The sequence below is a fragment of the Micropterus salmoides genome, unplaced genomic scaffold (assembly GCF_014851395.1).
Source record: "Micropterus salmoides isolate LMB-PRFRI ecotype aquatic unplaced genomic scaffold, ASM1485139v1 Ms_hic_scaffold_15, whole genome shotgun sequence".
In the NCBI taxonomy this organism is placed as follows: domain Eukaryota; kingdom Metazoa; phylum Chordata; class Actinopteri; order Centrarchiformes; family Centrarchidae; genus Micropterus; species Micropterus salmoides.
This window is the reverse complement of record NW_024040596.1, coordinates 18,399,664-18,533,459: the sequence shown is the minus strand read 5'-3', so window position 1 is coordinate 18,533,459 and position 133,796 is coordinate 18,399,664. Positions and strand designations below refer to the sequence as shown.

The 133,796-nt window shown below is 39.0% G+C and overlaps 11 protein-coding genes and 1 long non-coding RNA gene across 35 annotated transcripts; 7 read left to right on the top strand and 5 right to left on the bottom strand.

The window, feature by feature from the left end:
• Positions 1-284: 284 nt before the first annotated feature.
• si:ch211-160b11.4 (cytadherence high molecular weight protein 1) lies at positions 285-4,369 on the top strand. Its single transcript, XM_038719832.1, has 6 exons — positions 285-392; positions 1,195-2,559; positions 2,680-2,768; positions 2,895-3,035; positions 3,130-3,235; positions 3,368-4,369. Exons 1-6 carry the CDS (start codon positions 356-358, stop codon positions 3,433-3,435), a joined length of 1,806 nt encoding a protein of 601 aa, XP_038575760.1. The 5' UTR covers positions 285-355; the 3' UTR covers positions 3,436-4,369.
• A 4,911-nt stretch (positions 4,370-9,280) lies between these two features.
• zgc:172067 (S-adenosylmethionine-dependent methyltransferase domain-containing protein) lies at positions 9,281-14,396 on the top strand. Its single transcript, XM_038719908.1, has 4 exons — positions 9,281-9,389; positions 9,552-9,715; positions 9,792-9,909; positions 13,882-14,396. Exons 1-4 carry the CDS (start codon positions 9,281-9,283, stop codon positions 14,277-14,279), a joined length of 789 nt encoding a protein of 262 aa, XP_038575836.1. The 3' UTR covers positions 14,280-14,396.
• An 86-nt stretch (positions 14,397-14,482) lies between these two features.
• LOC119904271 (rhodopsin kinase GRK1-like) lies at positions 14,483-19,574 on the bottom strand. Its single transcript, XM_038720809.1, has 7 exons — positions 18,629-19,574; positions 17,717-17,844; positions 16,766-16,923; positions 16,592-16,675; positions 16,043-16,167; positions 15,734-15,935; positions 14,483-15,595 (listed from the first exon to the last, which is right to left on the bottom strand). The coding sequence occupies exons 1-7, from the start codon at positions 19,325-19,327 to the stop codon at positions 15,306-15,308; spliced, it is 1,686 nt and encodes a 561-aa protein (XP_038576737.1). The 5' UTR covers positions 19,328-19,574; the 3' UTR covers positions 14,483-15,305.
• Positions 19,575-21,090: 1,516 nt separating this feature from the next.
• Positions 21,091-31,397, bottom strand: tfdp1a (transcription factor Dp-1, a). Of its 2 annotated transcripts, none has more exons than XM_038720810.1 (12): positions 30,027-30,102; positions 29,144-29,230; positions 28,888-28,954; positions 28,549-28,670; positions 27,047-27,168; positions 26,715-26,880; positions 26,457-26,603; positions 26,276-26,344; positions 25,113-25,264; positions 23,922-24,088; positions 22,449-22,527; positions 21,091-22,355 (listed from the first exon to the last, which is right to left on the bottom strand). In XM_038720810.1, exons 2-12 carry the CDS (start codon positions 29,153-29,155, stop codon positions 22,217-22,219), a joined length of 1,242 nt encoding a protein of 413 aa, XP_038576738.1. In that variant the 5' UTR covers positions 29,156-29,230; positions 30,027-30,102; the 3' UTR covers positions 21,091-22,216. The 2 variants fall into 2 exon arrangements, with proteins under 2 accessions (XP_038576738.1, XP_038576739.1); XM_038720811.1 differs by lacking the exon at positions 30,027-30,102 and adding an exon at positions 31,266-31,397 and having other exon boundaries at positions 21,130-22,355.
• Positions 31,398-31,515: 118 nt separating this feature from the next.
• dcun1d2a (DCN1, defective in cullin neddylation 1, domain containing 2a) lies at positions 31,516-46,313 on the top strand. 3 transcript variants are annotated; one of them, XM_038720813.1, is made up of 8 exons: positions 31,516-31,593; positions 40,944-41,096; positions 42,935-43,151; positions 43,297-43,465; positions 43,819-43,949; positions 44,033-44,115; positions 44,701-44,797; positions 44,896-46,313. In XM_038720813.1, the coding sequence occupies exons 2-8, from the start codon at positions 41,094-41,096 to the stop codon at positions 44,973-44,975; spliced, it is 780 nt and encodes a 259-aa protein (XP_038576741.1). In that variant the 5' UTR covers positions 31,516-31,593; positions 40,944-41,093; the 3' UTR covers positions 44,976-46,313. The 3 variants fall into 3 exon arrangements, with proteins under 3 accessions (XP_038576741.1, XP_038576742.1, XP_038576740.1); XM_038720814.1 differs by lacking the exon at positions 31,516-31,593 and having other exon boundaries at positions 40,922-41,096; XM_038720812.1 differs by lacking the exons at positions 31,516-31,593; positions 40,944-41,096 and having other exon boundaries at positions 42,373-43,151.
• A 1,885-nt stretch (positions 46,314-48,198) lies between these two features.
• On the top strand, positions 48,199-53,693 carry LOC119903548 (growth hormone-regulated TBC protein 1-A-like). Of its 2 annotated transcripts, none has more exons than XM_038719802.1 (8): positions 48,199-48,440; positions 48,958-49,112; positions 49,195-49,353; positions 49,684-49,808; positions 50,229-50,325; positions 51,410-51,582; positions 51,682-51,867; positions 52,375-53,693. In XM_038719802.1, exons 1-8 carry the CDS (start codon positions 48,379-48,381, stop codon positions 52,483-52,485), a joined length of 1,068 nt encoding a protein of 355 aa, XP_038575730.1. In that variant the 5' UTR covers positions 48,199-48,378; the 3' UTR covers positions 52,486-53,693. The 2 variants fall into 2 exon arrangements, with proteins under 2 accessions (XP_038575730.1, XP_038575731.1); XM_038719803.1 differs by having other exon boundaries at positions 48,201-48,440; positions 48,961-49,112.
• A 679-nt stretch (positions 53,694-54,372) lies between these two features.
• On the bottom strand, positions 54,373-61,340 carry lamp1b (lysosomal associated membrane protein 1b). Its single transcript, XM_038720808.1, has 6 exons — positions 60,951-61,340; positions 58,068-58,261; positions 57,838-57,966; positions 57,572-57,638; positions 56,334-56,501; positions 54,373-56,252 (listed from the first exon to the last, which is right to left on the bottom strand). Exons 1-6 carry the CDS (start codon positions 61,009-61,011, stop codon positions 56,113-56,115), a joined length of 759 nt encoding a protein of 252 aa, XP_038576736.1. The 5' UTR covers positions 61,012-61,340; the 3' UTR covers positions 54,373-56,112.
• Positions 61,341-63,423: 2,083 nt separating this feature from the next.
• Positions 63,424-72,183, top strand: LOC119904269 (T-cell surface glycoprotein CD3 zeta chain-like). 2 transcript variants are annotated; one of them, XM_038720807.1, is made up of 7 exons: positions 63,424-63,695; positions 68,334-68,428; positions 69,144-69,179; positions 69,609-69,632; positions 69,730-69,789; positions 69,877-69,906; positions 70,931-72,183. In XM_038720807.1, the coding sequence occupies exons 1-7, from the start codon at positions 63,632-63,634 to the stop codon at positions 71,012-71,014; spliced, it is 393 nt and encodes a 130-aa protein (XP_038576735.1). In that variant the 5' UTR covers positions 63,424-63,631; the 3' UTR covers positions 71,015-72,183. The 2 variants fall into 2 exon arrangements, with proteins under 2 accessions (XP_038576735.1, XP_038576734.1); XM_038720806.1 differs by having other exon boundaries at positions 63,426-63,695; positions 69,606-69,632.
• On the bottom strand, positions 72,180-93,035 carry pou2f1b (POU class 2 homeobox 1b). Of its 15 annotated transcripts, none has more exons than XM_038720790.1 (16): positions 92,965-93,035; positions 86,434-86,499; positions 85,610-85,701; positions 84,801-84,896; positions 83,558-83,737; positions 82,936-82,968; positions 82,320-82,443; positions 81,784-81,875; positions 81,412-81,585; positions 81,044-81,185; positions 80,727-80,881; positions 80,399-80,587; positions 80,055-80,169; positions 79,643-79,967; positions 79,448-79,536; positions 72,180-78,765 (listed from the first exon to the last, which is right to left on the bottom strand). In XM_038720790.1, exons 1-16 carry the CDS (start codon positions 93,008-93,010, stop codon positions 78,491-78,493), a joined length of 2,193 nt encoding a protein of 730 aa, XP_038576718.1. In that variant the 5' UTR covers positions 93,011-93,035; the 3' UTR covers positions 72,180-78,490. The 15 variants fall into 15 exon arrangements, with proteins under 15 accessions (XP_038576718.1, XP_038576720.1, XP_038576721.1 ...); XM_038720792.1 differs by having other exon boundaries at positions 80,399-80,584; XM_038720793.1 differs by having other exon boundaries at positions 80,727-80,872.
• A 5,767-nt stretch (positions 93,036-98,802) lies between these two features.
• Positions 98,803-107,370, top strand: gpa33b (glycoprotein A33 (transmembrane), paralog b). Its single transcript, XM_038720945.1, has 7 exons — positions 98,803-99,237; positions 99,614-99,780; positions 101,906-102,119; positions 102,277-102,441; positions 102,593-102,709; positions 104,318-104,441; positions 104,621-107,370. Exons 1-7 carry the CDS (start codon positions 99,186-99,188, stop codon positions 105,381-105,383), a joined length of 1,602 nt encoding a protein of 533 aa, XP_038576873.1. The 5' UTR covers positions 98,803-99,185; the 3' UTR covers positions 105,384-107,370.
• A 114-nt stretch (positions 107,371-107,484) lies between these two features.
• Positions 107,485-124,972, top strand: ildr2 (immunoglobulin-like domain containing receptor 2). 5 transcript variants are annotated; one of them, XM_038720784.1, is made up of 10 exons: positions 107,485-107,817; positions 110,849-111,172; positions 112,061-112,180; positions 116,230-116,286; positions 117,278-117,424; positions 117,548-117,709; positions 118,031-118,144; positions 119,695-119,896; positions 121,264-121,930; positions 122,677-124,972. In XM_038720784.1, exons 1-10 carry the CDS (start codon positions 107,778-107,780, stop codon positions 122,740-122,742), a joined length of 1,899 nt encoding a protein of 632 aa, XP_038576712.1. In that variant the 5' UTR covers positions 107,485-107,777; the 3' UTR covers positions 122,743-124,972. The 5 variants fall into 5 exon arrangements, with proteins under 5 accessions (XP_038576712.1, XP_038576714.1, XP_038576713.1 ...); XM_038720785.1 differs by having other exon boundaries at positions 107,487-107,817; positions 123,539-124,972; XM_038720786.1 differs by lacking the exon at positions 116,230-116,286.
• Positions 124,973-129,413: 4,441 nt separating this feature from the next.
• LOC119904265 lies at positions 129,414-131,606 on the bottom strand. The gene is made up of 2 exons (XR_005444676.1): positions 131,469-131,606; positions 129,414-130,285 (listed from the first exon to the last, which is right to left on the bottom strand). It is a non-coding gene; the product is annotated as an uncharacterized LOC119904265 (long non-coding RNA).
• Between the last annotated feature and the right edge of the window lie 2,190 nt (positions 131,607-133,796).

Genomic DNA, 133,796 nt, shown 5'->3' with positions numbered 1-133,796 from the left:
TAATTCTTTGAATTTTTCCCAGTTGTTTACTTCTTTGGAAGAGCCTTGATAATGTGAACTTTCTCCCCTCTTCATTATATTTCAGGGAAGGCCAAGAGGAAACAAAAGAGAAAAAAATATGGGCTTTTGACAAGATAAGGTATCAGGAAGGCTCTGTTTTATAACTTACAGAAAGAAAGCAGGAATAAAAGGGGTAGGACCTATGCTGTTCATAAAGATTAGGTGTACCCTAACAAAACACAGATAAATAGCAGTCGCAAAGGTGGTAAGGTGGTAATAACTCACTGGTACAAGGTGCATTTGACAGTCTGCAATCCTAAATACTGATCATACAGATTTTGTCATACACGTGACGATGAAGACACTGGCATTGCTCTCACTGAGCTTAGCAGGTAAGAGATTTCCTTAACATTTTTCTGGTGTGTGTTTCTACTTCTCTTGCTCTGTTAGATTTCACACATAGGTTCTGTTTTCCTGAACGCTCATCTCATCACTCTCATCATATACTGATCATTCATTATCATATTTGCAATTATTGTTCAAGATTTACAGCGGAAATGCTACACATGGCAAATAAATAGATAATTAAATCTTATTACATACTAATATTAATTAAATTGTCTTATTTCTTATTCATGTTGTCATTCCTGCTTTATGAAATGATGGGTGCTGGCATGAATAGATTACTGAACTGGCCCACCTGGCAGGGGCCAGAGGGTTTAGGGGGGGCAGATCTTCTGTTTGAAGTGACTCCAGACATTTTTTGTTGGAAAGTCAATCAAATTACTATAAAGAGACACAAAGTGACTATAAAAACTCAAATTGACTGCAAAAAGTCACAAAAACAACCTCAAAAAGATGCAAAACTACCACAAAGACAACAAACACAAAACAATCACAAAAAGAAGCAAAATGACCACAGAGAGATGCAGAACCACCACAAAGAAACTTAAAACAAATAGTTCCAAACCCAATACAAAGAGTTGCAAAAAGACCACAAAATGATCACAAAACTACAAACTTCACAGCCATTTCGTGCCTCTTTCAGTGTGTCCTGTTCTAATGTAGGAAGGGTAGGGGGCCTTCACATGTCTTTTGCTCAGAGTCCCACTGTCTCATAATCCATTCATGGGTACAGGCAAGAGAATCTTCCTTATTTTACCAGCTAATGTATTTTTTATCTTCTCTTTGCAGTGGCTCTGGGAATGCCACCATTTGCTCCAGGGGTAGAACAAAAACCTGTTTTGAATAAAGAAGAGCAGAGCCCTCTGCTGGGGGACTTGGTGCCTGAGCAGGGCCATGTGGTGGTGGAAGATCCTCTGCCACAAGTCAGGCTAGGCTCCAAGGAGCAGCAGGAAAAATTGGCCCCGGTGCCAGCTGACATGGAGCAGAGCCTGAATATGGTGGAACTAGAGGTTAAAGTAAAGCCAGATTTCAAAGCAGAGCCAGAGGTTAAGGTGGAGCAAGAGGGTAAAGAACACACAGAGGATAAGGTGGAGGAAGAGCTAGAAGCAGAGACCGAAGTTAAGGAGGAGCCAGATGTTAAGATGGAGCACGATGTTAAAGGGGATTTAGAGGTTAACCCAGAAATAAATCTGAATCCAGAAGTTATGGCTAAACTAGAGGTTAAGGTGGAGTCGGACAGTAAAGAAAACACAGATGTTAAGGTTGAGCAGGAGCTAAAAGCAGAGCCAGAAGTTCAGGAGGAGTCAGATGTTAAGGTGGATTTAGAGGCTAATGTGGACCCAGAAATAAATCTGAATCCAGAAGTTATGGCTGAATTAGAGGTCAAGGTTGAGCCAGAGGTTGAGGTGGAGCCAGAGCTCAAAGATGACCCAGACTTTAAGGTGGAATCAGAGGTTAAGGTGGACCCAGATGAGGCAACAGAGCCTGAAGAAAGGCCCCTGTTTAATGAGGAAGAGGTTCAAGAGGAGTTTCAGGTGCAAATGAGCCTTGAGCCAGAGTCTGAAACAGGCCGGGAGTTTGAAGAGAGGCACATTGACACAGAGGGAAAATATGAAATGGTGGGCGAGCCGATCATGGAGTTGGAGCCACTGGATGACAACAACATGTTTGAAGAGGAACTGGGCAATACGGAGCTGTCAGAGGTGGAAATGTCTATGAGGGCAGCAGTTCAGAATCAGTATCAACCCCTGCCAGAGGAGGAGGTTATGGGTGAGCAGGAGTATATTTTAAATGGAGAACCAATCATGGAACTGGAGCCTGAGGCGGGGGAAGACTCCTTTTTACATCAACAGGTCATGCAAGATGCCACTGTAATGGAAGAAGGGCCAGCACTGGACATTATGGGGCGGCGGATGCGATCTGTAGAGGAGTATTTTCCAAATGAAGAGGCTAGGATGGGGATGGAGCCTGGCAAACTGCAAGACTATTTGATGATGGAGGAACCAGAAACTTTCAGGGAGGAGCGGTTCTCTCCAGTCCTGGACGACAACCATGTGCTTGATGGAGATGCACAAATTGATGTAGCGCCTGTAAGAGAAAAAATGGATTTGACAAGGCAGGGAGTTAAAAACCCTGAAGAAGAAACATTATCAGGTAAAATGTAAATAAAATATTATACACAATATGGAGCAGAGGAATGGTTACATTGATTAAAAACTGTTTTCAGTGTTTACATGTTCATGTGACTGAAAATGTTGTAATTTCACCTTTCAGCCACAGGGCCGAGCTGTTATCCTGGTGTGGTACTTGAGAGGAAGTGTTACCAGTTCTTCCAGGGGCCAAAGAGGGCTGCAGATGCCCAGGTATTAACATGTTCTCCACTATCTCAAGTATTCACCATGAAATCTTTATAAAGTTAGACTTTTTTATCAACACTCAGCCGATAGTACATAATCCTCACTGTCAGTGTCTTCTCCATTTCATTGCAGTTATTCTGCCAGGAACATTTCCCTGGTGGCCACCTGGCTTCCATCACAAGCCCACACATCCACAGAGAGGTGATGAAGATGATGCTGCGGCAAAACGGGGAATATATACGCACCTGGATTGGAGGATTACGATACTTGGATGTACGTATGTTCAGTCAGCGAGTAGGGGGACGTAATTAAATATGCTGTGTTTGTATCTGGAGAATCACCTCATTAATACCCTGTTATCTGTCAGACGGGTCGCTTTGTCTGGTTGGATGGATCCCACTGGAGCTATGCTGATTGGCTGTCAGGGGAGCCCAACAACACAGCAGCTGTGGAGAACTGTGTGGAAGTGCTGGGTAGGAGTCAGATTGTTGTTTAAAGCTGAACTGAAAGCACACAGACACTTTTTTGTTTTACCTTTATGTTATGTTAACAGTGAAAATTGACCAGTGGGCCACTGGGTTTCTGATCTGCTGTTTGTCTTTCAGGGAATGGAAAGTTTAACGACTTCACATGCTGGGAACCTCAGGCTTTCATCTGCTCCCATCCTTATTAGTGAATGTACAGTGAGCTCTTTTCCCATATGCTTCTTTGTCTGATTTGATGTTGGATGAAGAGTTTGTTGCTTTTTTCTTCAGCTGTACAGTAAATCATATCTTGCAAAGCAAATGGATCAGCGGCACACAATGACTTAAAGCTTCTGAAAACTTATTTCCTCACTCAGCAATTATTGACTAATTGGATCCTACATTAACACAATGTTTTCTACCTAAATTAGGACTGCTATAGTTATTTCACATTGCGATTTCTGTAGAATTTTTCTCTGTGCTCATCTCACTGGTATCCCCCATCTTGACAACCCGCACAGTTGTGAATATTTCATAACATACAAGTTTAAATGAGATTAAGGCTTAAAGTTATACATAATTAAAGACATGGCTGCTTTGAGTGACAGATGGGTGCCCTCTCAAGTGGCTAGCTGCTAGGTGGTTCAGCAACAAGGCTTCAGTGGCCCGTCTCAGCTCTACCATTTGCCAATTTTTGGATTAGCCAGAGTCAGGCACTGTCAAGATGGCCTACATTGAGCTTCACAATGGCTTTTCAGAAACCAGTGGGTGACGTCACAGACACTAAGTCTGTGTTTTTTACAGTCTATGGTCAGAATCTGATTGACAGTTAGTGGTTTTGTTTCCAAATCTGAACAAACCACATCCACACAGCTGGGTTTATGAGTGTTAAAATCTTTATAAATAACACAGAGAGATATTTTTTTACTTTTATGTTGCTTATTTAGTCATGAATATTAACGTTATGGAGAAATACTTGAGATTTGAAGCTGAGTGTTCAGGGGCCTTAAAAGAGAAGAACACAATTCATGTAGTACTGGGACTCCTAAGCATCTTTTATATTATATTCTAATGTGGTTGTATTTGTTTCTGATAACAAGGTAATGTCCTGTAAATAAAAAAAACATGACATTTTGGACTTTAGCTTGTTGTGATTATTATCCATGTAAAATATATACTTAACTGCACTTAATTTAAGTGTACTTAGTATACTTTTATGTGCATTCAGGATTGATGTACTTGAAGTGCTTTGGTGCTATGGTACTTTTACATTTTTCCTTTAATAAAAAATATGCACTTTAACATTTTTATATGTATATTACATACATTTATACTTTTTAATCATTTAAATGTTATTCCTTATATTTATTTATTTTTAATCTTAAATCTCTTAGTCTAATTATTTTTATTGCACATTAGCCTTTAGCACATCAAATAGATTCTATATATTTTCTCCATATACTTACAATACATATTCTAGTCTACACTAAGTACCAACATGTGTATACATTTATTTTATATGGCATATTGTTAATAAATAAAGTACTTACATAACTTAACTTACATTTCATTGTGTTGTAAAATGACAATAAATGAACTTGAATACAATTTTTGGGTGTCACAAATAGCAAGTGCAGAATTCAAAGGACACTATTGAGTATAATTGAAATTTTTTTATTTAATTGAAACACCTGAAAAGGTGACTTTAGTAGATTCAAGCTTTACCCTCGGTTGCCAGTTTATAACACATACCTGGCTGAAACAAATGCAGTCTAATAAAACAGTCCTGCAACACATCCTACCTTCATGAAGTTAGTAAAGTTGTGGTGCTGTTTAATTGTAATGCATTATATAGATAGGTAGGCTATTATTTACACTACCTAGGCCTACTGAGTAGGTTCAACATATTAAAAACATCTTTCTGTATAATGCAATACAGCACCACAAACTACATCCTCCACAGTGATTAAATAGTTTAATCAACACTTCTCTAAAACTGTTTCAACAAAAGCTGAACATTATAACCTTCATGAAGGGAGGTTTTATTGCAGAACTGTTGTATTAGACTGCACTGGATTTAGCTAGATGTACCTCATCTCATTATACAACCTTGTTGTAAAATGCCAAATAGATTTACCTTGTACCTTGTTATAAACTATCCACTGTGTGTATAGTATATTCTCTCTCAGTTAGATTAGCACTGTTGGCCTGCGGCATGGGGCATTTTTTGAAGTTTAGGTGATGAGTGTTTACCAGGAAACAGTGACACAACCATCTGTCTGTCGGGTTTATCTAAACCGAGAAAGAGCAACCTGTTCTGTTGCCAAAAATCTTACATGGCGATAAAAGCTGTTCACACCCAGATTTCAGATTTCATGTTCACTGTCTGTAACATAGCTGGCTGGAAATGGACATGGTCAATACGGCATCTAGACTCATTAAATTCCAATCCTCACCTACCCTTTAAAATTACAGGAGCTTAGCGCCCATTAACTAAAATATTCACACACACATGCAGCTACTGTAAAGCCTGCCAGGACTCACATGTTGTTGTGTGTGACTGTGACTCATTTTCCACTAGCCCACAACCTTAGCCTGACCTTTGGATGTGGAGGTGAGGATTACCAACTGACTGGCAGCTCTTTATCCTTCTGTTTGAATTGCTTACCCATCCACATATACATACATCCACCACCACCACCACACACACACTCATTCACTAAAATGAATATTCAAATTATACAATAAGACATTGTTTGATAAATACAGTCTTTGGCACATGTGAGCCTTGCAGATTCTCCATTGTTCACCTACCCGGAAAAGTGACTTTTGCTGGATTTAAGAGATCACAGTTGAAGGTACATTTCAATTCTATTACTGGAGAGATATCTCCAGTAGCTTTGCTGTACTTTGCGTGGGTACAAAATCATATTTTTAGACTCGGTACATAATCATATCTGGTTTGTTGTCCTCAGTTGAATAATAAAATAAACAGGGGAGTATTTTGGCAAAACAAGAAAGTATGCACAATATGTAATTCATCAGCAGTGATTGATTAATGAAAAAGAGACTGGTGGATTCATGGTGTGGAGATCCTGGTGCTCTGGAAATCCCCTAATACCTTGACTGCTTATTAGGGTTGCTGTTTAGATGAGAGTGACTCAGTGTTGCTGCTTGCCATCTGTCAGTTCAAGTCATTTCCTAGCTTCATGCAGCACAACCAGTTGTTTGCTGGCTTGTGTGTGTGTGTGTGTGTGTGTGTGTGTGTGTGTGTGTGTGTGTGTGTGTGTGTGTGTATTCACGCACAGAGGCTGTGCCATACAGCTCTGCTCGAATACCACTATATCCATGCTCAGTTGTTTGCATCACAGGCCGGACTCTGACAGTGGAATAAAAACAGATGGTAGACCATGTTTAAATCACTGCCTTTAATAGTGCAGATACATACCAGCACTAATCTGTGTCCTTTTGTGAATGTTACTGTTCATGGCAGCTCCATAAAAGACAAACACAACTTTTGAAACACTCTCAAATAATTCCTTAACAGTCTGTGGTCAGGTTAAGACCCACTTTTAGGAGATGTGTTCCAGTCAGGTGCAAAATAGCACCAGCCACCAGCCAAATGCTGGTTAAATATGCAAATAGATGCTAGATTTACTTCACTCACCAGCCAAAAAACAATGATAATCTTTTGAGTGGCTGATATACTTTCACCAGCATTCACTAGCCAAAACCATCAAGTCTGCATTGATTTATTGTCAAAGTGACATAGTGTGCTATGGCAATTTAAATGGTTGATTGATTGATTGAAAAATTATGATCTGTGTTACCACATAACAATAATGTATCTTGAAGCAGACTTGGTGTCCACTGTAAAAGATAACACAACTCGAAAGTCCCTGGATGAGACTTCAAAGTTTCAAAAGTCTGCTTATTGAATTTTATTTCATGAGAAAATAGATGCAAACAAGTGGTTGATTAGATTGGAAGGAAAAGTTAAACCACTGAAACACTAGTCCAATCACGGACACTTGGCATATGTTGTTTTTCTCTTGTCACACTAGGGGATTGAATGAATGTTATTATAATTTTTCTTTTGGCTGAAGGAATGGTAGTTTTTGGGAAAGCAGGGGAGAGCTTTTAATATTATACTTACTTTATTCTTATATGTATACTGTCTCTGTATCAGCATTTTATTGTATGTGTCATTGGTGGCACATATTAGGAGTTTGCAACGTCCATGGCTCAAATCTGGTTGCATCTCTCCACTATCGCTATTTAATAAAGGTATAACATGCCCAGAAATATACATTTTAAATCTGGGTACACAACAGAAAACATTAATGACCCTGGGAGAGCCTTGCTTTTTTTTGTTTTTATAAAGTGAATTGTAAGGTTCAGCTCCCCTTACCACCCCAGTAATTTTGATACGGCCCCTAAAATAGTTTTCCAGTTCACACACACAATCCCCTCTGTGTTGCTTCTATGGTTGGTTGACCATTATGGTTGAAGTCCAGTGTGTTTATGTGAATCACAGTAGGACCTGGAGGGGAGGACGAAGACAGCAGGTTAAGAGATAGCGCATGTTAGGCAGATGAGGAGGGTATGGATAAATGCTTGATAAAGGTATTAAAGGTGGAAGTGTCAATTTAGGGTTAGGTATAGATCTTCCTCACTCTCCTGATTGCATTATACATTACCACTATTTTGCTTGGAGCATGACAGGCGGCACATCCATCTCCTACACCCACAGACAGATCTGTTCATAACCCTCCAATGGATAAACATAAATATGTACATTTAATTTAATACATGTTCTAAAATGTTTGCATGCCCCTGCTGTCCTACATCCGTCCGCTTAAAGCCAGATGTCTGGTTCATTAAGGATAAGAGGAGAGAATAATAAGAAAGCTTTGCAGATGTTGAGAAACATCCTGTGTGGAAACAAAATGCTGGACCGGATTTTAAAGCTACAAAAGTATACAGTGATATGCACCCTCACAACAAGGGTTGATGTTAAAGCACTGGGAGGGGTGAGGTCGTGAGGATAGTTCATCTCTGTCAGACATTATAAATCTGTCTCTCAAATCTGGCCGTCAGAGACCCCAAACACCCCTGCCTCGCTCAGGGGTGTGTCACTATAAACACAGGAACACAGCAGAGAGACGTGCAGACACAAAGAGAAAAGGGGAACAACAGACAGCTGCATCAAACAGGTATGTTTCACACATTCCGAAGAGCAACATATTTAAATGTTTTGGCTTTTTCAAAACTTTTTCATTGAATGAGATGAACCTTCACATACTTCAGATGGCATAATAATGATAATTATTTTTAAATCATATCAACTAGTGCTCATATTTGCATGGAGGTCCAGTTGAATGTGATGTGAATCTGAGGTAAAGAGCAACCCGATGTGTCCACCGTATCCCTGTTTGAAGCCTGTTGACCTGGGGGTTTAGCTAGCTGTGGGCTCCAGACCGGAGTCCAATAACAGCCAAAGGGACTAGTGGACAAAATCTAGTCCATCCTGAATCCATTCCAACTTTAACTAAGCTTAAAATAACTCACAAACACATAAATCATTTAAGAAGCACACTAAAAATAAAACAAAATTCCTAGCCAGAGAATCTGCAACAATACAAATTTGTTTGTCATCATCCAAATAATTGCAAAATAAAGATTTGCAGCTCATCAACACAGCTGATAGGCCTAATAAAACACTAAGCAGAAATTGCAGTGAATGCATTTTTAATTATGTGAGACACTGATAACTTTAATGCATACTCATACTACAAAATATAATATGCACATAGAGAAAGACACTATTGAATTGCATTATGAGAAATGTAGAATCCAGTGTTTTTTTTAGCTTGATATCCTGGCCTCTGTGTCATCAATTTTGACCATTCTTTATCTAATCTGTCTCTTGTGAGTCTTTGTTGGGGTACCCCTTTAAGATGTATTAATAATAACTAAAATCTACACTGTAATGACACTCATGTCACACAAAAACATATTAAACTACTTTCCCTTAAACAGTATTTCGTGGTCATGGAGAAATCGTCCACAGTCAGCCAACCTGTCCCACAGAAGCAAAAGGAGGTGGATGATGACAAACAGGATGGGAGACTGCAGGTGGAGCAGGGGACCACAGATGAGGGTAACTTTGGATTGAACACTCAAGAGTATGTTTATTTTATTCTGCCCTACCATCTCTAGTTTCTGTATTACAGTTTTCCGCAAAGTAGATTTGTTACGCTGATCAGTACCGTAAGTCTGCAGAACTGTAACCTGACTCTTCATGTAACACTCTCCTCTACAGCGTTAACAGACCAAAAAGCGATGGCAGGAGAGGCTTTGAACAGGAGGAGCATCTGGGAGCCAAGTGTGTACTACGCGCTGGGAAAGGAGTCTTTCTATTTTGCTGGTCATGACATCAGCATCCGCGAGTCTATGGATTCTTATGGTGCTCTGATCTGGCCTGGGGTATGCTCTGCCATGACTGTGTGTACATTTTCTGACCTGGTTGTTGTAAATGTGATAATGACAATTTATTTTGTAGGCGATAGCTTTGTGCCAGTTCTTGGAGAATAACCAGCAACAAGTGAAGCTGATGGACAAAGCAGTGCTGGAGATTGGGGCTGGGACTGGTTTGCTTTCAATAGTGGCCAGTCTGCTTGGTGAGTCACTTTGCACTTTACACAATATGTATTGTATGTATGAAACAATAACATTGTCCACAAGCATGTCTTATCACTGAAGTCCTAAGTAATAACATAACTCATAAACAGGCTTTTTGCCAACTTTAAAGCCTTTACATACAAGTTGACAGTTATAATTAATAAAGAAATTAGCATTAATGATGACAGTTTCATAAAAGTTGCTATTTTGAATTTCTTACTTGAGACATACTTAGAACAGACATGGTACTCTTTTCTTGTGCTAGCAGAAAGGCCATGAAGGGTTCATTGCTGTGGGTGCATAAATATGCACTGAATATTTTATTGGTATCTGCTCATCTTCTGTGCAAAAAGTACATTTTGGCTGGCAGAACTCAGGAAAGCGTCACTAAAACATTGGGAGTCATTGTCTGAGGACTATCCACCCACATCAAATTTTTTGCATCTCAAACAGGCAGCTAGCTGCAAAGATATCCTGACAGACAGAGTTATGATGGGACTGATATCGCTGTCCTTTGGTGCTTCCAACAATCATGTAGTGGAAATATGAGTGTAATTTTATTCCCTATTAAATAAAATGTCTATTCTCACAAAGGCAATTATTGAAACTCTCTTATTGAACTGTTTTCGCCTCATTCCCCTGCCTCTATCAATAGACATATCCATGAAGTTACACTTATTCTTTCCAAAGCACGTCAACACATTACTGACCTTCCAAACTAACCTAGTTTAAAGACTGTCTTCACTTTAAAAACGCAGCTGGTCTGGCCAAGATAATTTTGTTTTGGGCTTTGTGAGAGGATCAAGATCCAAGTGAAGTCATATACTATTGGTAATAACTTCAAAGTGGAAGTGTTATCATCAAATTTATGATTTGAGTTAACACCTCTAGTCAGCATTTTTTAAACTATAAAGACAAACCTTTTATTTATTGGCACTTCATTGGCACATTGGCAGTTGTTCTGTTATATATTATATATTCTGTTTTTTATATTCTATTTTTATATTCTGTTGATTATATTATTTATTCATTCATTCAGTATTTGTATAAAGTTAACTCGTTGCTGCTGTCTGTTTTAATTGATATTTGTATGCTAACAGTCTGAGCTACTGGAAGGGAATTAATGAAGTACCTATCTACAGTGGGGGAAATAAGTATTTGACCCCTTGCTGATTTTGCAGGTTTGCCCACTTACAAAGAATGCAACGATCTATAATTTTAATCATATGTACATTCTAACAGTGAAAGACAGAATCCCAAAGAAAATTCCAGAAAATCACATCATATGAATTTATTAAAATTGATAACCATCTGATGAGGAAAAACAAGTATTTGACCCCCTGGACAAACAGCATGTTAATATTTTGTAGAAAAGCCATTATTGGCCAGCACAGATGTCAAACGGTTTTTATAGTTGGTGACAAGGTTTGTGCACATTTTGGCAGGGATGTTGGCCCACTCCTCCCTGCAGACAGCCTCCAAATCATTCAGGTTCCGAGGTTGTCGCCTGGCAACTCGAATTTTAAGCTCCCTCCAAAGATTTTCAATTGGATTCAGGTCTGGAGACTGGCTAGGCCACTCCAGAACCTTGATGTGCTTCTTCTTCAGCCACTCTTTTGTTGCTTTGGCGGCGTGCTTAGGGTCGTTGTCGTGCTGAAACACCCATCCTCGACCCATCTTCAGCTCTCTCACTGAGGGAAGGAGATGTTGGTCCAGAATTCCACGATACATGGCCCTGTCCATCCTCCCCTCAATACGATGGAGTTGTCCCGTCCCCTTGGCTGAAAAGCACCCCCAAAGCATGATGTTGCCACCACCATGCTTGACGGTGGGGATGGTGTTCTTTGGGTTGTACTCTGTTCTTTGCCCTCCAAACACGACGAGTTGAGGCCAAAAAGTTCTATTTTGGTCTCATCTGACCACATCACCTTCTTCCATGCCTCTTCTGAGTCGTCCAGGTGGTGAATGGCGAACTTCATGCGGGCCTGTACATGTTTCTTCTTGAGCAGGGGGACATTGCGTGCGCTGCAGGATTTCAATCCATGACGGCGTAGTGTGTTACCAACCGTTTCTTTTGTAACTGTGGTCCCAGCTGCCTTCAGTTGATTCATCAGTTCCCCCCTTGTGGTTTTGGGATGATTCCTCACCGTTCGCATGATCAGGGACACCCCACGAGGCGAGATCTTGTGTGGAGGCCCAGACCGAGGGAGGTTGGCGGTGGTGTGGTGCTTCTCCATTTCCTGATAACTGCACCGACAGTTGATCTTTTCTCTCCAAGTTGCTTTCCGATTCTCTTGTAGCCCATCCCAGCCTTGTGCAGATCAACAATCTTGTCCCTGATGTCCGTAGAAAGCTCTTTGGTCTTGCCCATGGTGGTGATGTTGGATGCTGGTTGTTTGGGTGTTGACAGGTGTCTTTTATACAGGTAACGAGGTGAGGCAGGTGTATTTGATGTAGATAATTGGTTGGGATTGGGGCTGTGTCTTAAAGAAAGACTAACTGGCTTGTAGGAGCCAGAATACTTGCTGTTTGGTAGGGGGTCATATACTTGTTTTGCCTCATCAGATGGTTATCAATTTTTATAAATTCATATGATGTGATTTTCTGGAATTTTCTTTGGGATTCTGTCTTTCACTGTTAGAATGTACATATGATTAAAATTGTAGATTGTTGCATTCTTTGTAAGTGGGCAAACCTGCAAAATCAGCAAGGGGTCAAATACTTTTTTCCCCCACTGTATCTGTGTATTAAAAGGATAAGGCTGGAGTTATTGTATCATTTCAACAAGTCCCATGAAAAGACCAAAACCAACAATGTGTTAATCTGTCTCCTTCTGACTTACTTACTCTGCCTGTGGCTCTCAGACCCAAGCCCAGTGGCTACTACTGAAGACGAGATTATTTTAGTGCCTGTTTTCTCATCATGTAACCCACAGCACATGGTGGCTGGCTATAGTTTCAAGGTTAAAGAGTTTGTTCAGTGGTGTAAGGACCATCATCATTTAAATACTAATACAAGAGAAGAAATTATTTTGGACTGTCCATGTGAATTCTGTAGGCACTTGGATTCAACAGTGATTCAACATCTTGAGAAGACTCAGGGTGTTTTGGGGATCATTTCTCCCTCCAAATGTTTTTGAAAAGACATTAGTACAAACTGCTCTCATCAGGTAGGTACTATTGGGGTCCATTAAATAGAGGAAAATATTCCTGAATAGGCATAAAAACTCTTTCATCCCTCCATCAGTGAATCTTCTAAACTCGGGACATAAGGAGGATGCGAAATGAGAGGCTGTGTTGCTGTGTTGTATGTACTGAATGCACTTGTGTGTTACTGCACAATAATTGCATGCATTTTTTATGTGGTAGCGTTTATGTCCACAACAAGTTTCCATGGGGACAATTCAAGTCATTTTGAATCTTGATCTATCTTCTCAAAATGGTGAGACAAAGATTTTACATTTTTATTTTTTTGTTCACCGTTGTTTAGCGCGTTGCAAGCTAACATTTGCCAGTTAGCACTAAACACTAACTACAGCTAAGGCTATTGGGAATGTCATAAATTGTTATTAAAAGTGTTTTTGTTAAATGAAAATGCTGAAAAGTTAAAGGGTCACCAAAGTTTTTATGATTCACCCTGAAGTGAACAGAACCAAATTTCAGAGCAATCCATCCAGTAGTTATGGAGACATTTTAACTTAAAACCAGAAATGTCAACATCATGGTGACGCTACACAGAAAGTCAGGATCACCAAAGTCATTAGGTTTCATCTTCTGACAGCACATTCTCTTTTCAATATTTCATGGCAAATAATTGTTGAGATATTTCAGTATGGACCAAAGTGGTGGACAACTGACAGACCGTGACTGCATTCCTACCGTTAGCGGTTAGCATGGGCTAAAATGGGGTGTATAGCCTAGATTTTCCTATCTGTATTTCAACTACCTTGTTGTTTCTTTACTCTTTTCCAGGTGCTTGGGTGACAGCTACTGACCTGCCAGACATCCTGTCAAATCTGACCTTTAACCTAATGCGGAACACCAAGGGCCGGTCCCGCTACACTCCTCAGGTGTCGGCCCTTACCTGGGGTCAGGACCTGGAGCGACACTTTCCCTACCCGTCCTACCACTACGACTACGTGCTTGCAGCTGATGTAGTCTATCCCCACGACTACCTGGAAGAACTGCTGAAAACCATGCGACACTTTTGCCGACCAGGAAGTCAAACAATGCTGCTGTGGGCCAACAAGATCCGCTTCCAGTCAGACTTGAGGTTCACAGAGTGCTTTAAGAGCAGTTTCAACACCACCTTGCTCATTGAGCTCCCACAGCAGGAGGTGAGGATATACAAGGCCACAGCAAAGGAGTGATGGAGGAGCTTCAAGGGTGGAAGACGACGCAAAAGGATTTGTGTTTGGTTTTGTTTTTTGAGGGAAAAAAGGAAATTCCATTTTCCACTTGCTGATTTAAGTCAATGTAGAGAAAAGTCTGGTTTTGTGTCTTTACACAACATTCCTGGAAAGTGCTGTAACTGTTCTGAAGCAGAAGGCAAAAATGAAGCTCCTGACTCAAATTTCTATTTCAATAAGCTATTTTATTTGCCAGTAACTTTTATTTGCCAGTAACTTTTCATACATTTGATGTCTGACTTTATTCCACTTTTGCTAAACAATTTGTTTTGAAAATTAAATTGATTTGCTGTTAAAATTATCTATATTCAAATTTGTCTCAACGACACTACATAAACCTTTATGAAAGGTTGGCTATTTGTGCAGGGAGTCAATGATGAATCATGAAATAAACATAAGAAAATATTTTCCAAAATCATGAAACTTTGCGTTTCTGTTGTCTTAGCTTTTAGTATTTCAACAGCAGCAATTCAATTAGCTGTGTATAGTCAAAACTAAGGACAGTAAACTCATAAATGAACAGAATCACTTTTCATTAAATGGCATACACTCTAAAGGAGCACATTTACCATATAAACATTTTTACATGTTCAACATGTCACTTAGCACCAAACATACCACAAAACTAAACTTCTGCTTAAAAAAGTGACTTCAAATGCATTTTAAATCTAAAAGCATTACAATGATTTAACACATGCACACACAAAGAGAAGAAATTAAACAGAGAGAGAGAGGGGACAAAGACGATGAATACTTTCTTTTTTTCCAAACTAAATTTATGCTTAAGCCCATTCCAGGTTGAAAATCCACCTCCATTCTGTTGTTTCCTGCACTCACCAATAAAGGTTTAGAGTCTCAGTCTGACACTTTAATCAGAAAAGAGACTTGTGTCTGTCCTGAGTATTTGAGTCCTCATGCCACATGTTCTAGAAAACTACAAGTCTGTACACTGTATGGTTGATGTATTTTTAAGGTGTTTCAATGACTCTACGATATGCAGCAGGTTGATGACTTTGGCTGCTCTAGTATGGACTCCCTGCGGAGGTCGTTGGGGATGCTGCCTTCAGGACCCCAAACGTTGAGCTCTCCATAAATGCCCATGTCGATCATCTCCTCTTGCCAGGGGATGGGGATGTTGCCTGAGGAGAACTCGTCAAAAAAGGTCTTGTCAGGATCATCCAAGGTCACTCCCTTCACTGAGGAGAAAGCCCCAACGTCATCCAGACTTTTAGCGTACACCACTTTAGGGTCAGGGACAAAAGGAGGAGGTAGAATACCTGGAATGATGTGTGAAATAGAAATTAAAATCTCATCAATATGCTTTTTTATTTTGAAAAAAGTGCTTATTCATACCAATGTTTATTTAAACTTCTTGAAGTGAGACACAACCCTGAACAAGATCAGAAAGGTGGTACCTGCATTCAGTTTCCTCCAGTTGATGCCACTGAAAAATGGGTGCGCTCTGATCTCATCGCAGCATTCATTCTTAAAACCCATCCTCTGATTTACTTCTTTGGCTAGAAGGCCATCACAGAGGGACTTTGTATTCGCACTGAAATTCTCTGGATATTCCACCACCCGGGTCAGCATGCGCTCTTTCATCTCCTCACGTTCAACCTAAACAGGAGACAAGTATTCTTAACTGTCATCCCCTCATTTAGTTCTCAAAGTTAGCCATTTTGTTTAAAGGATAAAGCCTCAAGGTTTGATAAATGGCCACTAACCTTTTCCCCCCTGTTTCTGAATGGGTTCTTAGCAGCCATGAACTCAAACAGTGTCACTCCCAGAGTGAAGTAGTCGACAGAATAGTCATACTTCTCTCCTTTCAGCATCTCTGGAGACATGTAGCCTGCAAGTACCAAAAGAAAAATCTGATCATAAAGAGTATGGTCTAGACCTGCTCTATATGAAAACTTAAGGAACTATATAAATACAATTTAAGTGAAATAAAGGTACAGTGTAGTGATTGTAATCCAATACACTTTTCGTTAAATTTAGCAAATATTCCTTCGCGGTTTGTTAGCTCACTGTTTTGTGTGTTATGAAAAAAACTCTGATTGTCTTACACAGCCTGGGGTCTGCAAATGGAAAACAAAGAAAGTGGTGTGGACCTTGCCACGCAACATTGTTCCAGCAAATCAGGAACAGGGGACATTAGTGCTAGTACACACGAAGGATGGGGGGAGGGGGGTATTGGGAGAGAGGGGTCTATATTTGTTTGACAGTTGAGTTCAAATATTAGTAACTGCTTAATAGATACAAATGAGACCCACCTGGTGTCCCAGCATATCCTTTGGTCATTGTTTTTCCTTCTTTTAGCTCCACAGCAAGACCCAGGTCAGATATGCGCACGTTCCCTGGTGGACAATGTACATACATCTATTTAGCTATTAATTGCACATGGACAATGGCATTTTTACCCCTAGTGTTTGGCTCAAAATGATTACCATCATTATCTAGCAGCACATTTTCTGGTTTGAGATCTCTGTAGATGATTCTTTTCTGGTGGAGGTGCTCCAAGCCTTGGATGATCTGAGCAATGTAAAAACAGGCTCTGGGCTCATCAAACCCTGGGTTGTTCTCATCCACCAGGTAGATATGGTACCTTCAGGGAACACAAAACAGGTGAGGTTTTGCTCCATTGTGTATGAAAAGGTACATTATCTGTATATATTTGCAGTATTACATATATACAGGTTGCCAATATGTTATTGGTACAAGGGTTTTACAAATGTCAATTACGCATACTACCATTCTGCTGTTGTAATTATGCTGCACTTTTGTTTTTAATCTACAAATCTCCCTTACAACGGTGCTTTTTAAAAGGAACCACCCAGGGATATTCTTGTGATCAAAATGAAGTCCTGGCCCTGTGTCTCTTGAGAATAACTTCTATAATTTGCATAAAGCCTGCAGTCAAGTGTCTCTTCAATAACATGCGCCTTCTCTCATGAACGTTACTGAGATACTGTAACTGATTGACATGCTGTTTCCACATGCGTATGTCTACTAACATACAACACTTAAGCTGTTAAAAGCAACCAAATGCGCATTCCATTACATATAATCCATCCCACTGTAAAGACGATATAGTTAGGAACTGTCAGTCAGGGATGAATTGTGGCCCATTTGGGCAATCGCAAAATTTATTCCTATCTAGTGTCATAGCTGACTTATTACATCGCTGTCAAATCAGCCTTTTGGTCAACTGCACTCCTTCTGTTGGCAATCTAGTTATTGAAAAGGTGTTGTGGAGGAATATTGTTCTATCTAACCAAATTACATAGAATGTAATTAAAACAGCAACACTGTAGTGAAGGGATGAGGAATGTCTGTTTCTTCCGTGAGTCTGTACATGTTTGTACTTTGAAATAGAGAGAGTCAGAATGTGAAGTTACTTGAGGTCTCCTCCATTCATGATGGTCATGACCAGACAAAGTTCTTCCTTTGTCTGGAAGGCGTACGCCAATGACACAATGAAGCGACTGTGAACCCTCGCAAGAATCCTCTTCTCAACCATCGCCCCCTACAGGAGAAAGTTAGGATAGACAATTTTGAAAAACAATAGGTGCATTGACATTTTTTAAAAGAGAAAAACAAAACTACAGGGGCTTTTCTTCCATCTGGGTGAAGTGAAATGTGCTGAAAGGCATTAAAGTGAATTTCAAAGAATGACCTCAGACAAATCAAGGGCAAGATATAACTGTGCCAAGAAGTTCCATTCAGAAGGGCTTTCCACAAAAGCTCCCAGTAATCACTCTATCCCTGTCTCAGTTGTTTAATACTGCAGGCTAAAGCCAAATGAGACAGAGGCAGGGACAAAGATGATTAGCACCATCGCAGTCTGCTCAGCGCAGGGCACTTTCTCTGGAGCATAAAGCCAGCCAAAATACCTTTTTTAATCAAATCACTACATGCATCAAGGTCTTTGTTTCCCTGAAATCTCATGCAAGGAAATGTGATAATACTGTACTCATGCATTCTGACCATCAAAATCATTCCCACATTAGAAACCTACTTTACTTTGAATATATTACTATTTCACTGATTCAGAGAACTTCTATTTGCTGCAGGGTTATTAACAAAAATGTAAACACTGAAAATATTTGGCATTTCAAACTGTGAAGTGCCCAAACCCTGGAGCATGGGTTTCAGTTTGTCCTCCATCTTATGTATGGGCACAGCTGATGAACAGAATCAATGTGCAGTGCGTTTTAAAACTATGTCTAATAAAAAGACTGACAGACAGGAAACTATGCTGCAAAAGAATAAAGGGAGCATATTATTAAGAGTGACAACTGTTCTCTCACCTCATAGCCTTTCCTCTTCTTCAGTCTCTTCTTGTTGAGTTTCTTACAGGCATACAGTTTTCCTGTGGCTTTCGTCTGACAGGCAGACACTTCCCCAAACCCACCTTTCCCCAGCACACGGAAATCTAGGAACCAGTCTGCATCCATGGGCTGCATCTCCAGCCACTTCCACTGCAGGAACCTCTTCAGATACATGCTCTCCAGGAAGAAAGTGTAGGGGGCGGCCCGCAGATAGTCCAACGTCGTGGTCAATGCTGCAGCAAACAAATCATCTGCTACAGCCTCCTGGCCTTCCTTCACCTTCACTATGATGTCCTCAGGCAGGAACGGGCAGTAGTGTTTGGCAGAGGGGTCCATGTAACGCTGGACAATCTTTGAGGCCTTCTTCACCCTTTCAGAATCCTCCGCCATGTCATAGTCCTCGATGTCTTTCCACAAACGGCAAGCCCCATGATACTCTTGATTAGCATTCAAGAATTCCCTAAAGAGGCGTTTGCCAATAGGCTGCTCCACGCAGACTGAGTCAAAGGCCAAATCCAGGGTGTCCCTCAGGCCCTCACACACAGTGATGTGGGGCAGTTTGAGGCGAGAATGGTACTTCTTATCCCGGGCTGCTGCTGGGTTAGAGCCATCGATGCTCCCACGAGCATTGATGTAAGCAGAATTTGCTACCACTGTGGTCAGTCCTCCGATATCCATGTTGAGGGTAGATGACTGTTAAGCAATGCAGAGAGGGGACATTGCAAAGAGAAACCAGAGGCAGAGGATAAATGGCGCCCGCTAATGTGCAAGGGTGAGGTAGTAACAGGATGAAGCAAAGGTAAGAAAACAGGAGACAGATCACAGAGTAGTGGCAGAGGGAGCATGAGAGAGGAATGGGACCTTGAGGCTGGTGTCTCAACTAGATCCCAATACACTGTGCGCGCTGTGCTACCCTCAGACACACACACCTGAGTCAACACCTTTCAGTAATCCATTAACACCCTTATGCCCCAGACCAAGTGTGCAAGCACATGCGAGAGAACACAGGCAGCATATGCAGCTGGACTGTCACCACTCAATCAACTGGCAAGCACCAATTAGCAGTGGGACTGTAATCAAGCAAGTTGCTAAGAATTAAAAGGAATCCTGTTTATGGTTAACTCGGAGGCCTAGCGATAATTTCAATATATTGGTGTATGTCCCCCCCCATACATCTTATGTTAAAATAAATAACGCTGTAAAGTGTAAAATATTAAAGAATGGGTTCAAATGTTTCAATTATCTCTCAGTGACATGCCAGTAAGGATGATTGGTTGCTGTAATTCTTCCTCCTATCCATATTGGCCACAAAGAGACCTTCATCTTGTGATGTGGAACATAATCCAGCATTAGTTCAGTGTAAAGTTACATTTTTCAGCTTAAGTGAATGAGGCATTGGCAGTCTGAGTTATACAAATCAAGGGTTTATCTTCCAGAACTACTCTTTATAATACCAACTCACTGCTTTGTGTCACTATCCCTCTGCCACAGCTCTGCAAAGAAACACAGTGGAAGCATGATTTTGCTGTAAAAAGACTAACTTTGGAAGATACACACTTGATTTGACTGACTCTGGCAAAGCCTTATATTCATTTTAATTAAACTGATTTTACACAGAACCAGGACTGTGGATTTTGTCCCACATTGCAGACAGTGAAATCTAGAAATTTGTGGCCAATATGGAAAGGAAGAATCATTCCAGCGACCAATATCCCTTTCAATGTACAAATAGGCACATCAGTTTTGTTTTAATGAAAATATCAGAACCTTCCCATTAACGTGCAAATGATTGAGAAGAAAAGGAGTTTAAATATCAGACTTTAAATTAATTAAACAGACATCGACACTGAAAAGAACCAGTTCAGTGCCTGCAGCATGTGCTTCATTTAGGTCCTTCTAGGTTCTCCATGTCAAAAACATTTGCACCTCATTCAAATAGAGGGCCCAGTCTTAATATCAGCACCTGCCCTTGTTAATCTGCCACAATGTACAGAAATTAAAAGCCGACAGACAACGGTAGCATAATATAAAAGACCAATGACATGGTGAGCAAAGGAGCATATAATCAATTGTTCTCACCTCATAGATATCCTCCTCCCAAGTATCTAACATGTAGTTTTTCCTCTGGCTTTCCTCTGACAAGCAGACACCTCCCTTTAATCCAAACCCACCTTTCTCCAGCACATGCAAAGTTAGGAGCCAGTCTCAACCCTCACGAGTCTGAAATCAGTTGAGGGTCTTAAAAACAGATTCTTTTTTTTTGTTATCAGGTTCGTTGGTGGGTTAACTGTTTAAGGAATACAGTTGTTGACTTGAATTTGTAAAAAGCCTTTGAGTTGGGCATGCAAAAATAAATAAAATGTGATATTCTCTGAAGTATTATTTCTGCCAATAAATTAGAATGATCACTCATTGTGCCAGGCATGACGCAAACAAGTGGCCGTGTTTCTGCATAATCCCCACAATTTATAGATACAAAGTTATTAAAACAATCTATATTTAATTTGCAAACTTATATTAGATTACAGAAAATGTATTTGGAAGAGTCAGTACATGTGTTGCTAAGTTTTAAAAGGGAGATCTTTGAAGGGAATACATAAAGACCTATGCAACCACACATTTTGTTACATCAATAATTTTTGAAGGTCTATCTTTAATCACTGGCCTCTAAAGGATTCTATAAGCTACAATCGTTGTAGGATTCATATACGTAATTCACAAACAAAGCTTATTTACCTATCAGGAGCCCGGGTTATAAAGTCTTTACCTTGCTGGTGCCATTATTTTGTAAACACTACCAAGGCGTTAACAGGGCGGTGATCAAGAATTCCTCAACTCCAGAATACAAAAAAAAAAAAAAAAAAAAAAAAACACGCACACACACAAAAAAAACAAACAACTAGCAAACAAGATCAATAAAGCAGCTGCCTACAGAACAGAAGGAAGCCAGCCCAACACAATGGGGGATAAGAACCTATTTCAAATGACTGCCCAGAACACAAAACAAAAAGTATCAACACATCTGATGGAGCCCCATCCTGGGATGACATGGCTATTGTATTTGGCCATTCAGAATCCATGGGGTTGCACTAACACAGCATGTTGACGCAGACACTTTGGCCATCTTGGAACATTTTGATCATCATCATGTTTGCCACATGTAATTGCAAAGTAATAGGATTAACTATTTAAACAAGTACAATATACATTCTCCAACAGCAGTAAGTTTTACAGGGTGTTTTTATGGGATGGCTTATTGAGAAGTGGAAGAGACATACAGAGACTTCAGCGTGGTGGCCAGGCCAGACTACAGTTCCCTTGGATGACACCTCCCCCAGAGCTGTGGTGCATGTGCATGTGATTCAGGAGCAGAAAAAGATGGGTGCAACATACACCTTCTGTTCTTTTCAATATTCATCTACACCCCTGAGAAAGCCAGACAGAAATACAGGCATGGGAAACAGGGGGGAAAGGTTGAAGAAGCACACACAAAAAAGGGGGACTAAATTCCCAAGGTGAAGGAGGTTTGAAGGACTGTGCTTGTTGGAGTGGTGAGGCGTAGACAGGTTAGTCTTCATCATCATTTTCATCATACTCGTCCTCGTCATCTTCATCCCCCATATAAGACACTGGAGTCTCCACACGAGACCCACTGTAGTGAGAGTCATTTGAGCTGGAGGCCATAGTGCCATCAGCGCAGCCATCACTACAAGGAGGAGGAAGATAAGAGTGGGCAGGGGGTGAGAAGAACATCATCTGCATACTGTCACACTAGGTTTTTACGGGTAAGACCTCTCACCTGCTTGCAGGGTAACGGGCTCCATTGGCAGAGGACCCTCCAGTGATGTAGACGTTACTGATGGGACCTTTTGCCATCTCTGGAAAAAAGGAAATACTTATGAAATATAAAGAAATATGACAGATGATCACTAAAGTAGTCACCTCTGCAGTCATACCACTGTTAAGGCCAATTTATACTTCTGCATTGGTGTCTGCATCGTTCTGCAATTACACCACCAAAATGCAAGTTGGTGGTAGCGTTATGGCGTTCACTGTGTTGACTTTTACTGGCCGAGCCCGCTAACTTCCAGTTAGACCTACGCTAATTTGAATGGGGATAAAATGATAATCGTCTGGCTCTCCTAGACTTTTCAAATGTTATCGACCGAATGAATCAAATTCTGATAGTGAAACTAGTCATTTCGCGGGGGTTGTGACGCCAAAAATAAATTGAGCCACCATGTTACAGGCACTGGATTGGCCGCTAGTAAAACTGACTTCAATGCACGGTGCATTTCCTGTGGTTTTGGAGGAAATGCAATGCTACCAAGCCGACCACAGTGCAGTCCGTGTTATGTTGTGTAGTTACATTTTTGGGGAGGTGCAAATCAGGCTACGGCGTAGATCGACACAGAAGTATAAATCAGGATTTACAATGAAGACCCACCGGAAGCGTGTAGGCAGGCACTCGCAAGGTAGCACACTTTGTATAAATAAACTGGCTACGACTTTCACCCAACAATTTATGTAACTTTGCGTCAAACAGAACTTTGTATCTGTAATATTGGAGGCACGGCACATACAGAAGAGGGATCCCAGAAACTTCAACTTCATCCACTGCAGGTCAAGACTAAAACTTCCTGACCCAAAAACCTTGGCATTGCTTTTTTGGAAATTACTGCAGTCGGCAGGCAAATTTTGCCCTTATTTTTTCTAGCTACTGAGAAGATAAATAAATAAACGTTGTAATCCCAAAAACTAAAGTAAAAAGCCAATTTAATAAAAGCAGTTTACTCCCAGCTCCTCCCGAGAGTAAATGAATTGAAAATATTAAACTCACGCAAATTCCTTCGCATTGACGGCCCCGCCCCCTTCGCACCGGCCGACAGGAAATCGCAGCTCTACGCGTCTTTGCATTGACTTTGTATGTAAACTCACCGCCCCGAACGCACGCTTCGCTTTTGGTCTGAAAGCATCATTAAAATGTAAAAATGTCACTGCACCACCTTACTTGACTATATGTAATCAGCACATCATAACCTGTGATTTTGTAGTGTATGAACAACTTACAAGAAATGGCAAGACTGGGTCAGTGTCAGGATTTACTTTCAATGTTAACCAGAAAAATTTCAAAACTTTTACTGGCCGCAAAGAAAATGGTTATCCATGCAAGCGCCTTTCACCTGCAGATCGTGATCTAACCAGTTCACTGCAGGTACAGTGAACTGGTTCAAAACTGAGGCTGTGGCATGCTTGAGGCTATGGCACCCACCTATAACGTAGGGCTCCAGAGCTTTGGGCACCAAGCTACGTGCGACCTTCAGATCCTCTGGAGAACACTTTCCCACCTCCAAACCACAGGCCATGCCCATACGCTTCAGCACCTCTATGTCATCGTGGATCTCAAACATGCTGTCAAAATTGAACAAATACTCGAACCTGCAGGTGAGAAAGAACAGGCGACAAGCGAGGGTGAATTATCTTCTATGTTCCCAATTTACTTTAAAGGTAGTTTAAGAATGTTACCCTCTAGCACAGTCTTTCAGTGAATGTTTAATAGAATGGTAAATACAAGAAATTCAATATATCATTCCACATTGTAAGTGTAATTCTGTGTTGGCCAATTTTAAAGTTCAAGTTAAATATGCAATTTGGAAATATATCCAATATTGGTAAGCATGGATGGGAAGAGGTATAAAATACCTTTAAAGGCTATCACAAACTTCCGTTAGACACAAAGAAAGTTTTAAAGAGAACTTAGGAGTACTTGGAGTCAACCCCAAATGATACATTTTAAAGTCAAGAAATTTCAAAGGAAGTTGAAAATGATCAAGACTTTGTGCGTTACCCTGAAACAATCAAATCCTTAAGGATTACAATTACCTCACATTTAGCTGGGACAGTTTATTTCAGCGGTAAACCGAATTTACTACTTCTAACTAGTCTAGCTCTTCCCTCTCCTATCCAGTATGCAATGCATGTTCAGCAATCTAAAGATGGATTGTTATTTAAGTGGGAAGTTTTACACTTAAGACTGCTGAAATGCTAAACCGTTACAAACTGAAGAGTCATCTTCAAGAAACTGCGCCCGTTTATCATCTCATCTTGACAACCAAAATTAATTCCTTGACACTCAAGATTTCCAAATATTTTTACTTACTAGTCAAGGACCAGAAAACCATTAACCGGCAAATAAGACATTTTACGAGCCTAAAAATATTATTACTATATATTATATATAGTATTGGGCTACTGATTATTTGCCTTGACGTACAAATTTCCTATTAAATCATATAAACCCAGGATTGCCAGAGATAATAATCCTTGAAGTCAAACCTGGTTAGAGGGGTAAATCATCTAAATGTATACTTACAATACAATCACTGCACTGTTCTTTTGCTATTTATTTAAAGAACATTGGCTTTGAAGGTAAACGAATTGGAAGGCTAGCACAGTCACATACTTGTCATTAGAGATGCTGCAGTCAATGACTGTTTTCTTGCTGGTGTTGACAATAATGAAGGGAAGGTGGATAATGGAGTTGGGAGGTGGAGGTCTGTTTGCCTGCTGCTCTGTCTGTCTGTTCCGCTGAACCAGGTTCTTAAAAGCTATTTGCTGTAAGGACAGGATCAAAGAAAGATGAAAGCTTTGAAGCAGCTTCAGAGGAGCTTTAAGTTTAGACAGACAGCACATTCAACATTGCAAAACCAAAACATTACTGCTGCATTCTTCAGCAATGCTTTAGCTGGATTTATACTACTGCGTTGTTAGGGCAGTCCCGCTCAGCACAGAATTTCTCCTGCTGATTCGTACAAAGGCTGGGCGATATGGCCAAAAATGTTATCGAGATATAAAAATGTCAAACCATTCGATATCAATAAATATCAACCAATATAAGTTTAAAGGCTGGTTTTTGCTCCTGACTGAAAGTTGAAAAAAAAAAATCAATTGTGGTTTTAAACTATTCTTTATGGTCAGAACCACACAAACACTTGCCAAACAGTGGATCACTTAACAAATCTGAGGTAGGACATTCAAAATAGTCACGACCTCTTTTTTAAACATATGCTCAAGTTTTCTCAGTAACTTTTCTCAATATATATAAAAAATGAGTGCTAATTCATTCGTGATTCAAATGACTTCAATCGAACATTTGTTATATTGTTATTTAAGTAAGTTATATTGTGATAACTGTTGTTTTACCTAATTCGTACCACAACTGTAGCACTAAATTGTTAGGATTATCAAGCTGTTTGTGTATTCATTATGTATCCTAAGTAATCATATATACACACACACTTAGTGGCCACTATAATATCTACACCTGTAAACTCTAATGCAATCGAAATAAAACAGCTGAGCCTTAAATTTTACCTTTACAAAGACAACGTTCTGTTTAGATTGACACGAGGTATTCATTTAGCTATATGCATATTACAATGCTTATGGTTAAAGTTTTTAAATTTTTATACTCCTATTTACATACAGGGGGGCGCAGAATATAAGAAGCTTTACTGAAAAGCAGAAAATTAAAGAGCAAGTATAGATGCTTGAGGTTGTCTTCACAATGAACAATCATCTCCAGCACATAGTACACACAAGTAGACCCACTCAGTTCATTCCCACCTGCAGTATGAGCTCCTGAAGCTGTGATTGTTTCTGCTTAATTCTCTCCAACCGCCTTTGTCTCTCCACCTACAGTTGAAATAAATAAAAAAGTTATGATAAAAGCGTTATAACATAGGTAAAAGGCAAGACATCACCAACACAAACTATTGTGACAACGGTCATCGGACTGTATTTCTACCTCTAGGTTTTGGCACTCTTGCGCTGAGTTGGTGGGAAGGCCAATCCATTTGATTTCTTTTTTCTCCTTAGAGATAATGTTCATGGCCATGAGCACATTAAGTGCATCGTACACGCGCCGCCGAATGTTCTTCTGGTCATACACATGCTAATATGAAAATAACAAGAATCACAATATTAAGAAAACCTTCTAAATTGTTTAAAAATTAGAAAACTGTTTTTTCAAGTTGAGAAAATCTCATGCAGCTGCAGCACTCACCGAGTCATTGGGTGACATGTGGTTGTCTGAAGAGCTAAATTCTGCAACCAGTTCATCTGCCACTTCATTGTAGGTAGTTACTCCTTTCTTCTGCACCTTCTCACACACTTTCATGGAGAAATGCCTCAAGCCCTTCCCGTTTTTTTCCCCTTTTTTCCCACGTTTTCTGCAAACAGAACAGATACAATGATTAATATGTCAAAACTATTTTACTGCATTATCTTTTCTATGAAATGATATCGGGCTTCATACAAGATAAAAACACTTCATCTCCATGGAGATCCACACTGATGTTTAAAGCTTACAAACTTAAGGACTTTTTGAAGACTTACCCTGATGACCACGGAGAGGCATCGGACGGTTGACTCTGAGTGAGAAACTGGGAACTTGGTGTATGTGGACTGTTTACCAAAATGGTATTGGATACTGTCGGTCTCTGAGGTGTTCCAATCACCTACAACAGGATAGGTTCAGAAGTCTGGCTTAAAACAATAGTCAGGCCCCATGTCAACACACCTTTGCAGTGCCCACACAGCCTCTCACTCATAGTGCTGTCTTCTCGTCACATTCACTTCGGTTTCGTTATTTTTTTCCCCTGCCTTTTCGACAAGTCCCCCTGTACTTTGCTGTGTTAGTCTAATACTCGTCACTTTTGCAATGGATACAAGCATCTATGCAAACGATGGCCGAGTACTGCTAACAAAACCAGTTGAGCAAAGCACTGCAGGACCGACACTATGAGGAACCTTGAGAGGTTGGAGACGTCTCCCCTCTCAACATCATTAAAGTATTAAACAAGATGGCCCAGTAAACTGTTGTTGATGAGCTGATTGTCCAGTTGTTGGACTCAACAGACATTTGTAATTCTGAAGTAGGTAACGTTTAGATGGGTCTTAATCGCTTTAGGCATCATCTGCTGAGCTCTTTGTTAGATTGGTGGTGTTCAGGGACCTGCAGTGTCACTGGTTATGTGAACATTTGGTGATTTGGACCCTCTCCACAGTGGACCAACTTGTGTGCAGTTGGAAGTGGTCTACAATGATCCCTTTTGTCTTATCAACATTATGGGACTGGTTGTTGTCCTTGTCGACTTCACTCACATTTTTGATTTAGGCTACAACTCATTTTGTTGATACTAGGACGACTTGAGCTCATAATATTGTGAACACAGTATGTAATTACCCTCAATGCAAACCATAATTATTGCGTGGTACTTTAAATTGGTTAGGCTATTTGTTATTTAATGACAAGGGGAGCAGAAGCAGTAAAGTTGAATGACAATTATTTTATTTAATTTGTGGCACTTGTTTAAAGATTTACTGGAGGAAGAACACATAGTTTTTTGGACATCTTTATTGACTAATTATTGGTCATGAACATGGTCAATGTTCAATGAAAGAAACTTCTTAAAATTTGCATCCCTATTAGTAATACAGAGCATCTACAAGATAGGTGATCTATTCCTTCACTAAGGTGATATCTAAGCTGATTTCCGTTATGTATACATTCCATGTATATAATGGGATGATGAGTGTAATCCTGCTGACTGTAGAGTTGATAATCTTAGGATCAACTGCCTCCACCTACCCTCCGCTCGGTCACCTCACAATGATAATGGAGGGGGCTTACACAACACTAAGACACAGCAGAGAAACTCAGCAAGCAAATCTTTACACAAATGCACCTGCGGGTTACTGATGATTTAGATATGATGATATATGTGTATTTATTGAGAGGTTCTGAATTCTCATACAAATTTGATTAATCAATGTGAGCACAAAAGCCTGAAATTATAAGACCGTACAGTGTGGTAGTTGTGTGGGGCATCACTCACCATGTGGGACACATTTTGCATTGGTGCAGCAATGTTCACATTGGATGGCCCAAGAGTTTTGGGTAGTAGCTGTTTGGCCACAGGGGCAGCTGTAGGATGGACAGTAACTAAAGATAGGACACCTAATAGAAGACATGAGAAGAACTGTAATGAGTAGAGCTCTTGATTGATACTCCATTGCCCCCTGTTGTCCATCTACAAGCCTATAAGTGTCCACTTGAAAATACATTTTTTCCTTTGTGGGACAGGCAATCAATTAGACTAGACTTTATGTAATGTAAACACCATACTGAGCATAGTGTGAATCACTGTATAAAAGCAATTACTAGTAACTTATACCTTTGCTGGGGCTCATATTCTGATCGATGAAAACCTTCAGCTCTCCATTTGTTTCAAGCAGACCAGCCTGTGAAGGACACAAACTTAATATTCTCCAACAATCACAACGTTAAAGACACTACCTTAGTCCGGTTAAACAAAATAAGTAAAGAAGAAGAAATGAGGTTAAGGGAGATTGTTAAGGTATAGCAACTTAACACATACCTTCATCTATCACACAGCTACAGTGCCTACCTACATGCATATAGTTACTTACATCTTTAGCCATGATCCCAAAGGACCGAAGGAGTCGAGCTTCAGGCTAAAAAGAATATTTTCTCCTATTCGTCACTAGTCCAGACCCCTGAAGACAGAAAGAGGGCAAACTATTAAAGTTTCTAGTTTCACCCAAACATAACATTTGTCCATAATATTTCCTGAGCTTAAATAAATCTTACTCTGTTTTGGGAATGAAATTAAACTTATTTTTCAAGCCCATCTGAACTGCTTGATGCCAGCACATTGTACAAAGCTACATCACTAACGTTAGCTTGAGTTACCGGGTATTCTTCTTACAAGACAAATTTGAAGGATATTGTGTATATTTTAGACCAATTTCAAATTGAATGAACCATGGAGGGGCATTTCTGAATGCACCGTGTATGTCGAAAGTCACATTTAACCATCCCTTGATGCTGAAAACTTTTACTACGCTAAGTGTGCACAAGGCCTACTTCAGGTACCGAGCACGTCCGGAGGAGAGGCATCGTCGAACTTCTGCTACAGGTCACGGAAACATGCTAACTTTATCTCACCAGAGCAAAACTATTAATGAGACTAAAGTAATAGCACCATGTGGTTAAATATATTATTATTAAATGCGGTAGCAACAGCATTCATATCATACGGCAATAGCAATGAACAATCTTTTGTTGAATGCAGCTAGCTAAATGTTACTGCTAACAGTTAGCGTTGGATTCAGCCTGGTGGCGTTAGCCAGCTAGTTAGCTTATGCACGTTTTGAAAGGATTCACATAAAATTTAGCGATTGTTGATTCCGTGCTGCAAGTTCAAGGCAAAGTCTAGTATGGGCTAACATTTAAGAATTGTGTGTGCATTTCGCACGGTGAACGAAGTTAGTAGTGATTATGTGCACTTACGAGTGCACTCCTGTTTCTTCGACGGCTGTTGTTGTTGGCATTTGAGAATGGAGGAAGAGGAGGTCTAAATCCCTACCAAACAGGAAACAAACTAAGCAATGTCGAAGTACTTTTCTATAATTTTATAGTTAATTCAAGAGACAAAATATTGTATTAGTGTTGAGTATTTAACTCTTGAGTTTATTTTTCCCTCAAGTTTTTGTGTTTTGCCTTTGTACAGTAAGTGATGCCAGGATTTGCCTGTTGGACGAGTCTGTGTACAAAGTATCGTTTTCAATAACGTTAGAAGACTAACAAATGAAAGAGTAAACAGATGAAGTTAACGAAATAGATGACAAGGTGTTTTATCCAGACTGTAAATGAAATGATACATAAAATTTGCACCCAAAATATTTTGCTACAACTACTTCTTTTCCCGTTACTTACTAGTAACGTTAATTAGATTATTGATGTTAAATTGACAGTCATGGATCTCATATTTTCATATATTTGTGAGCTGCCTATCGGTCAGCAACAAGCACAATAAAAGAGTTTGTCGACCCTAAGTTACATTCGAAAAACCTAGTAGTATTATAATGCATTCAACTACACACCTGATCATCATCATCATTATTTTGAATTAGACATCGACCTTACAGATTTCACCCGTTGCCTAAATTAACGATGCTAGTGTAGTTTGTTCAACCGTTGAACACACAATTAGAACTTGTGTTGATTACGTTTCAGGACCCGAGCGTTAATAAAAGCCGTTTACATTAACGTTACTTTAATGTAACCAGATCGATCACAATCACCGTGTACCGATTTGTTATAATGTTACTAACCAAAGCTCTGCCAATGACTCCGTAGTCGTTTGTGACATATGGTGAGTTAGCAACTTGTCAGAAGAACAAAGTTAAAGCATAAAGTATGACTGGTAACGTTAGTTTGCTGGTTAGCATGCTTAATGATTATTTTAGCAACGAGCTAACTGAGGATTGCAGTTGAAAAGCCGACACCATCGGCGCTTTGTTAGCCAACTGCCGATACGTTAGCTACGGCTAGTGGACGAGCTAATCCACAGCTGTCATCGACAACACTGTCAGAATTAGCTTCACTTTTACCACGGTTAGCTCTAGTGTATTTTAGTAGTATTAATACATATTTTTTAACACAATAACTGGTAATACATATCTAACGTCAATAACTTTCTTTTGTGGTAGCTGGGTACCGAGTCACAAGTCGAGAAATGCATCTTACCGGTGCACCTCACAAGTTAGCAAAATGTTTGTTAGCCTTTTCTATCCACTCTCTGTTAGCCTTGCTACAGCAGCGCGTCTCACAATCTGATCTTGGCGGTGTCTCGCTTTAGCGGCGCCTGATTGGACAGCATCGACGAGACGAAAGCAAAGCAGTCAAAGCCCACAACCTACATCTCTTGGGATTGGTGGATACGACGGCGCTGGTGGATATAAAGCTTCAAAGATATATACATACCGCCATCTACCGTACAGGAGTATGATGGATACTTTTACTCCTGTAACGTTACTTCTCACTAACCCTGATTCTCTAAAGTTGGTACAGAAAGGTAAGTTTTGCTTGCACCAAACATAACATGCATAGAGGAGTCATTAGGATTTCATACATTGACCAGGTATGGAATAAACAGAAATGAGCTCTTAACCTCACTGAAAAACAACTATATCATTTTTTAGTATGACATGGCAAAACTCCCAAACCCATGCAGACAAGATAAAGGGTTAACCACAGCAAAATGTTTATTTTGGGTTCATCCCGCTGTAGTAAACCTGCTGTGTGTGTGTGTATATATATATATATATATATATATATATATATATATATATATATATTATGGCATGCCGTTTAGGAAATATATATATTTATGGTTTGTCTGTCTGAATATATGGAATGAAAGTCTGAATATATGGAATGAAAGTCTGAATATATGGAATGAAAGTCTGAATATATGGAATGGAAGTCTGAATATATTGAATGGAAGTCTGAATATATGGAATGAACCTTGAATATATAGAATGGAAGTCTGAATATATGGAATGAAAGTCTGAATATATGGAATGAAAGTCTGAATATATGGAATGAAAGTCTGAATATATTGAATGAACCTTGAATATATGGAATGAAAGTCTGAATATATTGAATGGAAGTCTGAATATATGGAATGAACCTTGAATATATAGAATGGAAGTCTGAATATATGGAATGAAAGTCTGAATATATGGAATGAAAGTCTGAATATATGGAATGAAAGTCTGAATATATGGAATGAACCTTGAATATATGGAATGAAAGTCTGAATATATTGAATGGAAGTCTGAATATATGGAATGAACCTTGAATATATAGAATGGAAGTCTGAATATATGGAATGAAAGTCTGAATATATGGAATGAAAGTCTGAATATATGGAATGGAAGTCTGAATATATAGAATGGAAGTCTGAATATATTGAATGAAAGTCTGAATATATGGAATGGAAGTCTGAATATATTGAATGAAAGTCTGAATATATTGAATGAAAGTCTGAATATATGGAATGGAAGTCTGAATATATGGAATGAACCTTGAATATATAGAATGGAAGTCTGAATATATTAAATGGAAGTCTGAATATATTGAATGAAAGTCTGAATATATGGAATGGAAGTCTGAATATATTGAATGAAAGTCTGAATATATGGAATGGAAGTCTGAATATATGGAATGAACCTTGAATATATAGAATGGAAGTCTGAATATATTAAATGGAAGTCTGAATATATTGAATGAAAGTCTGAATATATGGAATGGAAGTCTGAATATATTGAATGAAAGTCTGAATATATGGAATGGAAGTCTGAATATATGGAATGAACCTTGAATATATGGAATGGAAGTCTGAATATATTGAATGAAAGTCTGAATATATGGAATGGAAGTCTGAATATATTGAATGAAAGTCTGAATATATGGAATGAAATCATCATCTGACATCATTAAGGCACTGGCGCCATCTTGTGTTTTTGATGTGATTAATCTGTATGGATGTAATTGTGACACTATGAGCGAATAAGTAAGAAATCTAGTGTCAGCTATTTGGAGCATTGAAGAGATTACAAACACACTAGCAAATGCATGTACACGCCATAATACTGGAAACCACATCCAGTACCGTTCTCCTGATCTAGAAATGTATTCCCTATTATCGTGGAAGACTGAATGCAGGAAACCTCCCAGCCCAGGCAGTTCCCGTTTATCAAGCCTTCAACCTCACACGTGCCCCCACAACAGCTTAAGTTAGTTCGCATCCGAACTAATCTTTTAAACACCGAAGTCACAGAAAAAATAACCTGGCAGCGGTAACATTTTTTTTCAATGGAGTTCGGTGGCTTTGAAGAGAGCGATATAACAGCTATTTCTGGTTAAACACAGGATCTTACTCTTTAAAAAGTTACTGCCTGAGCCCTTTTGGGTGGACATACGAAGATTGTATATAGGGGTTGTTGTGGGGGGCATCTGTGACGTTAAAGGTGTATTTCAGTTTGCCTGATAAACGGGAACTGCCTGAACTGGGAGGGTTCCTGCATTTGGTCTTCCACGATAATAGGGAATACATTTCTAGATCAGGAGAACGGTACTGGATGTGGTTTCCAATATTTTGGCTCATACATGCATTCGCCAGTGTTTTTATAATCTCTTCATTGCTCAAAATTGCGGACGTTGGACACTTTCTTGCTGATTCACTAACAGTGTCACACTTCATATCAATGACGTCAGATTTCATTCACTATATTCAGACTTTCATTCCATATATTCAGACTTTCATTCCATATATTCAGACTTTCATTAAATATATTCAGACTTTCATTAAATATATTCAGACTTTCATTCCATATATTCAGACTTTCATTAAATATATTCAGACTTCCATTCAATATATTGAGACTTCCATTCCATATATTCAGACTTTCATTCCATATATTCAGACTTTCATTCCATATATTCAGACTGACAAACTTCATATATATATTATTTCCTAAACGGCATGCCATAATATATATATATACACATATATATATACACACATATATATATATATATACACATATATATATATATACACACACATATATATATTCAATTCAATTTTATTTATATAGCGCCAAATCACAACAACAGTTATCTCACAGCGCTTTTCATAAAAGAGCAGGTCTAGACTGTACTCTATGATGCTATTTACAGAAGCCCAACAGTTCCCAGAGGCAAGGAAAAACTTATTTTTAAGAGGCAGAAACCTCGAGCAGAACCATGGTTCAGGGTGGGCGGCCATCTGCCTCGACCGGTTGGGGTGAAGGAGAGAGATGGAGAGAGAGAGAGGGGGGGAGAGAGAGAGAGAGAGAGGGCAGGAGAGGAACAGAGAGAAAAAGAGAGGGATGGAAGGAGAGAGAGAGGGGAGGGAGGCAGCCTACACAATATACACACAGAGGTACAGACAGTAAAGGTGATGTTGCTATAGACTAAATGAAAAATGGTACAGATATTTATAGTAGTGTTAATGATAATAATCGTAATGTTAATGATTATAATAACAATAATAACAATAGGACTAGTAACAATAGTTGTTGCAGCAGAGGGTGCCGAGCAGGAACACGGGGGCAGCAGGCGACCCGCAGCCACAGATCCAGACTCCACAGCTCCAGAGCCAGAAACACCTGCAGGAAGTGATAGGAAGAGAGAGGAGAGGGACGAGAAAGCACAAGACTACCGGAAAGGGGAAAAGTTGTGTTAGTAACATGCAATAATGGGATGAGGTTGCATACAGAGGGAGAGAAAGTAGAGGAGAGAGGAGCTCAGTGCATCATAGGAAATCCCCCAGCAGTCTAGGCCTATAGCAGCATAACTAAGGGAAGGTTCAGGACTCACCTGAGCCAGCCCTAACTATAAGCTTTATCAAAGAGGAAAGTCTTAAGCCTGCTCTTAAATGTGGAGATGGTGTCTGCCTCCTGAACCCAAACTGGAACCTAGTTCCACAGGAAAGGAGCTTGATAGCTGAATGCTCTGGCTCCTAGTCTACTTTTGGAGACTCTAGGAACCACAAGTAACCCTGCATTCTGGGAGTGCAGTGCTCTGCTAGTAATGTACTATGAGCTCTTTAAGATAAGATGGTGCCTGACCATTAAGAGCATTTGTAGGTAAGAAGAATGATTTTAAATTCTATTCTGGATTTTACTGGAAGCCAATGCAAATATATATATATATATATAAAAATAGAATTGAGACATAGTTCATCTCTTTTCCTGGTTCCTGTCAGAACACGTGCTGCAGCATTCTGAATCAGCTGAAGAGTCTTAATGGACTTTTTCGAGCAGCCTGATAATAAGGAATTGCAGTAATCCAGTCTAGAACTAACAAATGCATGGACTAGTTTTTCTGCATCATTTTTAGACAGTATGTTCCTGATTTTCGCAATATTACGTAGGTGAAAAGGGCGGTCCTTGAAATTTGCTTAATGTGAGACTTAAACGACATGTCCTGATCAAAGATAACTCCAAGATTCCTCACAGTGGTGCTGGAGGCCAGAGCGATGCCATCAAGGGAAACTATATCTTTAGATAATGCGTCACGGAGGTGCTTAGGCCCCAGAACAATAACTTCAGTTTTATCTGAGTTTAACATTAGAAGATTACAGGTCATCCAGGTTTTAACATCCTGAAGGCACATTTGAAGTTTAGCTAACTGATGAGTTTCATCTGGTTTGATCGTTAGATATAACTGAGTATCATCTGCATAACAATGAAAGTTTATGGAATATTTCCTGATAATATTGCCTAAAGGAAGCATATATAAAGTGAACAGGATTGGTCCGAGGACAGATCCTTGTGGAACTCCATGACTAACTTTGGCATGCATGGAGGACTCATCGTTAACATGTACAAACTGAAATTGATCTGATAAATAGGACTTAAACCAGCTTAGAGCGGTTCCTTTAATGCCAATGAAATGTTCCAGTCTCTGCAATAGGATCTGATGGTCAATGGTATCAAATGCAGCATTAAGATCTAATAAAACCAGTACAGAGACAAGTCCTTTGTCTGATGCAATAAGGAGGTTGTTAGTAATTTTCACCAGTGCTGTCTCTGTGCTATGATGAGCTCTAAATCCTGACTGAAAATCCTCAAATAAACTATTGCTCTGTAGAAAGTCACACAGCTGTTTAGCAACTGCTTTCTCCAGAACCTTAGAGAGAAATGGAAGGTTAGATATAGGTCTATAGTTGGCTAAAACATCCGGATCAAGTTTGGCTTTTTCAGAAGAGGTTTAATTACAGCTACTTTAAAGTACTGTGGTACATAGCCTGTTGATAGAGATAGATTGATCATATCTAGTATAGAAGTGCTGACTAAGGGTAAAACATCTTTAAGCAACCTAGTCGGGATGGGGTCTAAGAGGCAGGTTGATGGTTTAGATGAAGAAATTATTGAAGTTAGTTGGTAAAGATTGAGGGAAGCAAAGCAGTCTAAACATATATCTGGTTCTACAGCTGTTTCTAAGGTTCCTGAGTATTATACCATGGATCTAACCGTCTTTGTTTTATTATTTTCTTTTTTAGAGGGGCTACAGAGTCGAGTGTCATTCGCAGCGAGCCTGCAGCACTATCAACAAGATGATTGATTTGGGAGGGACTGAAACTAGCATAGGAGTCCTCCGTTACTTTGTGACTTGATAATGAATTTAGAGCGGATGGAATCGCATCCTTAAATTTAGCTACAGCACTATCAGACAGACATCTTGTATAGAAATTTTTGCCCAATGGCGAGTAGTTCAGCAATACAAACTCAAAAGTTATCAAACAGTGGTCGGACAAAGAGGGATTCTGTGGGAACACCACTAAATGTTCAATTTCAATACCATACACCAAAACAAGGTCGAGGGTGTGGTTAAAACAGTGAGTCGGTTCATGAACACTCTGAGAGAAGCCAAAGGAATCTAACAGAGAGATAAACGCAGTACTGAAGCTGTCATTCTCAACGTCCACGTGAATATTAAAATCCCCTACAATAATAACTTTGTCCGTTTTAAGGATTAAAGTTGATAAAAACTCAGCAAATTCAGATAAGAATTCAGAGTGCGGACCAGGTGCTCGGTACACTATAACAAAAAGAATTGGTTGCAGTGATTTCCAACTTGGGTGCGAAAGACCAAGAACAAGGCTTTCAACTGAGTTATAGTTTAGTTTAGGTTTAGAGCTGAATAGTAAGCTAGAGTCGAAGATAGCTGCAACTCCACCTCCTCGGCCTGTGCCTCGAGGAATGTGAGTATTAATATGACTGGGAGGGGTGGATTCATTTAGGCTAACATATTCTCCATCACCCAGCCAGGTTTCAGTAAGACAAAATAAATCAATATCATAATCTGATATTAGTTCATTTACTAGTACACCTTTAGAAGAGAGAGATCTGATGTTTAAGAGTCCACATTTAACTCTCCTATTCGTTTGCACTATTGCTCTTGTGGTTTTAATTTTTATGAGGTTTTTATGTACAGCTCCTCTTCTGTTTACCTTTGACTTAAATAATTTCGATGGTCGGGGGGCAGACACCGTCACTATAGGATTTTCACTAAGTAACTCCTGGAATGGAGGAGCAGAGAAGTGTGTTAGACTGTGACTCTGCGTAGGGGTTTGGGTGGGTAACTGCTGAATTAGAAGGGTAGAGAAGTGTGTTAGACTGCGACTCTGCCTCCTGGTCTCAACTCTGGGTTGTCATGGACTTGGTCCACTAATAAATATGTATATACAGTGTGTGTGTGTGTGTGTATGTATGTATGTATGTATGTATGTATGTATGTATGTATGTATGTATGTATGTATGTATGTATGTATGTATGTATGTATGTATGTATGTATGTATGTATGTATGTATGTATGTATGTATGTATGTATGTATGTATATATATATATATATATATATATATATATATATATATATATATATATATATATATATATATATATATATATATATATATATATATATATATATATATATATATATATATATATATATATATATATATATATATATACATATATATATATACACACACTGTATATACATATTTATTAGTGGACCAAGTCCATGACAACCCAGAGTTGAGACCAGGAGGTATATATATATATATATATATATATATATATATGGGAGTGCAAAGCTCACCCAGAAAAAGGTATGTGACTGCAAGCAGCTGTAGATGAGTTCAACAGAAGAGTGCAGCAGATTAAAAGAATGACGAAGAAAAGGCCAGGCTACATAACCCACTCACCAGATTTAGTGGACAGTTGGGACAACTGACCCTGTGTATTCTGCCAGGTGTCTGCTGTCTTAACACTATTTGAGCATTTGGCCTCCAGATCATGGAGACTTCAAAGCATTCATCAGGAATACTGCTGACTCCAGCAAAAGATGGCCAAGAGCATGATATTGGCAAAAGATGAATGCATGTTACACGCAGAGCTATATAAATACAATACAAAGACATTTAAATATGGTTTTCATTCGAATGTCAACTTGTTTTTTTCTTCTTCATGTAAATGATTAAACTCTATTTGTATTAACTCCTGACAATCTCCAGTAAATTTTTGGGACTCCCAATTGCTGTCCAATTTTTCTGAGAGTAAAAATGTGTTTATTTCATTTTTATCTGGCCTGTTTTTGATGATTTTATCAGTAAGTTGTCTGCTACATCTGCCCAATTAGAGTGATCAATATTTAGTCAATTTCTAATTGACTCACAAACTTAAACAAATAAAAAGCAACTATTTCTCAAATCACCAATTTCAATTCTTTACTGGTATTTTCAAATATCATACAATCAACTTACAAATACACTGACTGTCAGTTTATTATGTACACCCAGATAAAACTAATACCATTGACTACAACAGCCCTGCAATAAATCCTACTTTATAGTGTTTTAGAGAGGTGTTGAACTTAATAGTGATTTTGTAGAATGTAATTTGCAGGGATGTATATATGGAGGGGTCTTTCTACTGTTTTGTCCACCTTCCACCAGATCAACAAGGTAGACTAAATTTTAGAAACACCCCTCAGTACAACAATACAATGCAACAGACCCACAAACTGCTGAGTACAGTCAGAATGCTCATAAACATGTTTGGTGTGAATGACAGGAGTTTTCTCTCTTCACAATTACACGATCACTGGCATGCTGTATCCTGTGAGGGAATCATGCTGCTGCTATTCAGGCCTTTTTCACTGTAAAATTTAAAAAAAGGAAGACTGGCGTCCACAGATACTCTATCAGCAGCAGCGCTGTGTGTGTTAATCACACTTGTTGAAGGGTGTTTTCATTTTTTTCATGAGATAAAATTCAGCTGAGCTTGAGTCAGCCCTGCAGACAGGGATATTTTATTTTACTGTATGGCAGTAAGGTGAGAACTTGCACTTTTTTTCTCCTGTTATATGGGGACTTAAATTTCCACATTGTTGACCAAATATCACACAGAACAGAAAACAAATTAGATGAAAGAAACATTTTTGCTTTAACAATATCGAAGTATAATAATTAAAAATCTAAGAAGATACATAGATAGATGCTTTATTTATTGTTTAAATTCACAAGTAGATTTATCTACTTCACTCCTCAACCTGTATGCTGCAGCAAGCCACTGAGTAGCTCTGTGATACTACTTTATATTTATAAGTTGAACTACCAGGTAAGAAAATATGTGTCTGTTACTTGATTGATTTGTTATAGTTGTACTTTGCTATGACAAAAGTTAGCCTAGCATAGCCCTGATTGACCCGAACGCCATTTAGAAAACAAGCATTTTAAAAGTTGTTGTGCTTGTCATTTTGATCAGTTTATAGCAGTTTAACCATAGCAAAATGTTTATTTTGGGTTCATACTGCTGTAGCAAAACAGATTATTGGCGAATATTTGCAGGTTGTATTTACTTACGTTAAAAGAGCTGCTTCAATGTACCAATTTGATAGGCCACTTAAAAAATAAACACCTAACAGTGAGCTCACTCAGGTAACTCAGGCAAAGGCTGCATACCAATGAAACACCTTTTTATATGAGCAACACACACTGGAGGTTACTAAAAGGAGGCCCCCTAGCGGCCGAGGCTCCGGTCAATTGCCCATATTTGCTCAATGGTAAAACCGTCTATGACAGCATCAGTACACGGATGGACCACACGGTACACACGAAGTAAAAAAAGTATGCACGTGCATGCATACAAGAGTGTGTGTGGATATAATACTATAAGTTAAAGGGCGTATTACACTGCACCAAAAGTAACAAAAGATGCTGTTGCAAGTCCAGTAAGACCTCAGCAGCCTCCCAGTGACACTAATTTATTAATATGCATCATATAAGCACAAAACTAAAACAATTATATGTCTCAAAACTAGATTTGACACAGGGACCCACTTAAGGCAGGGCCTCAAAATTAGATTTATTATATCAGCTGATATTGAGCATCTACACATAAAACTAAATGAGCACAAACCATTTGACACAGAAAACCTGGAGCTTTTTAGACAAGTTTGCTTTGCTGTTTAGTTTAATCTGTTAGAAATTAATTTCCAGTTTTTCTTTTGTTCCTATGAAGTTGGAATACACTTGTTAGAGGGAGCCTAGATTTGGACAAAACTGTCTGCCAGATGAATAAGGTGCTGTGTCACAATATGTTATTATTATGTTATTAGGACACCGTGTGTTATTAGGGTGTTGGTAGTAAGAGAATTTGTGTAGGAGTAGGGGGTGACGGTGGGTTTCAGTTTTTATTTATAACACAGTCGTTTGCAGTTTGGTTTTTTTTTCATGTGGTCCACGTGGTATAACAAAGTAGTGTAACGATCTCACTTTCTTTCACTGTCTCTCTCACGCAAGGGTTCATTTGAGCAAATAAGGCAAATAACAACAGAACTGCTACTGCAAACATCATCGGCTGAAACCTACAATGGCTGTTTGACTACTTCCGCGCAGGCGCACATTGAGCGACAGTCGGTCTACCAAACTGGTCATACAGCGGGTGTGAAAATGGTAGGTAACCAAAATAAACACAAACCCGGGCATTGTCTTTGGTTCCATTAAGGTTTACCTTCAAGACTATTATCGTGTTAATTAAAGTACATGCCGTGTCGGGTTTTGGCAAGCCTACAATGATAAGTTACTTGTGTTCGCTGCTAATACAGGGAAGGTCAGTTGATATTTTGAGAGCAGCTAGCTAGCTACACTACCCTTTTAGGCAGTCTGGCAACTTCGGCTTTCAGCGGGTCAGCCATTGGACTTAAAAGACAGACACAAACAGTGTCGTTTGAGTGAAATACTGGCATAGCCATAACCACAACGACAGTATTTCAGTGATACTTTCCACATCGTTAATCGGCGATACATTCTGGCTAACATAGCTAACGTTAGCCAGTATAAGTTACTAGCTGGTGGTATGTAACGTTAACGTCAGACAGTGCTAACCAAACGTTACCCAAACAGTCGATACAATAATCCTTGATGTCTTAACAGCAGCCAGTACAGACGTTTGACTTCACGTGGTCGTTATTAAATCAGCAAGTGCTGGTGAAGTTATTAGCAGCTTGGTGAACTCACAGAGTTTTAGTCTCCAGTTTCAGGAAATGCTGCTCCTCAGTGACGTGCAAGTACTCAGAAACTGCAGCTGCTGTGAGGAGATGGCATGAGGATTTTTTGATAGAGCTGGGACATATTTGAGTATAACATCGATCAGGGTTGGAATATAAGATGTTTTTCATTATTAGTTAATCTACTGTGAATTTACCCAGTTAACATTTTTGTCTTAAAATAGTTTTAAAAAATAGCAACATCACAGTTTCTCAGAACCCAAGGCGACGTCACATTTGAGCCGATGTCCACTGTATTTTGGGCATTTTTGCTGAAAAAAATGACTTGAACAATGAATCGATTAACAAAATTGTTGTAGATTAATTTACATTTTTTATTTAGCTGATACTTTTATCCATAGCAACTTACAATAAGTGCATTCCACCACATGAATACAGTCCAAACATTACAAGAACCATGCAAGTACAGCAGCTCAATCAAATATGCAAATTTGAGTCATTCATCTAATTAGTAAATCAAGTAAGCACAACTGATGCAGTGTTAGGAAACCAGATATAATCTGGAATTTGGTTTAAAGTATGACAATGACTTTATTACTGGTATTTAACAGCTGTTTTGCAATGTAATGATACAATTCTGAACTGTCTTGACTGGCTCCAGCTGAGTGAAATGTACACTGAATGTCTCTTCAGGCTTGCTTTCATAACTGATTCTTAAAAATGTTCTTATGTGCACAATTTCATACCATAAATTATTTTCATAATATCTGTATATAAAAATATTCTGACAATATTGTGTAATTTGAATTTCTTTTCTTTTTTTAATATTGCAAAGTATTTCGGGCAGGGTGCTTGTGTTACACTCCAGACTTATTGCACCTCTAGGTCCCTGTTATGGCATCCCATTTTCCTACTCATGTTACATCTATGACTGTAGTTATCTGAGGGGCCCTCCCGGGTACAGCATGTGCTTTTAAAATTCACAACATCCCCCTTCAGAAAAGCCCATGTTGCTCTTGTACAGGACATAATTACTACCACAGCGTCTTGGCTCACCACCTAAAATGTGTGTTTTTCTGTGCGACAGACTAACCTTTTGAAATGTGAGTGTTTCCGTGTCTCCCAGTCTTCTGTGTCATATTTACTGTTGCCTGAATGCCTGTAGATGTGTGTTTCTCGCTGTGTGTCTTTGTCTGTGTCTCGCTCTGTATTTGCGTTTTGTTGTCTGTACTCCCTAGTCTGATCACACCAGTGTCTGACAGCCCCTGTCCTGTACTTACACAGCATAAGCTGAAGTCTTCACAGAGGGACAAGGTACGGCAGTTCATGTCCTTCACACAGGCTGGGGAGAAGACAGCTGTGTACTGCCTCACACAGAATGACTGGAAACTAGAAGTTGCTACCGACAACTACTTTCAGAATCCAGATCTCTACTGTAAAGAATCCATGAAAACGTCAGTAGACCGGAAAAGGCTGGAGCAGCTCTACAATCGCTACAAAGGTACAGTCTTGGTTTTACACTGTAACTTAGAATATTTACTAGTGTAGAGTTGTTCTAAAAAGGATTGTACTATTTATAAAAATTATAGACACTACTTGTTTGCAAAAAGGGTTAGTGTAACTTGTTGTTTTTTTTCCATTGATAGATCCCCATGATGAGAATAAGATTGGTATCGATGGTATCCAGCAGTTTTGTGATGACCTCTCGCTGGATCCAGCCAGCATCACAGTGTTGGTCGTCGCATGGAAGTTTCGTGCTGCCACTCAGTGCGAGTTCACCAAGAAAGAGTTTCTGGATGGAATGACAGAGGTGGGGTGAGTGTTGAAATCAACAACGTCTGACGTGCTCCAAAGTGGGACATAAACACAGTACCCGAAGTATCTTCGCATGGCGGTTCTCTTAGTGTAGCTCCAGGGAGGGAAGGCTTTCTATATATAGACCCACTCAACCACAGCTTGAGTATTCTGTGTCTTCGTAGAATGATTCAGTGGAGGAGCTGTAGTGTTTTGACTTTTAAGGTTCATGCGTCAAAGTTAGCTTCAGCCAATTTGTCATTGGCATCAAGACTTTCATGTTCCAGCTGGTTTGGATATCTGTGTGTGTGTGTGTGTGTGTTCGATTTAAAGTTGTTTTGTTTATTTATTGCTTAAATTGTTTATTTTTCTAGATGTGACAGCCCAGAAAAACTGAAGGCCCTTTTGCCAAGATTAGAGCAGGAGCTCAAAGATAGTGGGAAGTTCAAGGACTTCTACCAGTTCACCTTTAACTTTGCCAAAAATCCCGGACAGAAGGGTCTAGGTAAGAAGAGTGTCATGCATGGTGTCAGTGTTATCTCTGTATTACAAACTGAATTAAGTTTTCTGCTTTTTGTCTGTGTGCAGACTTGGAGATGGCTGTTGCCTACTGGAACCTGGTTCTGTCAGGACGATTTAAGTTCCTTGATCTTTGGAATAGATTCCTTTTGGTGAGTCAAAGAAGTGAAATTAGGGATGCACCTGTCAAATATGCTGGATTGTTGTCAGCGCAGATACTGAATTTATAAAGCAGATCAGGGATTGGCCATGACACGACCGACCAAAATACAATTTATTTGTCAATGTCAATTTAAAAATAGTAAACTTACATTCGTCAAGTCATAGCAATAATGTCTGGCTTCATGTTACCTTACATAAAAACAATACCAATGAGTACAGCACAGTTAGGGATACAGATTTAAAATTTTGGAAAAACGGCTTCTGGTATCAGATTAGTGCTTGAGATCAGCAGATATTATGAGTTTAGGTACCAGGATTGAGGGCGTAGTGATGGGGAATTTGGCTAAGGCTATGCTGGCTTTCATTACACCTCGCTGATTAGCACAAGCTCAGTGAAAGAGGAGTGTCAACGAGTGTAACCAGATGGTGTGTGGTTGGAATGAAAACCTGCATACTCTTAGATTTCCTGAACTCATGCTAGCCCACAGGACCATCAGTGATTTACACTAAGGTTATAGAGAGAGAAACACACATATATATATAGCAATAGGTTCACCAGGGCTTGTTCATTACAGGAACACCATAAACGATCCATCCCAAAGGACACATGGAACCTATTGTTGGACTTTGGTAACATGATTGCAGATGACATGTCAAACTATGATGAGGAAGGTGGGTAGCATTCACCCATTTGCTTTCTTAACTGTGAATATGGACTGTTCGATTTAAATCATTGTGACACTGATGATCTCTTGGTGTTTCTTTCTCAGGAGCATGGCCCGTCCTTATAGATGATTTTGTGGAATTCGCTCGACCAATTGTAACAGGATCAAAACGTAAGACTCTCTAAATCCAACCCCAAGTCTGGAAAGCCAGAACGTTGTTTCTTTTACAGTGACTTCATAGTTTTTTTTAAGACTTGTACAAAAAAAGTGAAAAGCTTTGACTTCAGAGAGAAAACGGAAGCACTTGAAACTGTCAAGAAACTACCTTTCAGGGAGCTGAGTAAAAACAATGAGAAACAACTGGCCACATTTTTGTCCTCGTGAGACTGAGGCGTCATGCGGACATCGCCAAACTCACCTCTGTCTGTCCTGTTGGATTCTCCGTATCCTGGACGCCCCTAGGCTCTGCTCCAGGAGGAGCACTACCTGTCAGGCCACAGCCCTGTAAGTGGGGATGGACACAGTACTAAGCGGATGTCTGTTGGCGGTGTGTACTCTAAAGGGATTGGAGAGGAGAAAACTGTGTGTTTTTAAGATTCTTCCTAGTCAGCTTTGTTTTGTTATATGAAGTTCCAGAGTGACTGTGCAAAGCTCCCATGTCTTACTCTCACTTTGGGACAGAGTGCTCACGACACCAGCACCAACAGAACTGTTGCAGTTTTTACTGTACATACTGTATCTATTGGGACAGTTTACAAAGATAGCTATATGAAGAATAATATAAATATGTTCAATTTATAAATGCAAAAGATGATTCTTTTATGTACAGTAAATGCTAAGATCTCTAACGGGATGCCTCAATATCGTGGATGACATGCTGTTGGTTTAATTGTTAGGTGGATCTGTCAAGTCAAGGAGTTGTGAGCTTCTCATTGAAAGCATTTTAGACACATTTGACGTTGCCTCGGGCTGTTTTCACAAATACATTTTCACTCAAGTAAAGGCAGTGCTTTAATTTAGATAATTGATATTGGTTCGTGGTACTCATTTGTCCAGTTAGTCTCAGTTTGGTCTTGAATCCTAAATGTAAGTCTGATTGATCCGTCAGTCCTATCCACAATAGCACCATTTTGCTTTCAAAAGATAGTTTCTTTGTAACTGTTGACGAAAGACTATTTATCTAGTGACAAATCCCTCTGAGGCATTAATGATGCTGTAGCAGCATTTAAGTAAAGTTTAAAGTTAAGAAATTACAGACCCTTAGGATTGCATGGCACATATCTGTATGTTATGGCAGTGCGAAGACCTCAGTTCAGAAGCCAGGACACTAAAGAGGGCAACGACAGGATGACAAAGTAAGCCTTAAGAATAACTATCTGTCTGTTCAATATTTATGTTTCCTTTCAAGCCCATCTGTCCAGTGTTACTGAAGGTAGTGAAAAGTAGAGTATATTGTTGATACATCATGTAAGTATATTGTTCATTTAAGAAAGATGAATAAAGCATGAGTTTTTCCATAATCATACATGTAAAAAGTTCTTTTGTTGTTGATGAATTAGATGAGGGACAGTTTATATCACATACAGAACAGTATAATATTAAAGGGGAGTTCCTTGGTGGCAATTGTTGGGTCTCTGTAAATAATACAAAGAGTACAGTACAGACCACCTGCTCCATATAAAAAGTGTAATGAGATAAGTTCTGTTATGAATTGGCAGTATATGAGTTGCATATAGCTGCTTAGACAAGAGTGTATTATATGAGGTAGAATTGATTGTGTGAAAAAGATTTATAACCACACTGATCTGAACTTGTTAAAGCTTTAATATTACATTTTTCAGAATATTCCTCCATGCTGTTGATTGTTAATGATAAACAATATTTCATTTACAGTACTTTGCATTGGTAATTTGGTCAATTTGATAATAGTGCTTTGTAAAACACACATCATGAATTAGTTACACATTGTTCATTATGTTTTCATTACTTCCCTTTTTGAGACTTCACAATGTAATACATCAGAGGTACAGCACTGGATGATGATGAGCCGTCTGTAGCACTCTGAATGATCGTCTGATCATAAAGTTTAACACTGCGAATCCAGTCGGGGACCGTGTGTGTGTTTCTCTCTCCTTAGTTTAATTTCTCCCCTATTGCTATCAAATAAAAGCGTAAAAGGCTCAAAAATAATTTAAAAAGAGAGATTATAACCATTGAGAATATGGATCAAGAGGGAGGGCAGTGGGTTTTTGAGGAGGAGCAGGGCTGTAGCTACCATTCAAGTCCTACAGAAAAATGGTCAGGTGCCCGGTGGATTTTGTCTGAAAGCACATTAGGAAGGGGTCTTTTAATGGCCAGAATGAACAGGAGGAATGACTGTAGCAAGAAAAATCTGTTTCAGTGTAAATAAGAGCACCTAACTGCTGTTCTAAAAGACAAACACAAAAAATGTGAACCAAAGGACACTATTGGGATGCCCTCTGTATTGTGTCTGGGAATTTGGGGGATGTTAACAATCTTAGGATGAGTATGCATTTTACAGTTCCACCACATTATATTAAGGGGATTAAACAGATGTTTTGGCCACTTGGGGGCAGCGGAAACAGGTTGTGAACATTTGACATGAAAATCGCCTTATAAAGTAGATATGGATGGAGCAACATCAGCATTTATGTTTCTGACTACTTTCCTATTAGCTTTGTTTTGGAGGGAACATCTGTCTCTTTAAATGCTAAATGCTCCACTGTGTTCACCAGCTACTTGCTAGCTTTGTCCGTCTGCTTTTTGGTGCTGAGCAGAATGTGAATTTAGACATTATCAAAGATTTTATGCTGAAAGATTCTTTCAGCATAAAATCTTTGATAAGTTCTGAATGAAAGTTCAGTGAGAGTAAACCAAAACAGAAAAGGTTGTGGGCTGCAAAACCAAAATAATGACAATTTATCATTAATTATCATTGTTAGCATTGTTATTTTTTATTACAGATAACATGTTTAAACAGTTCAAAGAATATGTATCCCCGTTTTGCTAAACAGTTATATATTTCCTAGGGGTGTTGTGTTGCAGTGGTGGAATTTGGACTCATGACTAGTTTTTCTTCAACCCTAGTTAGGAAATAATATTTTACCAATAACAACAATATGTTGTTCCTCAAATGTAAGTTGCTCTAGATAAAAGCGTCTGCCAAATGAGTAAATGTAAAAAGGAAGAAACCAAAATTTGAAATGAGATGACTGTTGTCAATACTACTATTACCATTATTCCCATTACTGTTGCTACTACTCATTATAATGGACAGTAATATTTAAGGGGAAATACAAGCAAACATTACTGTTTCTCTTCCTCAAAATGTTTTGCAGGCAAATAAAGGACATACCTGCGGATGTTACCCGGCTGCTAGGTTACTTAAACTAGCCCCTCCTCTCACTCTAAATACTGTAAGGTGAGACATTTGAAATTCAGGCCGCTTTGTTATTTACTTTGACAGCAGCCAGTACTTTTCCAATTAAGACAAATGAAATAGCCTCCTCAGTGCATCAGTTGGTTAAAGCCTGGGTGGACTACTGTACCTGCAGTACATGACGCACAATGGAAATGGAAATGAAAGGAAATGCTTCCCAACCACTTACATGCAATGTTGGCAGTGGAAGGTGAGCTTTATGTTGATGTGTTGTTCACTCCATCTACATGTTTGGTCTTTCGTTTACTTATGTATATTCTTGATGCTTCCTTCCTGACTACCTGTTATTTACAGCAGCTTCCTTCCTCATCAACCGACTGTATTTGCACTTTAACTTAACTTAATAAACTTGTAAAGCTGCTATTAGAAGCCAACTACCAAGCTTAGTAAATTATTATAGCAAAGAGTTGTTTTGTGGAGAATACATGACATTTCTGAGGTTATTTCTGAGTTTGAATTTTGCTCCTTGCTCCTAATCCCACTTGAAAGTAATCTAAAACTGACTAATCACCCAGGTATGGCATTTGATCTCCGTGCTACAGAAACCCTACCCAGTGGTGGCTGTTGTAGTGTCTGTCATCAGGGAATAGGAGAGAGAAAGAAGGGTGGGGAGGAAAGTGACCCAGATGTCAGTCCTTTTCCACAGTTGTGCTTTGTGCACTGTTGTTCATTTGTATGTGGTACTTGATTGTGTGGTTTTGCCACAGCAGGATTGACCCCTATGGCTTTGAGAGACCTCACGATTTTGAACCCTACAAGGAGATGATGAATGAGTATGAAGCTGTCCTCAATAGAAGGTCGATGAGATGGTCCAAGCTCCTTCAAGAGAAACCCCATGTGGAGAAGAACTTGACAAGCACAAGTAAAATACATTCAAACACTGTTTTGATGCCATCTGGCACTCTGTTGTTATGAGATGTAATTGTAAAATCTTGTTTTGGAAGTGAAAAGGTTTGTGCGTAAAGGTGTGCCTAACGAGCACCGCACCAGAATTTGGATGGCAGCCAGTGGTGCAAAGGAACGACTGGAGAGCAACCCGGGTTATTATCAGTCTCTGCAGGCCATGGAACACGACTCCAAGCTGAAAGAAACCATTCATACAGGTGTGACAACAGGCCTTTTTCATATTTTGACATGTCACAGAAAGCCACAGGTGTGAATAATATAGTTAGAAATGACTGAATTCCATTTAGCTGCTTCATTTTCAGGGTTCTGGTATCGTGCACAATGGGCCAGTGACACATTGTCATGACCTACTGCGACCCTTGAATAGAACGAAGCCATCATTAATGATATTAGTAACACCTGTGCTTTCCCTACTATTACATGACAAAATATCTGTTGTCCCTCTTCTTAAAAAACACCCATACCTTAACTTGTATCAATACACAGGTCCATATCATAGTACAATTCTTGTCATGTCTTTTGGGCAGACATGCACAGGACCTTTCCTGATAACGTCCTCTTCCAGAGCAAAGGAGAAGCAAGCCTGCAGACGGCTCTGTACAATGTGTTGGTGGCCTACGGACACCATAATAAGGCAGTGGGGTACTGTCAGGTGAAGTAAACACTTTCACAGACAAGAGTTGAATCTCCTCCCATTTACCATAACATTTGTTTACCCAAAGAACAGGACTGGCTAGTTCCTTATTCATTTAAATACCCTGGACACAACTTCACTAATCCATGTCAGCTTCCTGTAAAGCAAATCTATTTTTGATGTATACTGAAAGCACAGAGCTTTCCCTTCAGGGATGAATAAAGTATCTATCTGTCTATCTGTCTGTCTGTCTGTCTGTCTGGTGACACAATCAGATCTTTAATTATGCTTTTGGAAATAAGTTGTTGCTGGAGATGTCCTGCATAAAATCTTCCATGTATTTGGCTCCATGTGTGTTTTTGTCCATAAATCAATCAATGACCTATTAGCCAGTGAGTTCACACACAGTCAGATCATTGTTGTCTCTGTTTATTCCAGGGTATGAACTTCATTGCAGGATACCTCATCATCATCACCAAAGATGAAGAGAAGTCCTTCTGGCTCATGGATGCATTGTTGGGCAGAATGCTCCCAGGTAGAGGCTTTTTTTAATGCTCATGCGTGCAATTAAGGTCCCTTTACACCCCTATAGGTGTTTTCAATGTCTGAATAGAGGTCTGCTCAGGCTGAAATTGATGTATCAATAAAAATGGTATATGTAGGTGTGAGTTGTCCGGCCTTTATGCTCAGACTGTACACACCCACAAAGTCCTGAGAGGAGGTCTAATCAACAACATAAGGTGGTGCAGGACCTTTAATCAACCAAACTTTATTTGTATAGCACACCCGCCTCTCGCTCAGTGTCAGCTGGGATTGGCTCCAGCCCCCACGCGACCCTGCATGGATAAGTGGTTATAGATAATGGATAAATGGATAAATGGATTATATGCTGTACTGTGCTTTACAGTAAGTGAATGTATAATACCAATGAAGAAGGAAAAGAAACACTGAAAGGCAAAAGGCAAGGCAAGTTGTGTAAAATCTCTTCTAAAATGAACGGATTAAATAAAACAAGTTAAAAGAAGCCTTTAGACTTAAATATCTGTAAAAACACGTGATTAGCTCTTTGCTTTGGTCCAATTAAAGCAATCACAGCAGCATGCTTAACAAGTACAGACTTTTAGTCTGAGAGTAGTGCATGACAGTTATTTAAGCCTGCACACAACAAATGTTGAAATATTCTGCATGATCTTCTCTTGTGGCTATTTTATATTTTATAATAACATTCAAATATATTTGCCTGTGTTGTACAGTCCTTCTTATTTGAACCAATACCTTCCAGTGTTTTATCCTGGACAACTTCGAGTAGATTAGGGTTTTTTAAGGTAATCAAGGCAGATAAATATATTTGTTGTAATGACTATATAGAATTGTGTGCCATGTGCATAACAACCCTCGTTGTAATATAAAAGAGTAGGGGAACCAGGTTGGAGCCTTGTGGCACTCCAAGTGGAATATTAATTCTTGCAAGAACTTCCAGACCAACACGACAATCTTAAACATTTCCATTTTAGAAACAAAACCAATTCACAATTGTGCTTGATAGACCGACCAACAAGTATCACTACTGCACTCAGATAGGAAAAAAGCTGAAGTTATCTGCTTTGGGGATATTGTAGACTACTACAGCCCGGCTATGTTGGGTCTGAAGACTGACCAGGAGGTTCTTGGGGAGCTGGTCAAGACTAAAGCTCCTGCAATAGGACAGCTCATGGCCCAGTATCCTGGCATATGGACTCTGGTGGTGTCACGCTGGTTCATCTGCCTCTACATTGACATACTACCAATTGAGGTGAGGAAATGTTAGGGTATAATGTTAGAGACAAATGAGGAATTCATGGTGATGCTGAAGCACAACATTTTACAAACGTCTTTATTGTTTCTTGTACAGACCGTTCTGCGGGTCTGGGATTGTCTTTTCTATGAGGGCTCCAAGGTTCTTTTCCGTGTTGCTCTGACTCTCATCATCCACCACCAGCCAGAGATCCTAAGAGCTCGCTCTTTGATGGACGTGTGCGAGTGCTTCAAACAAATCACCTGTGGAGCTTTCACTCTGGACTGCCACAACTTCATTCAGGTAATGAGAAACGACAGTCAGAGAAACAAATGAGAAAACACTGGCCCATTTTTTTTGTTCTGATGTAATCAATCCAATTAGCTATTCCCTGCTTAAAGTAGTTCAAACATCAACACCAGTTCTCCATCACTGGCAAATGTTCGCAAAAGGTCGACTTGCATTAGTGCTTTAGGGCTGCAACAAAGAAAACTAATTATTTTGGTCCTTAAAATGTACAAAAAAAAGGGAAACATTTGGATAAAAAGTTCCTGGAGCCCAAGGTGATGTCTTCAAAATGTCTTGTTTTGGTCAGATAAAAGCTCTAAAACCAAATATATACAATATACTATCATATAAGACAAAGGAAAGCAAGGAATCCACATTTGGGAGGCTGGAAGCAACACACTTATGGCTTTATTTTCTTGAGAAAATCTGTAGATCAATTAAATTACTCAATTAATTGTTTCAGCTCTAAAGTGCTGAACATTAATCTATTTGGTGACATTCTCTCAAACTCTGTTTTTACAGAAAATCTTTACAGAACCTGGGAGCCTATCTATGGCAACTATTGATAAACTGAGAGAAAAATGCAAACAACGAATACTGGAGGAAGAATCTGGACCACTGTCAGGCTTTTGATCCACCGCTGAATATCTGCTTAACCTGCTTTCATTCAGTATAATAAAGTAACACTGTGTGCAAACATAATGGACATATTGGTGGATATTTGGTTGCTTTTCTTAACAATTGTTATTTTACTCTAATCCAGTTGCCTGGATGTTCTGAATCTGTTCAAATGATATTTGTGAACCTTGTCTTTTGCTTGGTTTCACATGTTTTGCTGCTATAGATACTTGAAGATAATCACACTTGATGCTCTGTAGAAATTTTAATTTGAAATTTTACTACATTGTATTGTTGAATTATTTTACAGAAGTAGTATGGGAATGATTTTTTTTTTACTGTGGAGAGTAATAGTTGGGAGAATGCAATTTGAATTTTCAGTCTTACGGGGAAAAGAAGAAATAATGTCTCTTGCAGTGGAACACTGTTCTAACCGTCCATTTCTCTTTAAGAAGTAAAATTAGATGTATAATTTGGTGTGGTAACTGCTGTCCTTATTTACAAAACCTTGTGTGGCACGTTTTTATTGTTAACAGAAATTTAATAATTCAGATTTAGCTCACCTCAAAAGGCCTCTGCCAAACAAAGATAAAGAGAAGTGGTAATTGTAGTGTTACATGATAGTTCAGTATATTAAGTTTAGAAATCTCCTAGGACTGCTGAGTCACAGAAAAATCGACTAAACTGTGAAAATAATGTCTTAGTCACAAAAAAAAGCAGTTCAGACAAATGGCTTATTCTCAGTTATTCTATACTCACTAACACCAATTTTCTACCCCACATCATTATTTTTTTAATGATCTTAACATCGATCTAGCTTACTACGATGTGCTACGATGCCAAGTGGCTCATGCCAGCCAGAAATCAATTGCATTTGTTAACTCTATCTTTCATTGTTGATTGGCCATTTGCCCGAGTTAAGAGTTTATGTCCAAACTAGTTAGGTTTTGATCCAAGTAATCATGGTGCAACCACTTTTAATAGCTGATTTAGTTACAATCAAACTAGTAGTTACTACCCTTCCAGAGTCGACTTCATACCCTAACTTTACTATAGCTAGTGCAACCCAGTGCTGGAAGTTATTCAGTGAAATAAACAAATGCAAAATAAACAACTTTAAATATTCTGATATGAAATAATATCAATATATAGCTATTTGTAAGTCCAAAGAGCCTACAGCCATGTACAGACAGATGATGGACAGATGATGAGACAATGGGGCCTCCAACCCCTCTGACATTCTGCAGGAGCAGGGGAAAATAAACTCCATGTCATTTTTCTTGAGTCTTGTTTTTAGTCATTTTAGTCATCACCTTCTTATTCTGAAAAGGAGGGGGACTCCCCACCACCCACCCCTCTTGCCCTGCCCATGCAAATCTGGAACATGGACCAAAAATATACCTTTTCCTGGTTTTATTCAGATAATTCAGTGAACATGCTTCCTGTAAGATGCATGATTTGTCAAAGGCCTTTGAACAACTTTCCCCCACCCTGCATTTACAAACAGACCAACTCTTTGACAAGACAAATACATATGAGCCAGGTACTGCGCTTTGTTTTATGAACGGTTTCTGTGCCCAGATGTGATCAAACTTAAAGTATTAAAACACTGCACTTCAGAGTCCTGCTGGCTATGAGTCTCTAAGACTCATTCACACCTCAAGGACATAAAGCCTGCATGGCTGACTTAATCAAACCTCAAAACTAAAACTGTTGTTTAACTATTCAAGAAAGGGAAATTTATTCTGATTCTTTACACATTTTTGTAATTTAGACATTATTTTTTATTGAGAACACGATGCATTTCCAGTACCACAAATACCGGTATCTAAAGAGCCAAACAAACAAGACCATCCAGGAACAGGTTTGACAGCACACAAAGTAAAACAAGAAGTGAAACAGCCTCATTCATTCACTTTTATTGACCTCTGCTTTAGAAAACAGTTCAAACAAATACATTAAAACCTTATTAAATCATTACATGGCTATATAGATGACAGAGCGGAAAAAAGATACATCAAAAATGCATATCTACAGTACTAACAGTACATGAAGGCTACGTGAGACAATGAGAAAATGTCCCAAACATGGCAGCACACAGTGTCAGTGAGCAAGTACCTCTGTGCTATTGGCTTTACTTCAGTCCCATCTATCTTACAGCTGGGAAGGCACTGATGAACAATGACCAGAGCATTTTGGTCACTTTAATCATTACATGGGGCCGTTTCTCAGGACTTTAGTGCAACTTCTTTCCCTTCAGCAAACAAAATCCCAAGTGGGCCCATATTCAGGGAACAAAAAGAAACAAACAAAACCACCCAGCGAACTATAACACTCATCATGATCTTACAGTGATGTCCTGAGATTATCCATCCTCCTAAACCAACAGTACAGTTTTTAATGGTTTAAGCAACTCTAGTTGTGCACATTGTAACAGCAAAATCCAAAAGAGTGGCTACTATGATGTAAAGGAATGGTTTGATATTTTGGGAAATTCACATTCTTGCCGAGAGATAGTTGAGAAGATCAATACCACTCATGTCTGTACTGTAAATATGAGAATAAATATGTTGTGGTTATACAGGGGGTTATGTGACACACTTATTTTACTGAAATAGTTTGTCACATAACCCCCTGTGAAACCACATGTCGTTTTTACACTTCGTGTTTGTGTAAACAAACTAAACAGAACATGATGATCAGTGAGCCTTGCAGACAGATTTTGTTATCTTTCCTGTCTTTGTGCTAAACGAGGCTAACTGCCTGCTGGTTGTAGCTTTCCATTAAGCAAATATGAGTGGTATCTTCTCATCTAACCCTAAATATGCCTGTTTCCCAAAATGTTATTCCTTTAAATAAAGTGGTAAAAAAAGAAAAAAAAACCCACTTCAGCCCAAACACAATATTCTTACAAAGCTGACCACTGCAGCTATGGATTCCATTCAAAATGTGTTGAGTACCTTAATATGAGACGGGAGGACATATCAGTACTAATAACAGTGAGCAAAATCATTTCCTAAATGCATCTTAACTAACTTTCAGGAGCAGGTTACTGTGTTTTTAGTGTTTTCCCTAAAACATGCATACTTGACTTACATGTAGAGTACTAGAGTAGAACAGTCACGATTTTTTTTTTTTTTTTACTCTCTCAAGTGGATTAAGTTAAACAGCCAGAAATATTCCCTTTGTATTAACAAACCTCATTTAAGGCAAGACCACTAAAATGGTCCCCCCCTAAAGCAGATTAACAATAAGAAAAGCTACAGGAGCGATTCCCTCAAATTCTACAGTCCCTCAAAATTCCTTTCACAGAAATCATAAATAGTACAACACAATGTGAGGACTCCCATGGACCCTTTGATCAGCATCCACACCCCTGCTTTACATGGTACCAGTTTTTCCTCATTTCATTTCAATCTCCAAACAAAGTCCCAGTTTTTTTATGACAGAGTGGGTCAGTTCAGAAAGAGCATATCAACTTCCACAATGTGATAATGACTAGTGTTACTGATGAGGGCTAAAAACTGCACACACATGGGGCTATTAAGGATGTAGGAATAGAGGAAAGGGAGGAGTGTTAAGTGTCATAAAACAGTGGTTAATCTCAGGGGTGGGGATAGCGCGCTCCAGCGACAGGTGACCTCAGATGGTCTGGTAGCCAGCATGGCTCCTCTTCCTGCCAATGAGGTAGGCCAAGAGCACGATGAGGACAAGACCTGCTAAAGCTGCTCCGACTATGATGGGGATCAACATGTCATCTTCATCCAACTGGCATTCCTCAGCTGAGAGAGTAAAAAAATAAATTAGAGCAAGAAAGCAGTCGATTTAGTTCATGACATTACTAGTGGAACAGAGGCGTTTACCTGCTCCAAACCGATCTCCGGTGAGACCGAAGGGCTGCACCTGCAACTGGAAGGTGTTGATGGACAAATCCTTGACCACGTTCAGAGTTTGTTCCTCGCGGCACATGTATGAGAACCCCAGGGTGCCCCGCAGGTAGTCCAGGCTGTGGTTGTTGGCTGAGAAGGGCTCTATAGCAGAGGACAGAACAGGCAGTGATTACCAGAGTTCAGTAAAACAAAAAAGGAAGAGAGACTTGAGACAAAATGTGAAGAGGGAAAACAGATTTCAATGAAAGGAGATCCACCTTAGAGAAGGAGGAAGATTAAAGAAAGATTTCACCAGGGGGGTTTTCTTGCATAAATAGAATGCACTTTTTTGTTGAAGATCTGATGATCTCAAAAGTAACTGCATCCATTAAAATAAGAGATCAACTCTTGAGTAGTTGAAATAGCAAGACTACACTCGAGCCAATTGGCATGACCCACTAAAAGAAGTACAAAATGTTGTAAAATGTGTTGTGGACAGAATACAGGAGAAAGAAACCTAAGATGGAGGGAAGAGTTTTAGATCAGCTAATTGACTGAATGAGTTTGTGGTTGACAACAGGAAGGAAACATGTGGATGCATTCTTGCAGTTATTTCTGTTCTAAAAACATCTAACTCGCATCTTACTGTTGTCGTTAATGTATGGTTTACTCAGTTGTTTACTTCTGTTGCATCTCCCTCTCCCCCTTGTTTCCAGTCATCGCTCTACTGTCTGAATAAAGGCACTAAAAAGCCAGCTAAAAATACCAATAATGTATTATAAACTAATAACAATAATAATATTCAGTTACATTTTCAATGTGCCGAAAGAAACAACATACAGGATTTGAGACCACAACACTGTAAAAACAACAAAAAGATTTATGTATAAATATTAGATTGGGACCTGTCTTGTTTAAATTATAAAAAGGAGACAAATGTGTGTCAATGTTACCGATGCCGCTTAAACTGATTACTTTGGGCCTCTGGAAGAAGGAAAAAATGTTAGAAACACCTTTCACTATGATGCAACTAAATATTTCATAATGGTAGGATTTATTGCAGGGCTGCGGCATTAGATTGCATTTCTGTTTTTTCTGACATTTCAGATCTTCTTAGGTATAACATATGAGGGGGTCCTTTGTAATATATACTATTTGACTACAAATATTTGAACACCCAACTCACAGTCAGCTATATAGTTACACAAGGCCTAACACATCAGTGCACTCACCTTTCATGTCCAGCCAGGCTGCTGACAGAGACACTTCACTCAGGTGGTACTTATTGGATGTAGTATTCTGGAGAAAAATAAGCAAGGCCCGCTTAAGTCAGTAACACTGCAGGAAGGAGAGTTTACCTCAAACTCCAGCTGCCATCTAGTGGTTGTTACCAGTACAAGGTAAAAAATAAAGCAAGAAGAGAAAAGGCACTGGGGTTTTATGCACATGGCTGTGATATCTTAAAAAAACAAAACAAAGGGCAGATGCAGTAACTTACCAGGGTGAAGAAAAGGGTGAGGTTGGTCTTCTCTGCATCTGCTGTGATACGCAGGGAGGCGCTCTCTGAGTCACATGATCCAGAGGACTTCGTCGCATTGGGCTGAAGGTTCACAACATCCTGCACAGTCTGCAAATAGGCGATGGAACATTTAGCATTTCAAACTCGTTAATGTGTCCATATTTATTTTGCACTAGTCAGATAACTTTTGCGTGTTTGTAATTGAGCACCTTATTCTGGGAGAGAGAGTTGAAGGTGATGTTGAACTGGAGACCCATGGATGCCAGTAAACAGACGGTACCATTGCTGCTGATGACCTGGTAGTTTCCTCTTTCAGGTCTGCCGATGTCTTTGTGCGGTGCAGCAGTGGTTTGAGCCGTTGTGAGCGGGGCAACAGTAGCAAAACTTTGGTGCAGGACGACAGCTGCAGGAGATATTCAGTCGTGAGTGCAGAATTACAGAGATGCAAGGGGTTCAAAACTGAACACAAACGCAAGGTTTCTGCAGGGTTCACCAATTTGAGACTTTAAGACCTTTTAATATCACAGAATGCAATTTAATACCCAATTCACAATCATATTTCCTATTACTTCAGTAATATACAGTTGTGGTGCCGTCTTTTCCTTCATTCTGGGCCAACAAAAACTCTTGATTATGCGACAAAAACTGATGATCACAGGACAAGTTGGACATATGCTTGTAAAACAGTTCTCTATAATTAGGTTGTAGCAAACAGAGTGTGCGACTGTGCCAACTGAAACTTCATTAAGGATTAAAACAACCTCCTGCACACACAATCCACTGTCAACCAATCACACTTTTAGTTCATAGGTGTGCAACTCCTCCCGACAGCCTGCATTCGGGGGCAATCCAGGAGTTTTAATTTCTAAATGTATTTTCTACAAAGTCTGCTTCTATTTTCACAATGCTATTTTTTGTGATACCCCTTTTCATCACAGTCTGTAACTGTTAATTAAGACAAACAGGGCAGAACCACTGTCTGCCTGGACAATCTCCATCTCCATAAAGTGTACATTCTTCTGCACTGAATTCAGGTGAGTAAAATGTGCCGTTTCTGAGACATGCAGCAACATAAAAAAAAATAAATAAATAAAATACAACTGTCAGAGCTTGATTATAATCTGAAGAAAAGAAAAAAATCACAAGACTGATAGTTTTTTTTTTTTTTAAAGTAGTTTACCGTTTCCTTCTGTCGGTGAACTGGTCTGAACCACTATGGGGTGCTTCTTCCTTACAAAGTTCACTGAATCGCACACTGTGTAGTGTAGTGTGGTGGTGGGGTTGAGGAGCTTCAGTTATACATTTTTGACTAAATAAGCAAAGTAATTAAAATCTATCTAGGTGTACTTATCCATCTTCAACAAAAATCTAGGTGTTTGCGATTGCCTCTATAATACACATGGACAAATTAAAGAACTCCTGTCTTATATTATACCACTGTGTCCATGAGCAACATTATACAAAACCATACGTACCCTACTCTTAATACTCTATGCTGTAAAACTGACTAGGACAAAGTTAATGACAGGAAATTTATAAAGAAACAAGTACGTTGAGAAAAAACTGAGACCTGAAGACAAGACTTTTAGATGACTTAATGTTAATTTATAAAACATAATGTTGTTTATGTACTATTGAAACATTTCCTATCAATATGAGACAAGATATGTTATTTTCAAATTTGAATAACAGGGGAAAATGGCAGTCAACTAAATACACTAAGAGAAGGGAAACCTGTGATCCTCTATTCTGAGATGTTTCATTGTTGTGGGCCACACTATTATAGGCACAGCTAGTTGCCAGGGTTATTAACAGCACATTTATTTTTACAACCAGGTTTTATACTAGTAACTACAGCTGCCAGATAAATGTGGTGGAGAAAGTAAGAACATAGCTGCAACTAACAATTATTTTCATTATAGATTAATGCCAATTGTATTTGCGATTAATCCTTTTGGTTGAGAAAAGGTCAGAAAATTGTGAAAATTTTCTCAAGAGCCCCATCTAATGTTTACTTTAAATTGCTTGTCTTGTCCAACCAACTTCTGATAACCCAAAAGATATTCACTTTACCTTCTTAAAGGAGTTACAAAACCAGCAGATATTCTGTCAATCAACTATTCAATCAAGTTTCAAATTGTGTTGCAACTTTAAGTATAAATACAATACCTGCCTTTGAAATGGCATAAAACTTAAGACCCTCTCCAAAATGTTTTACTTCTTGCTACTTCTTTTGGAGGACTCTAGTTTTCCACATTCATCTGCTGCTGGAGGAAATCGAGGACATGGACGTACGAGTAGGATCTATATATTTAAAAACATTTAAATAACTATTTCAGGCCCAAAAAGGGTCCATGTTTGTGAAACAGAATTAGCTTTACCTTGTTTCCTTTCATATGAATCATCTCAAGACCCAAAAGATGTAAACAGACCATTCAACCCCCATGTTGTGACAAAACTAACGTTAACTAAGAAGGAGAGTGAGCAGATTATAATTTCATTACTATTTAACAAGGTCTATTCCGGTAAAGTACAATTACTGGTGTAATTAAGTACATAACTTGAGCTTTATGCCCAAATACTTTCCACCAATAATAATAGCAAACCTCCATTTTGATTTTGGATTATCAAAAGAAACTGACTCAAATATACCGTTAATCTTCCCCCTAGTTTCTGGTTGGACCAGTGAAGAAGCAACACAGACTTGGAGATTTAACCTCTGAGATACATTTTCAACATTACTGACTGAACAAATTGCACTGAGAAGGACGCTAACTATAACGGAGAGACGTGAACTCAGCATTATAAGAGCCAAACAACATTTAACGTTAAAAAACCAAACACAAGAAAACACGTTAACTAAGGCGCGTGGGCCTGACAAACCACTCACAACAATAGACTACATATCCCTGTAGTTTAAAGTCTTACAGCAACATACAGCGTGTACTGTAGTATTTGCACGTTACCTTTTTACTAGTCTAGTAAAGGAAGGTTATCTGTGACCTCTGGAGTTGGTAAAGTTAACTTAACGTTACTGTTTTGATCGCCAGGTAACCGTAGTTAATGTCACATTAAACGGAATCAAAACTCACCTAAAATCAACTGTAACGTTACCCCCAGGCACCAAGACTGGACACCGGCGCTCTGCGTCATGTTCTTCCGTTTTCTTGCTTCGGCGCTTGTCGGGACGAAATCACAGCAACACAACAACAGACAGGCTACCGTTAGGTAGTAAGCTAGGCTCGGGGATGCTGTGCTAGATAGGCTAACGTTAGCGTAGCTACAACAGCTGGAGAAAATAAAAGTCAACCGCGCCGATTTGTTGGGGTGATAAAGAGCTAGCAGCAAAATGTAGCAAAATCCTGTTACGTTTCTGGCTACACGTTTTAACTTTTAATCTCTGTTTAAAGCTAGCCGTGAGGTAAATTTTGCTCGCCTTTTAATACTTCATCACCTCCACCACTGTACAGACTGACATCAGGATCATGTGACAGAGAGGCTGTTTAAGAAACACTCAGAATGTCACGTGGTAAACAGCAGCCACCCAAAATTTAAGGATAAATTCAGGGTTTTTTTCTAAATAGTCTTAATATTACACTGATATGTCCTTATCATGGATGGATAATCCGATGTGTTATTATGCATACATGGCCCTTATGCAGTGGTGCAACGTACATTTACTCAAGTACTGTATAAATACAATTTTTAGGTACTTATACTTTACTTTAGTATGCTCATTTTAACCCACTTCACACATGTACCCCACTAAATTTAGGAGTCTAATTAAAGGCAGGTTATCTGTGACCTTTGGAGTCTGTAACATTATTGTTTTGCTCGCCAGGTAACCGTAGTACAGTATTTTTCAGTTACTTTGCAGATTAAGATTTTACATAAAACACAACATAATTTCTACGTTATGGCAAGGTACATGAGATAAAATTGAAATGTTTCAAATCCAAACATCATTGTTTATCTATCTGTTAGTTCCATATAGTTTTTCCCTCACAGGACAATGATATCCACTTGATTTGGCTAACAGCGTCCAGAAGCTTGGATGTGGGCGTCTAATTAAAGGTCCATAAGGTCAGAAGTCCCTGAACATTTTACATACCAGTGTCAAAATGAATTCTCCTCTCTGTGCAACTTAACCTGGCCTCCTTTATCTGCCAGCCTGCTGGTTCAACAATTTCCTTAAGTGTCACAGATCAGTGTGATTGTGCAACTTGAGACTAACACAAGACTTTGGAAAGATGCAGAGGTCTCATGTCTGTAACCTCTTCCTCTACACAGACACACACTAACATTTAGGTATCACAGGGGAAACCTATCTTTTGCCCTTTTGAACATGCACTTACTTGAACAGGCTGTAACCAGCTACAAATGTCAGATCAATCTTTCTTGCAGACTTCCGATGGACTGTTCACATTTCTACAGTTGATTGTTAACCAACAGGCACATTTTGTACCTCACAATCAGATCAGATATTTACTGTCTGCTCGATTGTCCGCGGTTTAGCCTGTTTGCCACACCTTCAGACACAGGTCAGTGACATAGGCTGCATTTTTAAAGTTTGTTCATCCCTGCCAGTGCATTTAACTGAATCCTGCAATGTATCTGTAAAGATTTAGGTTGTAAAGAACAAAATTCATCTGAAGTCAGTACACTTTCAATATGTGCAATATTACAAATCACAAATTATTTCAGGAGAATCCTCCTCCTTATAAGCAATCTAAAAATATATATATATATATATTATACATATAACACACAACAACAAGCACATTTCCTCACATCTGGAGAATATGATTTGTAGGCCACGGCATCACTGCACCATAATACCTCATGTATAATTGCAACTCCTGCAGGTTGCACTTGGCCATGTTGCAATTTTGATAATATTTCAATGAAGTGTTCAGCTCTAGTTATAAGCATATAGATGTAAGGGTATTAATATGTTACTGTATTTGCCATCAAACCTATAACTTGTCTTATGAAGCATCCATAAGTATTAACAGTTGATGAAAGCTTGATAACACAGTTTAACATGTCTATAATAAATTATAGTTAAAGGCTACTCAAACTAATGTCTCATAAAGCTTTTATTAGTTGTCTTATACTTGCAACAGACACAGAAAGAAATTCTGAAAGGATAGTAAATGTTTAAAAATGTTTATAGATGTTTTTAAGAAGTTATGGAGGAAAATGGTGTCTTATGTCTTATAATGAAATTATAGTGTGTGATAATGTGTCATAAACCATTTATTAATTGATTATATAATGATAATTAAAGAAACAAAAACAACAAAAACAACAGAAAATACAGGTGGCTATTCAATCAATTTGTATTTCCCACTTAAGACTGAAATATTTGACTAGCAGAAGTTTATTTTACCACCCTGTAACTGTGTGGTCTATTTAAGAAAAGGTGACCTAATTGTACATACTGTACAAGCTTGTTGTATATTCCAGAGGAATATTAGAGGCTGAGGAGATCATCAGTGATGCTAAATGGAGCCTGGAGGAACAGACTTTGTCAGGGTTGTTTTTTTTGCAGTTGAACACATCACAGTCAGTGAGACACACTGTGGCTGCTGAAGGTTGTATGATGCTTTGAAGTTCCTCAAACATCTCAGTCCATTGGCAGGTAGTCAGTTCAGCCACTTCCTCTGATCAGAGTGAGTGGAAAAAAATAAGAGCGAAGAAACCAAAAACAACCAGGACAGAAAGAAAGAAAGCCTGTTTTCTACAGAAAGAGAGACAAGGAGGGAGAGTCATGGACGCACTGAGGACAGGTGTGTTTGTGCTGTTTGTGCTCCTGGAGCCTGTTTCCTGTAAAGGTAAGTTGCACAAATAAAAACAGCTAATTTCTAATACCCATATCATATGATTGGTATTGGAAAGGAGTCAGTAGGTGTTAAGAGTCTGAATTCATTTTAAACTAAACTCCAATGTAGTTTACACCTTGATACAGAAATCTTTGTTATTTTCCGTACACACTGTGTACTGTGTTCCCTGCTCGGATATTTTACAGAACATGCTGCGTGCAACACTTTCAATTATTTTAAATCACTTGTTCACTCACTTTTTGGTAAGTAAGTAATATCTTTAGAGAGTAGTAGCCTATACATTTGGATCACCTTTCTATTTTCTGGTTCTGGTTCACAGATGTGATTAGAGGAGATATTTTTTCCACACAGCATTATCTTACGGGAAAAAGTAGAGCTATTTGAGGTTTCATTACAAGGTTTGGAAATTAAGATATGAGAGAATAATTACATTTTTCATTCACTGTTATGAAAATGGTTATCTATGGTATCTATGGTTATCTATATTTAGAAAGAATTATACACAAGCTTCCTGTAGCTATGCTGAAGATGTTGTCCTAAATGTTTTAAATCTGATACACAATAAGGACATCGTGTGTATTGCTCTTAAATTGTACATACTGCAGATGCACTTTAGTTATTTTATTCTTCTTAGTCTGCCTTTTATAAGAGAGGTCTGTAGGTATAAATAAATCAATATGTGGCTGTCTATAATTCAAAGCAGTGTCAACATAACATATACAACAATGTGCTCCCTTTCTTTCTTTGCGTGAGCAGAAGTTTGTGTGCATTTGATGTTTCCCAGATTGCCTCTTTAATGTCGTAGTTAAGGAAGGTTGTGAAAAAATATTTTATAAAATGATCAAAAAACACTTTTAAGTCCGGTCTTTTATTTCAGTCAGATGCATCATGATAGGGATTACAAGAAAGCATGCATGAATAAATAATCTTCCTCCAGACACTACACTGCATATGAAAACACTAAAGGTGAATTTCCACTGTTCGATTTCCGCAGTGACTTGCAATGTGAGAAGATAAAACATCATAACTTCCACAGCAGAAAAAAAACACTGTAAAACCTTTTTTATCTTATATATGTCTTTATATTCATTATTGTAAACCACTGTGTGAGGCCCATTCTTATTTTAAGCTTTTATTCTAGATCAACTTGTTTATGTTTTACATTGGTTGTAAAGTACTTTGTTACATGTATTGAAAAGTGCTATAAAGCTATTATTATTATAATTAATATTATGTAAAGGGGGGTTGCTGCCATGGACATAATTATATACTTTATTACTTCGCTGCATGCTTGTAACCATGTGACCTTTTGAACGCCAGGATTTCTTAATTTCTACCTCACTTTATATGAAGGAATGTCAAAAATATGTGTTTATTATATTTACCAGGCTGAGTTAGTAACAATCATGAAACGTTTATCAGGAAATGTGTGAAGTGTTAGCTTTAACAATGAAGAGAGTGATTAAAGTACAGGAATAACATCCTAAGACTATTAACGTACCATTTCCTCCTTTTGTTTCACCTATAAGTAGCTTTAATCATCTTATTCCACACTTAGTAATATGGAAACTTAATGGTCTCCAGTAAAAATTTTATTAAAAATGTGTGGGTTTGAACAATGTTTGACTGCGCATTGTGAAATTAGAAAGTTAATACCACTCTCATTTCTGCCTGTGAAATATGAAGCTACTGGTGGGAGCTGGTTAACTTAGCATAAAGACTTGAAACAGGGCGAAACAGCTAGCCTGGCTGTCCAAAGGTAACAAAATCCACCTACCAGCACCTCTAAAACTCTAAATCAACACATCATAATTCATTTAATCTATACAGGTGCTGGTACGCCGGTTGTTTTTACCTTTAGCCAGAGCCAGGCTTAGCTGTTGTTGTTTACTGTCTGTGTGCTAACCTAAGATATTTAGCTGACAGACATTAGAGTGTAGATAAAGTTTGAAAAAAAAAGGAAATGTTAGGCTGAATTTTGGGCAAAGTTGTACTATATAATGTACCAGATACATAGAATATTTTCATTTTATGATATGGCACAGCCATTAAAAAAGTAAAGGATTGGGTTTATCTTTGTGCTAAGCTACGCTAATTGGCTGCTGGCTCTAGCTTCATATTTAAACTACTGACATGAAAATTGTATTAATCTCATTATCTAAGTCTCACTATGTCAAACTATTCCCTTCAGGGTGTTCATTTAATAAATATGTTACCATGTGTTTTTTTTTTTTTACATATGTAGCCTAAGAGTAAAATAAAAACAAGATGAAACTAAACTAAAAGGTGAGCTCAAGAGTTGCTTTGGCAAAAAGTAATTACACAATTTGCCTTTTTGAAGTATTACAATAATCTCAGAAGAAACCTTACATCCTAAAGCAACTTTAGATGATCAAGATGAGGAAGTTATAGCTTCGATAAATTCTCACAACGTTCTCACAACATGGCTTCTTTTCCAACCGCACAACCAGATAAACGAGCATAACTCAAACCTCAGAGCAGCCCATTGCACTCACAGGAAGACACTTTTTCAAGTTTCTTATTTCCTGTTTGAGGGGTCTAACTCAATTCTCTCATGTGTCTCACTTGCTATTTTCCATCCCATGTTGCTGAATGGATATCCTGTACGTCATATGACAATTGTCCTACTTCTACAGTTTCAGCCCAAAGTCAGACATGCAGTGCTCAAATCCTTTTACATATAGAAAGTTAAAGTAATATTACCATAACAAATAAGAAAAACTCCTTTAAAATACTTAATTCCAAGTAAAACGTCCTGTAAAATAGTGTCATAACAAATAAGAAATGTTACATTACATTACATTACATTGTATTATCATAAAACATTAATATGTATATGTATATGTATAATATGTATTGAGTTTTATATTACATAACATGGTGTATCATGTAATACTCCTTTGTATTTCTATTATTATACATAATGTAAGCATTACACATTATATTATAATATATTTTGTATATTTAATACATACTGTTTAACACATTTGTATATTTTTACATGTACTTTGATGTACATGTATATTGTATTACAATATTGTAGTACAGTCATAAGTATACATATATATATTATGTGTGGTAAACATAATTGTTTCTATAGCAACTGCCTCAATACACGCTTAGTTTTTGTACATATAAATTTGCACAAATATCGGCACAATAATGAAAAACTGGAGATACAAGTTTTTTTTAATTTTTGTTCATTGAGATCATTGAAATATTTCTATTATCAAATTATTATTCATACTTCATCATCAAACAGCTTTAAGTTTTTGACTGTTGAACAGACAAAGTAAGTCATTTGAAGCAGGGCTGCAATTAACAATCAGTTTCTTCATCAGTTAATCTGACAATTGTGTTTTTCTGACTGATCGATTAAATGTTTAGTCTACAAAATGTGTAAATGTCACAACAGTAAAAAAAAAAAAAAAAATGCTCATGGAAGGAAGTATTTAAATTCTTCACTTAAGTAGAAGTAGTAATACCACACTATTGAAATACTTAATTCTAAGTAAAGGTCCTGCATTCAAATCTGGTGGTGATGGAGTAGTGGATGAGATGCGTGCCTTTGGTGTGAGAGAACCAGGTTCAATTCCCCACTATAACACATCCACCAATATCCCTGAGCAAGACAGTAAACCCCTAGTTGCTCCTCTGACAAATATAGCAGTTTGAAAATGATATCATTAGTTCATTTGAATCATACTGTTTAAACATTTACTAGAATTTAATGTCTGTAACGGCAACAAGAGTAAGAAAATACTTACAGATTGGAATATTCTTATTGCACTTTCAGATTTTGTCACTTTTTGAAGAAAATAAGACTTAAAGGACTCAATTATGGATTCAAAATGCTCACTGAGAAGATTTTGTGCACTGCATCATATTTTATAAATCTTTAAAACATATGTATTGAAAGTAAAATCTACATGTTATGCAGATACCTGTTTGTACATCACTGTACTACCTCAATAGATTTTTTTCACAGAGGACATTTTTACATGTCACAGTAGGAAAAAACACTAAATAAAATAAAATAAAAATAATAAAATGAATGATGGCTGAATTTCATTTAGCTGCTTGCTTGTTCACTGTCACACTGTCATGTCCTACAGAGACATCATCAATGTTATTAGTAACACCTGTGCTTTTGTTACAAGTCATAATGCCAAAATGTACTCATTATTTTTTGTAAATACACATTCACACAGATATTTGATATTCTTGGATACAGAATACTGCACAGTCTTGTTATGCATGCAGTATAATGTTTATAGTTTTTGTTTCAGTGACATTTGTTTAGTTTATTTCATAGTTATTTTAATTTTTCATAGTTTACTAATCAGGCTGCCTTTTGTGCTGGGAAAATGTAAATGTCCTTGCTGGGGATAAATAAAGTCTTATCTTTTTAGATATGAATCTGCGACCTAAAATAACCGCTATCTACATCCGTCAGATAAAAGCGGTGGATTAAAAAGAACATTTCCCTCTGAAATGTATGTAGCGGAGGAATGGTCCCACAAAATATTTTTAGTGTAAATGTACTTAAGAGTAGAACTTGAGTTAATATACGCTGTTAAATATTTCTCTCCTCTGTTTGTCCTGCAGAGGTTTTCTTCACTGCCCCAGTCATCTGCTACTTCCTGGACGGGATCCTGATGATTTACTGCATCGTTGCCACTGTGTTCTTCTTCAGAGAAAAGGTGAGTCAATGCACAGGAAGTTCAGGCTTCAGGGTTACCAGGGTCACCATTAATCAATTGATTGTTTGATTTGTCTAGATTATAAAAATAGTGAGAAAAGCCGTCACATGTACCCAGAGCCCAAATGTTTGTTTTATCATTATTACAAATAAATTAATATTAAATAATTTAAAAGAAAAGCAGCAAATCATCTTATCTGTGAATCTGGAATCATGAAATTATTTTGCATAAAAAATGATCAAAATGATGAATGAAAAAAATAATTAATTAATTTTCTGTCAATTGACTAATTGATTAATCAACTAATTTTTTCAGCTGTACTTGTATACTGGTGGATAGTTTAATTTATAGCAAAACACCATATTTTTCTCCTCTTATCTTTTTGTGCAAAAATTTGTAAAGTAACTAGTTTCTTCAATAATTGTAGTGACGTTTAAGTACAAATACCCTCAAGTCCAGAGAAAATGTCATCTTCAAATTGCTTTTGCAGTCCAAAATCCTAATTTATTAAATTTGCAATGATATAGTAGAGAAAAGCAACAAATCCTCACACTGAAGAAGTTGAACTTCTACATTTTTGCACAACAAATAACTTAAACGATTAATCGGTTTTACTTTGAATTATTTAAACTACTTAAAGATTCATTTAGTTGCAGACGTGTTATTTGATGTTGATTAATAAAAATGTTATATTTTGTTCTTCCTCTCTGTGTAGTATTTCTACAACCCCCCTCTGGCTGTTGGAGTGTCTGTAAGTCTCTATGTTTTCCAACCTCACATAATCTCCTTAGTGTATTGATATTTGACTTTTTATTTATTATTGTCTGATATTGGCAGCATGGTGCACTATCCTAGCACTGTGGCAAGAAGGTCCTGGGTTCAAACCTCAGCTGTCCCAGGCCTTTTCAGTGTGGAGTCTGGATGTTCTCCCTGTGTTTGTGTGGATTTCCCCCTCTATCAAAAACATGTTAGGTTAATTTTCCTGTCTGTACCCTTGACCAAGGGACCAAGCTGTGGTTTCCCACTGCTCCTTGGGATGAGTTAAATGCAGAGAATGAATTTCACTAAACTTTACTGTGTATTTGATATACATTTTGCCTAGTTAAGCATGTGTATCTGCTTGAGCCTGTGCATTCCCAGCTTATTTAACTTTTTTGTGCATTTCTCACTGACAAAGCAGGCAGAAAATGGAGCCATTTACCAGGTAAAGAGACCTCTCACACCACTCGATGGCCAGATGATGTTTAATTCTGCTGCTCTGCTAGAAGGTATTTGTTTATAATTTCGTGTTTCCTCTCTAGGAGCTGGATAGACCAAAGGATGCAGATCCTTACCAGATGCTTGAACCAGTAAAAGGAAAGGTAAGTCAACTGAAGACTGTTCACGTTTACGTTCTCGCTTGTTCTGGCACATAAACTGTCAATCTCAATGTTGTGTTTTATCTCTAGAAAAAAGCTGGCAAGAAAATTAAACCTGAGGTAAGCTGATCTACTAACTTCCAACAATAAATGTTGAGCAAAATAAACTTCCTACAATTGTAGGATATGATTTAAATAAAAGGAAACTTGTAAATAAAACAGCCCCTTTTTAAAAAAAATATTTGTTAGTTATAAATATTAAAATGCTTTGTTCCACTTAGGATTTCTGAAGATGTGGCTATAGCTCTGCCCCTGGTGGATAGAATATCCAATATTCAATATTGTACGGCTACAGACTGCAATGGTGTTATCAAGAGACAGTGAGAGTGAATATTGGGCCGACTGGTAGTATGTTATGACCGCACCCATGATGGTTTGACTGGGACGTGGAGACATATGGGGAGAATTATATAGATTTAATATTTGAAAATCAAAATCTCTGTGCGCTCACAAAGTCAGTCACAAAGGACCAACTCACAAAAGTTAAAATCTATAGCTTGGTGCTGTGATCTCCACGTTTTTGTCTTTAATTAATCAGCGGAATATGATCATTTTTACAAACGTCTGTAAAAACCTTAGCATCATTGTGCATCTAAACTCAAAACACTCTTTAAACAGCTTGATAAAGTGTTCCCACTTTCAGGACATTAGACATGATTCTTTAGATTTTGGAAATATCTAACACATATCAAGGCCGAAAGGTCTAAATGCCGGCTTTCATTACAGACAAAACAGTGGCTAAGTATAGCCTACTGTTTGTCATACCACAACCAATGAGCAGAAACAAACTGCAGTGTTTTATATTGGACGCAAAAAAAAGTAATACACTTTTATCAAATGAAGCATTAACCTTTGGGTGAAAAGAGCAGAGGAGCCATAATGAATGTGGTTGTTTGTGGTTTAGGTTGTCATCAACTAATTGCACCGCTTTTAACACATCTGTACTGTTAACAGGATCTGAGTAGCTCACGTCCTTTATCTGTGGTCACTGTGAATGAAAACATGCAGACTCTTCTCCCCCTGATGTCACAAGATAAAGCGCTGCTGGTCTAACTAATGCAGACTTTGTCTCTCCCCCCTACAGTTGACTCTGGATTCAGAGCGGGATAAAGACCCCTATGAATCTTTGGTCCTCACTGCCACATCTCCACCTCTGTCCCCCCGCTGATTTCCTGCATGGTCACTCTTGTGTCAAGAGACAACATTGCTAATTACATCTCATCATGAAATGATTAGCTGAATAATGTTGATTAGTTGATCAAAAGACAACAGTAACTACTCAACTCTCTGGATCCAGCTTTTTAAAAAATGAGGACTTTTCTCTATTTTGACAAATGGTAAATTAAATATCTTTGGGTTTGAGGCTACTAAATAGACAGAAAGAGTAATTTGGAGACATCAAACTGATGTGTTTCGAGTATCGTGATGAGCTTTCAGTATGTTCTTACAGTTTATTAATCAGATGATAAAGAAAATGACAAATGAATCAATAATGAAAATATTTATCTCTACTGCAAGTTCCTACACTCCTACAGCCACATAGATACTGAACTCTTACATTTTTTCATTTACATATAATCCACAATTTGTCTAAAAACAGTCTAAGCCAGTGGTTCTCAAAGTTTTTTGTGTCATGCCTCCCTTTAGAAGGCTGAAAAAAGTCACCCGACTCCAGCTAATGTGGATTAACAACAGAGGCGACTGAAACCCCCACCCCCGGAAAGATTAAGGTTAGCACAATAGCCTTGCATCAGAGCACCCTTTTTTTGTTCATGCCATCACGCGAATCACATTCATGCAAATTTAGGTCTGCTCAACATCCATGCCCCCCTGCAGTGGCATTATGCCCCCCAGTTTGAGGACCAGTGATCTAGGCCTACCAGTCTTCAAATCAGTTTTAAGTCATATTCTACCGTTATCTTTTTTTGACACTGTATGAACTGTATGAAGTGTATTAGTTCTGCCTGGTTGTTTCACCAAGTTATTTTTTTTAAATAAAAACAGTCTAGCCATCCTAGCAGCTTCAGAATGCTGTAATTAGGCTCATGTTTGCTAACATGCTAATGCTAACAATGCTAGCATGCAGATGTGAAGCAGATATATTTACTATGTTCATCATTTCATTTAGCAGGTTAGCCTGCAAACATTTGCTAATCCACACTAAACACAAAGTACAGCAGAAGCTGAATAGAAGGTCATTAGTATTTACTTATTTAGACCATATGTTGGCAGCAAAGTGTGGCTAAAAATGTATGGCTTTTGGCTGCTGTATTCTCCCACCAGAAAGCTTCATTGTGTAACTAAACCCCAATAAAAGACAAAGCACATGTCAAAACACTTGGAAAATGGTTTAATGATGTTTACAACAAAAGAGAACTGTACATTAACAGTAAAAGATTATCTTTATATGTGTATAAAAACAAAACAAACAAAAATACAGCAGACAAATGCATCAAAATCTACTATGTATCCTGATTCACATACTTAAACTCCTACACAATCTTTCAGTTCTGTGCCCCCATGACTGGAGGCAGGTTTTTGTTTTTTTTTTCCTTGTAGTCCCTCAGTTTTGTTGTCCGTGATGGGAACCAGAACTCTTTACATTAGAGAGTCCTCAAAAGACAATTCTTATCAGACTGCAGAACAAGAAAAAAAAATAAAATTGGGGACACATTCCTTAAGATGAGCCCAAGCTTCCTATGTGAGTAGTAAATGTTTTACAGAATGCATTTCTTGAGATACACAGACGTAATATGTACATGGTTGGCTTTTTTTTCTCGTTTTTCTCTCTTGTTAAAAGCCATGGTCACTTGGGCTGTGAACTGATAAATCACACACACGACACACCCAAAAACATACAAAAATACTATATTTTTAACCTACCAAGAGTAAGACAGTTCTGCAATTAGTTCCATGCTGTGACAGAAAAGAGAGATTACAACAAACAAACAAGAATCAGATGCTTTTCACGCAAGTTTTTCTCAGAAATATACCAAAATATACATCTAAGCTTTGGAATTACTGAGGCTAGGACTAAAGCCAGTGCTGGGTTTGTCTCTTAATACACATGCTGCAGGGTGGACGGGAGAGAAAAAACTGTGAGAGAAAGACACAGGACAGAGATATCTTTGGTATCTGCATTTGTCAAAAGTTAAATATTTGGATTTTTGCTTTGGGATAGCGCTTGTGAGGTCCTACAACCTCACTTGGAGTAAAGCATTAAAGAAAGTGTCACTGAAGCCCGTCGGCCAGAGTTCTGAGCCGGAGGGACACAGTCCATGCAGAGTGAAGGACCATGATGCATAGTGTCACAGCTGATCAGAGTCTATTAGTGAGGAGACAATGTCAAAGGAGAGAGCAGAAGAGGAGGAAAAGGGAGGAGGAGCAGGGACACAGCAGTGAGTTTCAGCAACCGCAGGATGTGTATTCCTGGAGACAACAGGGTAAATGTCCTGGGACTATACAGTGTACAGAAGGTGAGGAAGAGACAGACACACTGTGAGAGGCAGGAACAGCATTTTCACCACAGTCCTTGAGTGAGAGAGAAAGTGAAGGGGGGGGGGGGGACATCCTAGCAACAGCACTCGAGACAGACAAACATACAGTCCTGAGCATGTACAGTGTGCACAGGATTAACCCTCAGTGTGTATTAACAAACATCACCCAGCTACCACCGGATTGGTTCGTGTCTGTCGGAGAAGCCCGCTCATCCCCTGTCCAGCCCGCCCCCCCCTCTGATCCCCGCCCACAGGCACTGAAACCGCAGCACGGACAGGATGCTGGCGTGTTTCCAAGCGGATACACATTCGCATGCAATAAAAAGCTTTACAGATGAATCGAGGACTCGGGTGAGAGCGTGCAGCCGGGATTTGATGCTGAGCAGTGAGGCGGGGATGGGGCGGAAGATGGGCGTCGTTCATATACAATCAAGTTAGAAGTCTTTGGTTAATGTTGGTACCACAGGGAAGTGAGAGCGGGCTTGCGACAGCGCACCAACATGCGGGAAGACACGTACACACCTGTACTTGGTCAGAGTGAAAATAAAATTTAAATTAAAAGAAAACAGGATTGTCAACTTAAAGTGTTCAGAGGGGTGGTCTATTTAAATAACAAAATGTAACTTTTAACTGAGAGTTAGCACAATTCAATTCTATCCAATGCTGAAATACATCAGTATGCAGCATAAAAACACCAAATTGTGAAAGAAAAACAGCAGACATTCATGAGTACTGGTATGTATTCTGTCTCCCCCTTGTGGTCACATTTTCCACAACCCTTTCCACGAAGTACAGGTAGGAACGGGCTTCTCCACCGACAAGTTTGTGTATTTTCATGGGGGGGTTTGTGATTTTTTTTTAAATATTTTTATTTCTTAAGTAGATTAAAGCAGGTTTCACTCAGTCTTGAGTTAGAAATGAGGTATACAACAGCTCCATTTTTCCTTACTGGTGCTCCAAACTTCCTTCGTCAACATTGAAAACCAGCAAACCAGTGTGGTGGATCAACATACTTCAACTTTATGCACGGCTGATTCACAAGAACAACTCAAAATCTCAGGATCACGTAATAAAACTAAAGCCTTAAAGCCAAGCCAGTGCCAAAAAGGTCATCAGTTTACAAGTTAATAGGAAACTAACAAACTACAACCACAAACTGTACTTTTTCCTTTAAAAACCAAATACTGGCTTGCTTAAATGCTTTAGTTACTCAGTAGAGACCTCCCTCCAGACAAAAACAAAAATATGTACTCTCATGTCTCACCACTTTTTTAAGAAAATCACTCTCAAACAACTGCTGGAAGATGGAAAAAAAAATGCACCATAATGGTTTACAGACTGCCCTCCCTCTTCTCTCATTTTAAAACACACACACACACACACACACACACACACACACAACACACACACACACACACACCCCCACCTGCTGGAATTATTAGTAAAGCTTTTCTCACAGGCATCATCAACCTGTCTGAATCCTACCTAAAAAACATAGGTAGCAACAAAATAACGCTCCAAAATGCCCTAAGTACACCGTATTGTTTCAGTGAAAACAATGCACCAGGTGAGCTCAACGTTCAAGCTCTCTCTCTCGCTCACACACACACACACACAACAATGCTACAATGCTCATGTCTTCTACGTAACAATAAGGCATAAATGATAATGTTAATCTTCTTTGTCAAACTAAGAAAGCCAGTGATCTTGCCCTCTCACACTATATAAAACAATTAAAGGCATAAAGTAATTTTTTTTTTTATAAATCAAATGATTGTTAAAGACAGCACAACAAATCAAGTACACAATGACTCAACCAAAAAAACAAAACATAAAGATAATTATTAAAAGTTTAAGATCATATGCTTCAGAGTCAGGAGCGCCTGAACAGTCCCTCCTGTTGAAAAGACCTCGCAGATACACGACAGACACAGGTGTCAGCGACTCACGCACCTCCGCGGCGTGGTCTCAGATTTCTTCTTTTATTTTTTGGTCTTGACAGTTTAAAAAAAAAAATAATAATCTGGTTTTTCAATAATAAAAAGGAAGATTTAAGGGGAGATTCTTTTTTTTTTTTTTTGAGTAAGCATGATAAACACTACATTCAGTCTTGATAACATACTGGATCAAATATAAAATATGAATATCTTACAAGTGTTTATATATTTATTTATACGTATAGAATTAAGAAAAGATCATTTCTCTAATTCTTAAGTCTTTCCTCAGATAAATATTTCAGTAACATCCTATGGTGCCGATGGCAACTGGTTCATCTTGCTAGCACATGTTCAACTCTTTAGAAACTACAAACAGCACTGGAACAGGACTGAGTCCTTTAGGCCCGTTTTGGCCTCAGAAACGGGGAAACCAGCAACATGAGCAGCCAGACACACGCCCAGCTACAAAGACAAAGGCTTTTACTTTGGCAAGAAGGATCTCAAAATCATAATTAAACCTGGAAATACCCCATAAATAGTAGTACTAGAAAATAGCAGTAGTAGGTTGTCCTTTTATGTGTGGTTCCTATGTAGGGTTCATCAGTATAACCTTTGAATGGCAAGCCAGACAGTACTTATACATTCTACACTGTTCTATACACAGAAATGTCTAAAGGTGAACCTTGTCTTTAAGTGCTGCTGAGGTATATTCAGTTAAAATTTTTCGACAACAGAAAAGAAGTACACAAGAGGATAACGTGGACAAACTTCGCTGCTTGCAGTCTCAGTGATTTCACTGTGGTAATTTATTTTGTTATTTGGAAGCAGCAGAACAATGCTACTTTTATGTGGGGTTTAGTTGAATGTGTAGCACGTAACAGGACTTAGCCCAACACTGTGCCGAGTAAAATAATTTGGCATGTTTTAAAACTAGTCCACAGATAGATTTAGGGAGCAGCATATAGTTTCATAACATGCTGGTTTGAAATAGCAGTGCTGAGTAGTAAGTCATCTGATGATCAGAGCTATGCATTTACATAGGTGAGCCCTCCAGACAGGAGGGTCTAAACCACAAAACCTGATTTTCAGGCTGTAGTCATAAAGCTATAGGAAAGCATGCAGGCCTCTCAACAGCTAACCCCCGCCAGGAGTTTAAGCAGCAAGTTGTTAAAGCTAAGTTTCTGTGATCCTTATCCAGCAGCACCAAATCAGGAATATTAGATATTGTCTGAGGTGGGAGAGGAGGAAAATCATTTGTCAGCAGTGTGGAGTTAAGAGAACATGTGAACTGCAACTTGTGTGCTCGAACAGGCACAGCAACTACTGAGAAAAACCACTTTGGTTCAAGCTGTTGTTTTATGGCTGAATATTAGTACAAAACCAAAAAACAGAACTTTTCAAATTAGGCTTCAGAAAAGTCCAAAGCTGCTACCAAAATGGCCAAAACAGATGAAAAGGAAAACACGCCATGAAATGGCTCAAAGAAAACCAGGATCAGGCATTAGGGGCGGGGCCCTGGTAATCAAAACCGATTAAAAATAAAAAATAAAAAGGAAAAGGAAACCATTTTCTCATGCCCCAACGCGCCAACCCCTTTCTTTTTGGTAAGTTGTGCTGCCAATTCAAAGGTTGAGCTATGAGACACTCGGTCAAATTAAAACAAAAAAAGGTCATCTTTGGAAAATGATCATCAAAATATTGCATTTCTATATTCTGTTGACAATGGAGAGAGATTCTGTACTCATAAATATATTGACTAGACTAAGCTACACCGACTACACACAGCAATTATTTTAACAAATATTTTTGGTATATCTTAAAGTACGTAAGCCAGTCAAATGACTGCAGACAAAAATGACAGAATTTCATTCCTCCCAAAACAGCCAGACTGCAGCTCATCAATCCAGTTTTTTGGTACAGATACTGTGCACAAGTAGATACGACGGTACTACCATTAAAAAAGAAAACAAAAACACAACACAATATCTCCATCTAGCCAATGCCACCATCCATTTGGTATGATGGTCAGGCCCCCTGACTAGTCCTCCCCAAAAGAGACCAGTCCTCCGCAGAGCCTTGTGGATCATGCAGGTAACTGAACTCTCAGCATCTGCCTGAGCTGTACACAACACATGCAGACTTCTAATTTCTACCTCTGAAACATAATATACAGTTTTCCAATAGACCACCATCCAAAACAAATCATCCTTTGTTGGACACAGGACTGCATGTGTGCAGCTCTTTATAAAGCTCAATGTTTTCAGTCATTTTCTATCAGTGTTTATGATCCGCACCTAGACCGTCATTTTACAAAAGCTCGGTGGTTGCTTCGCTACTGCAGCAAAATGTAAAACTCAGTGTTTCCAGAAAGAGAGACTCAGAGAGACACGTCTGGTCCCTCCGACCCTTAAAGCAATGATAACCTTTATATCGGCCACTTATTACTTGTTTTTAAAGCCTTATAACCACGATTAAAAATTGATAGTTAAATCTTAACTTATTTGACTTACAAAGTTCTGAAAATGTCAAAAAACATAGTTAGCAGAGAAAGAAAAAAAGTCTCTACAATATAACTTTGATATGATTTACGTCAAAAGGCCTGTCCAAAAAACCCAAGAGAGATAATTAAAGATGGGGTGACACACAAATCCCCATTAGTGATGATGAATATTGTGATTAGTAGTAAATCAGTTTAATTTTAATGTTAAAAGAGCAAAATCCTAAAGTTTTTGGTTAGAAGTATTTCAGAGAAAATTCTGACCTGGAAATGGTGTGTGTAATTTTTTATATATATAAAAAAATTACACACACACACACACACACACACACACACACACACACACACAATGTGAACAGCTTGATGGTGCCAAGGATATTTTTCTGCCTGGACACTTGTCAAGGTTCATGAGGAGTGGCAGGCCAACAACAGTGTCCATCTGGCTACTGTTTGTGGAAAAAAAAACATCCAAGAATCATAAAGGAAAAGACTGGAAACAAACAAACAACAAAAATTCAACCCCAACCTCATTTGAGGTTGTTTTCTTTTTGGTGGCAGCAAAAGGATTAAATAATGATAGATGGAAGATAAAATGGGGTGGTTAGTGAAGCGCAGAGCCTATCAAACAACTTCCTTATTCCCTACATGGTGTGATAGGAGTAGTGCACGACATAAGAAATAGGGCGTTAATTCAGGATGCAGCCCGACTGGCTTCACTGAGCCTTGGAGGCAGTGGTAATGGTCGAGGCTTGCACAGGCACAGCAGCCGTGGTGGCTTGATGATGATGACCATCAGAAGTGACCTGCAGCCCCCCCGCCCCGGCCGACACCAGGCTGACGGGGTTGCTGGTAAGCAGAGACAGGTTCTGGTGATTCAAGAAGAGCGGCGTGGTCACCAGGTTGGGCGTGTTACCAGCAGAGGTGTTGGCGAACAACAGGTTACTGCCGTCCAGAGATGTGATGGGGATTGTGCCGCTCGATGCCAGAGCTGTGGAGAAGACAGAAAAGCTGAGGATGAGTTTCAGGGTATCAAAGGACCAAACCTGCCTTCAGAGTCAAAAATTTAAAAAATAAAAATTTCATTAATTTAAAAGTTTTGAATTTAGAAATAAGAGCTTTTACTGTCACTGCAGGACTTACATTTTTGCTTTCATTATAGAAACAATGAGTTATCTTGATAAACCCATGATGGAGTATCGTTATAATTTATTAATTATTATTTTATTTGCAAACATTTTAGTCGTTATTACTTTGTTATATGTTATTTTGTTCATTTATATAGGCAATTTTCTTTGGCAACTTTATTTACTGATTCATTCATTCCTCTGTTTCATACTGAGTCAAGTTTGGTCCTCCACAGCAAATGGTTTCCAAACCCAGGACACAAAAGAATTATGGAAATTATGATTTCTCAACAACAGCTGTATAATAATAATATATAACTTTATTAACTATTTTAGGCAATGTTTGTCGTTAAATACCCTTGAACATCAGCCGATCTGCAACATAACTGTCAATACATAAACGGGCCACAGTGCAAAAAAAGGTTGGGAACCCCGGCTTCAAACCAAGCAACTATATATAAAACTATGCATTTGGTAGTATTGTCTCAGATTAGAAGATATCTGCACAGTCAGTATTTAATATACTGTCATAACACTGTTACAAACCTTGGATGGTCGCTAGGGTGCTGTTGCTCATGAGGGCAGGACTCAGCGCACTGCCAAGGCCACCAGGCGTCAGACTGAGCAGGGCCCCCCTGGACACAAACACAGATCATTTAGAACCACAGAGAGGACGCCATCAAGTGAACTCCACAGAAGTAATAATCAGAGGCCTTGTTTGAACCAATGCCCAATACTAACCCTGAAGTGAACTGGGAGGAGGCCATCAGTCCTGGGTTTAGCCCTGCAGCAGCAGCAGCCATAGCAGCGAAGCTAGCACTGGTGGGTAACTGGGCAGCACCCTGCAGCGCCGCAGATAACCCCGGAGCCGCCACCATCACCTGACCCGTCCCTAACGTGGTGGCTAAGGAGGTCGGCGCCTGGGTAAAGATGGTTTGCGCTTGAGTGCCAGCCTTGCTCTCTGTCGTCGTGGAATGAATAGTTGTTGGCGACGGGCTTAAAGATGGCGAGCTGGTTGCTGTAGTAACCATAGGTGCAGTGGAGATGACGGATGCTGTGTTTGTGCCTTTGAGGGAAGGGGAGGCGAAAAGATAACCTTAAATTTTATGATTATGAGCTGCACTTTTATCAAGACAAGCGCACATGTACACACCTGTGAAAGACAAACCGGAGACGCTGGTGCTGGTGAGAGGCATCACTGTGTTTACAGTCAGAGTGGGGGGGGTGTTAATAGTTGGACTGCTCACAAGGCTTGCTGTGCTGGCCACCTGGGCAACAGAATGATAGAGAGGATTGAACAAATAACTACAAACAAATATAATAAACCTTTTGATATTGTAGCCAATTCCAGAGAACAAATAACAAAACCCATATGTCCGTATGTATAAACCTACAGATACAAGTTTAACCAATCCTCAAATTGATCCAGGAACAGAACACAGACTCTAGAAAACAGTCCTTGAAGAGTCACTTAAGTGTTGGTCTGTCCATGCTTACCAAAGGGCTACTGGGGGTAAAGATCGATTTGATGGGGGTACTGCCTCCTCCACTGTTGCCACTGCTGGGGGGGTTAATCCGCTTTTCTTTTTGCCGGCGATTGCAGAACCAGACCCGAATCACCTCCTTCTCCATGTTAAGCTGGTCGGCGATCATGGTGATCTCTTCAGAGGTAGGTTTTTGGTTCTGCTTGAAGAGGGCAAAAAAGCCAGGGATTCCCTGTCAGCACTGAGGAGACTACTGCCTTGTAATGTTGCTGCTGGATAAGATCTATTATAGGTTTAGGCCCTCCTCAATATTGTTAACTTCAGGAATACCAGTTTCTCACCTCCAGAAAGCTCTTTTCTAAGGCCACTCGGATGTTGGTCTCAATACTAGTCCTCTTCTTCCGTCTGCGGTTGATCCCCTCTATGCCCATGCCCGGGGAGCCCAGGGCACTGGGGCTGGACAGGGACTGGTCAGATGTCAGGTTCTCTGCACAAACAGCACCGACACAAAGGAAAGGAAGGGAGGTAAAGACAAGGTAAAAAACACACAACCCACGATGCCCTTGGCCGATTGCACGAGACCAATACAGATGAGGGGAAATAAATACGTAAGTGGAGTGTTTCTGTATTGTTCATTCAGGCGGGCTCAGGGACAAACCTGCATCATTGAGCCACTTCTCCAGCAATGGCTTGAGTTTGCACATGTTCTTAAAGCTCAGATTCAAGGCCTCAAAACGAGAGATGGTAGTTTGACTGAAGTCGTTTCCATACAGCTTCCCCATGGCCAGGCCGACATCCCCCTGATGAGAAGGAGGAGAACGGAGAAAGACAGAGAAATATGAAAAACGTAATAACCAGCATCATGATAAATTTTACCCACAGGAATGACTCACCCTTACTATGAAGTCATTATTGCAATTATTGACAAAGTATTGTTTTAAAAAAAATGTATTTAGAAAAACATGGAAATGCTGATCTAACAATCACTGAATCTGTGAGGATCAGTCAGTTCATTCATACACCCACCTGTGTGAAGCCCAGTTTGATACGCCTCTGTTTGAAGGTCTTGGCAAACTGTTCCAGTTCCTCCAGATCACTAGGCTCCTCCAGAGTGGGGGTATCCAACCGTTTGGGTGGTGTCTGACTGTGGGGCAGGGACTGAATAGGTGTGGCTGCTGTTGTGCGGGTTGGAGTTGCAGGCTGCAGAGAACAGCAAAATATAAAAATGGGATTGTTTTGAAAAGATAAGGAAGAGGGGAAATGTAGAAGCATATCAAGTGGTAAAAAAAAAGCAAATATATAAACGTTGGCTTTGTAATGCGTTTTTGTTTATTCCTGGATTATAGCTGGAAAAGTATAAGCAGAGAGTTTAAAAGAGGTGCTTGCATCATTACCAACCTGAGTTGCAAGGGTGATGCTTGGTTGAGTCGGCAGGAGGTTAGCTTGGCTTTGAGGTAGTTGAGTTAGAAGACTCTGGGCTTGCAGTATACCTACAGAGTGAAAGACACAGGAGTTTTAAAAAAGAATACCTCTATAACAAACAAATACTTGGAATATATCCCTTTTCTTAAAGCAGGGGTAGGCAATGTTAGAGGAACTAACAAGAGACAGCCAGAAGTATCAAAACAAAAAAATCCCCGCCACCCTTTAGGCCTCCCTCGAAAGCCCCTCCCCCAAAACACATTTCATGTGCAGTGAGGCAGACAGGCAGGTAGGCCAGTCAATCATTTCAGATCGAATGAAATGATTGGCCATGCTTAGTACAGTCCCACAACAGCCGCAGATACCGGATTTTCTTCATTTTTGTGATTTATTGATGGCTGTCGGGATATTTCAAAAAACAAAACAACAAAAAAAAAAAAGCTTCTGAAATAAATTGCCTACCCTAGCTTTAATTCTGCATGCAAATCAAACACTGCAAGTGTTTTACTTACCCTGTTGGGACTGCGGTGTCTGTGAGATGATGAACTGAGCGGGCTGCAATGATGTGGCGATCGGGTGGCCAGGCTGCACCAGAACAAACTGAGGCAGACTTAGATGGTTCTGCTGCTGTAGCTGCTGAAAGAAAAGACAATGCAATTATCACTAGAACCAGAAATCGGCCATTTATAAAATACACCTAATACTAAATTAAACTAAATTATATCACCACAGCAAGTTTTGCTGTGGCACTGCTACAACTCACAATTGGAAAACATACATACTGATTTTGTTTTTAGTCAGACTATACTAATATAATTACAATATTGTCTTTTAATTCTAATAGGATATAATCAATCAAAATATATATATATATATATATATATATATATACACACACACACACACACACACACCAACCAATATTGAATTTGTATTTAGTTATTTGGAGTAACAGTGCCAGTTGATTCCCAGGCACTCTACGGTCTTTTAACAAGTCTCCTGGCCAAAGCAATCACCAGAAATAGTCAGCACAGTTATTTTTGTAATCGTTTGTCTAGTCTGAAACCTAAACATTAGTTATTTATTAAAATGTCCATATTATCCACATTTCAGTTAGTGAACAGCTACCTGATTTTCCAGAAAGACAGTCAGCAGTTGATTCTAGTAGTAAAAAAATAATCAGTCAGTCATGTGTTCTGATCCACTACAGATTCCTCATCTATAAAATATGTATTCTCTGTTTGGAGCCATTATTCACAGAGCTAAGATACAGTATGTTCATAAATGCAGATTTATTTTGATCCTGATAAAACAGATAAAACTTAAAACAGAAACTAACCAAGCCCTGGAGGTTTGCTTAGGCTCAAATCATTTTCACAACAATAAAAAATAGATACTTATTCAAATCCCTTATTTGACATTTATACAGCCAGATGTAAGCTGTCGCGATTTAGGTTTGAAAACAGACTGAAAACTTGGCAATACCAAGCATTTATTTATGACTATAATACACAGTGTTTTCAGATTTAGCCTTCTCATGGGGTGTATTAATCAAGTCAAGATCACATATACTGTAGGTTCTATATTTCTTTGGACGCCAACTGTGGAAATCATTTCACTACAACAGAAGTTAAGAATCTAATTTACACAGTCAGCTTCATTCACAACCGTTTAGGGCTGCGAGTTCACATTGAGGAAGTTTTGTTAAAATATTTGTAGAAACCCTGGTGCATGGGGGATTGTGTCTTACAGGGGCAATCTGGATGGGCTGTGACAGGGGCAGCTGGGTAATGGGTGTGGCTGCGGAGGCTGAGATGTTGGCCCCAGTGGTGCTGTTCTGCTGGCTGGCTGAATGCTGCACGGCTGCAGCCAGGAGCTGAGCCTGGGCCTGCTGGATCAACAGCTGTTGCTGCGCTGGGGTCAGGGTCAACTGAAGAGCCAAGAGACAGAGATGAAGACAGACAGACAGAAGAACGCGGTGGCCACAGGAGGTCAGAGAGAGAGATGGGAAACAGAAAGACAGAAAATAAGAAGTGTTTTGACATATACATTTTATGTTACATCACAGAGATTGGATGAGGTAGTGTTGTCACGAGTTTTGGCTTTGATACCCATGGGAAGTTTAATATCAAACATAACAATAACTACTGCAATCCGACAGAGAGATTTTACAAGAATGTGTATAAAGATTTGTGATACATTTAACACAGTTGTCTTGATAGGTCAGCTAGGAATCGGTCTTCACTAATTACAATAAAAAAAAATACGTAATTAATCCCTGCCTTGCTCCTTTTATCAACAAGAGGTGGACTATATTGTTTGACGCTGTCGCAAACACTTATTTAAATGGCTGCTCCTGTTAAATTAATATTCTGATTCCTCCTTTATTTTAGTATTCCAATTTGTATGAACACATAAAAATGATATTGAAGAGGTCAAAGTACTGACTGTTTTTTTTTATTTTTATTTTTTATTTAATTTAACTTTTCACAAAGGTATCAACGGTATCCTTATCGTGGCAACACTAATATGAGCCCAGAGAGGTAAATGGAGAGAAGACTCATGCAGCTGAGCCAGGCACAAGTGCAAATGAGCATGTTGAGGTCATGTTCAAGCTCAAACTCCACATGCACAGTAAACATTCACTCCCGCACAGCATAATGGCAGCCGCATTCAACCCGGCCGGTCTTCTCAACTACAGTGTGGCCTCAGGGGAGAACATGGATGGATATGAAATGTGTCATGTGGTTGGAGTGTACAGACACATCAAGGCTATATCCAAACATCTCCCCTCCATGGAAGGATTTGGACATAGCCTCACAACCACCAGGATGAACAGGCAGACAAGACACCAGCTTTAGCCACAGAATCAGGGCAAGCCATCATTATATCAACCAGTCCTTCAGCCAGGGTTGATCATGTTGAGGTGTCACCCCAAATGCATGGCTACGACTACGTTTTAACTCAAAGCAATGAGGCAACAGGCCACTTACTCCAGCAATCTGTCCCCCGGCCAACATTAGCTGGGTTTGAGGCAATACGCTCTGCTGGACGGAGGTCGGAAGAGCACTCGAGTCTTCCGACTTAGACTAGTGAAGGTGAAGCAAAGAGGGAGGCTTAGAGGAAATCTTCCCACAGGTGTAACTGAGCATTGTTCACAGCACAAATTAGTCGTCATAGTCGCTGTTATAAAAAGAACAAGATCCAAAGAGTAATAATCTATGTAATAGTCTAAATAAAATAAGCATAACTATAAATACAATAAATACAATAAAGAATTAGTTCTCTGTGCCACCTGAACAGAATGAGCCTGTGTCTGTGAGCACAGAGAGGAATTTGAATTAAAAAGGAAGTGAGAACGTGGGTATTTAAAATGTGCTGCAGCCTTCAGAGACAAGGAAAGCGAATGGGAAGGGAGGGGAGAGTTGAGATGCTAATTAAAATAACTGTTATGCAGTGCATGTAAATTCTGCATAGATTTGCATATTCTCGGCCATCTGTTTCCGAGCAACCGCAGAGCAGCTAATTAGCATACAGGCTTGATTAATCTGCCGTGTTGCCAGGCGACAAGGGGAGCCTGGCTCATTTAAATGAACCCTTTCTACATGTGTATGTGGGAGTGCAGATGAGCATACCTCTATTCAAACTTCATACCTTATTTCATTATAAAACTACCATTGAGCTGTGTCACTACGCCCAAAAAATAATCTGTTAGTCATCGTCTACATCTGTTAAGACTTCTGCATAGGAGAACAAAAAATTACTTAAGTTAAAGTGTGTGATGTTGTGCATCATGTGTTACCTGTTGGAGGAGGGCTTGTGCATGTGCATTAGTGATTGCACTTGTGGTTGGCACCATCTGCCTCGAAAAGTCAAATCCATTGGTTTGGATTCCTGAGGACAGAAATACAGCTAATGAAATGTGATATCAGGAGTTCAAAGATGTTTTGATTATTATAATCTACGCTGCTACACAAAAACAGAGAAACACACTACTAGAAGCCCACAGTGAACCTGTAGAGGCATACTTAAAGAGAACAAAGTATTACCGGGCTGACTAAAACATCTTTTTTTAAAAGTGACAGCGTATGTAACTGCAATCCTGATCAAAAGTCATTACACGAATGCATAAATCTGCTCAAATGCAGTCTGGTGAACCATCCTAGAATTAAATATTAACACTACGGGCTTACACGAAAATTGGAAGCATACATTAATATTTACTCCATTCATTGCATTCATCATTACACAATAGGAATATAAAGCAGAGCACTGAGTCTACAATGTTCATTCTGAGTTTCCAGAATTCGTATCACTGTAGCAGTGAAACAGAGCAAATTAGTGAGATATTGAATGGGCACAAGTGAGGGTGACTGCGCTTTGAGGTAAACACTTAATCTGACAAAGAGGACTGCTCACAATGATTTTGGAAAGCTGCCATGTCTTTTTTTTTTAAGTCAACAATACAAAAAAGGTGGACAGCTGGGAGCTTTTTCTGATATGTGCTGCAAAAATGTTCATTTTGGCTAGGAATTTGAAACCTGTTGAATGGAGGAGATACAACTCGACACATCCTGATTTCAGCCCAGTAAAGAAAGAAAAAAAAAAAACCTGGAGGTCACTCACCGGTGTTCCCGTCACCACTTTCCATTGCACATTTAGTAGTTTCTGACTGATTATTCACTTTAGCATCTGGAAGAGCCAGACAGAGACAGAGAGTGAGACCCACTGCCAGTAAAAACATAACCCTGTCTCAATAACAGGAGTGCTCTCACTTTTGTCACCTGAGTTTATCCCATAATTGCATGATATTCCTATTTTGCAATATAACATTTCAGTCACATTCACCAACACAATCCAAATGCGTTTATGGTCACAGGCTATAAGAAAGAATGACATAAGTAATGTCACAGTAATACAGTGAAGTCTTATGAGTAACATTTTAATGCAAAGTGTGCCAGATAAACCTTTCGGATTTCACACAAGGACGCGAGGCAACAACGAAAGCCAGTTGAGCTCGATCACAGCCTCATCAAAAAAACTCACCCGCTCTTGCTTCCAGCATGGTTGCTGAACCTATCACGGAAAATTGCTTGTGTCGGGCAAACCCTCCGACAGGGTGTCCGGCACTCTGTTCCTCCTCCCTCTCTTCACTCTCCACTGGTCAGCAGCGAGCAGAGTTCAATACAACCACAGCGACACAGACACGGTGGCACTGTCCACCACACGGTTCACTGAATAACACTGGGATACGCACACTGGGAAAGCCAACAGGGTTTAGGCAAACAGCTCTCCTTGCCTCTCTCTGTGCACTCTTTTCTTTTCTTATAGCTCTGCCCCTCTCTCTTTTACAGCACCTACTTCACTCTCCCTTTCTTTCTCCCTCCCTCTTTCTCTCGTGTGCCAAAGATTTGCTGTACTTCTGAAAAAGTTCAACCTCTCCCTCTCTTGCTGGAATGAAACAAACGACAAGTGCAGCTGGCAGCCTCCTCTAACTCCACTCCGCTCCCTCCAACTCTATAATGAAGCATAATCAGTATTCAGCTGATTAAAGCCGTATGCAAATCTGCCCCTGCCTCGTTAGCAATGCAAGGCTTTGAAGTCCTGCGAGCGACGCATTTCACACCAGGCTCTGAAAGCTTTCTGCATAATTTAAACTCCTATAAATATTTATCAGCTCATTAGCATATTAATTGGATGGCTTTTGGAGGACGATAAAAAACAGGGGAATAAGGACGACACAGAGAGGGGGGGGGTGCTCAAACTACCACTTGGCGCAGCAGAGGGAGGGGAGGCAGCAGCACAAGACCAATTATTGTGCGAGTGCACGGCGAAAAAGTAATTAGCTAAGAGCAGGTAATGGGCTGAAGATATCCCAGAATGCCGTGTGAGGCCTGTCGGCGGTGGTCTGGGCATGTTAGGAAGGCGGACTCCATTAATAGAATGTCTAAGACTGCTCATTCGGAGTATCTCCAGGAGACACGGAGACCAGGCCTAACTGCTAAAAAGGCTTGGGGGGGGGGGGGGTCAGGGATATGAGAAGGAGGGGAACTCACTGAATTGGAAATAAATAACTCTACATTAATCCACCACAAGCCTGTCATTACAGCTAGACCCCCTGTGGCTAAAGCATTCCAAAGCGAGCAACTACAGAGAATGGGTGGCAGGCTGTTGCTGTCTATGTTTATGAAGTGTTTGAGGATTAGCATATTTCGATTAGCTTTACATTCCATTAGTATTTCATTTTGGAGCTCTTTTAAATTCATTTCCAGTATGCTCGAAGAGTTAATACAGCGGAGAAACGGCCCTACTACAAGGCTACACAGGTGTCTAGTGAATCAGAATGACTGGACAGGAATGCATGTCTGTATTGTGGTCTACAGGGGAAGTGGCTTACCGACTAAATCCACAACAACTGCTCCTGGTTGATGCTCTCATCAACTCCGTGACTTAACAAAAAGGTATTTACATATTTGCAGTCCAAATAAAACAATGCGAAGAGGGCACATTGGCGTGAGCACAATACATACTGAAAATCAAACAGACCTTTCTCAACTGTGTGAGGACCGATCTGCAACCTCCGGGTCAGCAAAGTGAGACCACTTTCCAGTGGACTTCGCGATAAATCCAAACTACTACCACTTGTGAGCAGCAGGAGCTAGACGTTTCTACCATTTTGCCATTACTTTTTAGCAGTCTATTTAAACTTTCCTGCTCCCATGTTACCTTCATTTCACAAATTCTTAATCAGACGGTGATGTTAAGGTGTTACAACTGACTTGGGTTGGTGGGAGACTGTGTGGGCCCGTTGTAGCTAGTACTTACTGATGGTATTGATTATTATGTCAATAAATATACTAAAAGATCAGCTACATACCAATTTGTAAACCATTTTATGTGTCTATATCCCTCAGTTAATCCAGTTATTCATTAAGTCAATGAAATGTATGAAAATTGGGACGTCTTCGAATCCGTGTTTTGTCTGACCAAAAGTCCAAAGCCAAGAGATATTCGGTTTACTACAATATATGATGCAAAAAACAGGCTACCCTCACATTTGAGAAGCTGTCTCTAGTTCTGGTGACTGCTGAAGTATCCCTGTTTGGAAATCACTGCCCTAAGCAATAAGGGCATTATACTCCACACCACTTTCTCACTGTTGATCTCTTCAAACAACGCAGTGTTTAGTTAAAGTCCAGCCTACTATTTACCAAGATAGCTACTGTAAGATCTATACGTATGCCACACTAGTGTAAAAAAAATGATAATCTAGAAGGGGTTGGTCTTTCTGACCTCTTCAACTATCATATCATGCAACCAAATGAGAAGACAAAGGAGAAGTAATGTAAAGGCAGCGCGCTTCAACACATGTACAGTTACTTGGTTGAATGGTTTGCAAAACCCTGCTGTGGAACAATGCATAACACAAATAACCTGCCAAGAGAATTTTAAATAGGTACCTCATTAGCACTGTAATATGGGAAAGCTGGCTGAATACTACAGAGCCGTTAATGTGAGCAGAGAAATTCAACGTGAGACTGAGCAAAACTTAATTAGCACATCAACATTCTGCCCTGCTATCTATATTCTTTATCTTAAATGCAGAATACATCAAGAACACTTTTCCAAAGCTGGACCAGTCTAAATGAGCACTAAGCAGATTTTGGAACGGTTAGGATGCGTGGTCATGACAGATAATCATTCAATTTGTGGGAATTAATAATGAAACAACCTGAAGCTTCCTGGTTTAATGCAGACATAATATGAATATCCAAACAATTTAAAATACCTTTTATCACTAGTTAACGTATTAAACTAACACAATCTGACCACAGATAATACAAACGGCAACATCGGACTGAGCCCGCAAATGAACAAAATACAGGATACAGAATAATTTGATGAACAGTAATGGGGCTAACACTACTCTCAGCTACTGTGGTATCTCTTGGGTGGTCATTAGCCAACTGTCTACAGGCTAAGTGGAAAACTCAATCTAACTAAATAAGAGTGAAGGTTTTAGGTAGGAATATTCAATGATGAGTCGGAGTATGCATTCACATATAAAATCACCACCTAGGAAGCGGATATTAGCATTAACTGATGTTTATTCATGTGGTGTGTATTTCTTGTAATAGCAAAACACTGAATTTTTTTCAGATTTTACCAGGGACCCTGACTTAACAGCATAACTTTTTATTTTATCTATTTGAAGAAAGCACATAATATTTTTATTTATTTATTTTTGCAAATGCCTCTATTTTCACAACATAATGTAGATTTAAAAACTGTCCAAAACTGTCTGGGGCATAAAACTGTCCATGAAATTCTGGCAAATGTTTACTGGTGATCTTAATAGTGGTCAACACATGAAAGTCATCAGGGACAACATGGCAATTTTTGTAGGTCATCCACAAATCATAAACTCCTCTGTGTCTACTTTTCCTGAAAGCCCCTTCTGTTGCAGATTATTTCATGAACCTACAAGGCAAATAATCTTGGCTCCTTAAATCTACCTATTGGTATTTCCCAAAACCAACAAATGTTTAGTATATATTCATGATTTAACCTGACAGGTTCCTATGTTATTTGTCTTAAAGAAACACTGTTTTTTTTTTTTCCCCAAAGACAGCCAAAATCTTTAGCCAAATGTATTTTACTACATTCATAATAAGTCATTCTTCTGGATTGCTCACTTTACTATAGATCACCAGAAACAAGTAGTTATCTGTTTTAAGCACACCACACAGCCCTGATTAGTTATGATTTTCTTCCTCCACAGTGAGAAAGCTTGTCTGACTGGAGCCGTCATGGAGGCCTTCTCAGTGCTTTGAGATGGCATGTCCTGAATTTATTACTGCGAATGATGCATTATTCATAAGAACTGTGTTTACATCAATGAATATTCATGAAGGAACTACAAGGCTGAAATGAGGGTGGAACTGTAAAACTAATTAAATGGGAAAAGTAGCCTAAGTGTGGGGATGACAGAATTATTCCTCATCTGTTCTTTAAGCAGCCCAGTTTAATAAGTTAATTATATATTTTTTTAAGTAAGTGAGCCCATTTCCTGGCAGTGGATGCAATTTCACAAAATGCAAACACACACATCTTCATTTCTTATAGAATATCACGTAGTGTCATGACTATGATGCAATATATCACATACCACACAATTGCTTGTTATGTGATACCATTGTTACTATGGGCAAAGTTACCCTGTGACTCTAATAACAATGCAAGCAGGGTACGAATTTTGTGTATTTGCATGAGAGAGAATACAATCTAAATCACAAGTAGGGCAGGAGACATGAAGCTGAATTGTGAGGTAAACAAACCAAGCAAAGAAGCACAACATGCATCTCTATTTAATGTGTTTTCACTTGCCAAGATACGCATGATGTCTTCATTAGCATGTACACAGAGTGCAAAATTAACGTTTTTGTCCACCAGTCAATGGCTAGTGAATGATCAAAGGGTACCAGCCACACAGTATATTACCACTGTTTTTTGGCTGGTGAGTGAAGTAAATCTATCAGCCATTTGCATATTTTATCAGCATTTGGCTGGTGACTGGGGCTAATTTTGGACCCTGCATTTACCCCTCAAAACTCACAACTGCATAACCTCTATACTGCAAAGAATAAACAACATTGCCCTAGCCAGCACAATCTATTTTCTGCCACACCTGATCTGTCACGCAGGTACCCATCTGACTATTATGACAACAGACTCTGGATTGGTACTCTTATAGAGAAACTACATGGCAACTTAACTACATGGAGTAAAAAAGTGCCATCAAGCTGTGTCTTGCCCGACCATGAAACCTAGTGAATAGTAAGAATGCCCTGCCTGTTATTATTGTGGCCTTCCGGAAGTGGGCCTCATTGCCCCTCCCTGTGCCCGGGAGGGGGGGATACACAGGTACAATCTTTGTATTCAGCACACACAGACTGGGTCAAACCTCCTGCAACAACTAAGGTCACAACAGATACAAACTAAGTTTTCAAAGAACAAGTCTGGAGCATTAAAAAGTTGTACAAATAAATGTAATATTCTAATTAGATGGATTAACAGTTCGCCCGATCTGATGCCAGACTAAATAAAAAAGTGCTCGACCCAACTTCAATCAAACTTAAACATTTTACTGCGCACGACAACTTAAACACAGCTAACGTTAAGTTACCCGCTAACGTTACAACCCCGTTTGTATTTTAGCTGAATTAAATAACCGCTAACGCAAAGTTAGCAACTAAACGGCTGGACCAAGTTAGAGAGGGTAGCTAGTTAGCCTCTCGCAAAACAGCCGCTTCGAGTTTGAATAGACGACCGTGTATTTTACTGTTGCTCCACAGTCAATATAATCACAACGTGCTGTGTTGACGTGCATTTATTGTGCCGCGCCGGATGAGCTCCAGCTTCTCGTCGGTTGGTGGAATATCTGCTGAAGTCCGCACTCTGGTCCAGGCAGGCCCGCATGAATAACACAACAGGCTGCTGTGGCTCCACTGCGCCGAGCACAAAAGGCTGAGGGGAAAATGCTCTGCTATAAAATCACGTCGAGCTGAAGTCCACCGAGCGGGCACTTTGTGTTTAACAAAAGCCATGTTTGTTACATTTACATTTATTCCCCTTAAAACAGCGCTTGGAAAAAAAGAAACAAGCGCAGCCTCTGTCTGACTCGCCGAAAATGAATATGCAAACCTCTTTCAAAAGCTTCACGCCACAGTGTGCATCAACACAAAGCCAAGCGTTAGCAGGCGAGCTAACGCTAGCTGGCTAGCATCCTCATTTCAATCAAACTGCGTTAGTGATATATCTAAATATGTCATATATGAACCAGAGTCACGTCGGCGATTACTAATAAAATATGCTAAATTGTATTTGTCGACAGAGGTATGAATATGTAGCGGCGTACAGCCATCTAATCACACAAAGGGGGGAGGCATGTTTCCATGTAATTTGCCGTCGCACTGCAATAGCTCGTTTCCTCCTCTGTCAAATTACAGTTGGCTAGCTGTGTGTAAACTAAAACAGCGCTGAATATCATCCAGATCTGTTAGTCAATCTGCGTCTCATCTGTATTCCGTTTATCATAAATTGCGAGTAACACAGTTTGAATATGAGTATGAATATGTAAAATGCTGTAATCATTACCTGGTCCTGAACTCTCATCTTGACTCGCTGCTCCTCCGTCCGCCATTTTGAATATTTAACCCGAAATCCCAGCCCTGAGCCTGCCAGTGCTACACGCATACACACATACACACACGCGTGCGTGCACAGACACGCGCACACTCAGCAGGATCTGGGCAAAATAGAGACAGACGAGTGTGTGGGGGGTGTTGTTGTCTGTGTCTTATTTACATACTTAAATAATCAGCTAGGTTTTGTTAAACTGTGAATTTGGGTGGATCCCAAAGGTTACCAGGTTTACCATCAACAACAACAATAAAATAGCACAAGTACTGAAACTGTTAGTTGAGCCTTGATTTCACTACTACTATTTATCATGCCACTTCTGTTAATACTTGAAATACGGTACATATCTAAAGTCCTTATGTTCGGCCTATTTGTATCCATTAACTCTACCTGCACTCATTATTACTATTAGACTGCTATTTAATTCATCCCTTCTATTTGTCATTACATTTCTGTTTGCTGTAAAATAATGTAAATATCTACACTTATATTAGATTTTATATTTAAATTTGTATATTTTATTATATTTCTACTTTATTGTCTTGACATGCAAGCTGAGCAATTGTGACAAAGGAATTTTCCCTTGGGGATCAATAAAATTATTTCTGATTCTGAATCTGATTTGGTCAAGTAAAGTCAAATCTATTTATATAACAGGACAATTTTGCCCCTTAAAGTTTGTTTGCAGACATTCTCAATCTTTAGAGACGAATAAATATATACAGGCCTAATGTGTCATAATTACCATCATCTTTATCTCTGACTCAGACCCAGACGTATAAAGATAGGAATAACGGCGGAGTTATGAGTAAGATTATTGTACCCAAAAATACTGCAGTATTACTCAACATGCATAAAAAACTGACTGGAGTTTTAGATCTGGCTGGAAATCTAAGTGCAGCAAAATGTTCCCCATTTTTGGTTTGACATTTTGATTTGATTAAAATACGTTTTATCTCCAGAACATTTTTAAAATCATATAGCCTACAGTACAAAGCATGAAGAAGCATTAGAATAATGTTATAGTAGCGTGCTGTTGTCCTCTGTGTCTTGTTCATTACATTTTGTGTTATCCCCTGATGAAAATGACTTTTTATTTTATGTAGTTGGAGTTTGTCATCTCTGGTACTTTATTTATCACCGACTTCTTACTGATAAAGTATTTGCTTGGTTCAGTCTCCTAGATGTCCAGATACCATGTATCCTAATATATTTTAACATCCCTCCTAAAAATAAACAAAAAAGAAAGAGAAATTGTCAGATTTGTTGATGACCTTGCCATGACCAGAGAAAGGAAATTTCACTTCTCTTATATGTAGGGATGTGAAGTGGGGACACATTTCCGTTAATCCTAGCCACTTCCTGCATTTTGCACATTGATCTGATATTAATATACCAGTATCACCCAATAGATGACATCACCTTCCATGATTCGCTCACTCAGTGTGCAGATTAGTTAACACTTGAAACATGCATTTGTAAAGGATCGTACCAGTAGTTTTGCATGTTTTACCCTTATCCACAAGTCTTGATTACCAACTAGCTAACGGGGCAGTGAGTCCCACGCTCACCGAATTTCACTTGGTTGTGGTAACTTGATTAATTGCAGTTTTGCACCACGAACGTACTACAGCAACTGAAGCGGGCGATGCATTTTTATCTATGTGGCCCTGTCTCAATTACAATATTGTTTTAATACTCATTACATGGTACATATTGAGTTTCTTCCTGTCTGCAGCAGGCCAAGGCTCCACACATTACATTAACGTATAGACTTCACATCTGTCTCAATGCATTATTACATTAACATACATCGTTTGAATTATTATCTCTGTACATTACACATATTCCTCATACTTCACACTATGAATTTTTGCAAATTCTTTGGACAATATTTTGCATATTCCTGCTGTCTGTAAAGCTCTTTCATAAAAACAGATACAGTACATTGTACATATTTTGTATGATGTTTGATTTGTCATTACATTTTTCTGTTTTATATTTCTGTTTCTTTACTTTTGCAGTGCTTGCTTTTTATTTTTTAATATCTTTTGCTATGTATGCCTTGTATGTGCAAACTTGTCAGTAAACTTTATTCTTTAAATTGACCACACCAGTAAGTGGTTGCTTTTGGATTGGTTATGTACGTGGCTTCTCATTTATTAACATCCAAAAACAATAATCACCCAGGAGGCTTAGAGAATAATGCCTAGAGTTGTTTATGATGATGCTAATTTTTTGATTATGTTTTCATACTTTATTCAGTTCACATGAACATATACCTCATTGTATGTATTGAGTCAAAGTGGTGGAAAGTAACATTTACTCAATCCTATCTAACTTTATTTATAAAGCACATTTAAAAACAACCAGGTTGACCAAAGTGCTTTACATTGACATGAATCAATACAAACCTATAAAAACATGAAACATGCACTCATCCCAGATTAAAAGCCAAAGAGTAAAAGTGAGTTTTATGCCACGATTTAAAAACTGGAAGGCTGGGGGGCCAGTCTGACACAAAGTTCATTCACACAGTCTCGGGGGCTGAGAAAGCTCGATCCCCCCTGTTCTTGAGCCATGTTTGGGGACAGCAAGAAGTGACTGGTTTGCGGACCTTAATGACCTTGAAGGCTTCAATAGATCACCAATATAGGCTGGAGTCAGTCCATGGAGAATTTTAAGAACAAACGATAGAATCTTAAAATAAATCCTAAAATGAACTGGGAGCCAGTGAAGGGAGGCAAGAACTGGGGTGATGTGGTCACGCTTACGAGTTCCAGTGAGGAGACAAGCGGCAGCATTTTGAACCAGTTACTCAAGTACTATGCTTTACCTTTTTAATGTACTTGTACTTAACTTGACTAGATTAATTTTATGCAACTTTTACTTCGATTCCACTACAGTTGAGAAGGGAATACAGGGAAATCTTTCACATTTTTGATTCCACTATATTCATCTCATAGCTATAGCTATAATTACTAGTTGCTTTTCTTACTCTTCTTCTTTTTCTTTACTTACCTTTTTAAATTATATTAAGGCTTATGCATAATTGGACATGGTCGCTTTGAGTGACAGGAGGGTTCCCTCTCAGGTGGTTCAGCAACCAGGCTTAATTCGGCCCGCCTCAGCTCCAGCTCTTTGCTCACCCCATTTTTCTGGATTAGCCAGAGTCAGGGACTGCCAAGATGGCGATGGCCTAAGCAGCTTTTTATTTTTGAATGAGCAGAGTTATGAAACAGAACTTTGTCTTCTTTTCAACCCCATTAATCATCTCAGGTTCACTCAGATTTATCTCATGACCCTTTCGAGTGGGCCAGACCCTTAGGTTGGGAAACACTGGACTAAAGGTGACAGTTAACACTTACACATTGATGCATCAGTATTAACAATGTAATACTTTCATATATAATAATATATCAGTCATAGGGGCCATTTGTCTGCACAACCAGTATTTTTACTTTTGACACTTTAAATAATTTGCTTATATTTCTGTACATTTGAACACAGGACTTTCACCTGTAATGGCGTATTTTATATTGGTACTTTTATGCAAGTAAAAAAACGTAATATTTCTTCCATCACTGTTTAAAAGAAACAATATAATTAGTGTGGAGAAAGTCATTATTGTCTTTTGCTTAGCTTTTTATGAAAACACCTTTTGATTTATCTATTCAGTTTATGGAGTGGGTAGTATGTCCCTTTTGCACATGTAGACATGTAGAAGATTCCTCTCGCTCTTTCATAGGCTGTCATAGGCTTAACATAATGACAGACTGAATACTTTACCACAGTTGACAAGCTGTCGGTCAACGTAGGACTGTGACACTGTCCGGAGTCAAGCCTAAATCTGGAACCTCATACCCCCAAAGCCACTGAATAAAGGCACTATCTTGTTACCAATGTCATCTATCTCCCAATACACTGCAAGTCTTATAAAATTATCATATTTTATAAACAAAGCATCAGTTAAGAGGTCTGGTTTCTAGTCACAACTTCTGCCTTTCATCTGGCTGTAATGGTTCAAACTGATATACCATAGCAGGTTAAAGCAACAGAATCAAAGGTCATTATTGATTAGATTTGCTCTTTTTGTATTGTTTGTGACATGAGAGATTTACAGATTAGTGATACACGATGATGTATTGAACACTTGCTGCTTTCCTGTCAGTCCAATACTGCAGCCTGCAGGTCAAACTGAGTACAACATCAGATGTCAATTTAAAATATACAGCAGGATATACACTCACCAGCCACTTTATTAGGTACACCTGTTAAATTGCTTGTTAACACAAATAGCTAATCAGTCAATAACATGGCACCAACTCAATACAATTAGGCATGCAGACGTGGTCAAGACAACTTGCTGAAGTTTAAACCGAGCACCAGAATGAAGAAAAAGGGGATTTAAATGACTCTGAACATGGCATGGTTGTTGGTGCTAGACAGGCTGGTCTGAGTATTTCAGAAACTGCTGATCTACTGGGATTTTCACGCACAACCATCTCTAGGGTTTACAGAAAATGGTCCGAAAAAGAGAAAAGATCCAGTGAGCGGCAGTTGTGTGGACAAAAGTGCATTGTTGAGGTCAGTGTTAGGCTGGGCTGTCTAGGAGCAGACACGGAGGCACGGTTAGAAACAGGTACAGAGGTTTTATTGAACAATAGGTAAGAAAGGTGCTTTTAAATCCTCTGTGAGACTGGGGCTGAATACGGGCAGACAGGCAAGAGGCTGGTCCAAAAAATTATTCGGCTCAGGCCAGGCTGGGCTTTCAGAACTGAATTGGGTATCTGGAGCAGGAGCAAAAACATGCAAAGTCAGACAAGGATCAAAACAAGAGATTCAAAAGCAGAGTAAAGCTGGCCATAGCAAGTGTTACCACTTGGGTGAATGGACGATCTGGCAGAGACTGGTTGAAAAGCCAGGGTTTAAAACAGTAGAGGTCATTGCAGAATCTGCTTCAAGTGAGTAGGAAGCCACAGGTGTCCTAATGAGGAGAGAGAGAACCAAGAGCATCATGCCCCCATAACACAGGACAGATAGATGACAAAACAAAAACACAAGGGACAGGGAAAACTGACAGAACACACTAGGACAGGGGAGGCAGCAAGCCAAATCACGACAGTCACAGGTCAGAGGAGAATGGGCAGACTGAAGAGTTAACAGAAAGGCAAGAGTAACTCAAATAACTCAATAAGCAGATGGGCTACAGCAGCAGAATACCACACCGGGTGCCACTCCTCTCACAGGAACAGGAAACTGAGGCTACAATTCCCACAGGTTCACCAAAATTAGACAAAAAATGATTGGAAAAACGTTACCTGGCCTAAGGAGTCACGATTTCAGCGGTGACATTCAGATGGTAGAATTTGGCGCAAACAACATGAAAGCATGGATCCATCCTGCCTTGTATCAATGGTTCAGTCTGGTGGTGGTGTAATGGTGTGGGGGATATTTTCTTGGCACAATTTAGGTCCCTTAGTACTAAGTTCACCGTATTCCAGTGGCCTTCACAGTCACCAGATCTCAATCCAATAGAGCACCTTTGGGATGTGGTGGAACGGGAGATTCGCATCATAGATGTGCAGCCAACAAATCTGCAGCAACTGTGTGATGCTATCATGTCAATATGGACCAAAGTCTCTGAGGAATGTTGTTGTTTTAACACCTTGTTGAAAGTATGCCACGAAAAATTAAGGCAGATCAGAAGGCAAAAGGGGGTCCAACCCAGTTCTAGCAAGGTGTACCTAATAAAGTGGCCGGTGAGTATATTTTTCTGGGAAGGTGTTGAGGTGAAACTGTTGAGCTAAAGAGAGAATCAAATTTAGTTACTGACTTTGATCAGTTAAATTATATTTTTCAGATAGGTGTTATCTGTCTTTCAATGAAGAGTCTGTTTTCCGTCTTTATATGTTATATTTTATTATTTAAGCCATTCTTCTTGTTCAGCCCCGCCACCCTCGCCCATCGCATTTATTTCTTTAATCAAAGAGAAAACTGATCAATGATTGGCCCTCAGGTGACATGTGACCTATTGCTGTTGACTTACTACCTGGAAGAGTCAACTTCTCCATACCTGGTTGTTCACTGTGAAGGTTAGGCGGGCACTCGCTCTTGGGCTGAGAGCATCAATTTCAGATATTTTAAAGGCTGGACATTTTTATCCTCTTTTAGCAATGACAAAACACAGGAGGCTTGGATGGCAAAAAATATTTCTGATATTCACAGGTAAGCTTTATGCTTGTATTTCTTCTATTTTCTACAAAGTACTACCACACCTTTGTGGTATAATCACCAGTGTTAATCATTAATCCAACTTCTTGCTACTCAACCGGAAGTAGGATTATGTTTTACTCATAAAAGACCTGTAGGTGAAAACGTTTACTCAGTTTGCCTTAAAAGAAACATATTGTATATTATATATAGTTGTACAAACATTTTGTAGATGAAGTTGGTCATATTTAATCTGTTAATCAGTTTTACTATGTCTCCCAATACCACATTACATAAGTTGATGTTAATACTTTTGGAAAAACACCAAATAATTGACTATGACCGGGAAAGAGATTGATATCTGTTATTATGTATTTCTTTTTTATTTTAGCACTTCCCTGCTGCTGGAGTATGCAGGTTTCTATTCCAGAGAGAGAATATGAGGTTGCAAGCGGGGGTGACATTACCTTGACATGTTCCTTCGTCCCAGCCAGACCAGACTTCACTGCACTCGTCCTCACATGGGAAGCTTACCCTTACAACATCAATGATGCAATTGTGAGAGCTTTAACTATAGCTGCATGCACAATGTGTGGTTAAAACATCTTCTTAATACAGCATACTGTGCAAAAAAGTCAACTCCTCCATATTTGGAGAACAAACTTGAGTGTCATGGGGTGTGACATGTGGGTGCTTACCTGAAAGGGAGGTCAAAAGCAGCTCAAATGCAGATCTTTTGTTTTAACAAACAAAAGATTTGAGGAAGTGTATGATCCAGCATTTTTGGAGCTCTCTGATGATTTGATTATTTTAAATCTGTCCCCCAACTTTATTTTAGGAGTACCCATTTAATATCCCTTCAGTAACATTTCCATTCATATTTCTATTATGTGTAGCTTCCAATTTATTAACATCTTCAATCTTATAATTACACAGAAAAAATCACTGTGTTAAAAATTTACCCTATGTGGGCCAATGCAGCACAGACACAATAATGGGTTAACTTTACCTGTCGCTAAAAAAACACCCAACACAACATGTTTGTTCCATGAGCACTGGGTCAAAACAACCCATTGGTACTGGGTAAAATTAACCCATTACTGTGGTGTTACATTGACCCACACTGGGAAAATTATATCCTGATGTTTATAACAATATAGATTATATTCATTTCAAGACTGCGCCATTGTCATATCTTAAAATGAATGACTCACTGTAGTGAGTAACAGTTTCTGTAAGGAGGTGTCCTATGCTTTTACTGAATGTGATACTTGATAAGTTCCAAATTTACACCATACAAGTTCCTCCCTATGTAGTGGTTTTGACCTTTGTCCAGTGGACAATGATTAAGTGAGTCAGTCAAGATGGCTTCCTGCTCATAACCCACCATGCACACAGGGCCTATCAGATGAAAATGAAAATGAAGAATGTGTGTAATAATCTTTAGTTGATACAGTGCAACTAAAGATTATCAACATTATTGATTAATATCCAGATTATTTTCTTTATTAGTAAAATGTTTTTAAAAATAGTTTTAGTATTTTTTGACAAGTTGCAAGTCTAAAGTGAAGTCATCAAACTGCTTACTAAATGACGGGCCATAAACTTAAGATATTCAATTTACTATCATATAGGATGTTTAAAAGCAGTGTATCTTTACAATTGACAGGGTGAAAGTGGGGAAAGTTTGGCATTTTCATTTGAAAAATTACTTTTTCTTTGACAATTATTAAAATAGTAGCAGACTATTTTTCTGTTGATGGTGTAATCTATTGATAACATTTTATTTATACAGCCCAAAATCAAACATTTGCACCACAGGTCTTTACTTTGTGTACAATCACACTCCAAAGTTATCAATCTTAAATAAAGGAATAATTATTAAATGATTAATCCCATGAATAAACTGAGGAAAATGTATAAATTAAAGAATTTGTGAAATACTTTAAGAAAATATTTAAACTGAATTCATTATTATAAAATGCTGTTTAATCATTTGTTGAAATTATTCCTATTATTACCGAGTTTTACAGGAATTTCATGTCATTTTTATTTCAAAATATCCTTTTTCAGAAGTCTGCTATTATTTCATAATGGCATTTATCCCGATGAAACTTGTATTTCATGACACTATTTATTTCACTTTTCATAATGGTACATTTTATTTTTATAAATGTCACTTTTCATGACAGGGGTAATTACCTTTTAGCCAATCATATACCACCTGCCTCTCTTAGATAGCTCAACAACTATTGCCAGAATTAGCCTGTTAGTTCCTGTTAGCTAGAGCAACAACCTCAAAGTAATTTTGAACTATAAAAATGTAAAAGTGCTGTTATTTTGGAAATGAATGAAGAAATAACATTTCATATTAAGTACAATTATTTCACAAATTCTTGACAAATTAATTTATTTTACACAATTTATTCATATCATTATTAATTTGACAATGTTTTTTATTATTTTAATAACAATGAACATTGAACATTGAACTATTTGGAGTTCCATACTGAACAGCATACAATACCCTCTATACTTTAACTTTACATAATGTCATGGTGAACTACGCCACCACATTTATTATGATACAGCTGAATACTGAGCCAGCATTATCATGATATTTTAATATTATATCATGTGGAGCAGAGATCTCTGTAAAATATGTTTGTGTTTATTTTTTTAGAAATCCGTTGCCACCTACTTTTTAAACAATCCGGTTGACATTGCACCTGCTTATGAAGGCAGAGCCTTTATGGAGGTTGACATCGTCAGAAAAGTGAGCACACTCCGCTTAACAAAGGTGACCGTACAGGACAGCCGCCGTTACCGATGCAGTGTTAAGGTCCCCAATGATGATGAGGGAACAACAGCTGCCACCACTTCCCTTTTGGTCCTGGGTGAGAATTAACCACTGACATGCAAGTCTAGTTATCTGTCTATTATATTTATATGTTGTGTCTACATGAAGATGTAAAATCAATTCTGTATTTAATGTAGTGGTCTTGTGATAAAGTGACGTTAAATTTCCATGTTAAAGTATTTGTTTTCTTTAAGTGGCTCCCTCTACGCCAATTTGCAAGATTCAGGGAAAAGCAGAGTACTTTCAAAACATCACCCTCACCTGCCTGTCTGAGGAGGGATCCCCAAAACCTGTGTCTGAATGGAGGAGCTACAGTGTGGACAATACTCCCAGAACATTTCCACCTAAGACAACCGAAAGTATGCATTTCATTCCATGTGTTACTTTGAAGCACACATCTTTGGCAGGCTACGGACAGTTTGTTTCTCATCATCAGTGTCAATGTAAAGAATGGCAAAGCAGCCCATCATCTAAGCATTGTTTATCCTCATTTATGTCATTGTGTTGCAGCGGATGGAGCTCTATCTCTCTTCAATATTTCAAGAGAAATGTCTGGGTTCTACATTTGCACATCAACAAATCGAATTGGTTCTGCCAGCTGTAACATTACCTTAGCCGTGATGCCTGGTAAGTGTTGTAAAAGGATTTACCTTCTTACCTGTTCATGATTAAACCACAGAGAATTGCCACACAATACTCCATTTCACCTCCGATACTCTGAGCTTTTTAGTCACCTTTAGTTGATGTGGCAAATTCCACTCTCTTGTTTCCAAATGCCAGATGTTTTTCTAAGAAGTTGGTGGAGACCAAAACAGAGCTTAAAGGAGACAGGTGGAAAGACACACAGTGCTAATTTTGCTCTGTGTCTGCTGGATATGTTAATGGTCAATTACCTATTTACTAAACACCTCCCCAAACAGGAGTTGTCATGGCTTAGTAACTGCAACTAAGCAGGTCAGGTCTGTCAAGCTTTGCTTTCTCCACATGTTAAAGCAGTATAGATGGAGCTGTAGTAAGGATTATTCTTGGTATCTGTTTTTGTTTTTTGCTTATCCAAACCAAAAATACAACAGTAAAAGTCTAAAGAATTGATTAAACTGTGTGTTTGTTGAGGCAAGTTAGTGTGTCCAGTTAACTAGCTTACTAGCTACAGTAGTGATGCTAATATAGCGCTACTTCCAAAGCCAAGCAACATATCATTAGCTAACTACATAATTTTGTGGGATCATAAATTAGATTAGAAAAAGCACCAATATAGGACTAGAACATCCCCTTTATAGTCAGTCGGACACAGCGTTTCAACCTATTCATGGAGCTTTCAATAATTAGATAGCTAGAACCCATTGTTAAAAAAAAATGACTAAGAACTTTGAGTGCTTAATCTGCCTGGTAATGAAAATGGCCAACAAGTCCTTCAACCTAATCAGCAACATAGGTCGTTTGTCAGTGCCTCCCAAAATGACACATATCAGCGTTAACCACTTTATGTAAGTCATGTGACCTTAAACATTGAAATTGTAGCAGTTTGGTTAAGTTTGGTCAACAAAAACTACTTGGTTAGGTTAAGGAAAACATTGTGGTTTGGGTTAAAGTAAGTAAATAACGTAAGTCATGGGATGGAAGTTTGAACCGGTATTTAAGTTGAAACTTAAAAATCTCAACATTTACTTGGTTTCAAATGGGACTGAAACCTGATCTCCTGAAGTCCACGGTTTGACCCATACGACCTCCTTACACGACCACTAGAGGTCGCTGCCACAATAAATGTAAATATGGGTTTTAATAGCGTGCTGCACAAATGACCAATATTGTTATTTTTCCAGTGAGGACAATGTCAGAACGGCATATGTCCCATGCAAGAGTGGAAAGGCGCCCCTACCGGCGTAGTCTGTTAAAACAGTTTGCTAACACATTCACCATTGAGGTACTATGTTGAGGTTGGTTTGCCACTGCCCCCTAGATAAGTTTTATGGAATTTTCTATCCCATTTCATATTATTCCTCAGTATTGACAATTTTATTATGTAACATTGTCAAGATCTTTAACCTTAACCTTAAAGATCTTGATTTAAATTTAGTTTACTCATTATAATTCATGTTAGAAATAAGTGTGATCTTTCTCCCTCAAAACAAATTTGCTTATGAAAAACAGTTAAAAATGGCTAACAAAGCCATAAACTCTGTCCGAAAAGGGATCAAGTGTAGTGTGAAAACCCCTTATCTCTTTTATCCCCAGGCAGCATGAACGTTGGGTCTACTGCAGCTATAATAGGAGGAGTCCTCGCAGGTGTTGTAGTCCTGGGGATTCTCATCTTCTGTTGCTGCTGTAAAAAGGACAAAAAGGAAAAGTATGCTGAAGGGTATGTATGGTATGACCTGTGTGGCTCTGCCATTGTAAACTACCGCCAACATTTAAGTTCATGTATTGTTTGTTATTAACACTAAGTGGTGTTTACAGGTGCTTTAATTAATTCATCCTACCTCCCAGGCTAACTGTTTTCTCTTTCTTGTGTTTATTTTGTTCCTGTTTGTCTTTTAGTTCCCCCGGAGAAGTGGAGTTTTATGACGACAATGCTCCTGAAGCTGAGCAGTACTGGGACGACAAGTCAAATAGCAAGACAAAGCAGTTCGACCAGCATGAAGAGAAAAATATTGTTCCTCAAAACAGCTCCAGTATAACAGCTGGACATAAGTTTGAGGAGGACCAACACAGTTATATTAGTGGTAAAGAAAAGTATGATGGTAAGGACAGTGATATTGAGTCTCAACATGACCAGGACGACCAGCGTGATCTCCGTCGTGGAAGCCGTGATCGTCTTGATGATCAACGTGACCGTTATGGCGGCAGTCGTGATCGCCTAGACGATAAACGTGACCGTTATGGCGGCAGTCGTGATCGCCTTGACGATAAATGTGACCGTTATGGTGGCAGTCGTGATCGCCTTGACGATCAACGTGACCGTTATGGAGGCAGTCGTGATAGGCTTGACGATCAACGTGACCGTTATGGAGGCAGTCGTGATAGGCTTGACGATCAACGTGACCGTTACGGCGACAGTCGTGATAGGCTTGACGATCAACGTGACCGTTATGGCGGCAGTCGTGACAGGCTTGATGAGCAATGCCAACGCTACGGTGGCAGTCGTGATCGCCTTGACGAGCAACGCGGACGCTACGGTGGCAGTCGTGACAGGCTTGACGAGCAACGCGGACGCTACGGTGGCAGTTGTGACAGGCTTGATGAGCAACGCGAACGCTACGGTGGCAGTCGTGATCGCCTTGAAGACCACAGCAATCGCTAACGCAACAGTCGTGATAATCTTCTGAACTCAGTAATAACTATGGTGGCAGCCGTGATCGCCTCAATTACACAGACGATGAATACAGAAACTGATATGAATAACCTTGTGTTACTGAATGTTTCCTAAAAATCTTTTTGTTTTCATTTTTTTCATGCACTTAAAGTTATTGTACTGGGTTTTTGGATTGGCTTAGTGTCTGGTCTCGTTATAAAGAGACACAGCAAAATTAATTTGTGTATCCTTGAAAATGCCCTAAAAGATATTAAAGGTATTTAAACAGTAACATGGGGAACATGGAAAATTAGAAATGAAGTCTTGTCTCTAATATAAGCCTGTCCCACATAAAGGTCTGGTTCTCCCTCCTGCTGAGGTCAATAAAGGCCACTGTTTGAGAACTAGTGGTGTGACTGTCTACTAAAGTACTGCAGTTGATCTAGCTGGCTTATTTCGCTCCACTAAGTGAATCCACTAATGCCAATGATTCAATTAAAGTGATTTTTTGTCTGAAACTGTGGTAATTAATGCTGGTCTGAAAAGGAGTTGAGAAATACACCAGGCAACCTTCCTGCAACACTAAATAGGCTTCAACCAAACCAAGTCAAATTAGTAACTACTCACTCTGCCTGTGTTTAAATTGTCATCCATTTTTAATGTTTGTAGTTGTAGATAAATTTCACCAGTAAACTGGTAACAGCCTTTGGTGTAGCTGCCCCTAACCTGTGGAACAACTTGCCATTCCCCATCAGAACTGCCCCAACTCTCAAATGCTTTAAATCATTGTTAAAATCACATCTCTTTTCTTTGGCATTTCCTTCGAGTTAAGGCAGTTATTATCCTAGGCAATTTTATTATCATTATATATCATATAGTCTATGATATAATAAATATATAAAGTACTATAAATTCTAATTAATGTTTTATTGCTGTAAATTTACTTTGTAATTACTGTTTTATTGTTGTATGTTTACCCTATCAAGCACCAACCTTGGTTGTTTTAAGTGTGCTTTATAAAAAAAAGTTGATGTTGATATATTAACATAGTGTACATTCTATGGTTACCTGAAAATCCTTAGGTGGCTAAAATGTTTATTAAAAACTGTGTTTGAGATGTCCTGATGAATGGACAGTTAATTGTAATCAGTTATATTCTATGGTCAAAGTATTAACAGACTGAAGAACTTCCTCTCAACATCAATGTATATTAATGTTCTGTGCATAAACTAGGACTGTTTGATCAGTTCTCACCATTCAGAGCAGAACTTTAGACCATACTGATAACTCTGGATGCTCCAACTTTTGATGGGACATTTTCAAATATCTACCATGGAGACCATTAAAATAAATAATAATAATTAAAATCTATACCAATAGTTTTGTCAGGTTGAAATCAGAATATGTAAGCTTTCTGATTCATTTGTATTTGATGTAAATAACATAATGTTACCTGCATGATAAAATCAGCTAAAATCTTTTTAAATCCCTCTTAGCACTGATATTGTTTTAACATGAAAACTTGCCTTTACCTGAATCTTAATAAATGTAAGCTGGTCATGAAACACACTCCGATCATTAATACATTTAAAGCTCACATATTCAGGCCAGCTGTCTACTGCAGTAATTTGGTAATTTGGACACAGTTATATTCTTTTGAAATTCCACTATATAATTTGTATATTTAACCTGTAATTTGTTGCTAAAACTAACAGTGCCTCAGCTGCACCTTAACCAGATTTACATCTAGTTTAAAACTTATTTTTAATGTGTGTGGGAAAACCTGTTTGTATATGTTAATGTATTTTTGCTTTGGCATTTCTTTAATTTGGGGTGAAAGTATATGATTGATTTTTTTTTTTTTACTTAAAGTGATCATTTGTAACATCTGTGCAACTTTTTATTCGTGTTTTTGTGTGATAAATGATTTCCCCTGGAATGTAAGAACTGCATTGTTTTGATATGAACATCGTATAAAGAAAGGGGGTCAAAAGTTGGTCTGTTGTGTTCAGTGAAATTCCTCAAAACTCAAAGTCAAGTCTGACCTGGTTTTACCACCGAGCTGCCCCCCCTCTCCTTCCTCCACACCGGGCAGACCTCTCCACTATGTCCCGGTAGCCACTGCTGCTACACCCACTGCAGAAAATTATTATTAGACTCCAGGACATAAACTAATGAAACAACAACTTTAACTGTATGTTTTATGGAGACAGTAGCAGAGGAGTAGTCGGTGTTTCAGAGGTTTCAGAGCAGTTTTCGTGCCGGGACTCACCTCTGTGTGAAGTGGTACAGTCCCGTTAGTCGCAGTCTGTTTGTGCAGTTAGCAGCAGCAGCAGCAGTTAGCGGACAAGAGAACCACCAACATGCAGATAAACTGCGCTTTACTATAAAACGGACTCTATAATGAACTTTTACCGGCTGGTTATTATACTGGGAGCATCAGGTAAGTGTTATTTCCTTCACTAAAACATGTCTTCTTCGCTTTTGTTTTTTTTTTTACGACAACAGCGCAACAGGTCGATCTTATATAAAATGTAACGCTGCTATAACTTCCAGACTTATTTGTAGGTTACGTATTAGATTTCATGAAGTGCTTTTATATTTCATTTGGGTGAATTAAGCAAGATGGATATGTCATAGTGATGAATTCCCCTATTTGTAACGAATTGATTAAACAAGAGGAGGTTTATGGGAAAACCCTAATAATCCTTCCTGGATTTATAGAGTGGTTCTCAATTTTTTGTTAACTATACTTTACTTTATACTTTATCTCCTCAGATATGATAATAATATCCTCTAGGGGCTTACAGTTTTGCTGTTACAGACCTATGTGTAAAGTAGTGCAGTGTACAATATTATAAGCATAATTGTGCATTTTGAAATACAGTGTTTAATGTTGGACCTTTAAAGGGTACAATATACCAATGGAGAGCTGCAACTATTAGGCGATTAATCGATAATCAAAAAATTAAACTTCAGTTATTTTATATAATTTATTCATCCTTTTAGTCATTTCAATCAAAAATGTCAAAGGTCCCCTGGTCAAATGTGAGAGATTCTATGTTTTTTTTTGTAAGTTATAAATATAAACTGAATATCTTTGAGTTTTAGACTGCTGATCCAATGAAGCAAGTTGTTTAAACACCACTCTGGGCTGTGGGAAGTTATAACCAGCATTTTAAACAATTTTCTGAAATGTTGCAGACAAAAAAATGAATGGATTGCTCAAAATATAATAGGCAGATTACATTAAAAATGAAAATAAATGTTAGTTGCAGCCCTGTACTACACCTATACTATAATTTATAACATTAAAACTACATTTGGAGACCACAAAGTGCTCATCAGGTGTCAAGAGCTGAAAATGTACCTGCCATAGGAAAAATGCTCATTTCACTTATCACAAAGTTTCTGAGTGTGAAATCCTTTATCAAACATGGACACTATATTTAGTTTTATCAGGCTTTTTTGTTGTAGGCTAATAATGAGTCAAAGTGAAGGAATGTTCAGCACAGTAAAAGCAGGAAATGCGACTGCTTCGGAGAGGAAACAGTCTGAACGTGTTCAGGAAACATGCATTGGCCAGCGGCAGAGCTTCGACCTGGAATACATTTGTGGCCACATACTGTTTTAAAAGGCAGTGTAATCTTAACAACAGACCTTCAGTCTGTGTACAGGTGGCTGGGGAGACTGTCTGCTGCCTCTGTAACCTGTTCATTAGCCACACCTGATGTAAACTTCTTATAAACAATAGTTAACAGTCACCATGCAGTCAGCAGATTCTCTGCTTGTTTATCCGAACCTCATCTCACCTCCTACTGATTGCATTCATGGAGTAACGGTTTGGTTTAAATCTCTAGCAGTTAATTGGTCTGTTCGCACTCAGCTGGACGAGGCCAGATACTCCCATTGGTCGGGAGCCTGTGACCTCCTCCCCCCTCTCAGCTCTTCAAGTGGGATTTTCAGCACAGCCCTAACAATGGACTGGTCCATAAAAAAAAGAAACAAAGGGAAGACCAGGGCTCGTTCGTGGGAGGAATTTAGGAGCTGGGTCACCCCTCCTTTTGTGCTCTTATCCTGTAAAAATCATTTGGCTTCATCACCACCATCGCTGTGCTTAGAAATGTGCAGATAAAGTATAGTTTCTTATCGGGGAAAGAAGAAAGCTTATGATGCTCATCTGACCGGACTTTGGTTTTACTTCATGAATCATTAACGCACTACATTGAAACCTGAGCTGAAATGATTAGTCAATTAATCAAGTAGTCAACAGACAGAGAAACAACTGGCAGCAATTTTGATAATCCATTATTAGTTTCAGTAATTTTTCCAGCTTCTCACATGTGAGGATTGGCTGCTTTTGTCTGTTTCATATGATTGTAAACTGAAAATCCTTGAGGTTTGGACCGTTAATCGGACAAAACATCTGAACATTTCACCTGGGAGAAATTGTGATCGCCTTTTTTCACTTTTGTCCAACATTTCATAGACTAAATGCTTAAGCAATTGCCTAAAATGGATTAAAAATAACTCTTAGTTGTAGCTGTAATGGTGGCCTGGAAATAAAACAACAGATGCAAGGCTGGTGAACTTGCTTTTTTTTTGATTTCCTGTCTTCTGGGAAATGTTTAGAGTGAGTTCCTGCCCCGCCTAGACTTAACATGACCAGCAGAAAGCACCCACGAGCGTCCGACTTCTCCATCTACTCCCTCTGTGATGACAACCCCCTGCCTCTCCAAAGGCCTCCCCCATGCAGCTCCCCCCCCCCCCTGCACACACAGTGGAATTTAACCTTCCTGACCCCGGTACTGAGCAACAGAGGAGCCCCCCTCCACACACCTTATCTTGATGTGAAGTGTAATATCTCCCAGGTGTAGTCCTCCACACTCGTGAATCATCCACACAGACAAAGAAGAGGCACAGCTGTTACTTCTGTCATCAGGATGTCATCTGCATCGTTTTCCTGTCTTTAAACTGTTTTTGTCAGTTTATTACACTCAACTATAACTAATGTAGCAACAGTCCTGCAGTAGTTTGACTAAATCAAACTTGAGCTGAGATGATAAGTTGATTAATATATTAGTCAATCGACAGAAAATTAATCTATTTTCTGACATTATAGTTATTAGTGTTAATTGATTAATCAAAACAAAATTATTTGCACATTACGCGATAGTGAGAGAAATTATTCAATGTAGCCTGTGTGTTTTTCCCATCTAATGGTCGTACTGGGTGAGATCCTCCTCTTTGGGGTGTAAACTGAGAGAATAGACTCTGTGGAGGTCCATGATTTTGATTACTGTGGGTGAAAAAGGCAAAACCTGTACTTCTCCATGCTGATATGCGGTGTTTTAAGTTTTCTGTACACATTTTTTTTCTTACAGTAACATTTGCATGGCTCTCTGAATAGTCAGCGAGCAACGTTTTCATTTTTACTTATTCACATTTTCTTTCTTTGTTTTGTTTTTGTCCAGTGTGTGATGGGGTGCATGTCACAGTGCGGCAGGAGCAGCAGTTTGCGATGCTCTTCCAGTCCGTGGTCCTCCCGTGTCAGTACCAAACGGCCTCAACTCAGATCCCCGTGGTGCAGTGGTGGTACAAGTCCTACTGTCGAGACCGCACACGAGAGTCCTTCACTGTGCCGCAGAGTCTGGGCGTCCATGCCTCTGAGCTGGGCGCCACGTCTCACCTGGAGTGCTCCGACAGCAGCCGCACAGTTCGGATTGTGGCCTCGGCGCAGGGAGCGTCCATGACGCTGGCTGAGCACTACAAAGGCAGAGACATCGCCATCATAAACAGTAACGTCATCATTTTTATCCTAACATTGCTGCAGCTGTTTCACCACTGCCCTTAGGAATCAGGGTTTCCTGCTCTCTAAACCTCTTTTGTCTTTGTCTCACAATAGAGTAGGCACCAGACACACAATCACAACTCCCTGCTCTCACTCCTATTCATGTATGACTCCTCGTAAAAGCTTATCAAGACAAAACACCTGTCTTCTATCCAAATGTGTCAGTGGAGCGTATCATGTTCAACAAACCCCTTCTGTCATTCAAAAGAGTCTAAAAAAGGAGTCACTGGCACAATAATAATAGTATTTTTGTAAACGCTGAATTTAGTTTTGTCTGTGCGGATGATAAAAACTGTTAAATGCTTAGATAGCTAAGGTCAATTGTTGTAAAGTGTCAAGTTACAGGTGTGTTTATTAGGACTGCATATAAAACCTGAACCAAAAATGGTTCATAGCAGGGAGCACTGAATGTGTCAAGTACAGAAAGCTGGCATCAAATACCTGATCAGATTTGTAATCTTGTTTGTACAGGTGTCGCTGTACAGACTTTTATTGTTTGAAATATTTGGCTTATTTTGTTAAATGTCAGAAAGGGTTATATATAAAAGCATTATCTTACTTTTAAAAAGTATTCATTTTGATATCAGAACTGAAACTCGGAGATCAAGTCAGCGCTAATATTGAAACATTTTCAAACAAAACTTAGCCATAGTATTCATACATATCTGCACAGGTGACTGTTATAAATTTATGTCAGAAGTGTCAGAAACCAAGTCATTATAGTCAGGTTATTTTCAATGTCAATCAATTTGAATTCACAAAACACTGACCTCCTTTGTGAACAGGATCTGACCTCTTGCAGCACATATTAACCCTGTTTCCTGTCTCTGTGCAGAAGCAGACCTGCGTATTGGGAAGCTGCAGTGGGGCGACAGTGGAGTGTACTTCTGTAAAGTTATCATTTCTGATGATCTGGAGGGGAAGAATGAGGCCCATCTGGAGTTACTGGTGCTTGGTAAGCCTACGTGTCGTTTTCTTCATTAAAGTAATGATGTAAAGAGTCAAAACAAACTTTGAGCCTTAACACGATTGGCTGGCTTGTTTGTTTGTCTGATTTCACATTAAGCTCAGTGAAGTTTTTTTCTATATGAAATGGTCTCTTTGTGCCAAAGTATCTTTACGGTTGTTTCCACTGAGACAGCCAAATGGGGTTTGCTCCTTAACATGGTTTAGCCAATGGCTTAGTTTGCAGGGTTGACATGGACTTGGCCTGGACTGTCCTTTAGGTACATACTAAGTTAGACAGATGCTATGTCATGATTGTACAGCTTCAAAAACTGTATAGGATCACATGTTCAGCTGGACCAAGGTTTGTGTGTGATCATTTGTTGCTAATTAACGATTAAACAAGGCTCCTTGAACCTACCAATATATTTCAGTGCTGAATGTCAGAGATTGATCATTGAGTATGTCCATCTAGTGAGGGAAATGTTGGAGACTGTTGTTGCCAAAGCTGCTTCTTAAGCTGTTACCATGGTGTTTTTAAGAGAATGGAGCATGTTGAGGTTTGCTGCTGGTGTAGCCATGAAGAGTAAGACGCAGAAAAGAGGGCAGAACTAGGCTCTCAGCACAGTGTGATTTGAAAGTTACCCAAAATGATTTTCTTCCCTTAACTTTGACTAACCAGATGTGCTTGTAGTATTAACGTCTGCTCATTCATACAGCCCCCCTCCACTGAGCACTAATCTGATTATAATCAGTTTGCAGGAGAAGGAGGGGGAGGGACTACGCTGGGATTGGGCACTAGATTTTTTTGTTAGCTTAGCCACGTTGCAATGAAGAATTAAAAAGTGTGTAAAACCACTTTATTTCTAGGTTGCTATTTAAGATCTCTACTAAGATCTCTACTCTACTTAAGATCTCTACTTTATATACCAAAATCCAATGTAATAGTTTGACATTTTGGGAAATATGCTTTCTTGCTTTCTTGCAGAGGATTTGATGATAAGATTGATACCACTCTCATATCTGTAGGTTCAATATCAAGCTAGCAGGCAGTTAGCTTAGCATAGCAATAAAGACTTAAAACAGCTAGCCTGGCTCTGTCCAAAAGTAATAAAATACACCTACCTGCACCTCTAAACTCACTGATTAATGTGTTTCATCTTATGTGTTTAAACTGTAAATAGTCTGCACATAACCTCCCGCAACAGCACAAATTGTTAAAATCAAGACCTATTATGCTGGTTCCGCTTTCTTCCCTCGCTCATTTAACTCTCAATAAGAAAGCGAATGAGCTATTTTCCAAAATGTCAAAGTATTCCTTTGAGCAAGAAGTTGTGATGTTTATTCTCTCACCATCTCCCTAATCTCTGGTTTAATTTTTCTTTGACGCTCACTCCCTTCGCTCTCCCTCTTGTCTTGCAAAATCTTCTCATGTGCTCAGACTCCATTACTCATTCCTGCATCTCTCCCTACCTCCCTCCCTCTCAGGGCTGCATAACTCCTCTCCTCTCTCAGGTTACTCAGTGTCACTGAGCTTCATGGTATGTAGATGAGTGTGCAAGGGAACCAACATTACTTTCTTTATCAGGTGGGAAGGGAACGCTGTTTTTTCCTCTCCTCCATAGTAACAGTCTACTTGACACACTCTGGAGCCAGTGGGTGTTTAGTCTTTCCCTGCAGTCAGACAGACCAGACTGCTCTTTACTGTAATTATAGTCCTCTGGCATCTCACCATCAACACATACTGAATACATAACATACATAACTGCAGTTGTGTCTCGGTCTCGGCACACCTGTTGGAACACTTTTATTTTTCTGTAGAGTTTTCTAGCTGCTTTGAATTTTTGGTTTCTCTTCTTGACCTGTTTATCTTGTATATAAAGCACAAGAGAGGCATTGTTTAACAACCATACAACTTGAGTGACCCTTTTTTTTTTTAAGGGCTCCTATGGTAAACTGTCCTAGAATCGTTGTGTGCCCCAGTTTCCAAAACCCCCTCTTTGTCCTCACGCTTCCTCTCTTGGCACGTCTCAATGTGCTTGTGTGTCTTTTTACATGTGTGTACATCTGCATGTGCATTCATTCATTTGTGTGCAGTTTTAACGCTACCACAGAGGCACATGTGTGGTTTACACCTCATTACAGAAAGATAGTAGTGCTTCCTGCTAAAATTAGATTCAAAGTAAAATGTGTTTTGAACTCTGAACTCTGACTCACATGACTTATGTTCATGTTCACAGGTTAGTGTTCCTAATAACACTCTAACAAAAAAAAATTCTATAGCATCATAATTTAGTGACATGAACCCTGGACACCAAAACATATCAGTGTTATTCCTGCGATTGCAATACTATGAGTCTACAGACAAGCTCGGTGAGGATGAACGTAGGCATAATGGTGTTTTGAGGTAAATGCTAATGTTAACGTTAATAGCATTTACTTAGCGACATGCTCACAATGACAATGCTAACATGTTGATGTTTAGCAGGTATAATGTTTTGGGGAGAGCGGGGTGATTTGAGTCTGTGGGGAAATTGAGCCACTCCTTGTTTCTCGGCAACCATAGACAAAATTGGTCATGTGACATCACATTTTTGAAGATCCATTTTACTCACCCTGTGATGGAGAGAGGGCCATGGAATAATTTATAAGCACATTTAAGATCAAAAAACTGTTTTGTTGCTGTTCAAAGTGATTTTTTTATGTTCAAGGAGTCTGGATTCTTGTATCTGAACAATTACAGACAGGTTTGAGAAAATCTTACGCATGTTAGTGCTTTAGGAAGTTACAATAAGAGGCTATACTGTTGACTTTACCCTTACACAGCTGGATGACACAATTTTGTTAAAATGGCAGGGATGGGGTAATTTGAGCCAAAAGACTTGGGGGAAGTTGAGCCAGCTATTAGTTAATTTTTTTAGAGCAGTGGGAGAGGTAAAAAATGGGAAGTCCATTCATCAGGTGGCATGGGACATGACGATAAACAGGATGACTTTAAAGCGATACATTGAAATGAAACAACTAGGAGACATTGCTGCGATGTTTCACTATCTAAGTGCAATTGAATGTTGGGACCTGATGTTTGAGTTTGCACAATAAAATGACATTTATGTCCCCGACCCCTATGTGGCTCAACTTATCCTCTCCCTTGGCTCAACTTACCCCTCATATGGGGAAAGTTGAGCCAAGAGTCCACTTTTGTTTGGAAAGCCATATTTTGAAAACAGTTTATTTTAGATCCAAATTGATTATTCCCAGGGATGCACCACATCCTGAAATATATGTACATATTTTAGTTGGAGACAGTACTGTCATGTCCTTGCTTTAAACTCACCCCACTCTCCCCTGTCATTTTTACTATTTTATTTAGCGTGTTAGCATGCTAACATTTGTTAATGAGCACTAAATACAAAGGACAGCTGAGTTTGATGGCATGTCATTAGTTTTGCAGTATTTGTCATAAATCATACTTTGGGCAAATCTTAGGCACATTTAGACCAGATGATGGCCCTAGAGATCACCAAAGTTATTACAATTCATCCTGAGGGGAACATGAATGACTGTTGAAAATTCATGATGTACCAATGAATAATTGTTGTAACATTTGACTTAAAACCGAACATATCTGGCTCATGGTAGTGCTAGAGGAAAAATCAGGGGCACCCCTAAGTCATTAGGATACATCCTCTTGGGATCATGAATGTCTGTACAAAATGCCATGGTAATCCATCCAATAGTTGTTGAGTAAATCCAGTCTGTATTAAAGCAGTCAACCAACCAACAATGCCATAAAAATGTCCTTATTCATTATCATGACAGCATGTGAGATAAATCATTTTCAAATGTACCCAGCCAGCTACATTTATTTATACATGAATTGGGACATGAATGCTTTGTTACTGTTGATTTTGATTGTGTGAAAAGTTTGTCCCTTCAGTTCCTCAATTGCATGACCATTAATCATCCATTCTGCTGCAAAATTTTCTGATTTGCCTGACCTTTTGACTCTTGCTTTCTTCTTGCTCTGCTGGCCTTCATATCCTCTCCCTCTCTCTGCAGGCAGGACAGGTCAGCAGGACGATCTTCTACCTGAGTTTGATGTGAAGATTATGCCAGGTACGGCACCTCACCTGCACTTTTGTCTCACTGCCTGGCGTCTTCCGGCTTCTCTAATGCCTTCCTAATGTTTATTTCTCACTGACCAATCAAAACATTCTTTGACTAACAAATGTATATCCATGAGCCTGTGTTGACTCTGAACCTTCATCTGACGTTTGTTACAGTCAAAATGAGAATAGTATGCAGGAAGTTGCTGATAGCCCTGTTGCGAAAACGTCTAACCCGAAGCCACACAAAGGGCAAAATCACAGACTCACAGTTGTTATGCATTCCTCCTCCTCTGGTCATGATTTGAATTCCACAGGGGATATATGTTAGCAAGGGATTTTGAGTGGATTTAGCTTGTTGGCACACCCTGAGGAAGTGTGTTGTTAGAGTCTGGATGCTTTAGAGATGTGATGATGGATAAGAGTCGCTGAGAGTTTTCCTTTTTTGTGCTCTTTGGTCCCTGATTCATCAGGGGAGGCAGAAACATCTGCATGGTTTTTTACACCTTGGATCTAATTGTTGTAGTTTTTACCATTGTTTCCAACAGTTATTTTTTAACATTGTAATCACTAACGTAGTTGCTTTGATCTGGAGGTAAAACCAGAAGTGAGTGTGGCCAAAATGTCTTTAATAATTCCTCTTTGCAAAAGAAAACTGTGTGAGTGCACAACTATGATTACTAAGGATAGTTGAACCAGGAAATTGGTCTGCAAACTGTGACTGATTTTTACAGGACATTTTGTGGAAAAAGTTTACCATTCACCTGTATTTTATTTTCTATATTCCAAAGTTTAGCCAAGCGGATAACTTGTCTGATCATCTGACTGCTTGTGTTTCTTGCCACGCTGGACTTTAAATCAAACATTCTAGGGATGTCACTGCATTGTAAACTACACTCAAAATAATGAAGTCTGTGTAATACCTTAAACTGAATCATACCATGCTTAATAAAAATGGAAACTGGATAATGTGTGTGTGTGTTTGTGTTTCTATATTCCAGAGTGGGCATTTGTGGGATCTGTAGTCCTGGGCAGCATCTTGTTCCTGTTGTTGATGGGGATTTGCTGGTGCCAGTGTTGCCCTCACTCCTGCTGCTGCTACGTTCGCTGCTGCTGCTGTCCTGACACCTGCTGCTGTCCACGACACTGTGAGTGACTCAAACCTCATTCGTTAAACAAACATTAATTTCCAATTTGTGTATTCTCAGTATCACTTTGACAGCAGTCACTCTGCATGGAACGTTTATTGTTTTGTTATTGTTCCTGCGCAGTGTATGAAGCAGGGAAGATGGCAAAGAATGGACCGCCTGCTCAGATTCCTGTGTATCCCTACTACATTCCTGGTGTGCCTACTGTGGTTCCTCTTGCCCCTTCATCCCATGTCGACCCAAAGATCGCCTCTATCCCCTCAGTGGAGAATAACCTGGCTGGAGGTGAGTGTCAACAGAATATTTTAAAAGGTGCAGAGTAACCAGAAAGCTCTTTCGTATTTTCTTTCAGAAACACTGACTTGACTAACCCTCATTTCCTCTGTCATCCCTCATCCTCAAGTTCGTCTCTAACCTTCATAAAAGGCGTAGACGTGACACAAATGTCTGTCGGCCACATGTTTGTTATTTAAATCTAGTCATAACATATTTGAGTCTGGTTGTAAGAACATGCCTTGAACGCTTACATATTGTGTGTGTGACCTTGCATGGTTATGTCTCTTGTGTGTGTATGTACTGTACATGTGTGTGTGTCCACATCCACAGTGCGCAGTGGTTATCGACTAAAAGCCAGTCCAGACCAGGACTCAATGAAAGTTTTGTGCTACATAGAGAAGGAGCTGGCTCAGTTTCCCTCTGTCAAGATGGCTGCACTCAAACGTAAGCCTGCACAGATGAGGCCGGTTTCTGTAATCTGTGAGGCTGTGCGCCAGTGTTTATGTGTTTGTGTCATAGTGTTTCTCTTTAAAATGCATGGTTTATATAAATAAACTAATTTTCATCTAATCTTTACATTCATTTTATAACATCTAACTGTCCTTACAGAGAAAAAGACGTTTCACATTTTCAAAAAGGAAGGTTAATTTGTAAGGTCCCTGTGTATCAGTAATACTCTAAGATGTTAGCTGAAGTGGAAATCAGAGAATATTGACTTTTCTATCCTTCTCTCATTTTATAATCAAACATATTAAATACCTGACAAATCACAGTACTTCATCACATTGCTGCAGAAATCAGGAAAACATTTCTGCTTATTGATGTGCCACATTGCTTACAGTATAAAAGAGATAACCTTCACAGTATAAGCAGCACGGCGAAATCTCTGACTGTTGACAAAAGTATATAGTCTCACATTACTCACACTACACATCGTCATAATGCCCAACCAACGTTGATTATGTTGTGTATCATTTGGACATCTCAGAGAGTAATTATTGTGATTATGCCATGGTCACACAAAAGAGGGCGTTTTTAAGGTTTGTTAGTAGGAGCACATTTTTAGGTTTATTTCACCAGTGAGAGTTAATTGATGGTTTGGTTACCTGTAGTTTAATGGGCATGTTTCACGCTGATTTATTGCAGTTGCTACGGATTAATGTGTGCCAGTTTCATCAGAAAGAAGTGCTTTGTCTTGTACACATTTAATAGATGTAGCTGGGGATATTTGTTTTAACAAATTCCATGAAAACACCAAATCATTGGTCTGTCTCTTAATACTTTCTGTCCGTGGCTCTCAGCCCATTGGTTCCTACTGATGCTGAAAAAGATCTAAAAACAGGTCACAAATGTAAAATTTAATTTTTTTTTAAAGCTCAGTATTTTTCTTAAACATCTGGTCACTGTTGTTTTTAGTAAAAGTTACTTACAGGATTAAATAGTACATTTGTTGGGGACTATTTTCAACAGAGCATTAATACATGTTTGGTGCTATGGAGAGTATTCATGCAGGAGGGTTACAATGAAGTAACATGTTACTTCATTGTAAATAAACATGTTACCCAGTGACTTATTTATGCGCTTTGCAAAGGAGGTCTAGAGCACAGAGAACACATACAACTTGTTGTTGGTTTTGGTCCTTTCTTAGCATTTGTTGACAATAAGGGGCAAAAAGAATATCAGTTATCCTTTAAATTGGTTGTGACAGTAGTTTGAGGTGGCACATGAGCCATTTCTGGCCTCAGTAATCATTAATCAGCTATAGTCAGTGCTCATGATTATATAGTCATAGTCACCTCAAATAAGAGAGTAGATAATGCTCCCAAACACCTACATAGTACTTCCAGCAGTAGATCACATCTTACTGTTGAAATGTTTGATTGCATCATTTCACAGCAATAGTTGGGTACTCCAGTGGGCATTACAGAAAACCTGGAAAATGTTTTCCAAAATAATTTTATGATGAAAAAAGACTGATGTGTCTCTCTCAACAGCCAGCAGCATGTCAGAGCTGAGCTCTCTTCATGATGGAGGGAATACGGACTTCAGACACACCTATCAGACAGTCCAGATGAAGGCGCTCCCGCCCATCGCAGACCTAGACGACCAGTCGCTGCTGAGAGCAGCTCCACCTACACAGAGTCGAAGGCCTCGACGGGACAGAGGCAACCACTCAGACGATGAGCTGGACAGAAGGTATAACTATGGTGTTAGTGCATGTGTTCATGTGTTAAGAGGGTACAGATCACAGGAAATGGTATTATTATTTCTGTAATGCGACCTCAGTCCGGGAGCAGAGTATTGTTAAATAATGTCTAATGACTTCATTGGTTGAAATTTTAGGTAAACTCACACATGAATCACAACATTACCAGTAAGGAGGCACTGTTTTCCTGGAAGTAGGGGTGTCCCATATCATATCCTTCACGATATATTGGTTCTAATTATGATTTTAAAAGATATATGTCACAATAATGGCGTTATTCTGACTTGCTGACTTTATGACGTCATACCGTTACACAACAACAACATGCATTGCTGAACGTGAAAGTAGCAGTGCTACTCCTCCACTGTGGAGTTAGTTCAAGTGCCCATTATGCGAGATCTTTAATTCCCCACACAACATTTCACTGATAATAATATCTGTAATACCTGGCTTTACAGACAAATATAACAAACATATATATATATATATATATACTCTGTCTCGCTCCCCACACATCTGCGACCTCGGAGTGATCTTCACCAGCAACCTCTCATTCAAACACCACACTAATGTCATCACTAAAATCGTCCTTTTTTCACTTGAAAAACACTTTTCGCTGCTGCTGAATCTCTGATCCATCCCCCACATACATCCTCCAATCCTCAAACCACCTCAAGTTGCCTATTTGTCCCACAATTAATTAAATTCAAAGGCCACACTCCATCCCATTGCTTCTTCCATACCAACCTCCTATCCCCACCATCCAGGACCAAGCACCAGACCTGGAGTGACTGCTCCACATCCTGCGCTATTCTGCATTTGTATTGGGTTTTAGACATAATTTTAAGGTTCATTGTGTAATATTTAGGAGGATCTACTGACAGAAATGTAATATGGGATACATAACTTAGTTTTCAGTTGTATATAAAGACCTTACTTAATGAACCATTATGTTTTTTTTACCTTAAAATGAACCATTTCTGTCTACATACACCTCGGATCCTCTTACATGGACGTCGCCATGTTGTGATGCCATGTTTATAGTAGCCCAAACGGATTTACAGAGCGTGTTTTGTCACTACGTTGAATACATACAAAGAGGAAGAAAAAGAAGAAGAAGTAGTAGTGGTCATCTGGTCTGAGCATGTCGACCACCCTAGCTTCTCCTATGCGCCTACAAAGGGAAGGGGGAGCAGTGATTGAGTAGATGGTTTCAATTCGCAGCCCTCACCACTAAATGCCACTAAAACCTACACACTGAACCTTTAAGTGTCTAAGTATCTAGCGCTCTATAAATAAAATGTATTATCATTACATTTCACTGTGTGCTGAGTTGTGTCACTCTTCCTTGGTGTAGGTGGAACTCCCGCTCAGAGCACCTGCAGAGAAAGACGTTGAGCAGAAGAGGGCGTGCCGGCTCCCTGGACGAGCTGGAGGATTTTGCTCGGTCTTTCGGCTCCCGTGGTCGTCGGGCGCAGCCTTCCGATCGGGCTTATGAGCGGGATTACAGCCCTCCCAGGCGTTTCTACAGAGATGAAGATGATGAATGGGACCGCCGTAGCCCCTCACCTTTACCCCAGAAGAGAAGGGACACGTGGGACAGTGATCGACCCTGTCGACCGCCCCAAAGCAACAGATATGACGACACCTTCCTCAGCAGTGTACTGGACAGCAAGGCGAGGGGGCGGGGAGGGGACAGAGGTGCTGCCAGACTGGACGAGGACAGTGACACTCCCTCTAAAGGCAGCTCCAGAGGAAAGGCCAGCGATAGTTACTACAGCCGGTCACCCAGCAACCGTCCAGAAGAGGAGGACTCTTTGCCTCCGTACTGTGAGTGGGAGGCGGAGCGGTACCGCAGGGCTGCCCCAAACACAGACCGGTACCGCACTGAAGAACCTCCCAGATCAGACCGATACAGGACCACTGAGCCAGCCATGAGGCCTTTCTCTTACACCCGCCCCCACCAGGGAATGTCCCAAACACTACAGGGGGGCCGAGAGGAGAGAGATAGGACCCGAAACCTGGTGAGTTACTTGTAGCAGGAACAAGGACTTCCTTCCTCTTCAGCTCTGCAGGAAAGAGCCTCTTAATCCAGTAAATAGTCACAGGATACATCTGGGTATATTCCATAGTTTTCTTATTGTCAGAAAATCCCAAGAAAAGTCCAAAATTATGAATAAAGTTTTGTCTATGTAGCCAAAGCCTGATGTAGCGTATTCCACTGTTGTCTATAAAATATTAAAAACACATCAGTCACGTTGTTGCACTTTTAGACAGTTTCCATAAGTAGAATTGTTCTTCTCACATCAGTGCAGGAAGATAAAGTTAAATAGAGATCTTCCATCAGTCTGTTAGTGGGTTCACATACTTGTTCACAGATAATGTATGTTCTGGTTCAGACACTCTGGTTTTATCCTTTTAACACACTAATACACTTCAATACCAAGTTAATAATGTGGGCAAAAATTAAACTTAAATTTATTTGATCTGTATTTATTATATAGACCTCTCAGGAACACTTGGGGCCTCACACAAATTTTGTATACAATACTAGTGAATGCTGAAAAGTGGTGACGGTTAATGGTTACCTTATGTACTGATGCTTTAGTTATATTATTGTTGTTGTTGTCAGGGGCATGACCTCAATGATGAGGACATATGAAGCACAAACTGCACTCAGTTAATTAAAGCACAAATAGAATACAAAAAACTATTAAGTTGTATATTTATAATTCAGCTTTTTTTGCTGAATCATATTTTTTAATTGCAGACTGACAGCAAAAACCACAAGACCGGGTACCAGTCCACAGCCCGATGCTGGGGACCTCTGCACTAGCCCACAAAATGTGTATTATTCTGCAGCTGAAATTTGTCGCCAACAAATGTTTACTCCTGTTTGATTAACTTTTAAACTACTTTTAACTACAGTGCCCATCTGTTAAAAATAAAACTATGAGATGGTATGGCAACATGCCCGGCTCGAGTCCAGCTGGGACCTTTGCTGAATGTCGGCCCTTCTTTATCTCTTCCCCTCTTGTTGTCAGCTCTCTACTGTATCTATCAAATCATGGCAATTGCCCCACAGTGACTTAAAAATGAGTCAGCCAAAATATAAAATATAAACTAAATATTTGAATGGAAAAAATGCGCTTGGGGAAATCAAAAAGTACTTTTCGTGGGATTTGTTGACAGTAAGAATGAAATAGAATAACTCTTTGCTTTGTGTAGAGACATTTGAAAATGTTTTAACAGTTTTATCTGATAATCTGATCGGCTCTTGTGCCATGATAAGATGTATGGTCTTAACACGGACTCATTTTAATTTAGTTCTGATATGATTTTATTTAGGTAGCTGTAACATTTTTAGGAGTAAATGAAATCACAAATGCATGATTTAATACTACGATAATCTGGCCATGCTTGCAACCATCTCAGTGTTACAAATGCTTACATACTGGCTTACTAATGTGATTTTCCCACTGGAATCAGTATTAGACATTTTTACTAATATGGTTTGAGCTGATGGATTTCTTTAAAAACTTGAGACACCTCTGGCACCAGGCTGGACTAACATAGCATGAGCATGAATGCAAAGTCTCTAACGTCTGGCTTTTGGTGTATTTCTTCGACAGAGCACTGCACTGAGCAGGGACTCTCTCATAGTGTAACAAGGTTTCCCAGCATCGACCCGCACTGCACTGCCAATCTGTTCATTTAAACCGTCCTGTTGCCACGCAGGAGAGGCTAACTGTTCTGACATCGGCCACATGAAGTCTGGTTCGTCTCGCTGAAATAACTTCACCGAAAAAAACAACAGTAGCGGATGGAAAATACTGAGAAATGAATGTGCACATGCATGTGCTCTTTTTCCTCATGTGCATGAATTATAACGTGCATTTATGCATGTGTAGCCTACAGATTTTATGTGCAACAATTTGATGAGTTGAGTGACTGGATTTACTCACACCAGTGCCAAGATGTTTTTTTCTATTATTATCTGCCACTTTTACAATGGAAAACAAAGCAGGAGATCTTGTGTTTTCCTCCAGACTTCATACTTCTTACTCAGTAGGGGAGACCGGGTATGGTTGTAACATAAACACTACTTTAAAAAGTGTTACAACCATCCACTATACATACAACTAGGGACTTTCTTGATTTTAATATTTTACTCCAGGGTTACCAGCATTCATTTGTCAGTACTGTGACCAGTACTTCTCATTCACATGTTGTTCACATGTTGGCGTGTGTATCGGCACTCAATCTTTTCCAAACTCGGTCTCCGCTGGTGGAGAAGGCAGAGAAGCATACGGGCAGCTTGTGAGAGGTGCCGGTGCACAAGAAAAAGTTCTGGTAGGCCAAAGTGTAAAATATAGAAGTGCTTGTGCTGCGTACCTGTGTGTACTGGCCCACTTCAAGCACTGACTGTGACTCTGATTAAGAATATACACACAGACACACACCTCTTTGTTAGACCTAAGGATGTACAAAGAGGTGTGTGTATACTGGTAAGTATACTGTTAAGTAAGTTTATTCTATAGATATATTTACATACACATACTGTACATGCGCGAGTCATCAGACATAGTCTGTTACAGAGAGAGAGAAACATTGTTCTTTTATATCACTACCTGTTTTTGAAGCATATATGGTGTGGCATCTATTTAAGCTTCTTTTGTCTTGACTGTTACAACCTACCCCAATATGTGTTACAACCTACCCCGGTATTGGGGTAGGTTGTAACAAGGGAACACAATGCATTTGACATCAACTCACAAGGTCTGTGATATTCTTGTAGAGGATTAAGTGCCATGTGTAGTGAACAAATGTGGGTACTTTGTATAAAAGTTTGAGAACTCTCGCTACAAAATTCAGTGAGTTATAGTCGCTGAAGCAAAAAGTGTTACAACCATACACGGTCTCACCTACTGCAACTCAGGTTCACTTCACACTGTATTTGTGTTTGTCTGCTGTTGATATTTTACTGTAAGTACTGTACCTTGACTTTGTTCTGCCAATTGCACTGCTTAAATACTTTTTAAATAAAGAAAACTCTTAAGTCTTCACTGTCTTACATGAATGTATTTTTATTATCTCAGCTGATGGAGACAAGATACATACATACATTAATCATTGTTGATTAAAGGTCCATGTTTAGTGAGATACTTTTGTCATGTTGCTGAGCAAACGTATGTGTCTCAACATTTTTATTAATTTGTTTTTTCAAACAAGGGGATGAAGTATTAACTCAGAACAGGTCAAAGTACATTTCCAGCACAGAACTCAAAATAGTGTATGCAGATCACAGTATTATATCTGGTGCTTTGGCAAAAAGGCAAAAACAAAAAAAACGCCTCCACCTCATACTTTATCTGATTTAAAAGTGTGAATTCCATGTTGAGTCCTAAATTCAAATCATTTATGATGCTTTAAACACAAAGCTCTGAAATATCAGTTGAAATCAAAGTCTATATATGAACTTTTTCAGTCTGTTTTCAGGAGCAAAAATTCAGCGTTTTATTTTAGAGTGATAGTTCTCAACACATGTCCACACATGACACAAAATACATATAAAATACCCTTTGTTTGTCACTGAATCTGATATTTGAGTGGTCATTTGATGATGTGTGATAAAGTGTGTGTACCTTGAATAAAGCCTGTGTTTTTTATCGTAGCTTATCAAATGTACAAACCAACTAAATAAACACTAGAGCTTTACTGACAACATTCATCTACAGATCTACACACAATCAGCACATCTTATCATAAGAAGCATGTGTGCAGCTTTAAAATGTTTATACAAATGATCAAATGGCTCTTTGTGGTCGTTTTGCATCTCTTTCTGGTTGTTTTGTGACTGTGGTCGTTTTGTGACTCTGTGGTCGTTTTGCAACTCTTTGTGGTAGGGGTGGGGGAAAATATCGATACAGCAGATGAATTGCAGATGGGATTTTTAACTTTTTGGTACTAGAATAATAAAATCTATTGCTTTTTTAGTCCACTAGAAAACTTAACAGGACCATATAGAGGACTGAAAAAGTGATATGAACAAACAGAGAAATGTATCTTTTTAGATAAACAGATGTTGACAAAGTTTGACTTTAGGGACCTAATTGGAAGTTGGAAAAAGGTAATAAATTGCAATATATCTCAATGTATTTAAAATCGTGATAATATCGTATCGTGGGGCCTTTTTTTACTTTGTGGTCATTTTGCAACTCTTTGTGGTCGTTTTGTGACTGGTCGTTTAACGACTCTTTGTGGTTGTTTTTCGATTCTGTGGTTGTTTTGTGTCTTTTTTTGGTTGTTTTGCGACTCTTTGTGGTCGTTTTGCAACTATGTGGTCGTTTTGTGACTCTTTGTGATCATTTTGTGACTCTTTGTGATCATTTTGTGACTCTTTGTGATCGTTTTGTGACTGTGGTCGTTTAGCGACTCTTTGTGGTTGTTTTTCGACTCTGTGGTTGTTTTGTGTCTCTTTTTGGTTGTTTTGCAACTCTTTGTGGTCGTTTTGCAACTATGTGGTCGTTTTGTGACTCTTTGTGATCGTTTTGTGACTGTGGTCGTTTAGCGACTCTTTGTGGTTGTTTTTCGAGTCTGTGGTTGTTTTGTGTCTCTTTTTGGTTGTTTTGTGACTCTTTGTGGTTGTTTTGCGACTTTTTGTGGTTGTTTTGTGACTGTGGTCGTTTTGCAACTTTTTGTGGTTGTTTTGCGACTCTTTGTGGTCGTTTTGCAACTCGTGGTTGTTTTGTGACTGTGGTTGTTTTGTGACTGTGGTCGTTTTGCAACTTTTTGTGGTTGTTTTGTGACTGTTTGTGGTCGTTTTGCGACTTTTTGTGGTTGTTTTGTGACTGTGGTCGTTTTGCAACTTTTTGTGGTTGTTTTGTGACTGTGGTCGTTTTGCAACTTTTTGTGGTTGTTTTGTGACTGTTTGTGGTCGTTTTGCGACTTTTTGTGGTTGTTTTGTGACTGTGGTCGTTTTGCAACTTTTTGTGGTTGTTTTGCGACTCTTTGTGGTCGTTTTGCAACTCGTGGTTGTTTTGTGTCTCTTTTTGGTTGTTTTTCGACTCTTGTGGTCGTTTTGCGACTCTTGTGGTCGTTTTGCGACTCTTTGTGGTTGTTTTGTGTCTCTGTGGTTGTTTTGTGTCTCTGTGGTTGTTTTGCAACTCTTTGTGGTTGTTTTGCGACTCTTTGTGGTTGTTTTTCGACTCTGTGGTTGTTTTGTGACTCTGTGGTTGTTTTGTGTCTCTGTGGTTTTTTTGTGTCTCTGTGGTTGTTTTGCAACTCTTTGTGGTTGTTTTGCGACTCTTTGTGGTTGTTTTGCAACTCTTTGTGGTTGTTTTGCAACTCTTTGTGGTTGTTTTTCGACTCTGTGGTTGTTTTTCGACTCTGTGGTTGTTTTGTGTCTCTGTGGTTGTTTTGTGTCTCTGTGGTTGTTTTGCGACTCTTTGTGGTGGTTTTGTGACTGTGGTCATTTTGCGACTCTTTGTGGTCGTTTTGCAACTCATTGTGGTTGTTTTGTGACTGTGGTCGTTTTGCGACTTTTTGTGGTTGTTTTGCGACTCTTTGTGGTTGTTTTGCGACTCTTTGTGGTTGTTTTGCGACTCTTTGTGGTTGTTTTGCGACTCTTTGTGGTTGTTTTGCGACTCTTTGTGGTTGTTTTGCAACTCTTTGTGGTTGTTTTGTGACTGTGGTCGTTTTGCAACTTTTTGTGGTTGTTTTGCGACTCTTTGTGGTCGTTTTGCAACTCGTGGTTGTTTTGTGTCTCTTTTTGGTTGTTTTTCGACTCTTGTGGTCGTTTTGTGTCTCTTTTTGGTTGTTTTTCGACTCTTGTGGTCGTTTTGCGACTCTTGTGGTCGTTTTGCGACTCTTTGTGGTTGTTTTGTGTCTCTGTGGTTGTTTTGTGTCTCTGTGGTTGTTTTGCAACTCTTTGTGGTTGTTTTGCGACTCTTTGTGGTTGTTTTTCGACTCTGTGGTTGTTTTGTGACTCTGTGGTTGTTTTGTGTCTCTGTGGTTTTTTTGTGTCTCTGTGGTTGTTTTGCAACTCTTTGTGGTTGTTTTGCGACTCTTTGTGGTTGTTTTGTGACTCTGTGGTTGTTTTTTGTCTCTGTGGTTTTTTTGTGTCTCTGTGGTTGTTTTGCAACTCTTTGTGGTTGTTTTGCGACTCTTTGTGGTTGTTTTGCAACTCTTTGTGGTTGTTTTGCAACTCTTTGTGGTTGTTTTTCGACTCTGTGGTTGTTTTTCGACTCTGTGGTTGTTTTGTGTCTCTGTGGTTGTTTTGTGTCTCTGTGGTTGTTTTGCGACTCTTTGTGGTGGTTTTGTGACTGTGGTCATTTTGCGACTCTTTGTGGTCGTTTTGCAACTCATTGTGGTTGTTTTGTGACTGTGGTCGTTTTGCGACTTTTTGTGGTTGTTTTGTGACTGTGGTCGTTTTGCAACTTTTTTGTGGTTGTTTTGCAACTCTTTGTGGTCGTTTTGCAACTCTTTGTGGTTGTTTTGCGACTCTTTGTGGTCGTTGTGACTGTGGTTGTTTTGCGACTCTTTGTGGTCGTTTTGCAACTCATTGTGGTTGTTTTGTGACTGTGGTCGTTTTGTGACTCTTTGTGGTTGTTTTGCGACTCTTTGTGGTCATTTTTCAGCTCTTTGTGGCTGTTTTGTGAATGTGGTCGTTTTGTAACTCTTTGTGGTTGTTTTGTGACTGTTTGTGGTCGTTTTGCGACTTTTTGTGGTTGTTTTGTGACTGTGGTCGTTTTGCAACTTTTTGTGGTTGTTTTGTGACTGTGGTCGTTTTGCAACTTTTTGTGGTTGTTTTGTGACTGTTTGTGGTCGTTTTGCAACTTTTTGTGGTTGTTTTGCGACTCTTTGTGGTCGTTTTGCAACTCGTGGTTGTTTTGTGTCTCTTTTTGGTTGTTTTTCGACTCTTGTGGTCGTTTTGCGACTCTTGTGGTCGTTTTGCGACTCTTTGTGGTTGTTTTGTGTCTCTGTGGTTGTTTTGTGTCTCTGTGGTTGTTTTGCAACTCTTTGTGGTTGTTTTGCGACTCTTTGTGGTTGTTTTTCGACTCTGTGGTTGTTTTGTGACTCTGTGGTTGTTTTGTGTCTCTGTGGTTTTTTTGTGTCTCTGTGGTTGTTTTGCAACTCTTTGTGGTTGTTTTGCGACTCTTTGTGGTTGTTTTGCAACTCTTTGTGGTTGTTTTGCAACTCTTTGTGGTTGTTTTTCGACTCTGTGGTTGTTTTTCGACTCTGTGGTTGTTTTGTGTCTCTGTGGTTGTTTTGTGTCTCTGTGGTTGTTTTGCGACTCTTTGTGGTGGTTTTGTGACTGTGGTCATTTTGCGACTCTTTGTGGTCGTTTTGCAACTCATTGTGGTTGTTTTGTGACTGTGGTCGTTTTGCGACTTTTTGTGGTTGTTTTGTGACTGTGGTCGTTTTGCAACTTTTTTGTGGTTGTTTTGCAACTCTTTGTGGTCGTTTTGCAACTCTTTGTGGTTGTTTTGCGACTCTTTGTGGTCGTTGTGACTGTGGTTGTTTTGCGACTCTTTGTGGTCGTTTTGCAACTCATTGTGGTTGTTTTGTGACTGTGGTCGTTTTGTGACTCTTTGTGGTTGTTTTGCGACTCTTTGTGGTCATTTTTCAGCTCTTTGTGGCTGTTTTGTGAATGTGGTCGTTTTGTAACTCTTTGTGGTCATTTTGCGACTCTTTGTGGTTGTTTTGCAACTCTATGTGGTTGTTTTGTGAATGTGTTCGTTTTGTAACTCTTTGTAGTCATTTTGCGACTCCTTGTGGTTGTTTTGCGACTATGTGGTTGTTTTGCGACTCTATGTGGTTGTTTTGTGAATGTGTTCGTTTTGTAACTCTTTGTGGTTGTTTTGCGACTCTATGTGGTTGTTTTGTGAATGTGGTCGTTTTGTAACTCTTTGTGGTCATTTTGCGACTCTTTGTGGTTGTTTTGCGACTCTTTGTGGTTGTTTTGTGATTCTTTGTGGTTATTTTGTGACTCTTTGTGGTCGTTTTGCGACTCTTTGTGGTCAATTTGATTGGCTTTCTAATAAGAACTGCTAACGCTCACACAGAGAACATTTGGTAACAATTTACAACACAACCAGAATTTACAGTGTAAATGTTTTGTACAGAGTTGATACAAAGACACAGAGAATGAAAGGCAGTTTGTGTCCTCTCCAGATACTGACAAGGAAGGAATTTAAAAACTGGAATGTTTTGAAGTTCAGAGTGGGTGTAGACACAGATGTGATGGCAAAGCCTTTCATCCACACAGCATTTTTCACAGGATTTCAAGCACACTTCAGTGAGCTGAGAGCAGCACTTGAGTTCAGCTCAGACGGGCTTGTTTTGTGTCAACAGCAAAGCTTGCTGGGTACCATGTCCTGGATAAGAATAAAGTAAACATTGTGAGCTCCAACCCCCATCTGATATGACTCATCCCGAGAGTGAACTTTACACTCAGGCTGCTGAATGAACCAATAAATGAAAACTGTCGTGACTGTCGAGCTGACCAGCTTCTTTTTCACTTTATTTATTCAGATTATGCCTCTTCTTTTAATTTAACTGTTATCTTTCACACTACTGAGGCCAGGGAAGCCTTAAGATTGATGGACAGCATGTTAACATTTACATAATTCATTTATCTGCCATATAAACAGCATTTGAATAGACTCACCAAAACACAGCAGAGAACAGAACAATTATTAATAAATAATTAGCTGCTAATGAAGCTGTCTTTAATGTAGCTCCTCCTTGCCATATATCATTAAAACTATCAAAGAATAGACAGGATAAAGGAAATGAGTGCTTTCTGTGGAAAGAAATAAAATTATGTTTTTATAAATGAAATGACTCATTTGTATGTTCAACATATTCATCTGTGCCCTTAGATTACCTGACTGATTCTCTCACCAGTCAGTGTTTAGCTTAAAGTTATCCTTGTCTCCTCATTATTAATACACAGACAAATGTGTCACTTTTATTACAATCTTGGAGTGAGATATGTGGAAATAGGGTATATACTAGACTGACATACAGGCTGATTCTTGTATATGTATTTGACTCAATATATAGAATTTTTACCAGCTTTGGAAAATTAATTAATAAACAAAGTATTCAGTATTTCCTCACCTGAATTTTATTACAGTGTGGAAATATTTTGAAACTGTATGTAGATCTTCATGTCAGTAAAACAAAAGCTATAGGCATTTTAACGGTTAATAAATAATGTTTGTTCTTATTGTTTATCTTGTTGGGGTGGGGGCTGCTTCTTCGACTCATGCCTTGGTTACGTTCTGGACATTGTTTAACACTTGTTTGAAACTCTGCAAGATATTGGCAAGATACTGTGTTATCTTCAGAGCCAGAACAGAGTATATAAATTTGTATAGTATAGTATACAAAATACAACTTTTATTATTTATATTGATATATAGGCAAAGTGTAAAGTAGCAGAAAATGGAAATACTCAATTTAAGTATAAGTATAGGCCTACTACTTGAGCATATTGAGAAAAATCAGTTTAGAAACGACAGTTTAGTAATGAATTGACAATAAGAGAATCACCTTGATGCTGGTCCTCCTCTTTTCTTCCTACATGTCGCGCCTGTCCGAGGGGGCGTGGTCACTGATGTTACCTAAAGCAGGAGGGGGGAGGGGGGCGATCCGCTTCCGACACCCGAGTCCCTGTGGAAAGGGTGTTCTTCATTATGTCTAGCTGTAAATGCTCGTCTTTTCCCTTACAGCCTGACGCACATGCCGTCTAAGTCTTAAAAAGTGGAGTTACTATGCAGAGCAGCGGCGACGTTACGTTTTTCTCCAAATATTCAGGATTTGTGGTGGGTTTTGAATCGCCTACAGGATAGAGAGCGAAGCTTCCGCGGAAGAATAAAGTGCAGCGAGATGGGAAATATGATACTGATGGCGCTTCTGCTGGTTTACCTGCCGACAGGTGAGGCTTTAAATGCGTATTAGAAAACACACAAGCTTGGTCTATATATATGTGTCATCTGTTATTTCCGTTTTTATACAGGAATTTATAGTGAAGCCACTTAAACAAACAAGTGTTAGTTAATCATCGACAGGTGTAAACAGGACAAGGCCGACTGGTGTCACGTGACTGCAGGTGATTTCCCCTCTTGTTGTCAAAAACCAAACAATTCAGTGAAACTGCGTCGTTTTGCAGACGAATCGGATTCTTTATCGTCGGAGAAATGAAAATAAGAATGTTTTCATTATCGGTTAATCTGTTGTTCAGTTTAAATCATTAGTCAGTTATAGACGAAAAGTTAATAATTCATTTATAGGCTATAAATAACAAAACTTTAAGGTCCTTTAACGAGCAAAAATGTAAAAAAAAAAAAAAAAATAGCTTAATAATAATTTTAAAAAACTCCAGTTCCACCCTCTCAAATTTGCTGTATTTTTCTGTTTTTATATTTTAGTATATTAAATAGGGCTGCAACTACGATTGTTTTTATTATTATTTGATCTGCGGATTAATTTCTGGATTAATCAGGCCATGTGGCCTGTAAACAATCAAAAAAACAAAAACAAAGTCACAGTTCCCAAGCGCCCAGGGTGACGTCCTTACATGTTAACCCAAAGATAATCAGTTTACTACAATGTAAGACAAGGGAAATCTGCAATGATTAATGGATTATCAGAATAGTTGCAGATTAATTTTTCTGTTGGTTGACTAATTTAGGCTACTAATCATTGCAGCTCTATGATTAAATATCTTAAGGTTTTAGACTGTTGTCTAACATAACTATGGTTTATTTTTCCAGTGGTGCTGGAAATATCCAGATAAATAAAAGTATAATGCCACACTGTAAAAACAGGCTACTGGAAGTAAAAGTCTTAAACCTATAAGCAGAAAAATGGCCCTGGTGATCTGGTTTGTAAAACTGAGAAATGCAGTAACAATTACCCAGAGCCCAAAGTGACACCTTCACAATGCTTATTTTTCAAACCTCAAAATGATTAATTGTACTGTAATACACAACAAGAAATAGAAGCAAACCCCCACTTTTGAGAAGATTGAACTATTAAATGGCATTTCTGCATGAAAAAAAATGACTTAATGATTAGTTGAATCTATAACAGTGCATCACATTTTCTAAGCTATTCATATGCTTTGTATTCAAAACAGCTGAAGGCAGTAAAGTAACATGGTAAAATAAAAAGTAAAATATTTCCCTCTGAATTCTAGTGGAGTAGAAGTATAAAGTTGCATAAAATGTACCTCAAATTTGTCCTTGAGATTTCAGTCTGTGTTGTTTTGGACAACATGGTTCATATTAGCCATATACAGTATTGTATGTCTTCTCTGACTATAGACTGTTGGTCAAATAAAACGTGTTGTTTATAGACTTTTACTGACAAACATGCATTTTTATCAGGGTTTTGTATCACGATTTTAAAGAGAAAGTTTTTAAACTTCGACTTTAAACTGCTACTTTTCTCAATTAGCAATGGTTGCCTGTTATCCACTTGATTTATCTAACCCTACATTGTTCATCATGATTGAATGATTACTTCTAATGATATGGTACAATATGTGCAAACTGTCAACCAGGCTGGTCAGATTCTTATCACTCAAGCATGTGAAGGCGAAGCTGTCACACAAACAAACAAGGTTTTTCTGTCTACAGTTACAGTATTATGAATACTGTGTCATGTGTGCTGCTATTTTACATTTTATCTCATTATTATTGTGTCTGCTCGGATCAGAGCTGCTGTCCATCCAGGTGAATGTTCCACAGAGGGAGCGGAGCACAACTCTGTTTGCTTCTGTGATCCTGCGCTGTGACTACTCAACTTCAGCGAACCAACAAGATGTCCTGGTCATCTGGAAGTTTAAGTCCTTCTGTAAAGACCCAGTACTGGATT

What these genes read in the sequence shown, in the direction of transcription:
- tfdp1a (XM_038720811.1), bottom strand. An exon ending in GCCTCTCCGTGGTCATCAGG is followed by an intron (nt 26,881 to 27,046) that starts GTAAGTCTTCAA and finishes TTCTGTTTGCAG; the next exon opens with AAAACGTGGGAAAAAAGGGG. An exon ending in TCTGGAGCCCTACGTTATAG is followed by an intron (nt 22,528 to 23,921) that starts GTGGGTGCCATA and finishes CCTTTTTTCCAG; the next exon opens with AGATGGCAAAAGGTCCCATC.
- gpa33b (XM_038720945.1), top strand. Translation starts at nt 99,186, where the DNA reads ATGACAAAACACAGGAGGCTTGGATGGCAAAAAATATTTCTGATATTC. An exon ending in TCCACCTAAGACAACCGAAA is followed by an intron (nt 102,442 to 102,592) that starts GTATGCATTTCA and finishes ATTGTGTTGCAG; the next exon opens with CGGATGGAGCTCTATCTCTC. An exon ending in AAGGAAAAGTATGCTGAAGG is followed by an intron (nt 104,442 to 104,620) that starts GTATGTATGGTA and finishes TTTGTCTTTTAG; the next exon opens with TTCCCCCGGAGAAGTGGAGT.
- dcun1d2a (XM_038720812.1), top strand. Translation starts at nt 42,806, where the DNA reads ATGCCTGTAGATGTGTGTTTCTCGCTGTGTGTCTTTGTCTGTGTCTCG. An exon ending in TCCCGGACAGAAGGGTCTAG is followed by an intron (nt 43,950 to 44,032) that starts GTAAGAAGAGTG and finishes GTCTGTGTGCAG; the next exon opens with ACTTGGAGATGGCTGTTGCC. An exon ending in TTTGGAATAGATTCCTTTTG is followed by an intron (nt 44,116 to 44,700) that starts GTGAGTCAAAGA and finishes TGTTCATTACAG; the next exon opens with GAACACCATAAACGATCCAT.
- pou2f1b (XM_038720790.1), bottom strand. Translation starts at nt 93,010, where the DNA reads ATGGCGGACGGAGGAGCAGCGAGTCAAGATGAGAGTTCAGGACCAG. An exon ending in CTGTCTTTCTGGAAAATCAG is followed by an intron (nt 82,444 to 82,935) that starts GTAGCTGTTCAC and finishes CTTTTCTTTCAG; the next exon opens with CAGCTACAGCAGCAGAACCA. An exon ending in CTCCGGTTTGTCTTTCACAG is followed by an intron (nt 79,968 to 80,054) that starts GTGTGTACATGT and finishes CTTCCCTCAAAG; the next exon opens with GCACAAACACAGCATCCGTC.
- LOC119904269 (XM_038720806.1), top strand. Translation starts at nt 63,632, where the DNA reads ATGGACGCACTGAGGACAGGTGTGTTTGTGCTGTTTGTGCTCCTGGAG. An exon ending in CTCTGGCTGTTGGAGTGTCT is followed by an intron (nt 69,180 to 69,605) that starts GTAAGTCTCTAT and finishes TCACTGACAAAG; the next exon opens with CAGGCAGAAAATGGAGCCAT. An exon ending in TTGAACCAGTAAAAGGAAAG is followed by an intron (nt 69,790 to 69,876) that starts GTAAGTCAACTG and finishes TTTTATCTCTAG; the next exon opens with AAAAAAGCTGGCAAGAAAAT.
- zgc:172067 (XM_038719908.1), top strand. Translation starts at nt 9,281, where the DNA reads ATGGAGAAATCGTCCACAGTCAGCCAACCTGTCCCACAGAAGCAAAAG. An exon ending in GCAGGGGACCACAGATGAGG is followed by an intron (nt 9,390 to 9,551) that starts GTAACTTTGGAT and finishes TCTCCTCTACAG; the next exon opens with CGTTAACAGACCAAAAAGCG. An exon ending in GTGCTCTGATCTGGCCTGGG is followed by an intron (nt 9,716 to 9,791) that starts GTATGCTCTGCC and finishes TTTATTTTGTAG; the next exon opens with GCGATAGCTTTGTGCCAGTT.
- lamp1b (XM_038720808.1), bottom strand. Translation starts at nt 61,011, where the DNA reads ATGACGCAGAGCGCCGGTGTCCAGTCTTGGTGCCTGGGGGTAACGTTA. An exon ending in AACGTTACAGTTGATTTTAG is followed by an intron (nt 58,262 to 60,950) that starts GTGAGTTTTGAT and finishes TATCTCCTGCAG; the next exon opens with CTGTCGTCCTGCACCAAAGT. An exon ending in TCACCCTTTTCTTCACCCTG is followed by an intron (nt 57,639 to 57,837) that starts GTAAGTTACTGC and finishes ATTTTTCTCCAG; the next exon opens with AATACTACATCCAATAAGTA.
- LOC119904271 (XM_038720809.1), bottom strand. Translation starts at nt 19,327, where the DNA reads ATGGATATCGGAGGACTGACCACAGTGGTAGCAAATTCTGCTTACATC. An exon ending in TCAGAAACAGGGGGGAAAAG is followed by an intron (nt 15,936 to 16,042) that starts GTTAGTGGCCAT and finishes TCTCCTGTTTAG; the next exon opens with GTTGAACGTGAGGAGATGAA. An exon ending in CTGGAGGAAACTGAATGCAG is followed by an intron (nt 15,596 to 15,733) that starts GTACCACCTTTC and finishes ACATCATTCCAG; the next exon opens with GTATTCTACCTCCTCCTTTT.
- ildr2 (XM_038720784.1), top strand. Translation starts at nt 107,778, where the DNA reads ATGAACTTTTACCGGCTGGTTATTATACTGGGAGCATCAG. An exon ending in CAAGATGGCTGCACTCAAAC is followed by an intron (nt 118,145 to 119,694) that starts GTAAGCCTGCAC and finishes CTCTCTCAACAG; the next exon opens with CCAGCAGCATGTCAGAGCTG. An exon ending in GAGATAGGACCCGAAACCTG is followed by an intron (nt 121,931 to 122,676) that starts GTGAGTTACTTG and finishes TTTTAATTGCAG; the next exon opens with ACTGACAGCAAAAACCACAA.
- LOC119903548 (XM_038719802.1), top strand. Translation starts at nt 48,379, where the DNA reads ATGGAAATGGAAATGAAAGGAAATGCTTCCCAACCACTTACATGCAAT. An exon ending in GTTGGGCAGAATGCTCCCAG is followed by an intron (nt 50,326 to 51,409) that starts GTAGAGGCTTTT and finishes GGGATATTGTAG; the next exon opens with ACTACTACAGCCCGGCTATG. An exon ending in TTGACATACTACCAATTGAG is followed by an intron (nt 51,583 to 51,681) that starts GTGAGGAAATGT and finishes TTTCTTGTACAG; the next exon opens with ACCGTTCTGCGGGTCTGGGA.
- si:ch211-160b11.4 (XM_038719832.1), top strand. Translation starts at nt 356, where the DNA reads ATGAAGACACTGGCATTGCTCTCACTGAGCTTAGCAG. An exon ending in AGAGGGCTGCAGATGCCCAG is followed by an intron (nt 2,769 to 2,894) that starts GTATTAACATGT and finishes ATTTCATTGCAG; the next exon opens with TTATTCTGCCAGGAACATTT. An exon ending in GAGGATTACGATACTTGGAT is followed by an intron (nt 3,036 to 3,129) that starts GTACGTATGTTC and finishes GTTATCTGTCAG; the next exon opens with ACGGGTCGCTTTGTCTGGTT.